At 44.9% G+C, this 144,179-nt stretch overlaps 1 protein-coding gene across 2 annotated transcripts; it reads right to left on the bottom strand.

Annotated features, from left to right (window-relative positions):
- Positions 1-57,503: 57,503 nt before the first annotated feature.
- Positions 57,504-106,362, bottom strand: LOC134936141 (gastrula zinc finger protein XlCGF17.1-like). 2 transcript variants are annotated; one of them, XM_063931058.1, is made up of 2 exons: positions 106,204-106,362; positions 57,504-60,283 (listed from the first exon to the last, which is right to left on the bottom strand). In XM_063931058.1, the coding sequence occupies exon 2, from the start codon at positions 60,103-60,105 to the stop codon at positions 59,053-59,055; it is 1,053 nt and encodes a 350-aa protein (XP_063787128.1). In that variant the 5' UTR covers positions 60,106-60,283; positions 106,204-106,362; the 3' UTR covers positions 57,504-59,052. The 2 variants fall into 2 exon arrangements, with proteins under 2 accessions (XP_063787128.1, XP_063787129.1); XM_063931059.1 differs by lacking the exon at positions 106,204-106,362 and adding an exon at positions 69,720-69,809.
- Between the last annotated feature and the right edge of the window lie 37,817 nt (positions 106,363-144,179).

Here is a 144,179-nt window from a genome sequence, read left to right as displayed (position 1 = left end):
CTAATCTCACTCTGCACGAAAGTTGATTTACGTTTCAGAGAGAGAGCAACTGAGCGTGGAAGATCATCTGCTCCAAAATCTTCTGCTCCTCCTCCTCGTCAACTGTCACCATCTAAAGATGAGCCCATGCAACTTGGCCGTTCCCGTTTAACTCCTGCTGAGCGCCGAAGACGTCTCTCCGAGTTTCTCTGTCTCTATTGTGCAGCTCCGTCTCACACCATTAATGCCTGTCCCAAACGTCCGGGAAACTCCAAATCCTAGCTCGCCAAGGAGAGGGCCGGCTAGGAGTAATGATCTCCTCTCCATCTCCTCAAGATTGTAATCTCCCAGTCTCGCTTCAAGTTGCTCAACGTTATCGGAACGTCATTGCCCTCCTTGATTCCGGAGCAGCTGGGAACTTTATTACCGAAGCCTATGTTAAACGGTGGTCCCTACCCACCGAGAGACTTTTTTCACCAAATTTCTTTAACTGCCGTGGATGGCAGCAAAATTTTTGATGCAGTTAATTCTTTAAGGACTCTACCAGTTCGTCTGAGAGTGGGAGTTCTTCATTCTGAACTTATTTCTTTTTTAGTGATTCCAAGAGCCACACATCCTGTGGTCCTGGGCCTTCCATGGATCCGTCTTCACAATCCTACAATTGATTGGACGACTACGCAAATCCTGGCATGGGGTTCCTCCTGTGCTGAGACATGTTTGTTTAAAGTATTGCCTGTCTGTTCTTCCTCCCCCAGGTCGTCTGATGTTCCACCTCCTCCATATCAAGATTTCACGGATGTGTTCAGTAAAGCTTCTGCTGATATCCTTCCTCCTCATAGAGAATGGGACTGTCCGATTGATCTCGTTCCAGGGAAGGTTCCACCTCGAGGCCGAACTTATCCGTTGTCTCTGCCTGAGACGCATTCTATGGAGGAATATATTAAAGAGAACCTAGCAAAGGGGTTCATTCGACCTTCTTCTTCTCCAGCCGGCGCAGGCTTCTTTTTTGTAAAAAAGAAAGATGGTGGTCTGCGGCCGTGCATCGACTACAGAGGTTTGAACGACATTACCATCAAGAACCGTTATCCTTTACCCCTGATTACTGAGCTCTTTGACAGAGTTAGCGGAGCTACCATCTTTACAAAGCTGGACTTGCGAGGTGCATACAATCTCATCCGGATCCGTGAGGGTGACGAGTGGAAGACCGCCTTTAACACCCGTGACGGACATTATGAGTACCTCGTCATGCCCTTCGGATTGAGCAATGCTCCAGCGGTCTTCCAGCATTTTGTCAATGAGATCTTCAGAGACATTCTATACCGTCATGTCGTGGTCTATCTAGACGATATCCTCATTTTTGCCAACGATTTAGAGGAACATCGTTTTTGGGTTAAAGAGGTTCTGTCCCGTCTCCGTGTCAATCATCTCTATTGCAAATTAGAAAAATGCGTCTTTGAAGTCAAGTCCATTCCGTTTCTAGGGTACATTGTGTCCGGTTCCGGACTAGAGATGGATCCTGAGAAACTACAAGCAATCCAAAATTGGCCGGTACCCTTAACCCTCAAAGGGGTCCAGAGGTTCTTAGGGTTCGCCAACTATTACCGAAAGTTTATACGAGACTTTTCCACCATTGTGGCGCCTATTACTGCTTTCACTAAGAAGAGTGCTAACCCGTCCAAGTGGTCTGAAGAAGCCATGCAAGCATTTCATCTTTTAAAACAAAGGTTCATCTCTGCGCCTGTTCTGAAACAGCCTGACATCGACTCTCCTTTCATCTTAGAGGTGGATGCCTCCTCCGTTGGAGTAGGAGCGGTGTTATCTCAGAGGGCTAAAGATGGCCATTTACACCCTTGCAGTTTCTTCTCCCGGAAGTTCTCCCCAGCTGAGCGCAACTATGCCATTGGCGACCAGGAGTTGCTAGCCATCAAGCTCGCTCTAGAAGAGTGGAGGTATCTGTTGGAGGGAGCTTTTCATTCAATCACCATACTTACAGACCACAAGAACCTTTTATACCTGAAGGGCGCACAATGTCTCAACCCTCGTCAGGCCAGATGGGCACTTTTCTTTTCCAGGTTCGACTTTAAACTCCAGTTCTGTCCGGGCTCTCAGAATCGCAAGGCCGATGCCCTTTCCCGCTCATGGGAGCAAGAAAATGAGTCAGAGTCTTCAGACAAGCATCCTATTATAAATCCGTTGGCATTCTCCACGGTAGGGATGGACTCTACGCCCCCATCAGGGAAAAGTTTTGTGAAGCCGATGCTAAGGAAGAAGCTCATGCATTGGGCCCATGCTTCCCGTTTTGCCGGACATACAGGTATCCAAAAAACCCTGGAGTTTATCTCTAGGTCCTATTGGTGGCCAACTCTGAAAAAGGACGTCTTGGAGTTTATTGCATCTTGCCCAAAGTGTGCCCAACATAAAGTATCCCGCCAGTCGCCTGCGGGGCAACTGGTTCCACTATCCGTTCCCCGTCGACCATGGACCCACTTGTCGATGGATTTCATTACAGACTTACCCATGTGCAACAAGTTCAATACCATCTGGGTGGTAGTTGACCGGTTCACCAAGATGGCACACTTCATTCCTCTCACCGGTCTTCCGTCAGCTTCCAAGTTGGCTCAAGTATTCATACAAGAGATCTTCCGACTCCACGGTCTTCCTGAAGAAATTATCTCAGATCGAGGAGTTCAATTCACAGCCAAATTCTGGCGAAGTTTATGTCAAGTCCTCCAAGTCAAGCTAAAGTTTTCCACGGCTTACCATCCTCAGACCAATGGTCAAACCGAGAGGGTGAATCAGGACTTGGAGGCCTTCCTCCGCATCTATGTGTCCTCCTCTCAAGATGACTGGGTTCAATTACTTCCCTGGGCCGAGTTCTGTCATAACAACCAGTATCATTCTTCATCTGCTTCAACACCATTCTTCACTAACTTTGGATTCCACCCTAAAGTTCCTGAGTTCCAACCGCTTCCAGCAACTTCTGTTCCCGCAGTGGATATCACCTTGCATCAGTTTGCCAATATCTGGAAGAGCGTACGATCAGCTCTGCTCAAGGCATCGTTCAGGTACAAGAAGTTTGCGGATAAGAAGCGTCGAGCAGTTCCTGCTCTCAAGGTGGGTGATCAGGTATGGTTATCCACGAAGAATTTGAGGTTAAGAGTTCCCAGTATGAAGTTTGCACCTCGCTATATCGGTCCTTTCAAGATTGAACAAGTCATCAATCCTGTTGCTTACAGACTCCAGTTGCCTCCCTTCTTAAAAATACCCAGGACATTCCATGTTTCCCTGTTGAAACCGCTGATCTTGAATCGGTTTCATTCCTCACTTCCTCCAACTCCGAAAGTCCAAACTCAACGAGGCGTTGAGTATGAAGTGGCCAAGATCCTGGACTCACGTCACCGTTACGGTCAACTACAGTATCTTATTGACTGGAAGGGTTACGGCCCTGAGGAACGTTCATGGACCAATGCTTCTGATGTCCATGCTCCTGCCTTGGTCCGGAGATTCCATTCCAAGTTTCCTCAAAAGCCAAAGAAGTGTCCTGGGGCCACTCCTAAAGGGGGGGGTGCTGTCACGATCCGGGTATCTGGACGCCATTTCTTACCCATCAGATGCCTCCTAAGGCTGGCTCAGCGCTCCAGGACCGGATCCCATCTGTTATCCTAATGTTCACATTCCTGCATCCTCTCCTGTCTCTCTGAGACGCTGTCACAGTAACGCCTTATTACATCTGGCATGGCGTCTCCCGCGGCCTCCGCCGCCGTCCCTGAGCTTCTGCATGCAGAGTGTCAGAGTGGCGATTACGTCAGCCGCGGCCTCCGCTGTGTCCGCGTGGTTGGATGTGCACTTGTCAGCCTGGCGTCTCCTGTCTCCAGTGGCCGGCGCCGCCATTACTGTTTTCATTACCACATGGATTACAAACCAAACTTCCCTCCAAGTGTCTGCATGGGCGCAGCCATCTTGGATTCTGTCAGCTGATCATTTCCTCCAATCTGTTGTCAGTATTGTTAATCTGCATAATTGCCTAGCCAATCCCTTCCTTGCTGCAGGTATAAATACACTGTGCCTGAGCAAGGAAGGCGTCAGTGCTTTGGTTGTCAAACCTAGTTCCTGTTTGTCTCTCTCCTGTGATTGTCTTCCAGGTTCCAGCTCCTGTCTCAAGACTTCCACCATAGAGACCCGCACCAGCATTCCACCTGCGGTGTAGCCTGACTCTCCAATCCATTGTGGATTCATCTGTTTCCAGCTACAACATTACCTGCTTCCAGCTCAGCTTCCAGCAGAGTACAGCTTCCCTTAAAGGGCCGGTGTCCTTTCTACACTTTACCACTCTCCACCGGTATTATTATTTCTCCGCTCTCAAGTTCTACATTTCAGTTCATATTTCATCGCTCCCAAGTTCATTTATTATTTAACTGGTTCCAGCCAGTATCCACTCCGTGCTAACAACAGTCTGGTTCCAGCCAGTATCCACAGCAGCTGTTTTATCTTCAGCAACCCAGCTTTTCCTGGAACACCAGCTGGCACAATCCTGGGTTATCTCCATTGCTACAGTCGGGCCTGGTAAGGACTTTCCATCTAGAAGATCATAAGAACTATCTCACACTACCAGTGCCCTGTGGCTCCTGCCATCCTGTAGTACCCAGGAACTGTATTTATTTTTTGCTGACTTTTACGTTTTCTTTTACTGCTGCTGTGTTGCGGAGTTGTCATAATAAACATCATTGACTTTTATCCAAGTTGTCGTGGTCACGCCTTCGGGCAGTTATTTTTCATGTTACTTACATGTCCAGGGGTCTGATACAACCTCCCAGGTTCCGGTACATCTCAGCCCCTACAACTGAGGCTGCCTCCCGTCAGCTCAGGCCCTCAGTTGTGACAAATAGGTGATTCCCTGATTAAAATATATTTAAAAGCTTTGGTGTCAAAGAAAGTGATTTTGCAGATATATTTAATTTTATCAAACCATGTAGATCTTCCAGGACTTAAAAGTAAATGGGAAACAGATTTAGGTCCAATGAGTGATAATTTATGGAAGACAGCTATGGTATCTTCCAGAGGGGCAACAAGCTCTGTTAGATATCAGCAAATTAATTTGATTATTTTACATAGGACATATCTTACCCCAGTGAGATTGAAAAAATATATGGGGTCAAAAAACGATAAATGTCCAAAATGTAGAAAGGAAGGTTGTACATTCTTGCATTTATTATGGGAATGTCCTCAGCTTGAGGCCTTTTGGAACAAGGTCATAGGATGTATAGCTAAAACAGGCATAGAAAGAACAACAATGACAGTAAGGCTAAGCTTATTAGGAATATGTGAAGAGGATCATTTGGATAGATATACAAAATATCTGTTAAATCTATGTTCCTTAGTGAAAGTAATTATTGCTAGGACATGGATAGCTAAAGAGGGCCCAGATATTTGAGCATGGAAAGTACTGGTAAACACAACAGTTGCTCATGAAAAATATGTATATTACTATAGAAATGCTGAAATAAAATTCAGAAAGATGTGGAATAGATGGCTCCAGTCAAGATATTACAATGAAGGGATAGAGTAGAAATAAGGTTATAGATGGGGACATAAATAGAAGTTCGAGGGGGGGTGGGAGGCAAATGTAAAGGGGGAGTACGTCGCGCTGAGGTGAATGAAGTGTATGCGAAACCACCAGTGCTGAGGGCAATAATCCACACTAGTTATAAATTGAAACAATTTAGGCACGATAAAAAATCCTAAAATCACCAAAAATCATAAACACGTAATTTTATTTTATTGACGCACATAAATATTTTGTTAAATAAATAAAAACTGCAGTACAAATATATACAAAGTAATAAAAAGAGAGTCTGAAAATATGTAATTAATAGAATCACAGTTTGATTAGATGAGGTGGCACAATGAAAAAAGTGTAATTTAGAATAGAGAATTATTATGTATATTTTCATTAGGTATCAACAAATGAGTGAGGATACTGAGGGGGTCACGGGACTCAGCACATGGGAAGACATTAATAAATGTGTGTGAATATAAATATGTTTGTATAAGTATATAGCGCTATATGTTTTAATGTAATGTAATGTATGTATGTATGTATGTGTGAGATGTTTTAAGTATATATTTTCTATGTTCGAAAAATAATAAAATATGACTATTAGAAAAATAAGAAGAAATATGTGCAGGGTGTATGGTGAGGGCCCCAATACCTACAGGCCCCTCTGCACTGCACACCCTATATGTACATACACATGCTACTGCCAGGGGCGGATTGGGAACTAAAAGTGGCCCTGGAAAATTATACAGAAGTGGCCCTACATGGGCAGCACCAGAGTTATAACATGCCGTGTAGCCATGGCAGCATCACTGGATGGCAGAGTTGTTGTACTGCAGAGATGGAATAACAGAATGAATGGGGACAATGCAGTGTAATGAGTGCGGCGGGCTGTCTGTCATGTGGGGGGTTGGGCCACAAGTCACCTCACAAAACAAAACAGACCTCTGGGATACGTCGGCCCACCGGGGAATGACCCTGGGAGTACTATACCCAATCTGCCCCTGGCCACTGCACTAATGCACACATGACATGAGAACTCTGACTTTTAATTCTTCTCAAACACACAAAATGCTAACAGAAAAACACGTTAGGATTTGCAGAGATTCTAAATCAGATGCATCAGGATAAGACAGACACAGATCATGTTAGTACACAATGCTGATATTGGTGCAACTGAGCAATGATCGGTAGATTATCAGTAGACTGCGCATGTGCTGTGATCACACTGAGCACGTGCCAACGTACCTTTGCGATGCCACCCACAGTGAGAATTTAAAATCAGAGTAATTGTCAGGAAGGAAACATTTGGGAGAGGTAAAGTGGAGTGGTGTCCTAAATGCTGGTGTTTCATGCCCGTTTTCAGGGCGTGTATCTGCCTTCAGTCCGCTGCACAAAAGTGGAAACAATTAACTAATAACAAGCAGTGTCGGACTGGGGCATGTAGGGCCCACCGGGGGAATGCAGTGGTAGGGGCCCATGTTTAGTGGTGTGGCCATTCTGCAGCCACCTCATTGGTTTGACTAACCATTAGAGCTGCAACATCTGGGCCCTTCATAAATATATACAGTAAATTTAGCTGCTGCATGCATGATAATGTACCAGATTAATAACTGATTAATAACAGCAATGCACTGTAGAAAATACACCATAGTCCAGTATAAGGTAACAGATGTATAATGTATAATTCAAGTGCACAGTCTGGAACCTGATCCTTCGAGCAGAAGGTTGGCCCCCAGGCAGTGGGGCCCACCAGTGGTTTCCCCTGTACCCCTGTGGGCCAGTCCAAGCCTGATAATCAGTGAGCCTTACATCAGTAGTAGGAAAATTGATGGAAACACTCTTTTTTTTCCATCAATTTTTTTTTTTTTTTTACTCCACTGTTTCAGGTTATAATATTCTTCTTCAGGGTATAATATATTTATACTGCCTCCGGCCACCTGGGGCAAACTTACGCCACTGGGAGGAGCCCTATGTATATTTGTTTTTTAACATCCATAGTTTTTATTGGAAAAATCAAGAAAATACGTTTATCAAAAAAGTGCAGAGAGAAAAAAAAAAGAAGAAAAAGGAGGGAAGAGAAGAAGGGAAAGATGAAGAAAAGGATGGGGAGAGGGTATAAGCAGTAAAACAAGTATACAATGTTCCATTAGGGCGTACAGAATCAACAGACAATCACGATTAGCTGTACATACAGTAACATCAGGATGTTAACATCAACTACAGACAAGTGGAAAATATAAACAATTTAAGAAGAGTCAGACGCCCTCACGTTAAGACTGAATGGCATAGGATCAAATTGGGAAGTTTTGGGAAAGTACTTAGCCCCCTCTCCTTCCGTAACAAAATCATGCCAAGGGGACCAAAGAACTAATGAAGACGATGCTGAGCACGAATAGGGTAGATATACTGTCTCCATAGTATAATGGAACTGGATTTTGTGTATAACCTTTAGTAAAGAAGGAGGGGTGGGTTGCTTCCATAATTTCGCTAATGCAGCTCATCAATTTTTCTTTTATTGTCATAAGAAAGTACAAAATACAAAGTACAATAAAGCATCAAAGCAGCCAATGATCATGAAGCAAAGGCAATGGTATAGCATACAATTTTTTGCAAGGCAAACATTTTACTGCCAAAAGTAGCAGCCTGCTATTAGGTAAGCAAAGGTAATATGACAAGTCAGGTCATTCAAAAAGACTTGATGTTCCTAAGGAGCAAGTGTTGATACAAAGTATTAAATATTGCAGAAATGCTGAATTTACAAACATTATATTGAAATACAACATAGCTATGGTGTCTGAAAATAGAGATGAGCGGGTTCGGTTTCTTTGAATCCGAACCCGCACGAACTTCACTTTTTTTTTCACGGGTCCGAGCGACTCGGATCTTCCCGCCTTGCTCGGTTAACCCGAGCGCGCCCGAACGTCATCATGACGCTGTCGGATTCTCGCGAGACTCGGATTCTATATAAGGAGCCGCGCGTCGCCGCCATTTTCACACGTGCATTGAGATTGATAGGGAGAGGACGTGGCTGGCGTCCTCTCCATTTAGATTAGATTTAGAAGAGAGAGAGAGAGAGAGATTGCTGTGATACTGTAGATTAGAAGAGAGTGCAGAGTGCAGACAGAGTTTAGTGACTGACGACCACAGTGACCAGTGACCACCAGAGACAGTGCAGTTGTTTGTTTTATTTAATATATCCGTTCTCTGCCTGAAAAAAACGATACACAGTCACACAGTGACTCAGTCTGTGTGCACTGCTCAGCCCAGTGTGCTGCACATCAATGTATTGTATATAAAGCTTATAATTGTGGGGGAGACTGGGGAGCACTGCAGGTTGTTATAGCAGGAGCCAGGAGTACATGATAAATAATATTATATTAAAATTAAACAGTGCACACTTTTGCTGCAGGAGTGCCACTGCCAGTGTGACTAGTGGTGACCAGTGCCTGACCACCAGTATATTAGTAGTATTGTATACTATCTCTTTATCAACCAGTCTATATTAGCAGCAGACACAGTACAGTGCGGTAGTTCACGGCTGTGGCTACCTCTGTGTCGGCACTCGGCAGGCAGTCCGTCCATCCATAATTGTATTATATACCACCTAACCGTGGGTTTTTTTTTCTTTCTTTATACCGTCGTCATAGTCATACTAGTTGTTACGAGTATACTACTATCTCTTTATCAACCAGTGTACAGTGCGGTAGTTCACGGCTGTGGCTACCTCTGTGTCGGAACTCGGCAGGCAGTCCGTCCATCCATAATTGTATTATAATATATACCACCTAACCGTGGTTTTTTTTTCGTTCTTTATACCGTCGTCATACTAGTTGTTACGAGTATACTACTATCTCTTTATCAACCAGTGTACAGTGCGGTAGTTCACGGCTGTGGCTACCTCTGTGTCGGAACTCGGCAGGCAGTCCGTCCATCCATAATTGTATTATAATATATACCACCTAACCGTGGTTTTTTTTTCGTTCTTTATACCGTCGTCATACTAGTTGTTACGAGTATACTACTATCTCTTTATCAACCAGTGTACAGTGCGGTAGTTCACGGCTGTGGCTACCTCTGTGTCGGCACTCGGCAGGCAGTCCGTCCAACCATAATTGTATTATATACCACCTAACCGTGGTTTTTTTTTCATTCTTTATACCGTCGTCATACTAGTTGTTACGAGTATACTACTATCTCTTTATCAACCAGTGTACAGTGCGGTAGTTCACGGCTGTGGCTACCTCTGTGTCGGCACTCGGCAGGCAGTCCGTCCAACCATAATTGTATTATATACCACCTAACCGTGGTTTTTTTTTCATTCTTTATACCGTCGTCATACTAGTTGTTACGAGTATACTACTATCTCTTTATCAACCAGTGTACAGTGCGGTAGTTCACGGCTGTGGCTACCTCTGTGTCGGCACTCGGCAGCCCGTCCATAATTGTATATACCAGTGACCTAACCGTGGTTTTTTTTTCTTTCTTTATACATACATACTAGTTACGAGTATACTATCTCTTTATCAACCAGTCTATATATTAGCAGCAGACACAGTACAGTGCGGTAGTTCACGGCTGTGGCTACCTCTGTGTCGGCACTCGGCAGCCCGTCCATAATTGTATATACCACCTAACCGTGGTTTTTTTTTCTTTCTTTATACATACATACTAGTTACGAGTATACTATCTCTTTATCAACCAGTCTATATATTAGCAGCAGACACAGTACAGTGCGGTAGTTCACGGCTGTGGCTACCTCTGTGTCGGCACTCGGCAGCCCGTCCATAATTGTATATACCAGTGACCTAACCGTGGTTTTTTTTTCTTTCTTTATACATACATACTAGTTACGAGTATACTATCTCTTTATCAACCAGTCAATATATTAGCAGCAGACACAGTACAGTGCGGTAGTTCACGGCTGTGGCTACCTCTGTGTCGGCACTCGGCAGCCCGTCCATAATTGTATATACCAGTGACCTAACCGTGGTTTTTTTTTCTTTCTTTATACATACATACTAGTTACGAGTATACTATCTCTTTATCAACCAGTCTATATATTAGCAGCAGACACAGTACAGTGCGGTAGTTCACGGCTGTGGCTACCTCTGTGTCGGCACTCGGCAGCCCGTCCATAATTGTATATACCAGTGACCTAACCGTGGTTTTTTTTTCTTTCTTTATACATACATACTAGTTACGAGTATACTATCTCTTTATCAACCAGTCTATATATTAGCAGCAGACACAGTACAGTGCGGTAGTTCACGGCTGTGGCTACCTCTGTGTCGGCACTCGGCAGCCCGTCCATAATTGTATATACCAGTGACCTAACCGTGGTTTTTTTTTCTTTCTTTATACATACATACTAGTTACGAGTATACTATCTCTTTATCAACCAGTCTATATATTAGCAGCAGACACAGTACAGTGCGGTAGTTCACGGCTGTGGCTACCTCTGTGTCGGCACTCGGCAGCCCGTCCATAATTGTATATACCAGTGACCTAACCGTGGTTTTTTTTTCTTTCTTTATACATACATACTAGTTACGAGTATACTATCTCTTTATCAACCAGTCTATATATTAGCAGCAGACACAGTACAGTGCGGTAGTTCACGGCTGTGGCTACCTCTGTGTCGGCACTCGGCAGCCCGTCCATAATTGTATACTAGTATCCAATCCATCCATCTGCATTGTTTACCTGAGGTGCCTTTTAGTTGTGCCTATTAAATTATGGAGAACAAAAATGTTGAGGTTCCAAAATTAGGGAAAGATCAAGATCCACTTCCACCTCGTGCTGAAGCTGCTGCCACTAGTCATGGCCGAGACGATGAAATGCCAGCAACGTCGTCTGCCAAGGCCGATGCCCAATGGCATAGTACAGAGCATGTCAAAACCAAAACACCAAATATCAGTAAAAAAAGGACTCCAAAACCTAAAATAAAATTGTCGGAGGAGAAGCGTAAACTTGCCAATATGCCATTTACCACACGGAGTGGCAAGGAACGGCTGAGGCCCTGGCCTATGTTCATGGCTAGTGGTTCAGCTTCACATGAGGATGGAAGCACTCAGCCTCTCGCTAGAAAACTGAAAAGACTCAAGCTGGCAAAAGCACCGCAAAGAACTGTGCGTTCTTTGAAATCCCAAATCCACAAGGAGAGTCCTATTGTGTCGGTTGCGATGCCTGACCTTCCCAACACTGGACGTGAAGAGCATGCGCCTTCCACCATTTGCACGCCCCCTGCAAGTGCTGGAAGGAGCACCCGCAGTCCAGTTCCTGATAGTCAGATTGAAGATGTCAGTGTTGAAGTACACCAGGATGAGGAGGATATGGGTGTTGCTGGCGCTGGGGAGGAAATTGACCAGGAGGATTCTGATGGTGAGGTGGTTTGTTTAAGTCAGGCACCCGGGGAGACACCTGTTGTCCGTGGGAGGAATATGGCCGTTGACATGCCAGGTGAAAATACCAAAAAAATCAGCTCTTCGGTGTGGAGGTATTTCACCAGAAATGCGGACAACAGGTGTCAAGCCGTGTGTTCCCTTTGTCAAGCTGTAATAAGTAGGGGTAAGGACGTTAACCACCTCGGAACATCCTCCCTTATACGTCACCTGCAGCGCATTCATAATAAGTCAGTGACAAGTTCAAAAACTTTGGGTGACAGCGGAAGCAGTCCACTGACCAGTAAATCCCTTCCTCTTGTAACCAAGCTCACGCAAACCACCCCACCAACTCCCTCAGTGTCAATTTCCTCCTTCCCCAGGAATGCCAATAGTCCTGCAGGCCATGTCACTGGCAAGTCTGACGAGTCCTCTCCTGCCTGGGATTCCTCCGATGCATCCTTGCGTGTAACGCCTACTGCTGCTGGCGCTGCTGTTGTTGCCGCTGGGAGTCGATGGTCATCCCAGAGGGGAAGTCGTAAGCCCACTTGTACTACTTCCAGTAAGCAATTGACTGTTCAACAGTCCTTTGCGAGGAAGATGAAATATCACAGCAGTCATCCTACTGCAAAGCGGATAACTGAGTCCTTGACAACTATGTTGGTGTTAGACGTGCGTCCGGTATCCGCCGTTAGTTCACAGGGAACTAGACAATTTATTGAGGCAGTGTGCCCCCGTTACCAAATACCATCTAGGTTCCACTTCTCTAGGCAGGCGATACCGAGAATGTACACGGACGTCAGAAAAAGACTCACCAGTCTCCTAAAAAATGCAGTTGTACCCAATGTCCACTTAACCACGGACATGTGGACAAGTGGAGCAGGGCAGGGTCAGGACTATATGACTGTGACAGCCCACTGGGTAGATGTATGGACTCCCGCCGCAAGAACAGCAGCGGCGGCACCAGTAGCAGCATCTCGCAAACGCCAACTCTTTCCTAGGCAGGCTACGCTTTGTATCACCGCTTTCCAGAATACGCACACAGCTGAAAACCTCTTACGGCAACTGAGGAAGATCATCGCGGAATGGCTTACCCCAATTGGACTCTCCTGTGGATTTGTGGCATCGGACAACGCCAGCAATATTGTGTGTGCATTAAATATGGGCAAATTCCAGCACGTCCCATGTTTTGCACATACCTTGAATTTGGTGGTGCAGAATTTTTTAAAAAACGACAGGGGCGTGCAAGAGATGCTGTCGGTGGCCAGAAAAATTGCGGGACACTTTCGGCGTACAGGCACCACGTACAGAAGACTGGAGCACCACCAAAAACTACTGAACCTGCCCTGCCATCATCTGAAGCAAGAAGTGGTAACGAGGTGGAATTCAACCCTCTATATGCTTCAGAGGTTGGAGGAGCAGCAAAAGGCCATTCAAGCCTATACAATTGAGCACGATATAGGAGATGGAATGCACCTGTCTCAAGTGCAGTGGAGAATGATTTCAACGTTGTGCAAGGTTCTGATGCCCTTTGAACTTGCCACACGTGAAGTCAGTTCAGACACTGCCAGCCTGAGTCAGGTCATTCCCCTCATCAGGCTTTTGCAGAAGAAGCTGGAGGCATTGAAGAAGGAGCTAAAAGGGAGCGATTCCGCTAGGCATGTGGGACTTGTGGATGCAGCCCTTAATTCGCTTAACAAGGATTCACGGGTGGTCAATCTGTTGAAATCAGAGCACTACATTTTGGCCACCGTGCTCGATCCTAGATTTAAAGCCTACCTTGGATCTCTCTTTCCGGCAGACACAGGTCTGCTGGGGTTGAAAGACCTGCTGGTGACAAAATTGTCAAGTCAAGCGGAACGCGACCTGTCAACATCTCCTCCTTCACATTCTCCCGCAACTGGGGGTGCGAGGAAAAGGCTCAGAATTCCGAGCCCACCCGCTGGCGGTGATGCAGGGCAGTCTGGAGCGACTGCTGATGCTGACATCTGGTCCGGACTGAAGGACCTGACAACGATTACGGACATGTCGTCTACTGTCACTGCATATGATTCTCTCAACATTGATAGAATGGTGGAGGATTATATGAGTGACCGCATCCAAGTAGGCACGTCACACAGTCCGTACTTATACTGGCAGGAAAAAGAGGCAATTTGGAGGCCCTTGCACAAACTGGCTTTATTCTACCTAAGTTGCCCTCCCACAAGTGTGTACTCCGAAAGAGTGTTTAGTGCCGCCGCTCACCTTGTCAGCAATCGGCGTACGAGGTTACATCCAGAAAATGTGGAGAAGATGATGTTCATTAAAATGAATTATAATCAATTCCTCCGCGGAGACATTGACCAGCAGCAATTGCCTCCACAAAGTACACAGGGAGCTGAGATGGTGGATTCCAGTGGGGACGAATTGATAATCTGTGAGGAGGGGGATGTACACGGTGATATATCGGAGGGTGAAGATGAGGTGGACATCTTGCCTCTGTAGAGCCAGTTTGTGCAAGGAGAGATTAATTGCTTCTTTTTTGGGGGGGGTCCAAACCAACCCGTCATATCAGTCACAGTCGTGTGGCAGACCCTGTCACTGAAATGATGGGTTGGTTAAAGTGTGCATGTCCTGTTTTGTTTATACAACATAAGGGTGGGTGGGAGGGCCCAAGGATAATTCCATCTTGCACCTCTTTTTTCTTTTCTTTTTCTTTGCATCATGTGCTGATTGGGGAGGGTTTTTTGGAAGGGACATCCTGCGTGACACTGCAGTGCCACTCCTAAATGGGCCCGGTGTTTGTGTCGGCCACTAGGGTCGCTAATCTTACTCACACAGTCAGCTACCTCATTGCGCCTCTTTTTTTCTTTGCGTCATGTGCTGTTTGGGGAGGGTTTTTTGGAAGGGACATCCTGCGTGACACTGCAGTGCCACTCCTAGATGGGCCCGGTGTTTGTGTCGGCCACTAGGGTCGCTAATCTTACTCACACAGCTACCTCATTGCGCCTCTTTTTTTCTTTGCGTCATGTGCTGTTTGGGGAGGGTTTTTTGGAAGGGACATCCTGCGTGACACTGCAGTGCCACTCCTAGATGGGCCCGGTGTTTGTGTCGGCCACTAGGGTCGCTAATCTTACTCACACAGCTACCTCATTGCGCCTCTTTTTTTCTTTGCGTCATGTGCTGTTTGGGGAGGGTTTTTTGGAAGGGACATCCTGCGTGACACTGCAGTGCCACTCCTAGATGGGCCCGGTGTTTGTGTCGGCCACTAGGGTCGCTAATCTTACTCACACAGTCAGCTACCTCATTGCGCCTCTTTTTTTCTTTGCGTCATGTGCTGTTTGGGGAGGGTTTTTTGGAAGGGCCATCCTGCGTGACACTGCAGTGCCACTCCTAGATGGGCCCGGTGTTTGTGTCGGCCACTAGGGTCGCTAATCTTACTCACACAGTCAGCTACCTCATTGCGCCTCTTTTTTTCTTTGCGTCATGTGCTGTTTGGGGAGGGTTTTTTGGAAGGGCCATCCTGCGTGACACTGCAGTGCCACTCCTAGATGGGCCCGGTGTTTGTGTCGGCCACTAGGGTCGCTAATCTTACTCACACAGCTACCTCATTGCGCCTCTTTTTTTCTTTGCGTCATGTGCTGTTTGGGGAGGGTTTTTTGGAAGGGACATCCTGCGTGACACTGCAGTGCCACTCCTAGATGGGCCCGGTGTTTGTGTCGGCCACTAGGGTCGCTTATCTTACTCACACAGCGACCTCGGTGCAAATTTTAGGACTAAAAATAATATTGTGAGGTGTGAGGTATTCAGAATAGACTGAAAATGAGTGTAAATTATGGTTTTTGAGGTTAATAATACTTTGGGATCAAAATGACCCCCAAATTCTATGATTTAAGCTGTTTTTTAGTGTTTTTGGAAAAAAACACCCGAATCCAAAACACACCCGAATCCGACAAAAATAATTCGGTGAGGTTTTGCCAAAACGCGTTCGAACCCAAAACACGGCCGCGGAACCGAACCCAAAACCAAAACACAAAACCCGAAAAATTTCAGGCGCTCATCTCTATCTGAAAACAGGTCACAATAAAGACTATGGGCCAGATGCATCATCGCTTGGAAAGTGATAAAATGGAGAGTGAAAAAGTACCAGCCAATCAGCTCCTAGCTGCCATTTTTCAAACACAGCCTGTGACATGGCAGTTAGGACCTGATTGGCTGGCCCTTTTTTCCTTTCTCCATTTTATCACTCTCCGGGGGTCATTCCGAGTTGTTCGCTCGGTAAAAATCTTCGCATCGCAGCGATTTTCTGCTTAATGCGCATGCGCAATGTCCGCACTGCGACTGCGCCAAGTAAATTTGCTATGCACTTAGGAATTTTACTCACGGCATTTTCATCGTTCTGGCGATCGTAATGTGATTGACAGGAAATGGGTGTTACTGGGCGGAAACAGGCCGTTTTATGGGCGTGTGGAAAAAAACGCTACCGTTTCCGGAAAAAACGCAGGAGTGGCCGGAGAAACGGGGGGGTGTCTGGGCGAACGCTGGGTGTGTTTGTGACGTCAAACCAGGAACGACAAGCAGTGAAATGATCGCAGATGCCGAGTAAGTCTGGAGTTACTCAGAAACTGCTACGAGGTGTGTAATAGCAATATTGCGAATACATCGTTCGCAATTTTAAGATGCTAAGATTCACTCCCAGTAGGCGGCGGCTTAGCTTGAGCAAATCTGCTAAAATCCGCTTGCGAGCGAACAACTCGGAATGACCCCCTCCAAGCAATGATGCATCTAGCCCTATATGTTTAAGATAAAAAAATTATATTATATAGTAATTGGCATAAGATGAGTTTACAAAGTATACCCAAACATAAAATAGGGCTGGGGTAGAGGAGAATGAGTCTGCAGGACTTGCAGAAGAAAATACCAGCAAAAGCGTGGTGTTAGGCAACGGTGATGGCATGGCCGCCATCTTAGAATGCTGCTGCTGTGTCTCTGCATGGACCTCCGGCAATAGTGGCATTTTGGCATGGGAGAGAAATATCTCTCCATGCAGCAGGTAGGTGTTCCCGGAACCTTGCTACAGACTCCCAGCCAGGTGGACTGCTCGGCGGTGAGTTAGGGGTGCCACCCGCAGCACAGCCAACAGAGCTCCTCTAAGCCATGGCTGCTTGCATGCCTGATGGGAGGACTCTTAAAAGAAAGAGTTGTGGAATATCTAAAATCAAGCAATTTACAGGATCTCAAACAGCATGGATCCACTGGGGGAAGATCATGTCAAACAAATCTTATTGACTTTTTTTGACTGGGTGACAAAAGTAATAGATAAGGGGAGGGGGGAGTAGATGTAGCTTATCTCGACATTAGCAACGTTTATGACACTGTCCCAAATTGCAGACTGTTAAATAAAATTGAAAACATGGGATTGGATACTAAGATGGTGGAGTGGATAAGATCTTGGTTGCAGGATAGAAAAAAGAGAGTTATAGTAAATGGAGTGCATTCACAGGAGGGAAATGTTACTAGTGGAGTACCTCAGGGATCTGTATTTGGACAAGTGCTTTTTAATATCTTTATTGGTGACATTGCAAATGGTATTGAAGTGAAAGTATGCCTTTTTACAAATGATGCAAAGGTATGCCACAAAGAGGGAACACCAGGAGGGGTAAAACAAATGATTGACTATCTATGTCGTCTAGAGGAATGGTCAAGAGCATCGCAACTACAGTTTGATGCCAAAAAATGCAAAATCATGCATTTACCCTCAAAAATCCTAAATGTCAGCTCCTAACTGCCATGTTACAGGCTGTGTTTGAAAAATGAAAGTCAGGAGCTGGTTGGTTGGGACTTTATCTCCGTCCACTTTATCTCCATCCAAGGCTTAGTAAGTAGACCCCAAAATATCTAGCAGCACCTAGTAATTCAAATTTAAAACATCATACAGAAAGTAAAAAAAATCTGTTGTATAAAGTTATTTATATTGACAGAGACAACAAATGTCTCCTCACACCAACACTTTGCTTGGAAACTAGATGCTTGGCTGACATCACATTCACCTTCCAAGGGCAATCTAATACAATATACATTTTACATTTATAGTTTCCTTGTTCCTTATTTGTTTTCTTATTCAATTGCATCTATGGTGATATGTCCTTAATCAGTTTCTAACAAGGGTGCAGTGCTCGACTGAATTCATAGAATGTTCTTCTTAAACAGCACATGCCTCATGCTGGAGTTCAGTGGACTCTCATGAATATTAGTTTAGTCCACATAAAGGCTGCCTCTAGGTCAGGGGCATAGAGAGCCACGCCAGGCCCCGGTAATGCAATGGGGCATGGCATAAATAGGGGGCGTGTCTACACCCCTGAAATAAATAATTAATTAAATGATTAATTGCAAGGCCGTGAAGTGGGGACTTCATTTAATCAAGGGGGAGCTGGGGGGGGGGGCAGGTAGGGCACGGGGGAAGGCACCCACTTCCAAGCTTTCTTGATCAGAAGCCAATCACTCCTCCTCGGCCAGCGGCACCATCTTACCAGTGAGATGGTGCATGTGCACTAGAGAGCAAAGAGTCTTTGCTTTCAATGTGCGGCAGCCATCTTCCCGAAGTTATCACTGGGAAGATGCCACCACCCAGCACCATCTAAAAACAATTATATTTGTGGAGGGGTGGAGGCAGACCTGGGCCCCTGCTGGGCACCTGTCAGGCCCCTACAGGGTAATTAGTACCCCCCTCTCTGCACCACTCCCTCTAGTGTGCATAGCAGGGAACACTTTTAGGGTTTGAGTCCGAGTCACACTCAGTGCTGTTATTCGTTCATATGCTCATTGTTTTCTTTACTGTGCATGCATCTAAGTCACACAATAGCCAAGTTGCTATTGAGATGAACAGTATGATAAATGTATTGGGAATGTGTTGGGCCTTCCTATGTGGTTCGGGGAATGTGTCAATTCAGACACACGAAGATGATAATTCTTATGGACGCGCTATGGGAGTGCCGCAGGTATGTTACTGAAGTGGTTGCAAACTTAGTGCCTGAGTTGCATACCCAATGGCTTTAGTACTACACTGATAGAGGGTGGACTGCACGTGTGCAGAGCTTGTTGTGTGCATGTGCAAAAAGGGTCCTGCATTGTCATTCACAGTGCCCCATTTGGCAGATGGAGCGTGGGCAGTGACAGGGACTGTTCTACAATACGGGTTTGCCACCTCCAGTTTGTAGGCATGCCAAAGCTAGGTTCTGCTTCTTCCAATGCAGATTTTCTAGTCCCAGCAAAGGGGTTCCAGTGGTCCTTCTGAGTAAGCATAGGCTTGCTCAGATGGTCAATGGCTATGATAGGGGCTGGCAGAAGGTGTCTTTTTCCCTCAGATGCCTCTTGCAGTATTAGCATATTTAAGCAACATTTAGCCCAAAGAAGCAGTAGTGAAGCTAACTGCATCCAACCCTTAATCACCACCACAGAGGCTTAACAGCTCACACTGGAGGCCATAAACTGAAAGAGAATCTGCTGCACCTAGTATGGGGCTGTTGCAAGTTTTGGTAGTGTGAGTAGTAAAAAAAACCTACAAATCCCATACCACCCCTCATCCTTCTCTGGCCAGCCGAGCTGTATGACAGGGGCAATCGGTAGCAGATGAGGGAGCACTTGTTGGCAGGCAGGCAATGTGGGCACAGTTCCCTGGCTGTAAGTGTCCCCCTCTGATGGGCCTGCCATGGCGCCCAGGGCATAGGCCCTGCTCACCCAGCCCTAGATACGTCACTGGTGACCAATGACCATTTTGGTGATCCGATGCTGCCTCATCGGGCGCAGCCCTCAGATCTGTGATGCTGGCAAGGACTAAGATGCCCACTTTGATCATAGTCAGATACTTAATTACCACTTGGTGCATCTTTACATGCCACCATCGCTCACACCATCAAAAATTGCAACACCCCCTACTAATCAGATAATGGCAACCACTGTGAGCTGTTAAGTGTCTATGGTGGTAATAAGGAGCTAGATGCAGTTAGCATCGATGCTGCATCTTTGGATGACAATTTGCAAAAAATATGCTAAGAGGCATCTGAGGGAAAAGACACCTCCTGCCAGCATCGCATATCTGACTTCTGCACCCTAAGATGCAGCATTGGATCATCACCATGACCATTGGACCCTATCACAGCCTTTGGCCATCTGAGTAAGCCCAACACATTCCCAATACATTTATGATACTGTGCGTCTCAATAACAACTTGGCTTTGTGGCTATTGTATGACTTAGATGCATGCACAGTTGAAAAACAACGAGCATTTGCACGAATATCAGCGCTGAGTGTGACTCGGACTCAAGCCCTAAAGTGTTCCTTGCTATGCACCCTAGAGTCAGCCTTTATGTGCACTAAACTAATATTCATGAGAGTCCACTGAACTCCAGCATGAGGCATGTGTTATTTAGGAAGAACATTCTATGAATACAGTCGAGCACTGCACCCTTGCTAGAAACTGATTAAGGACATATCACCATAGATGCAATTGAATAAGAAAACAAATAAGGAACAAGGAAACTATAAATTTAAAATGTATATTGTATTAAATTGGCAAACTACTTAAACCCGTTGAAGGTGAATGTGATGTCAGCCAAGCATCTAGTTTCCAAGCAAAGTGTTGGTGTGAGGAGACATTTGTTGTCTTTGTCAATATAAATAACTTTATACAACAGATTTTTTAACTTTCTGTATGATATTTTACATTTGAATTACTAGTTGCTGCTAGATATTGGTTTAGAAGCTTTTTTTTACATCTATATACATCTTTTGTTTCATCTTTTTATATTTGCAATTCATTATGTGCACTAATAATATAAATTTGTGTCTGTTCTTTGAGTGATTAAATAAATTCTCAGCAGACTAAGCATTCCACCAATTGTTCTGGCATAAAGGATTGAATACCCAAATATTGAAGTACTATTTAAATGAACTTTTATATATGTTTATCTTATATCTTGGTCATTCTCTAATATTTACTTACTCTCCTACACAAAAGGAAAGTATATTAATATTCACCACCCATAATTAGAGCCCTTAATAAACCATGTTTCACTAACTAGGGATGCACACCCCATGTAATGTCTGTCTCCTCCCCGCAGCAAGATGATCATCAACAGTCTGCAGATGTGACCCGTACTTCACCACTGATGCCTGTAAGAGATGGTGCACCTTGAAAACTGCAGAACATTACACCATTTTAGAGAAACCAGGTTTTGTTTATGGCCACTCAAATGCAACAGAACACACAATCGATTAGGCTATTTATGGAGGATAAATGATACATTATCAAATAATAATTTAAACTACCAAAGGTTGGCAACAGCCATAGATGCCCAAACAACTGCCATAATTAAAATATACAAATCTCAAAAAGCACAATTTTTTGAATTCTAGAAGTCCAATTAAGTGCCACATGCACAATGCATGAGAGTCATACAATTGTGTTGCAGTAATTTAGCCACAATTGGCAAAGTCTATTCTTACAAACATTTCCATTGTATTTTTTCTTTTTAAACAAATGCCAGACCAAATAGCAATCAAACACCCATACTATACGAGGTTACATAACATTATAATAAGCTTTACAGTAACAAACTATAATAGAAAGTTATACTTATATGAAAAAAACTTTCATAAGTGTTTGTCTAAACTTCCTTCTATTGTCTGTGCTCAGATAATCACTTGATGGCCTGCCCAGTGTCTATTGCATAATCTTGTGGTGGAGATTGAGGTAATAAAAAGGATTATGATCACACGTGGCGCTACTATAGAGAACCGAGTATAAAGAAACCAAGGCTTACTTTCTTCCAAAAATCTCCCAATAAATAATGGTAATATTCTATTTTTCAAAGAATATGACAATCTGAAAAATTAAAACAAACGGACATAGTGCAACAAGTGGAAATGAATAATCGTTTGGAGATTTATTGGTTCCACTCACATAAGTAAGTTTTAATGGTGCATATCATCCTCAGATGGCATATGATCCAGATCCAAATATAGCTGGAAACTTAGAAGGATAAATATATAGTGCAGCACAGCTTCATATACAGGTTGAGTATCCCATATCCAAATATTCCGAAATACGGAATATTCCGAAATACGGACTTTTTTGAGTGAGAGTGAGATAGTGAAACCTTTGTTTTTGATGGCTCAATGTACACAAACTTTGTTTAATACACAAAGTTATTAAAAATATTATATTAAATGACCTTCAGGCTGTGTGTATAAGGTGTATATGAAACCTAAATGAATTGTGTGAATGTAGACACACTTTGTTTAATGCATAAAGTTATAAAAAATATTGGCTAAAATTGCCTTCAGGCTGCGTGTATAAGGTGTGTATGTAACATAAATGTATTCTGTGCTTAGATTTAGGTCCCATCACCATGATATCTCATTATGGTATGCAATTATTCCAAAATACGGAAAAATCCGATATCCAAAATACCTCTGGTCCCAAGCATTTTGGATAAGGGATACTCAACCTGTATTACAAAAATGTAATAGACAAATGAACACTCACATAAACAACATGATTAAAAGCATATATCACCCCATGGATGTATATCACGCTGACAGTCCAATTGATCGCAGACCTTCTCACATTCCTGAACGTCAACTTTTAGAAGCCCAACAAAAGGTTAGCACTCTCGAACGAAGGGATTTAATTTGTAAAACTAGATCTCAGAATAAAAATGAGACATATCAGTGGTCCTTTGTGTCAAACTTTAATTGTCAACATAAAGAGATTGAGCAGGTTTTCAAAAAACATTGGAAAGTCCTTAAAAAGGACCCGATTATAGGTTCCAGTTTGCCTATGAAACCAGCATTCATCTATAGAAAGTCTGATTCTTTAAAAGACAAATTGGTACATAGCTCTATAGAGACCAATAAAAGGAGCAGTATCCGTACTCAGGGTTTTCCCCGCTGCGCAATGTGTAACATGTGTTATTATGCTAATAAATATGCTAATAAATATGACTAATAATAGAGCTACAGGCTGAAATAATGACTCATGTGCTGAGATGATAGGTTTTCAGGGAGACATCACGGCATCTTTATGCAGCATGTATAGGACAGGGACTCTCGGGTGTTCAGGGCATAAGGCTTTCACCACCTTGCCCGGAATTAGTTTTTTGTACTGTGCTTTATTAAGTACACCCAGTAGGTCTTTGCGAAATTGTTCTGTGGGATCCCTTGCAAGCTTGGTATACTCCCCAGGTTTGACCAATTGCCGCTCTATTTCCCTACGGTATTCATCGATGTCTTGAATGATGATGTCGCCACCCTTGCCCACTGGTCTGATAACAATGTCCTGATAAGACCCCAAGTTCTTAATCAGGGCCTGATTAACCAATAGGCTGATCAGGCTGCAACCTGGAACACTGGGTCCTGGGGGGCGCACCATCGGCACAATAGATTAATTAGGTTTCTTTTCTTTTTTCTGCTGTGCGATCCTGCGGCTGTGCGGTTGCGCCTAACGCCGGCACCGTAATTGTCTGTGCCACTCACCCACTCACTGCTGCAGACAGTCTGCAGTGCAGCGATGACTGATTCAGTGATCATCGCTGCTGAGCATTGGCTGAGCTGCAGCATCTTCCGCATCTGGCCCCTCCTCACTCTATCCTGCTTATGCTTAATTCTGACATGCACAGTAGGCATTCCACTCCAGGACGCTGAGAGGGCAATCAGGGATCCATTTTCAGCAGCAGAGCGCAGTGTCTCACAGGGACTAATCAACCAATAGGCTGACTACCTGTCGGATCTGGTGTGATTTCCCCGAGACTATCTGAAGGCGGTTGTGTCACAGTCCTGACTCCAGTCCTTTAGGTAGCACTTTATTATTATGGGGACCCAGGGTGGGGGCTGTCTGGTCTGGTGCATATTATTGGGGGAGGGGAAGGGGAGCTAGACAATATTATTACTGGGAAAGTGGGGGCATCATATTATGGGGGACAGACAGAGGCATTTCTAGAGAGGAGGGGACCCGTGTGCAGACTCTGTGCATGGGCCCCTTCCTCTCCTATAGCCATCACCGCCACTGTTAGCACTCTCAGCTCTGAGAATCTGGCACAGTGGCAGAGTCTACAGCGCATGCGCAGGACTCTGAAAAAATGGCCACCGCACCATTTTATCGGAGTCCTGCGCATGCTCTGTAGACTCTGGCACTGTGCCAGAATAGAGACTCTGGGGAGTTTGACTTGAGCGGTACACCTTTCAAAGACACAATATGTCAAAATGAGAATGGTGCTCCTTTCTGTTCGTTATGTTCCTCAAAAAGAAAAAGATTTAATGGATCACAGTGTAGTATTTTCTAGATAGACAATTCCACCTTTTGTGACAGAAAAGATTTTTAGTATCGTGATTTGGAAAAAACCTTTCCACAAACTGATTTTATAGAAAAAAGGCACCTTCCAACCTAATTTAAGAGTTTTAAAATCAACAATTTAAAATTCACTCCAATTATTCTTCATCTTCAGTTGGAAAACACCTTTTGGTAATATAATTACCTCCAATAGTTCCCCAAAGAGGGGCTCGTGCATGTAGTTGCCCAAAGTGATAATGAGGTAGTAACAGCTCCTTCACACCCGTGTGAATCAATTTATGGTATTGTAATTACCTCTATATACCCCTCAAATAATGAGGTCTATGCGTGATATTATTCCACCCGGCAAAAACAGGACATGAGAATTCCTGAAAAGCAGATTCTTTTATTACGCTCCTCCAGATTGACTTGCAAAAAAAGAGGATACTCACATAGCATAATACTGTTTTAATGGGAGTACCCACATACAAACAGACAATTAAAATTACATTAAAAGGGGGATCTTAGTGAGTCAAACCGCCTACCAGATGGCAAACACACAGTGCAAAAAAGCGAAACTGAAAGTCCTCTTAGAGTCCCGGTAACTCCTTGTGGTAATACAGTCTTGCTCACCAGATGGTAGGTCCATCTGAATCTCAAAGAGAATCCCCGCCGTCAGCAATGCATTTCGGTCTCCCTTCTTCAGGCTTCCGGTGTCTGTCTCATTCCAAAAGTGTCCATTTATAGGGCTCAGTGATTGAAAAGATTACAGCTAATCCGATGCAGGTGACCGTGGAACGCACGTCGCGCCCCACGGATTTCCGGAAAGATCTTCCGCTTGCGTCATATCCCTAATGATCTATGGAACGCACCGTGCGCTCCACGCGCTCACCAGCGCCGGCTTCCACTATGTATCCTCCTTTGATCATACACATATTCAAAATACAGTGGATTATCTAAACACGCAAGAAAAACAAGATGTGTCAATTACATATACGTATAACAACTTTTTACAAATAAGGAGCATTATCACTTCCGCCTTTTTCTATCTGTGGAACGCATTATGCGTTTCACATATCTATAGTTGTCTCACTTCCTCCTACAATAATAGCTAGTGCTGCCTTGGAGGAGATGTATCAAAGAAACATATAGAACAATAATTTTATTAATCTTCCAGAAAACATTTTATTTCGAAGTCCGCATTCAATCCTTTTGGGAACAGAGTTCCCAGATTGAATACCCACTTCATTTCTGTTTTTGATAAAACATTTTCTAAATCCCTGGACCTCCAATTTGGAGTAATCTGTTCTATTGCCCAAAAGGATATTTTTTGAGTCACACGTCAGAAATTGTTTTATTTTGTATTTCTTTTCGTTGTGCTCAAATTCAGTTAATTTTCTAATATTTTTATGTGAAATGAAGAAGAGGTTCAAAAGAAAGGGGTATCAGGAAATCCCCATTAATACGGCTATTGAAAAGATTAAAGACACAGACAGGGAGGACCTTCTGAAAGAGAAAGGGCAGAGATCTTACGTGGACGATAGATATAGATGGGCCTTCATAACTCGTTATGGACATTTTCATGGTAGGATAGAAAAGGCATTTAGAAAAAATTGGCACCTTTTAAAAGAAGATAAAATTATAGGGGAGCATCTCCCTGACCGCCCATCCTTTATCTATAGAAAGGCACCTTCAATGAGGGATAAAGTAGTTAAGAGCGCCATATATGAAGATAAAAGGGGCAGTTCCAGAAATATGGGATTCCATAGATGTGGAAACTGTCTGCCCTGCAGAGTGACCTATAAAAATAAAAATAAAAATAGTAGAAAATTAACTGAATTTGAGCACAACGAAAAGAAATACAAAATAAAACAATTTCTGACGTGTGACTCAAAAAATGTCATCTATGTTATTAAATGTATCTGTGGCCTCTTATACGTAGGTAAGACCTCAAGACCTTTGAAAAAACATATATCAGAGCATATTTATAACATAAGAAAGGGTCTCTTAACCCATTCCCTATCATGTCACTTTAAAGAGAAACATAGATGTGATGAACAAAGTATTTTATCCTTTTGGACAATAGAACAGATTACTCCAAATTGGAGGTCCAGGGATTTAGAAAATGTTTTATCAAAAACAGAAATGAAGTGAGTATTCAATCTGGGAACTCTGTTCCCAAAAGGATTGAATGCGGACTTCGAAATAAAATGTTTTCTGGAAGATTAATAAAATTATTGTTCTATATGTTTCTTTGATACATCTCCTCCAAGGCAGCACTAGCTTTTATTGTAGGAGGAAGTGAGACAACTATAGTTATGTGAAACGCATAATGCGTTCCACAGATAGAAAAAGGTGGAAGTGATAATGCTCCTTACTTGTAAAAAGTTTTTATACGTATATGTAATTGACACATCTTGTTTTTCTTGCGTGTTTAGATAATCCACTGTATTTTGAATATGTGTATGATCAAAGGAGGATACATAGTGGAAGCCGGCGCTGGTGAGCGCGTGGAGCGCACGGTGCATTCCACGGACCAGTAGGGATATGACGCAAGCGGAAGATCTTTCCGGAAATCCGTGGGGCGCGACGTGTGTTCCACGGTCACCTGCATCGGATTAGCTGTAATCTTTTCAATCACTGAGCCCTATAAATGGACACTTTTGGAATGAGACAGACACCGGAAGCCTGAAGAAGGGAGACCGAAACGCGTTGCTGACGGCGGGGATTCTCTTTGAGATTCAGACGGACCTACCATCCGGTGAGCAAGACTGTAATACCACAAGGAGTTACCGGGACACTAAGAGGACTTTCAGTTTCACTTTTTTGCACTGTGTGGTTGCCATCTGGTAGGCGGTTTGACTCACTAAGATCCCCCTTTTAATGTCATTTTAATTGTCTGTTTGTATGTGGGTACTCCCATTAAAACAGTATTATGCTATGTGAGTATCCTCTTTTTTTGCAAGTCAATCTGGAGGAGCGTAATAAAAGAATCTGCTTTTAAGGAATTCTCATGTCCTGTTTTTGCCGGGTGGAATAATATCACGCATAGACCTCATTATTTGAGGGGTATATAGAGGTAATTACAATACCATAAATTGATTCACACGGGTGTGAAGGAGCTGTTACTACCTCATTATCACTTTGGGCAACTACATGCACGAGCCCCTCTTTGGGGAACTATTGGAGGTAATTATATTACCAAAAGGTGTTTTCCAACTGAAGATGAAGAATAATTGGAGTGAATTTTAAATTGTTGATTTTAAAACTCTTAAATTAGGTTGGAAGGTGCCTTTTTTCTATAAAATCAGTTTGTGGAAAGGTTTTTTCCAAATCACGATACTAAAAATCTTTTCTGTCACAAAAGGTGGAATTGTCTATCTAGAATATACTACACTATGATCCATTAAATATTTTTCTTTTTGAGGAACATAACGAATAGAAAGGAGCACCATTCTCATTTTGACATATTGTGTCTTTGGAAGTCTGTATTTGAAAGAACGGTGGTATCTTTTTTTGTCATTTGAAGGCTGTCACCATAATTCTGTTGTAAAGAGCGCTAGGAATTGTCACCCTATTTTTCTTTTAAACTGGTGTGGTACACCTGTCAAACCGTAACACAGGTGTCCAAAGGTGAGCTCAGGGAGGACAGAAACCTCCCATAGAGCAGAAGGGCTCAGAGTGCTAGCAGCGGCGGTGATGGTTACAGGAGAGGATGGGGCCCACACACAGTCACCAGGGCTCACACACAGTCACCGATGGATGCCGTAAAGGTAAGTATAGAAGAAATGGGTGCAGTGTGTGTGGACCCCACTCTGGACCCAGGGGCCATGTGCACCGCACACACTGCACCCATTATAGATATGCCACTGAGGGGAGAGGAGGATCTGGGATCATATACTGGGGACAGTCTGGAACAATATTATCATAGGGAAATGCATCTGGGAACATACGGAGATCTGACTGGAGCATAGCATTGTAGGGGGTCTGGGAGCATAGTATTACTGGGGGGGGGCTGGTGTGTGTGGTGCATATTATTATGATGGTAGGGTCCGGAGCATAATTTACCTGAAGGGGATGGTGTTGATCATATTATTATGGGGAGTGGCTTTGGAATATATTTTTTCTGAGTTGGTTCTGGATCACATTATTACAGGGGTTATGTTTGGAGTGCTATATTTAATGATGGGGATTGCCTGGAGGATATTATGATGGCGAAAGTGTCTAGAGAAGCCTTTTAATGTGTATATGTGTGCCTTTACATGTGGTAGGGAATATACACTTCTCAAAAAAATAAAGGGAACACTAAAATAACACATCCTAGATGTGAATGAATGAAATATTCTTATTAAATACTTTGTACTTTACATAGTTGAATGTGCTGACAACAAAATCACACAAAAATTATCAATGGAGATCAAATTTATTAACCCATGGAGGTCTGGATTTGGAGTCACACTCAAAATTAAAGTGGAAAAACACACTACAGGCTGATCCCACTTTGATGTAATGTCCTTAAAACGAGTCAAAATGAGGCCCAATAGTGTGTGTGGCCTCCACGTGCCTGTATGACCTCCCTACAATGCCTGGGCATGCTCCTGATGAGGTGGCGGATGGTCTCCTGAGGGATCTCCTCCCAGACCTGGACTAAAGCATCCGCCAACTCCTGGACAGTCTGTGGTGCAACGTGGCGTTGGTGGATGGAGCGAGACATGATGTCCCAGATGTGCTCAATTGGATTCAGGTCTGGGGAACGGGCGGGCCAGTCCATAGCTTCAATGCCTTCGTCTTGCAGGAACTGCTGACACACTCCAGCCACATGAGGTCTAGCATTGTCTTGCATTAGGAGGAACCCAAGGCCAACCGCACCAGCATATGGTCTCACAAGGGGTCTGAGGATCTCATCTCGGTACCTAATGGCAGTCAGGCTACCTCTGGCGAGCATATGGAGGGCTGTGCGGCCCCCCAAAGAAATGCCACCCCACACCATTACTGACCCACTGCTAACCGGTCATGCTGGAGGATGTTGCAGGTAGCAGAATGTTCTCTTTGGCGTCTCCAGACTCTGTCACGTCTGTCACATGTGCTCAGTGAGAACCTGCTTTCATCTGTGAAGAGCACAGGGCGCCAGTGGCGAATTTGCCAATCTTGGTGTTCTCTGGCAAATGCCAAACGTTCTGCACGGTGTTGGGCTGTAAGCACAACCCCCACCTGTGGACGTCGGGCCCACATACCACCCTCATGGAGTCTGTTTCTGATCGTTTGAGTAGACACATGCACATTTGTGGCTTGCTGGAGGTAATTTTGCAGGGCTCTGGCAGTGCTCCTCCTGTTCCTCCTTGCACAAAGGCGGAGGTAGCGGTTTTGCTGCTGGGTTGTTGCCCTCCTACGGCCTCCTCCACTTCTCCTGATGTACTGGCCTGTCTCCTGGTAGCGCCTCCATGCTCTGGACACTACGCTGACAGACACAGCAAACATTCTTGCCACAGCTCACATTGATGTGCCATCCTGGATGAGCTGCACTACCTGAGCCACTTGTGTGGGTTGTAGACTCCGTCTCATGCTACCACTAGAGTGAAAGTACCACCAGCTTTCAAAAGTGACCAAAACATCAGCCAGAAAGCATAGGAGCTGAGAAGTGGTCTGTGGTCACCACCTGCAGAACAACTCCTTTATTGGGTGTGTCTTGCTAATTGCCTATAATTTCCACCTGTTGTCTATTCCATTTGCACAACAGCATGTGAAATTGATTGTCAATCAGTGTTGCTTCCTAAGTGGACAGTTTGATTTCACAGAAGTGTGATTGACTTGGAGTTACATTGTGTTGTTTAAGTGTTCCCTTTATTTTTTTGAGCAGTGTATATTGGAAGCTCCACTGGGGCAGGGACTGATGTGAAGGGGCAAATATTCTCTATACAAGTGCTGCAAGAAAAAAGAGCTTGATGTTAACTGTTGATGTAAACGGTGAGTTTGCCGACTATATTTAATGTATAATTTCGTATTATTGCCATTAGTCTATGTTTCTATAGAATTTAAAAAAAATACAATTTGTATCAGCAAACAATAATTGAATCTGTGATAAATTTGAACACATAATTATAGAATTTTAGCTGAATATGAGCAAACAAATTGGTGGTGGTGGGTGGGGAAAGGGGGTAGGGGGCACTCCTGTATTAGCCTAGGGCAGCTGGAACCCTTAATCAGGCCCTGTTCTTAATAGCCGTGTGTTCATCCTTGGACAGATTGGTACGTATTTTATATGGTGCTTCAGTGTATTTACTTACCGATTCGTCGAGAACTGTACCAAAAGTTTTCAAAGACGTGCTATTTGATGGTGGATCAAAATTAGAGCTAGAAGAATTTTTCAGAAAATGATCAAAAATAGAATTGATGCTTTATGCTGAAAAAATTCTGTTGAATTTATGCAGATCTTTTTTCCAGTTAAATTTGTCAAAATAATTGGTTGGAACAAACGACAGCCCTTTCTGGAGAACCTGAACCTCTTTGGGCTCCAAGGTTCTCTTGGACGGGTTAAACACTAGGTTGTCTTCTTGATGTTTTTCTTTCCACCCCCCTCTGGTTTTGCTTCCCACAGTGGGTGGCCTATCCATGGTATTGTCAGTCCCAGTTACTGGGCTTGTGCCCTTGCGGACTCACTCGAGTCATTCATCAGGAATTCACTGTCACTGTGATTGTATTTAGATGATCACCTCTGTTTACCAGTGTGCTTGATGTGTCATGGTCTACATCTCTGTCTGTGTGTTGTTTCTGTTGCCTGATTGATTCACCGCCACCGTCAACCAACTACAGACTTTATTTTCCTCGTAGTCAGCGTCAACAGTCATTTTTTGTTCTGTTTATACTTGATCAGATCTTTTTGATATCGAGCACATTGGTATTAGTATCACAGTTGGTATTAGTATCTTCCGACAGTGTTTTTTTTTTAAATCACTGACTTGGGGGGGACATTTACTAAGCAGTGATAAGAGCAGAGAAGTGAGCCAATGGAGAAGTTGCCCCATCAACCAATCAGCAGCTCTGTATAATTTTATAGTATGCAAATTATAGATGTTACTTTAGTGCTGATTGGTTGCCATGGGCACTTCTCCACTGGCTCACTTCTCCGCTCTTATCACTGCTTAGTAAATGTCCCCCTTAGTCTTAGTCATCTGGAGTTCTCTTTCTGATTCCTTCACAACTAAAATCATAAGGTCTAATCCACACTTGTTTAAAATAGTGATCCATTTTCTTATAAAGTCCGGGTTATGATGACCAATTGTGGATATATCTTTGACCCTAAATCTCCTAGGGATTTTCCGCTCACTGTTGTAATCAGAAAGGGTTGTACCATGTAGCAGAAAGTCACTATCCAGGGTACGGTCTGAGGTAGTTAGTGTATTTTTAAACAATATCTCCTCTATTTCTGCTTCAGAGTAACAGAAGGTGTCCCCGATTGGTATATTAACCACACGGCAATCAGCTGGACCAGAAACTTGTGTGGAAACTGAGGGTCTCTCCGTTTCTATATACTGCCAGTTCAGAGCAGGATTTTAGATTTTGCCATCAATAACTGTCCACTATTGCAGACAAGAGGGTGCCATACAACAAGTACTGCTCACATGGACAACACAGCTGTACATAGATAAATTCCAAATATGTCGGCACTCCAGTTAATCAAGTAGTAGCTCCGGTGCCCAGTCCAAAAGAAAAGCATATTCAGCCAAATGAGGAATGGCCAAATTTGCGTATATTGAGGCAACGTTTTGGGGTGTAGTCCCTTTTCTCAAGCCAAACAGCAACAAAAAAGGACACAATAACATACATCTACTTACCCACCCAAATAAACAAGCCATCGCCGCCATCAATGCTGGATCCATCAACCGAAATTCTCCAATTATGCACTTCCGCCATCTATGTTACACCATGCGTTCCAAGGCTCTACCGGACACACTGTGCAGCGGGACAGCAATTCACAATATGTAGTAGAAGGACATGTTGAGCTATGATATGTGATTTATTTCTCCTGTGACCATGACTTGTAAATTAATTGTTTACTACTATGTTTTCTCTGACGTCCTAGTGGATGCTGGGACTTCCGTAAGGACCATGGGGAATAGCGGCTCCGCAGGAGACTGGGCACAAAAGTAAAAGCTTTAGACTAGCTGGTGTGCACTGGCTCCTCCCCCTATGACCCTCCTCCAAGCCTCAGTTAGATTTTTGTGCCCGAACGAGAAGGGTGCATGCTAGGTGGCTCTCCTGAGCTGCTTAGAAGTAAAAGTTTAAATAGGTTTTTTATTTTCAGTGAGTCCAGCTGGCAACAGGCTCACTGCATCGTGGGACTAAGGGGAGAAGAAGCGAACTCACCTGCGTGCAGAGTGGATTGGGCTTCTTGGCTACTGGACATTAGCTCCAGAGGGACGATCACAGGTTCAGCCTGGATGGGTCCCGGAGCCGCGCCGCCGGCCCCCTTACAGAGCCAGAAGAGCGAAGAGGTCCGGAGAAATCGGCGGCAGAAGACGTTCCTGTCTTCAAATAAGGTAGCGCACAGCACTGCAGCTGTGCGCCATTGCTCTCAGCACACTTCACACTCCGGTCACTGAGGGTGCAGGGCGCTGGGGGGGAGCGCCCTGAGACGCAATAAAACACTGTAAAAACCTTATATGGCTAAAGAAATGCATCACATATAGCTCCTGGGCTATATGGATGCATTTAACCCCTGCCAGTTTTCCTGAAAAAAGCGGGAGAAAAGGCCGCCGTGAAGGGGGCGGAGCCTTTCTCCTCAGCACACAAGCGCCATTTTCTTTCACAGCTCCGCTGGAAGGACGGCTCCCTGACTCTCCCCTGCAGTCCTGCACTACAGAAACAGGGTAAAACAGAGAGGGGGGGCACTATTGGCAGCTAATATATAAATACAGCAGCTATAACAGGGAGTAACACTTATATAAGGTTATCCCTGTATATATATATATAGCGCTCTGGTGTGTGCTGGCAAACTCTCCCTCTGTCTCCCCAAAGGGCTAGTGGGGTCCTGTCCTCTATCAGAGCATTCCCTGTGTGTGTGCTGGGTGTCGGTACGATTGTGTCGACATGTATGAGGAGGAAAATGATGTGGAAGCAGAGCAATTGCCTGTGTTAGTGATGTCACCCCCTAGGGAGTCGACACCTGACTGGATGGTCGTATTTAAAGAATTACGTGACAATGTCAGCACTTTGCAAAAAACTGTTGACGACATGAGACAGCCGGCAAATCAGTTAGTGCCTGTTCAGGCGTCTCAGACACCGTCAGGGGCGCTAAAACGCCTGTTACCTCAGATGGTCGACACAGACCCAGACACGGATACTGAATCCAGTGTCGACGGTGAGGAGACAAACGTAATGTCCAGTAGGGCCACACGTTACATGATCACGGCAATGAAGGAGGCATTGAACATTTCTGACACTACAAGTACCACAAAAAAGGGTATTATGTGGGGTGTGAAAAAACTACCAGTAGTTTTTCCTGAATCAGAGGAATTAAATGAGGTGTGTGATAAAGCGTGGGTTTCCCCCGATAAAAAACTGCTGATTTCTAACAAATTATTGGCACTATACCCTTTCCCGCCAGAGGTTAGGGCACGTTGGGAAACACCCCCTAGGGTAGATAAGGCGCTCACACGCTTATCAAAACAAGTGACGTTACCGTCTCCTGATACGGCCGCCCTCAAGGAACCAGCTGATAGAAGGCTGGAAAATATCCTAAAAGGTATATACACACATACTGGTGTTATACTGCGACCAGCAATCGCCTCAGCCTGGATGTGCAGTGCTGGAGTGGCTTGGTCGGATTCCCTGACTGAAAATATTGATACCCTGGATAGGGACAGTATTTTATTAACTATAGAGCATTTAAAGGATGCATTACTATATATGCGAGATGCACAGAGGGATATTTGCACCCTGGCATCAAGAGTGAGTGCGATGTCCATTTCTGCCAGAAGGGCGTTATGGACGCGACAGTGGTCAGGTGATGCAGATTCCAAACGACATATGGAAGTATTGCCGTATAAAGGGGAGGAGTTATTTGGGGTCGGTCTATCAGACCTGGTGGCAACGGCAACGGCTGGAAAGTCCACCTTTTTACCCCAGGTCACCTCTCAGCAGAAAAAGACACCGTCTTTTCAAACTCAGTCCTTTCGCTCCTATAAGAACAAGCGGGCAAAAGGCCACTCATTTCTGCCCCGGGGCAGAGGAAGGGGAAAAAGACTGCACCAGGCAGCCTCTTCCCAGGAGCAGAAGCCCTCCCCCGCTTCTGCCAAGTCTTCAGCATGACGCTGGGGCTTTACAAGCGGACTCAGGCACGGTGGGGGCCCGTCTCAAAAATTTCAACGCGCAGTGGGCTCACTCGCAAGTGGACCCCTGGATCCTGCAGGTAGTATCACAGGGGTACAAATTGGAATTCGAGACGTGTCCCCCTCGCTGATTCCTGAAGTCTGCTCTTCCAACGTCTTCCTCCGACAGGGAGGCAGTATTGGAAGCTATTCACAAGCTGTATTCCCAGCAGGTGATAATCAAGGTACCCCTCCTACAACAGGGAAAGGGGTATTATTCCACGCTGTTTGTGGTACCGAAGCCGGACGGCTCGGTGAGACCAATTTTAAATCTAAAATCCTTGAACACTTACATAAAAAGGTTCAAATTCAAGATGGAATCACTCAGAGCAGTGATAGCGAACCTGGAAGAAGGGGACTATATGGTATCTCTGGACATCAAAGATGCTTATCTCCATGTCCCAATCTTCCCTTCTCACCAGGGGTACCTCAGGTTTGTGGTTCAAAACTGTCATTATCAGTTTCAGACGCTGCCGTTTGGATTGTCCACGGCACCCCGGGTCTTTACCAAGGTAATGGCCGAAATGATGATTCTTCTTCGAAGAAAAGGCGTCTTAATTATCCCTTACTTGGACGATCTCCTGATAAGGGCAAGATCCAGGAAACAGTTAGAGTTCGGAGTAGCACTGTCTCAGGTAGTGCTACGTCAGCACGGGTGGATTCTAAATATCCCAAAATCACAGCTGATTCCAACAACACGTCTACTGTTCCTGGGGATGATTCTGGACACAGTCCAGAAAAAGGTGTTTCTCCCGGAGGAGAAGGCCAGGGAGTTATCCGAGCTAGTCAGGAACCTCCTAAAACCAGGCCAAGTGTCAGTGCATCAATGCACGAGAGTCCTGGGAAAAATGGTGGCTTCTTACGAAGCAATTCCATTCGGAAGATTCCATGCAATTCTGGAACTAAGGGCCATTTACAATGCCCTAAGTCAAGCAAAGCCTCTGCTTCAGGGTCAGTCGGTATTGATCCAATCGGACAACATCACGGCAGTTGCCCACGTCAACAGACAGGGCGGCACAAGAAGCAGGAGGGCAATGGCAGAAGCTGCAAGGATTCTCCGCTGGGCGGAAAATCATGTGGTGGCACTGTCAGCAGTGTTCATTCCGGGAGTGGACAACTGGGAAGCAGACTTCCTCAGCAGACACGACCTCCACCCGGGGGAGTGGGGACTTCACCCAGAAGTCTTCCAGGTGATTGTAAACCGTTGGGAAAAACCAAAGGTGGACATGATGGCGTCCCGTCTCAACAAAAAACTGGACAGATATTGCGCCAGGTCAAGGGACCCTCAGGCAATAGCGGTGGACGCTCTGGTAACACCGTGGGTGTACCAGTCGGTGTATGTGTTCCCTCCTCTGCCTCTCATACCCAAAGTACTGAGAATCATAAGAAGGAGAGGAGTAAGAACTATACTCGTGGCTCCGGATTGGAAGAACTTGGTACCCGGAACTGCAAGAGATGCTCACGGAGGACCCGTGGCCTCTACCTCTAAGAAAGGACCTGCTCCAGCAGGGACCTTGTCTGTTCCAAGACTTACCGCGGCTGCGTTTGACGGCATGGCGGTTGAACGCCGGATCCTGATGGAAAAAGGCATTCCAGATGAAGTCATCCCTACCCTGATCAAAGCCAGGAAGGATGTAACCGCGAAACATTATCACCGCATTTGGCGGAAATATGTTGCGTGGTGTGAGGCCAAGAAGGCCCCCACAGAGGAATTTCAACTGGGTCGTTTCCTGCATTTCCTGCAATTTTTCATTCAGACAGGGCAGAATTGAGGACTCGTCCTCAATTTCTCCCTAAGGTGGTTTCAGCGTTTTCACATGAACCAACCTATTGTGGTGCCTGCGGCTACTAGGGACTTGGAGGACTCCAAGTTGTTGGACGTAGTCAGGGCCCTGAAAATATATGTTTCCAGGACGGCTGGAGTCAGAAAATCTGACTCGCTGTTTATCCTGTATGCACCCAACAAGCTGGGTGCTCCTGCTTCTAAGCAGACGATTGCTCGTTGGATTTGTAGTACAATTCAGCTTGCACATTCTGTGGCAGGACTGCCACAGCCAAAATCTGTTAAAGCCCATTCCACAAGGAAAGTGGGCTCATCTTGGGCGGCTGCCCGAGGGGTCTCGGCTTTACAACTTTGCCGAGCAGCTACTTGGTCAGAGGCAAACACGTTTGCAAAATTTTACAAATTCGATACCCTGGCTGAGGAGGACCTGGAGTTCTCTCATTCGGTGCTGCAGAGTCATCCACACTCTCCCGCCCGTTTGGGAGCTTTGGTATAATCCCCATGGTCCTTACGGAAGTCCCAGCATCCACTAGGACGTCAGAGAGAATAAGAATTTACTTACCGATAATTCTATTTCTCGTAGTCCGTAGTGGATGCTGGGCGCCCATCCCAAGTGCGGATTGTCTGCAATACTTGTATATAGTTATTGTTACAAAAAAATCGGGTTGTTTATTGTTGTGAGCCATCTTTTCAGAGGCTCCTACGTTTATCATACTGTTAACTGGGTTCAGATCACAGGTTGTACGGTGTGATTGGTGTGGCTGGTATGAGTCTTACCCGGGATTCAAAATCCTTCCTTATTATGTACGCTCGTCCGGGCACAGTATCCTAACTGAGGCTTGGAGGAGGGTCATAGGGGGAGGAGCCAGTGCACACCAGCTAGTCTAAAGCTTTTACTTTTGTGCCCAGTCTCCTGCGGAGCCGCTATTCCCCATGGTCCTTACGGAAGTCCCAGCATCCACTACGGACTACGAGAAATAGAATTATCGGTAAGTAAATTCTTATTATTTGTATTTTAAAGGTAAAATGGAGCATGTATTTGTATTTTAGATACACCATATACATGAATTATGTGATAATACTATTGGCCCTATAAGGACCGGTTTTTTACTGTGTATGTAATTATATATGTAGTTGCGATAGCCACATTGCACTGTGTTTCCCTATCATTGGTTGGAAGTGGTTGATAAGGAAGTTCTAGCGCGCACTAGACCATGCCCTCTGATGAAGTCCGCTGAGGAAGGGGCCTAGTGACGTGTACTCTGACTGAACCGGGCACTCTCCGACTGCTACACGGACCAAGCTGCCCTCCACCTGGTTGGCTGTTTACTCGGCGGGATCAAGGTGTACACCACTTCGGCATTAGTGCTGAACACCGACCATACCACGTGAGTCACGACCCATGAGTGGGTGTCAGCGGGACAAGATTGCCTGTGTATTGTTTGATTCAAATCATGTGGTAGCCACCCCACAGTGTCCATTAGACTGGTACAAGTTTCTCCTACTGGAATCATGTGTTTTTTAAACCTGTTTGTGAATAAAACTTTTACGCAATATGGAGCGCCCTGCTTCCTTTTGTTTTTGAACATGTATAACTATATGTATATATATATATATATATATATATATATATATATATTGTTGATAGTTGTTTGGAGAGCACTAAAGTGTGTATTAATTTCTCTTTGCAGTTCTTTCTATTGTATCCTACAAATTGGAATTGACCATGGATAGTGGGATGATTCTGAAAAAGACCCTCTCACCAGATTCACCCAGGCAGCAATATCACTCGTTAGTCCGTTTTTTCCGTAAACTTATTAAAATCTTTTTGTAAAAAAAGGTATATAACTCTTACATTGATCTTAACATTCGTGGGATATGATCTTATTAGGACTTGCTGTCCACGCCAGCCGGGGAGGAGCTCAAATGACAGCCTGTCCGCCCACTATGTCTAATCACCCAACGCGTTTCGTCTAACATAGACTTCCTCAGGGGTGTCTTTAGCAAAAAAAAAAATAAAAATCAATATCAGAAATGACAAACTCAAATTAACAATCAAAGTTCAATTGGCAATCTAAGTCAAGATAATTAACTGATTCCATGAAAAACTGTCTACTTCACATATATACCTATATATTAAATCTCTGAGTGACCTGATAAGGGTGCTGGTGGATAACAAATCATTTTACAATGTGGAAAATTCAATACATAGCTATCTGGAAAAGATCGATTTATATAGGTGATGTTTAAAAAGGTGATGTTTCTTTAAAAAAAAATTAACTTTTGAATATCTGGTATTTGGCTTTTAAATCTCTAATATGTACTTCATCATCTTTACCGATGTCCTTAATAATAATTTGTCATAATCCATATATACTTATATTCACATATGAGGTTTACAGGCTTGATTCTAACATTGATCAATCGTATCATCCATATCATAAAATAGGAAACTTACTTCTTATATGTAAGAGCAATGTCCTAACTGTAGAAATGTAATAATTGGGAAGGTATCCCTAAATACACACAACTCTGTGGACACAGGAGTAATGATTAGTCCCATAGTTCTATTTATAATAACCAATGTATTTAAAAATTAACCCAATTCGATACTTACAAAAATCCTAATATTAGTATCTTATACTTGGTAAAATAAGCGGTACAGAATAATCCAAAATTCTTATAACCAGATTCAGATTCTTTATAAACAGCTTTTGTTTTTCTAAAAATAATATGTATATTAATTAGTGATTAATTTTTAATATAATTAATAAAAAAAAATAGTGAACAATTTTATTATAATTTTAGATTAATTTATTTTATAGTATCCAATCTAAGTGGGAAAAAAATCCAACCCTAATGGTATGGTATATAACTTCTAAAGTGCATAAGTGGCTACTTACTGATAGCTGCAATCTGAAGCTGCTGTCCTCAATGCTGTCCTCACTCTGAATAAACCCTGATGGCTCCATCTGGGCTTTTATTCCCCCCTATCACTTACAACTAATTAACCAGTTCATAGGAAGTGATGTATCTATAAACAATCTTTTTTCAAGTATTTAGACACCTTTCATAAATAAATGTATACATATCTTATGTTGATTAACATCCTCTCACATATAAAGCTCCTTTTTCTTATTAATATATAGATCCCAAGTAAATAAACCAGTTAATTACTTTAATTGGTGGTATAATTTAATATAGGCGCGTCCTGTATTAAATTATAGTAGAAAAAAAACATAAACCATGTGTAAAATAGCAACAGCTGACATGGATTTTCTCAGTGCCCAATATGTACCTCCCTTCTGGGGGACCTGGGCCACTGATGACTGCCTCTCTGTGCCCATTAAAAGCCTTGATCAATCAGACTAGAGTAACCCCCTTACGTGTCCTGTGTCCTGCGGGCTGTACGCCGGCGTGATGTTGATCCCGGCTTCAGGTGCAGCAGGTGTTTATTCTGCTCGTGTTGCGGCCGATGTTGTGGCCGTGCAGAGGGCTTCCTCCTTGTAGTGTATATGGTCTCCAACGCTTTTCATGCACTTCAATGCACTTTTTCGAGGAGTAGAGTGAATAAAAAGTTCTTTTTATTTGGTTTTATTTATATTAAAAAATACCAGAACTTCCGGGTGGAAATGACCTCATTTTTTGGTGGGAACCATATGCTTGGTTTCACACTGATATTTTATAAGACAACGGATGACAGCTAGGGGCTCAATAAATTATATTAAACACTGGATAGTCCAAGCGCCCAGAGCCAAATGACAGCTGCAGCGTTGGAGACCATATACACTACAAGGAGGAAGCCCTCTGCACGGCCACAACATCGGCCGCAACACGAGCAGAATAAACACCTGCTGCACCTGAAGCCGGGATCAACATCACGCCGGCATACAGCCCGCAGGACACAGCGGGACACGCAAGCCTCCGCCAGCCCAGGACACAGCGGGACACACAAGCGCTGTCAGCCCCGCCAACAACCAACAGCCGCAGAGGAAAACCATCAGAGCCGCAGTGCTTCCAGCAGCTCCACCCGGCGGCTCTCAGCGATCTCAGCGCTCAGTGTTCTCAGCGGCCCTGGAGCAAAGCATAAGGAAAGGTAGGAAACCACGGCAATTCAGGACAAATAAAGTGTTGCTGGCCACCTCCTTCACCACATTCACTCAAAAGAGTGTAAACATTTTAATACTAATAATTTTTCTTTTTTACAGGTACCGCTTTTTGTATTGTATATTCTAATCACCATATACCTATGCCCACATTTAATGCCACACACTACTGCTATATATCCTCTGTGTGTGATCCAAAGTAAAAAAAATATTTCTATTGGTGCGTCACTCAGTGACTACTAGCACTGCCGTACACTACTGCTATATATCCTCTGTGTGTGATCCAAAGCAAAAAAAAATGTTTCTTTTGGTGCGTCACTCAGTGACTACTAGTACTGCAGCTACCGTACAATACTGCTATACATCCTCTGTGTGTGATCCAAAGCAAAAAATATATTTTCTATTTGTGCGTCACTCAGTGACGACTAGTACTGCTGTACACTACTGCAATATATCCTAAGTGTGTGATCCAAAGCAAAAACTATATTTCTATTGGTGCATCACTCAGTGATTGCTAGTACTGTGGCTGCCGTACACTTCTGCTATATTTCTTCAGTGTGTGATCCAAAGCAAAAATTATATTTCTATTGGTGCGTCACTCAGTGACTACTAGTACTAACGAAAACTACTGCTATATATCCTCTGTGTGTGATCCAAAGCAAAAAATAATAAAATATATTTCTATTGGTGTGTCACTCAGTGACTACTAGTATGGCCGTACACTACTGCTATATATCTGTGTGTGATCCAGAGCAAAAAATATTTCTATTTGTAGGTCACTCAGTGAATACTAGTACTGCAGCTGCTTTACACTACTGCTATATGTCCATTGTGTGCAATCCAAAGCAAACAAATATATATTTCTATTAGTACATTACTCAGTGACTACTAGTACTGCAGTACACTACTGCTATATATCCTCCTTGTGTGATCCAAAGTAAAAAATATATTCCTATTGTTGCATCACTCAGTGAATACTAGTACTGCTCCTGCCTTACACTACTGCTATATATCCTGTGTGTGTGATCCAAAGCAAAAAATATATTTCTATTGGTGCATCACTCAGTGACTACCAGTACAGCCGTACATTACTGCTATATATCTATGTGTGATCCAGAGCAAAAAATCTATATCTATTAGTGCATCACTCAGTGACTACTAGTACTGCGGCTGCTCTACACTACTGCTTTATATCCATTATGTGCAATCCAAAGCAAAAAATATATATTTCTATTTATGCATCACTCAGTGATTACTAGTACTGCCGTACACTACTGCTATATATCCTCTCTGTGTGAGCCAGAGCAAAAATATATTTTTATTGGTGCGTCACTCAGTGACTACTAGTACTGCCATACTCTACTGCTATATATCCTCTGTGTGTGATCCAAAGCAAAAATTATATTTCTGTTGGTGCATCACTCAGTGACTACTAGTACTGCCATACAATACTGTTATATATCCCCTGTGTGTGATCCAAAGCAAAAATTATATTTCTATTGGTGCATTTCTCAGTGAATACTAGTACTGCAGCTGCCGTACACTACTGCTATATATCCTTTGTGTGCGATCCAAATAAAAAATATATATTTCTATTTGTGCATCACTCAGTGACTACTAGTACTGCCGTACACTACTGCTATATATCTTCTGTGCGTGATCCAAAGCAAAAATATATTTTTAGTGGTGCATCCCTCAGTGACTACTTGTACTGCCGTACACTACTGCTATATATCTGTGTGTGATCTAAATCAAAAATTATTTTTCTATTGGTGTGTCACTCAGTGCCATACACTACTGTTATATATCTTGTGTGTGTGATCCAAAGCAAAAAATATATTTCTATTGGTGCATCACTCAGTGACTACTAGTTCTGCGACTGCCATACACTACTGCTGTATATCCTCTGAGTGTTATCCAAAGCAAACAAATTATTTTTATTTGTGCATCACTTAGTGACTACTAGTACTGCCATACACTACTGCTATATATCCTCTGTGTGTGATCCAAAGCAAAAAATATATTTCTATTGGTGCATCACTCAGTGACTATTAGTACTTCTGTATACTACTGCTATATATCCTCTGTGTGAGATCTAAAGCTAAAATTATCTTTCTATTGGTGCATCACTCAGTGACTACTAGTACTGCCATACACTTCCGCTATATATCCTCTGTGTGTGATCCAAAGCAAAAAATAATAAATATATTTCTATTGGTGCGTCACTCTGTGACTACTAGTACTACGGCTGCTGCACACTATTGCTATATATCATATGTGTGTGATCCAAAGCAAATAATAATAAAATATATTTCTATTGGTGCGTCACTCAGTGACTACTAGTACTGCCGTACACTACTGCTATATATACTTTCTCAGTGCATGAGAATTGGTGGTAAAACATAAAACATGTGAAAGATCAGGAACCACTTACCACTACTAGTGCTGAAACTGCTGCCACTAGTCATGACAACAATGCAATTCCGTCAATGTCATCAACTAAGGCCAATGACCAATGGCATACAGGGCATGTAAAGGAAAAGAAGCAATATTTTAAGGTGATTAAAAAAAATTACATTTGACTGAAGAGAAACGTAAAATTGGCAATATGCCATTCACTACACGAAGTGGCAAGGAAAGGCTAAGGCCTTGGCCTTTGTTTGTGACTGGTGGTTCTGCAGCTCATAATGATAGTGTAAGCACTCCTCCCTGTAGAAGAGCTAATAAAAAGGAAACTTGTAAAGGCACAGGAATCAAGTGTGCCTTAAAAAATATCTCAAATTCTCAAGGAGAGTCCAAGTGGGTCAACGGTTGCTATGTCTACCCTTCCTCCATTTGCACGCCCTTTGCAACTGCTGAGAGGAGCAGCACCAGTCTACGTACTGACACTGAGATTGAGTATGTCACTGTAGAAATACACCAAGATGAGGAGGATATTGGTACAGCTGGTGCTGAGGAGGAAGTTGATGATGAGGGTTCTGATGGTGATGTGGTTTGTTTGAATAAGGCACCAGAGGAGACAGTTGTTGGCCATGGGATGAAAAAGCCCATTGTCATGCCTTGGCAAAATACCAAAAATCCACATCTTCGGCGTGGAATTATTTCTCCACAAATCCGGACAACAAGTGTCAAGCCATATGTAGCCTTTGCAAATCCATAATAAGTAGGGGTAAGGACGTTAATCACCTAAGAACATCCTCCCTTATATGTCACTTGCAGCTCATTCATCAAAAGTCATTGTCAAGTTCAGAAACTTTGGTTAGGAGTGTAACCAGTCCGGTGACACCTAGCTCCCTTTTTTACTGTTGTATCCAAACGCATGCAATCCACACCACCAACACCCTCATCGTCAATTTCCTCCTCAATCAGGATCGGAGGTAGTCCTGTAGGCCATGTCATAGGCATGACTGACTCCTCTCTTACCCGGGATTCGTCTGGAGGATCTTTGAGTGCTACACCTACTGATGCTGCTGTTGCTGTTGTTGCTGCTGGGAGTTTATCTTCATCCCAGAAGGGGATCAGGGAGGCCACTTGTACTACTGTAGTAAAGCAATTGACTGTTCAACAGTCCTTTGCGAGGAAGATGAAGTATGACAGCAGTCACCCAGTTCCAAAGCGGATTGCTGAGGCAATAACAACTATGCTGGTGTTAGATGTACATCCAGTATCGGCCATTAGTGCAGTAGGTTTAGAAAGATGATGGACGTACTGTGTCCCCGGTGTCATTAGTGCCCTCAGAAATGCTGTTGGACCCACTGTCCACTTAACCATGGACATGTGGACAAGTGAAACAGGGCAAACTAAGGACCACATGACTGTGACAGCCCACTGGGTAGATGTACTGTATTGTCTTATGCAGCAACAACAGCAGCAGCAACAGCAGCATCTCACAAATGCCAACTCATTCCTAAGCAAACTACGCTGTGTATCACCAGTTTCATTAAGAGGCACACTGCTGTGAACCTCTTAGAGAAACTGAGGTACATCATTGCACAATGGCTTACCCCACTTGGACTCTTCTCAGAATTTGTGATATCTGACAACGCCACCAATATTGTAAGAGCATTACATCTGGGCGAATTCCAACACATCCCATGTTTTGCTCACACATTTGGTGGTGCAGATTTTAAAAAAATGAAAGGAGTCTGTTTGAAATGCTGTCAGTGGCCTGAAACATTTGTGCCTATTCTCGACATTCAGCGGCTGCGCGTCGAAGACTGGAGCACCAGTAAACACTCTTGAACCTGCCCTGCCATCACTTGAAGCAAGAGGTATTAATGAGGTGGAATTCTACTATCTATACACTTCAGAGGATGGAGTAGCAGCAAAAGGCCATTCAAGCCTACACATCCACCTATGACATAGGGAAAGGAGCGGGACTGCACCTGACTCAAGCACAGTGGAGAATGATTTCCGTGTTGTGCAAAGTTCTCAAACCCTTCGAACTTGCCACAGGTGATGTTAGTTCAAACACTGCCAGTTTGAGTCAGGTCATTCCCCTCATCAGGCTTTTGCAAAAGCAGCTGTAGAAAGTGAAGGACGAGCTGAAAAGGAGCAATTCCACTAAGTATGTTGGACTTGTGGATGAAGCCCTTCATTCGCTTTGCCAGGATTCAAGGGTGGTCAATCTGTTGAATTCAGAGCACTACATTTTGACCACCGTACTTGATCCTAGGTTTAAAGTCTACGTTGTATCTGAGACACAAATCTGCAGAAGTGCAAAGGTCTGCTGGTGAGAAAATTGTCAGCTCAAGTGGAATGTGACACAGCAACATCTCCTCCTTCATTTTCTCCGGCAACTGCGGCTGCGAGGAAAAAAATAAATTTTCCAAAGAGACCCGCAGATCAGTCAGGAACAATTTTTGACATCTGGTCCAAACTGAAGGAGCTGCCTACAATTACTGAGATGTCTACTGTTACTGCATATGATGCTGTCACAATTGAAAGAATGGTTGACGACTATTTCAGTGATAGCATCCAAATAGGCATGTCAGACAGTCCGTTTCAATACTGGCAGGAAAACAAAGGCAATTTGAAGGCCCTTGTACAAACTGGCTTTGTTTTACTTAAGTTGACCTCACTCCAGTGTGCACTCAGAAAGAGCTTATAGCACAGCCGGGAACCTTGTCAGCGATCAGCGTAGGAGGATACTTCCCCAAACTGTGGAAAAGATGAGGTTCATCAAAATGAATTACAATTCCATGAGGAAGACCTTTACAAGCAATTACCTCCACAAAGTACGGAGGGACCTGTGATGGTGGATTCCAGTGGGGATGAATTAATAGTCTGTGAAGACGACGATGTACACACTGATGGGGGTGAGGAATCGGATTATGATGACATCTTGCTTCTGTAGAGCAAGTTTGTGCAGGGAGAGATCAATTGCTTCTTTTTTTGTGGGGGCCCAAACAAACCAATCATTTCAGCCACAGGTGTGGCAGTCCCTGTCGCTGAAATGATTGGTTTGTTAAAGTGTGCATGTCCTGCTTATACAACATAAGGGTGGGTAGGAGGGCCCAAGGACAATTTCATCTTGCACCTCTTTTTTCTTTGCATTATGTGCTCTTTGGGGCCTAGTTTTTAAAAGTGCCATCATGTTTGCCACTGCAGTGCCACTCCTAGATGGGCCAGGTGTTTGTGCCACACACTACTGTTGCTTAGCTTAGTCATCCAGCTACCTCAGTGCAACTTTTTGGCATAAAAAGAAAATAATGAGCTGTGAGGTGTTCAGAATAGACTGGAAATTAGTGGAAATTAATGTTATTGAGGTTAATAATACTGTAGGAACAAAAACACCCTTAAATTCTGTTATTTTAGATGTTTTGATGATTTTTTCCGAAAAAATACAGATTCAAAACCAAAACCTGCAATGGCAGTTTTAGCAAAACCAATCCAGATTCAAAACACGAAGGAGATCCAGATCCAAAACCAAAACACAAAACCCCAAAAATGGACCGGTGCACACCCCTAACTGTAACCACATACAAGGACAAACATCACATGTAACATAAAGTACAAATGCTAAAAAATCTAGAGTCGTATTACTCCAATAAATGTATGCTTCAAGTAAGCAGTCTAAGAGTCACTGACAACTCAGAGAGTTTAAACAAAATAATAACAAGTAGTTTTGAATGGTACCAAGTATCAAAGATCAAATTGGAAATTCCCATATGTTGATACCATAAATCACAGTACAAATACTGTGTGTAAAGCCAGTGTATTGAAAATTGGTATAATTCTTATCGGAAACACCAAAAAATCCACCTCACAGCATTAAGACAAAAATGAACAGTAGTTTGCGGTATTAATCCTTAGTAATACTTATATCTGTAGATCATGCACATTGTGTAAACAGGTTGTGTTGAATGAAGGTAAACTCCTTGCGTAGTTAGAAAGGTATTGATAGGTGACCCTGTCTATGGTACCAATCAGGGCAGCTGCTGCTCACTGTGTGCTATGCATTGGGGGGGGGGGGGGGGTTTGTGAAATATATTTATTTAATTTTTTGTTAAACATGGGGTAAAAGACAGAAATAATCACAAAGAGATTGCACATTGAGCATATAATAATAGAGGCACCAAAGTAAAATATGTATAGTAGTGGTTAGTGCAGAGCAATGGAATCCGTGGTCAACAATGGTAATATCGAAAGACCTGAAAGTTCAAGCCTCCATCCACTTCCAGACACGAGACCAAATAAATGTACAGTTGAGAACTGTGAGCAATAGTAAAGTACCAATATTGACTCAAAATTCAATAACAATAAACAATGTAATGCAATCAGAAAATTGTACAAAGAAATGCAATGGGGGGGAATGGGAAGACAAGGTGAGGAAAGAGAGGGCTTGGAGGGAGGGGGGGGACAGCAACCTCAAAATAAAAAGATATGTGACATTCGATATACTCCAGAGTCTTTTGTCAATGATGAATACAGGCCAGTATGTGCATATACACCCAAGTTGTCAGGTAACGAAGTATAGACATGGGCACATTAAGGTGCACTCAGCAGTTTACGATGGAGATACCAATCAGTATTTTCGAACAATTAAAAAATCCGAGATTGTTGGAGAGGATTTAGTGATTCTATATATGGTCCCCATCTGCGATAAAACCGCCGTATCCCACGTTCAATGTAAGGTAAGGTAGCCTGCTGTACCAAAATACAATAGTTTAAGCATAAAATTTGTGACTTCAGCCAGGGACGGTGAGGTATGATGAATCCAATGATTAAGTATTTTATTTTTCGCTATAGTCACCATAACCATGAGGATCAGAGTAAGGGAAGGGTCAAGCCCCATCTTCATCCAAACAGTGAAATTAGCATGTAACAATGCCAAGGGGTCCAATGGTATATTTATCGCAAATGAAGACTTAAGGAAATACAACAACTTATACCAGAATTTCTTGATTTTTCAACACTCCCAAAAATTATGGATAAATGATGCACAAGAAGCACCACACTTTAAACATTTGCCAGTTTCATCAGTTACATAATATTTCCTCTGTGCCTGGGAAATATAGGCTCTATGAAGTACTTTGGCATGAACTTCTTGCCATATGGAAACATAGAAACATAGAATTTGACGGCAGATAAGTACCACTTGGCCCATCTAGTCTGCCCATTTTTTTTATTATTTTTTTTACATAATTTTTACCTCTAACCTTGTTTGAACCTTATTTCTTTGTAAGGATAGCCTTATGTCTATCCCATGCATGTTTACATTTGTCTACTGTCTTAGCCTCTACCACCTCTGATGGGAGGGTATTCCACTTGTCCACTACCCTTTCTGTGAGGTAATTTTCCCTCAAATTTCCCCAGAACCCCCCCACCCCCACCCCACCCGATGATGATGAACCAAGAATCTGCATGGTTTTATCATAATACTGAAAATCATATCACCATTTTAATAGTAGGAACATCTCTCAGCCATGTAAAAATTGTAAGTTGTAACAAAACAGTACTAGATTGGGTGAGAAGCTCTAAATAGAGAAACTGAGTTCAATATACCTGTATTCTGAAAACATTAAGCAAATGCACTATGGGATCTATATCAGTATCATTGGGCATAGCAGCAGGCAATGTAGTGATGAAATGTCTCATCTTAAGATAAACATAAAAATGGAGGGAAGTCAAACCATATCGGTCTTGTAGATCTGCAAAGGAGCTCACATGCCCTCCCGAATCAAGCACGTCCGCTATTGATTTAATACCCTTCAGTTTTAGTCTAAGAAAAATCAGGTTATCCAGACCCAGGGGAAAGAGAGGGTTACCCCCAGATGGGGATAAATCTAGAGGTTCTAGGATTTCTCCCCAGTTTCCCATTTATAGATTGCCAAGAGAGGTAGGTATCATAAAATAAAGGATTGTGCAATATCGATGGAGGAATCTTGGATTTTGGCATATGAAACAAAGCTCCTGGGGAATAAGGGGTCAACAGAGCACAATCTAGATCATAGTAAGTAAAACCATCTTGTTCTAAGAACCAGTCGGTTATATATCGAAAAAAGAATGCGAGGGAATAACTCTGAAGATCCGGTAAGCCAAAACTCCCATTCATACAGGGGGTATATGATTTTTGCCAAGCAATTCTAGGTTTCTTTTGGCGCCAAATAAACTTCTGAAATATAGTAGATAGGTTACAAAAATCAGTATTTGTGAGTTTAATGGGGAGCAGTTGCATCGAATAAGAGATTTTAGGGAAAATAATTGACTTAAGAACTGCAATTCGTCCCAATAATGACAAAGGAAGTAGCATCCAGCTATCCAGTAGCTTAGAAATGGCAGCTATAAGTGGGGTGAAGTTAATACCATATAATTGGGAAAGATGGGATGGAATGTGTATCCCAAGGTATTTAAGTTTATGGTGGACTATTCTAATAGATTGCAACAAGAATCTGAGGTTAGGAGGGTAACATCTCCCGCTGAGGGTAATAATTCTGACTTCTCAATGTTGACCTTATATCAGGAAAATTTGCTAAAACGAAAGAGAATCTGAAATACTACAGGCAATGACTGGAGCGGGTCAGACTGGAATAGTAACATGTCGCCAGCAAATAGCGCTAAACGAAGGTCGACCCCACCAACCGCGATACCCCTGAACAGAGGGAACTGTTGCAGCGTGATCGCAAACGGCTCCAGGGCAATTGCACATAGCAGGGGGGACAGAGGGCATCCCTGGCTCGTACCACACTGCACCACAAAAGGAGAAGACAAATAACCATTACAGGAGATCTGGGAACTCGGGGCAGTGTAGAGTGTTCGAATATAGGAAATACATTTAGATGGTATACCAAAACATGCCATTGAGTCAAAGAGGTGAGGACATGTCAAATGCCTTTTAAGCATCTAAGGACAATATAGCCCTGGAGACTGGGGTGTCACGGGCATGTGTGTCATGGATGGCTGATAGAACTTTGCGGATATTCACTACAGAGTTTGCACCTAGGATGAATCCTATCTGGTCAGGGTGTATCACAGCCGGCAGGACCCGCCCCAATCTATCAGCCAAAATCTTAGTGAGTAACTTATGGTCAACATTTAGAAGAGAGATCGGTCTGTAGGAGGCGGGTTGCTAAGGTCCCTACCCGGCTTAGGAAGTAGTTAAGCAGAGTTAAAATGTAATGGCATAAGATCATGCTCCAGTACATAATTAAAAAGTGTAACCATAAAAGGGGTTATTCTGGGGGAGAGCAATTTATGGTAGTCAGCAGTAAGACCATCAGGGCCCGGGGCCTTGCCCAGTTTTAGTTTTGAAAAGGACATCCGAACTTCTTGTTCTGAGATTGCTGCAGTTAAAAATTTGCCATATTGCTAAGGCATTTGGGGGATAGGTAATCCGTCCCAAAACTGGGGGTCAGTAGCGTAGCATAGTTTAAGAGGATGAATCACTGCAGGGGAATTCTGGCCTCTTAACAAATTGGTGAGTAGCTCACCGGACTTGTTACCAAATTTAAAAAATCTATAATCTTTTTGAAAGGAATAAGAGGATTCCATTTTAGTAAACAGGGCATCATAATGAGATTTCACAGTGAGATAAGCTGTTTTAAGTTGAGAGGTAGGCACTCGTTGGAAAGTTTGAAAAGCATCAGTCAGTACTCGTTGGGCTTCCAAATAGTCAGCTGCTTGTAGTTTTCTCAGAACAGTGACATATGAAATGATGTTACCTCTAGCTTTGGACGCCTGCCAGAATAGTAAGAGGTTTTCAGTGGCCGAAGATAAGTTATTTAAGTGGTAGTCTTCCCAAAACCCTTTAACATTGCCTCTAAATTTCAACGAGGTGGAAAGATTGGACGGGTAGCACCAAATCTTATAGGGTCCCTTATCCATGGTCGTGTGAAGAGTGAACCAGTGCAATGCGTGATCCGACAAAATATTCGGCTCAAGTTCAGCTTCCGATACCCTGGGGAATATTGTGGCAGATAAAAACATGTAATCAATTCTGGAAAGCGTCCCATGTGCTACAGAAAGACAGGAGAATTCTCTATGTATGGGATGGTGATTGTGCCAGACGTCTAAAAGTTGTAGACGTCTGAGAAGAATAGGAGTACCAAATTTCGGTAGCTGACCGCCACTCTGTTTAGGTGTTTATCCAGGTACGGGGAGGTAATCAAATTGAAATCACCACACACAATTTGTGGCACATATTAATATGGCTGTAAAACTGCTAATAACTTCTGAAAAAAAGGTTTTGAGTACTGATTAGAGGTGTATACATTACAACAACAAAAAATGTTGCCGCGCAAGGGTAACCTGACATAAAACATATCTGCCTTCAGGATCTATCACTGTGTGAATTAATTCTATAGGGAGATGTCCTTTTACCAGAATAATAACCTCTCTTTTCTAAGAGTTATATGATGCAGATGTCAGAACTTTCCAACGCATAATGTTTAACTTTAAAACCTCTTGTTGTATTAAGTGTGATTCCTGTAAAAAGGCAATGTCAAGTTTCATCTTAGTTAAGTATAGCAGAATTTCCTTACGTTTGCAGGGGGAGTTTATACCCCCCACATTGCACAAACCTATATGTAAGCCATGTCAATTGTAGAGGATACGGAGCACAAAAAGGAAGCACAGGCATAAATATACAGAGTGGTAATTTAATAACCCAGGTTGCTTGAGGGGAATGTGGACAGAAAGTGAAGGAGGGGGAGGGTAAAAACATGAGGGAGGACAGACAGAAGTACATAACAACAACAAGAAAGAAAGAAAAAGGAACCAGAGGAAAAGATTCCTCTCAATTTCAATTTAAAGTGACTTCCGAAGAACAAGACGGGCAGGAGTAATCTCCAGTAAACTTACAGAGATGCTCCAAACACGCCATACCCAACCATGAAAATAAAAATAGAAAACAGCATAAGTAAATATAAATGAGGAAAATATAGGCCTGCAAGGACCAGAATTAGCAACAGTCCCAAACGAGGATAAACATGTAAATAGCATGAACATATCAATGAAACAATATGAAGAATTAGTAAGCAGGTAGCAGAGTGAAGGAGAGGAGATCACTTGATAACTGCAATACTATAAGTCTCAGAAGTAGGCGGTGATGAGGAAATACTGAGAAAGGCAATAGAAAAACAGGAATCTGAATCATCAGAAGAAACAGCAATCAGTCATCATCTGGGGCACGTAGTTCAGCTAGATAAGATTCAGCATCGGCCACCGTGGTGAAGTCCATATAGGAGGAGCCATTATACAGGCGTAGTCTGGCTGGGTATAGTAATGCAAACTTCCTCCCATGTTGTATCAATTGCGAGCAGAGCGGAGAGAACTCCTTTCTCGCTTTCGTAAGCTCAGCAGAGAAGTCTTGGAAAATATGTAATTTATTGCCTTCCCAGGCCAGGGAGCGCGGTGTACGGGAGGCTCGCCAGAATGTTTCTTCATGTAAAAAATTTAGACATTTTAACAAAACCACATGTGGACGTGCGTCAGCATGCGTGCGGACTGGGCCAACTCTATGAGCACGTTCTATGACCAGGTCCATACAGGAATCTTGGATGTTCAGTAAAGAAGGCAGCGTATTACGAATTATGGGGCAGATGTATTATCCTGAAAAGGCATAAGGAAGTGATAAACCAATGATATGTGTAAGGTGATAAAGGCAGCAGCTAATCAGATCCTAACTGTTAATTTACATATTGGAACAGATTGGCTGGTGCCTTTTATCACCTTGCACATATCACTGGTTTATCACTTCCTTATGCCTTCTCCAGGTTAATACATCTGGCCCAAAATCAGACAAGGCAGCTCCTTTCATTGTCTCTGGGAGACCCACAAGACGAATTACATGGTAGTAAGGTTAAGGTGCATGACCCATGCTGTTTCTATTGTGGCTTTCATTATGATCTAAAACCAAGAAAGCATACTTAGTGGATTATTACAACACTGTTGTGACAACATTTGTGGCAAGGGCTGAGATTGTCTCTGAGGGCGCAGCAGTGTCACTCACACATATAATTGTGAGGGGATACGTACACAATCTGTTTCATTGTGTTTGATGAACAGAGCAACAAAATGGAGCACATGTAAACTCCAACATTATTTTTTTTTATATATATATGTTGCTTCCTTGAGTGGTGGTGAATTGAGCGACCAAAAATCCCCCCCCACAGATTTATTGGTACATGTAGGGTTAATGTATGGAGTAACCGGATTCTAATATTGATTCATATTTTAGCACTAATATTGGCTGTTTAGCCAGGCTTACCAAGAGATGTTGCACCAAAGCCTAGTACTTTAATAAGTTTTCATTAATAAAATTTGTTTTAATTTTATAAGTATTTAATTAAAATATTCATAAAGTGTGCCCCAGAAAAATATTTAGTCTTCTTTCCCTTTTTACATTTCTAGTAAAAAGAACCTTATTCCAGCAGCTGGTCCCTGCTCCAGCTCCACACGCCTGGTATGCAATTTTATATTTTCATTGGTGGATTGCTCTTGCTCCAGAACTCTGATCCCAAAGTACCCAATAGCTTCTGAAAGGTGGGACTCTCTAGTATTTATATCCCATTGAAAGCTAAGAAGTCTATTTCCAGCAACTGGAGATATCTGCAGTAAAGCAAGCTGCCCTCCCACCAGAAAAAGATGACTATTAAGCCCACTCCACTATCCACCACTCCCCTGCATATTAAACACCCCCTACCACCCTGAAAGTCATGTACCGGAGCCTCTTCATACAGCCAAATGCCCCCTTCTACAGTTTAGTGTTCTCCCTCCTGCCCCATCTCCCACCATCTGTGAGTAAAGGAATAATTAGCAGAAATGACTGCTCCAGGTCCTACACTCCCTACCGCCCGCAGGACATCAAAGCTGCCACTGATAGCACCCCCCACCCCTACCACTGAAGGATGGGTAGGGGACCCAGTGCATTGCTGTGCCCAGGGGCCTACACTGCTGTTAAGACTGCCCTGGCCTCAGTGCATGCTGCTTCCCTGCATATGCCTGTGGTATTGGAGCAGGGTGGATACACTGTCCTATTATGGTGTGTGTGAAAAACAGAGTAAACCAGACTGGGGACACGGGGAGGGGATCTGTCCAAAGAATTACTTTGAAGAGAAAGCAAGTGGACATTCAAACTGGACACAGCCAGCCCGAATGGACTTAATGAAATGATCAACTATAATATCTTCTTGCGATACCTTACTATACTATCTCAACTCCTAGATTGCGATCACCTCAGTCCGTTTAGTTCCTGGTTTGATGTCACAAACACTCCTTGCATTCGGCCAGCCACTCCCCCGTTTCTCCTGGCACGCCTGCGTTTTTTAGCACACTCCCTGAAAACGGGCAGTTTCCGCCAGAAACACCCACTTCCTGTCAATCACACTACGATCACTCGAGCAATGGAAAAACGTCACTCGAGCTTGTGTAAATCTACTAAGTTTTGTGATAAATAACTTAGCGTATGCGCGCTGCGTACCATGCGCATGTGCATCTTCCACCTAATCGCTGCGTTGCGGAAAAACGGCAACGAGCGAACAACTCGGAATGACCACCAATGTCAATCTGACTTTTTTTAAAGTCGGTTTGACATTGTCGGAAACGGGGATAAAACCTGTTGGGTTTGGCCGCGCTTCTGACAGAACATGTGGATTCCGACAAGTCGGGAATTCCCGACTTGTCGGAAAAAAACAAGGGGCATTGAATAGGTCAGTGCCCCTTCCGACCTAAACCTGTCGGAAACTGCCGTCTTTCTGACAAGATGGCAGTTTCCGACAATAATTGAATACCCCCCATGTTTATCATAACCTACACCCAGTGTTACATAATCTAGACATCAACACCAACACCACTCACTCACTAACTAACTTATCTACTAATATAGGTGGTCATTCCGAGTTGTTCGCTCTGTAATTTTCTTCGCATTGCAGCGATTTTCCGCTAATTGCGCATGCGCAATGTTCGCACTGCGACTGCGCCAAGTAAATTTGCTATGAAGATTGGTATTTTACTCACGGCATTACGAGGTTTTTTCTTCGTTCTGGAGATCGGAGTGTGATTGACAAGAAGTGGGTGTTTCTGGGCGGAAACTTGCCGTTTTATGGGAGTGTGTGAAAAAACGCTACAGTTTCTGGGAAAAACGCAGGAGTGGCTGGAGAAATGGGGGAGTGTCTGGGCGAACGCTGGGTGTGTTTGTGACATCAAACCAGGAACGAAACTGACTGAACTGATCGCAGTATAGGAGTAAGTCTCGAGCTACTCAGAAACTGCTAAGAACTATCTATTCGCAAATCTACTAATCTTTCGTTCGCAAATCTACTATGCTAAGATTCACTCCCAGTAGGCGGCGGCTTAGCGTGTGCAAAGCTGCTAAAAGCAGCTTGCGAGCGAACAACTCGGAATGACCACCATAACCAGGTAACCAGGATTTTCACTTAAACCTATAATCACCACTCCTAGAACCTATAGCACTTACCCAAATCTCCTAAATATCACAATAGGAGACATACGTTATTTCCACTCCTATAGACATACCTTCTGCCTCTCTCCCCTATAACTTTTGCATACCCTGTCCTCACATTACATTTAAATAATTTTAAGCTAGGGTATAGTGTGAGAAAACTTAACACTTTGGAATCTCCCACTTCCTTTGGCACATCAAATTATTTAGAATATGCACATACAGGCAGAAAACCTCAGTACATTCCAAATAGATATGTTCGAGAGTCACAGACACAACTGCCATAGTTATACATGGTTTTCTAAAAACAACACTACCATCACGGGCACCTTTAAACACTTCCCCTGTTTCTTGGGGACACATTACGTCTAAAGGAGGAAATCACGAGTGGGAGAAGCCCCTCTGAGCCGGGATTCCGACTGGCGCCATTGGGCCTAATTCAGACCTGATCGTAGCAGCAAATTTGTTATCAGTTGGGCAAAACCATGTGCACTGCAAGGGGGGGGGGGGGGGCAGATTTAACATGTGCAGAGAGAGTTAGATTTGGGTGGGTTATATTGTTTCTGTGCAGGGTAAATACTGGCTGCTTTATATTTACACTGCACTTTAGATTCTGTTTTAACACACCCCACCCAAATCTAACTCTCTCTGCACATGATATATCTGCCCCCCCTGCAGTGCACATGGTTTTGCCCAACTGCTAACAAATTTGCTGCTGCGATCAACTCTGAATTACCCCCACTGTGAGCAGTCGGGATTCCGGCGTCAAAATCCTGACCACCGGGATCACGACTGCCATCAATGTAACTGCATCCCTTGCCAAATATCTACCCATCATCATCTCCGCATTCATGTCATTGGGGCTCATTCCAAGTTGATTGCTAGCTAAAAATGTTCGCTGCGGGGCGATTAATGAAAAAACTGGCACTTCTGCGCATGCGTATGGGGCGCAGTGCGCACACGCAATGTACTTTCACAACGGGTGAAGTATTTTTACTCAAGGTCTAGCGAAGCTTTTCAGTCGCACTGCTGCACGCAGAGTGATTGACATGAAGTGGGCGTTTCTGGGTGTCAACTGACCGTTTTCAGGGAGTGTTCTAAAAAACGCAGGCATGCCAGGAAAAATGCAGGCGTGGCTGGCCGAATGCAGGGCGTGTTTGTGACGTCAAATCCGGAACTAAAAGGGCTAAAGTGTTCCCAAGCGCTGAGTAGGTCTGACGCTACTCTAAAACTGCACAATTATTTTTTGTAGCCGCTCTGCGATGCAATCGTTCGCACTTCTGCTAAGCTAAGATACACTCCCAGAGGGTGGCGGCTTAGCATTTGCACGGCTGCTAAAAACTGCTAGCGAGCGAACAACTCGGAATGACCCCCATTATCCTGTTTGTCTGCAATTCCCGTGTTATCCCGGACATTTCTGCTATTTGCATTCCTGTTCTGCTATATTCCCCACTGCAACCTGGGTCATGTTTATTATTTGCATTCCTGCTCATCTGCATTCACCTGTGCAATCTGGGACATTGCCATTACTTGCATTCCTATTTTACTGTGGACTCATTAAACCTATAATATCAGTTTGCTCGTTCTGGTTTTCACAGTATACTTTGTGAGTGAATAAAACTCAGTTAATCATATAATTGTTGTAATGTTACTCCATCTAAGCACACACACAAAGGGAGGGGGTTCTTCACTGTACCATGGGGGTAATTCAGACTTGATCGTAGCAGCAAATTTGTTAGCAGTTGTGCAAAACCATGTGCACTGCAGGTGTGGCAGATGTAACATGTGCAGAGAGAGTTAGATTTGGGTGGGTTATTTTGTTTCTGTGCAGGGTAAATACTGCCTGCTTTATTTTTACACTGCAATCTAGATTTCAGTTTGAACACACCCCATCCAAATCTAACTCTCTCTCTCTCTCTCTGCACATGTTATATCTGCCCCCCCCCCCTGCAGTGCACATGATTTTGTCCAACTGCTAACAAAGATTCTATTATAAAGTGGGCATAGAGGGTCAAAAAAATGATTATTTTTCAATCACACTATTAATTAAACAGAATGTTTTAAAGAAGTCAAAACTTTATTTATTAATAAGTTTGCTGTATATTTACATTAACGCACTGTACTTTGCCTATAACATACAGTAGTATAGGCATGGTTTATGTAAATATAGAATACTTTCTATCATATCAAGTATATGGTTGAAAAACTTAAGCGGCCATTTTCTGGGATACAATGTTTTAAATATGGAGACTGACACAGGACATTTCAAAAAGGATAAACATTTATTTATCTAAGTTACAACAATAAAAACATGCAGATAAGTAACAAGTTATCTATTATCTCAGATTTTTTAAGCTCTGTCCCAGATGATGGTCATCGATTAAGCAGTTTAAATAATGAAGTTCGGTTGCCTTCAGGGTCCCTGCTTAATAACTCCATCTGAATTATTAAGCTGAAGTGGATTTATATAAGACTAGATCTGCTGCAGACAGAACCAGCTTCAATTGGAACTGATCTGCTATGTGTAAGTCTCTAGGCTTTATAGCCCTCCTGTAGGAATATGCTCTTAAAAGATATTACTTTTAGTGTCTGTGAAGCTGGGTGCAGTAGTCGTTCACATAAGATACTTTATCTTATGGTGTGTATACACGGTGAGATATTTTCATACGATTTTGACTATGTAGTCAAAATCGTAAGAAAAGTTAGTGCAGATCGCAAGGTGAAAGTCACCTTGTGATCCCGATTCGATGCTGATGCGCGGTCCCATGTGGTCGGCATCGCAAAAATAGATAGACTGTGCAGGCAAGTCAATTTTGACGATCTCTATGGAAGAGATAGTCAAAATTGACACTTAGCCAAAATCGCACATAGTCAGTATAGCAAGCACATAATGAGTGTGCTTGCGATACTGACTGTGTTCTGACCTAGCCTCTGTCACATAGTGAGAATCGGGCATAGCCTGAATCTCACCGTGTGTATGGGACATAAGACTTGACAAGCTTCCCCTTTCACCCACTTTGAACACAATACCCCAAACAGCTTACTAGACTGTTTCCATCTGAGATATTTATAATAGGAACATATACATTATTTATTATAATCATCCAGCCTAAAAAGCTGTCTACACTCCCCACTCACTATGTCTTGTGCACTAGGTCAAAGGTAAATAACAACTTGTTACTTAAAGAGGAGCTATATTTCTAGCTGGTGCCTATTTGTTTGCAAAAGCACTAATCCTAATTAAAAAAAAGTATATATATAAGCATATCAGCATAATCTATGAAGTCATACATGTACAAAATAGAGTCATACATGAACAAAATGGTGAAAAATGTAATTAAAAATATCACCCCATATAGACATACATGCAGACATTCTGCAAAATAACATTTATCAACAAAGGATACATCATTGGAGATTTGCAAAAGCATGACCAGAGCTATCTGAAGATTTGTTGGCTTATTGGTCATCAGTGCAAACACACTGCAAAATGCAGCTAATGCCTTTACAAGACAAATTGCTTCTTATGAACATCATAGAAGGTGCAATCATAAGGTAAGACTGATTTATCAGATGTAAAAGATTGTTGTATGTGCACACACTTTATACAGTTATATATCATAGCCTCAATAACTGCGATGGTCTGATAGATAATTTGCACCCAGCCGAATTTATGAGACACATGCTACATTCAGCCCATCCGAGTGACTCTTCATGTGATCAGTAAGTGTTTTCTTTTTAGAAAAACACTTGCTGCATTCAGAACATGTAAATGGTTTCTCTCCCGTGTGACTCCTCTGATGACTAACAAGATGTGACTTCTGGGAAAAACATTTTCTGCATTCAGGACATATAAATGGTTTCTCTCCTGTGTGACTCCTCTGATGTATAAGAAGAAATGATTTCAGGGAAAAACATTTGCTGCACTCAGAACATATAAATGGTTTCTCTCCTGTGTGACTCCTCTGATGTATAATAAGAGATGACTTCAGGGAAAAACATTTGCTGCACTCAGAACAGGTAAATGGCTTCTCTCCTGTGTGACTCCTTTGATGCATAAGGAGAGATGACTTCAGGGAAAAACATTTGCTGCACTCAGAACATATAAAAAGTTTCTCTCCTGTGTGATTCTTCTGATGTGTAACAAGAAGTGACTTCTCAGAAAAACATTTGCTACATTCAGAACATATAAATTGTTTCTCTCCAGTGTGACACATCTGATGTCTAACAAGATGTGACTTCAGAGAAAAACATTTGCTACACTCAGAGCATTTAAATGGTTTCTCTCCTGTGTGACTCCTCTGATGTACAACAAGATGTGACTTCTGGGAAAAACATTGGCTGCATTCAGAACATATAAATGGTTTCTCTCCTGTGTGAATCCTTTGATGTACACCAAGATGTGAATTCTTTGAAAAACACTTGCTGCATTCAGAACATTTATATGGTTTCTCTCCTGTGTGACTCCTCTGATGTGTAACAAGCTGTGATTTCATAGTAAAACATTTCCTGCATTCAGAACATGTAAATGGTTTCTCTCCTGTGTGACTCTTCTGATGAATAACAAGCTGTGATTTCAAGGTAAAATGTTTCCTGCATTCAGAACATGTAAATGGTTTCTCCCCTGTGTGACTCCTCTGATGTGTGAGAAGCTGTGATTTATATGTAAAGCTTTTGTCACACTCAGAGCACAGATGCGGTTTCTCTTCTGTGAAACTCATCATGTGTTAAATGAGAGACAAATTAGCTGTAGAAGGTTTCTATTATCCAGAAACTTAAAATAGTTTCTGTGAATCCTCCAGAGGTCTAAGTTGAAATTTGTCTTTAGTAGGTTTGATCAGAAAACAATATCCCTTTCCACAATGTCTTTTAGTATTCTTAGTCGGGATCTCCTTAATTGTCCTGCAAAAAAAAGAAAAAAAATATGTAGAAGTATTATCATTATTATCTGTTATTTATATGGTGCCACAAGGACTCTGCAGCACCTTACAAAGTACATAAACAAAAGAAGTATGAACAAAACAAGAAAAAAGTGACTTACAGTATAGAACATTGCAGGACATGTACAAGGTTTATAAACATTTCCATAGCATTAAAAAAGGATAACCAAACTACAAATAATATGATATGTCTATTTACTGGTGGATGAGAAATGCATCACAATTTATTAATTACATTTTGTAATACACATTGCTTTGCTAGGCAGCTGCTTCCTTCAGTACCTGCTACCTTGCTAGAAATATACATAATACATAATGGAAGCTGATTAAGAATATAATACAATGGTAAATGTAGCTTCAACAGTGAATCCTAAAAGTTTGAAGGACTGTTTTGTTTTTGATTGTCTTTTATGAATATATTTGGGAAAAAATGCCAGCTGTTGGGGATTCACTGGCGTATGATAGATTGCAGTTGGGAAGTTTAAGAGTAAATACAAATGTTAACACTTACAGATTATCTTAGATATTGTAGTCCTAATCATGAGTTTGAAATACGTCCAGTAAGGGTGTATATTTTAAATCTTTGATTGGCATATATTTTAAACAAATCTGGTATATATGACTGTATGATTTGTATGATATTAACTTGCAATTTTGCTTACTCTGTACGGACGTGCATAATAAATATTAAGGAGACTTCATTGTGTACCATTATTCTTCCATTATATTTATATGAAGGTCCCACCAAGATCAACCCACAATTGGCACATGAAGAAGGAAGGTGGACTTAGAGAAAGGGTACTTGGATCAACTGTGGCCACAAAGTATGAGCTAGTTTTCTTCCTCTGTTCCAGCAAAGCCAACTTTGACATGAAGAGGGAAGCTTTAAGGGACATTGAATGGGAAAATTTGTTTCAAGAAAAAAATACTGCGGAGAAATGGGATGTATTAAAATCACTGCTAGTTATAAATACTCGCAAATTTATTCCCACGAGCAGCAAAAAAAGGAATAAAAATCTCAAACCAGTGTGGCTTAACAAAAAGATAAAGGAACTAATGGGCAAAAAAAAGCGAGCATTCAAAAAATACAAATCTGACAGGAATGCAGCGTCATTTCAGCACTATAAGGATTGTAACAAAATATGCAAAAAAAATAAGAAACTGAAAAACTAGTAGCAAAGAAATGGAAAGCAAATCTCAATTTAAAAAAAAACCATCAACAGCAAGAGATTAAAGAAGGAGAGTGTAGACCCTTTAAAAGACAAGTTGGGAGTCTTAATCAAAAATGATAATGACATGGCGGACAAACTAAATGAGTTTTTGTTCAACGGTATTTACAAGAGAAGACCAAATGCAGGGACTAACACACAATCTCAACAAAGATAATGTCCCACTGCTAAGTGCTTATTTAAGTGAGGAGGTGTCTGTGACCGATTAAAAAATGTAAAGATTAATAAAACACCTGGTCCCGATGGAATTCACCCAAGGGTTCTTATGGAGCTTCACTCTGAACTAGCAAGACCGCTATTTTTGATCTTCAAAGATACAATTATATCAGGTATGGTTCCGAAAGACTGGGGTATAGTGGAAGTAGTGCCAATATTCAAAAAGGGAAGTAAAGCTGAACCGGGTAATTATAGACCAGTTAGTCTTACATCTATAGTGGGGAAAGTATTGGAAGGTATTCTAAGGGATAGTATTCAGAAGTTCCTTTAAGCCAATAAGGTCATTAAAAGGAATCAACATGGATTTGTGAAGGACAGATCATGTCAAACCAACTTACTTGGCTTTTATGAAACAGTAAGTGCGAACCTTGATCAGGGTAAGTAGGTGGATGAAATATTTGTAGACTTTGCCAAAGCTTTCGATACAGTACTGCACATGCGACTTATCTATAAGCTACAAGAAATAGGGCTAGGGAGCACAATATGCACTTGGGTCAGAAATTGGTTAGATAATAGGGAGCAGCGCGTTGTGGTTAATGGATCATTTTCAAATTGGACTGAAGTGCTAAGTGGTGTGCCACAAGAGTCTTTACTTGGACCACTATTGTTCAACATTTTCATTAACGACCTAACAGTAGGTCTAGAGAGCATGGTGTAAATTTTTGCAGATGATACCAAATTGTGTAAGGTTATAAATATGGAGGGGGATGCTGAGTCTCTTCAGAATGACTTAGTTAAACTAGAAGCATGGACAGCAAGATGGATAATGAGCTTCAATACAGACAAGTGTAAGGTAATGCACTGTGGTTGCAAGAACAAAAATAACACCTAAATACTAAATGGGGTAATATTAGGGGATTCTGTACTGGAAAAAGACTTAGGTGTTCACATAGATAGCAAACTAAGTACCAGTACCCAAAGTAGGAGTGCAGCAAAGAAGGCTAATAAGATATTAGCATGCATAAAACAGGGATTTGATGCAAGGGATGAGAGTGTTATACTCCCATTATATAAATCACTAGTCTTATAAATCACTAAATCTTGAATACTGTGTACAATTTTGGGCACCAAACTACAAAAAGGATATCCTGGAGCTAGAAAAGGTTCAGCGGCGGGCGACCAAACTTATTAAGGGCATGGAGACGCTGGAATACGAGGAAAGGCTTGCAAGGCTCGGCATGTTTACACTGGAAAAGAGGAGAATAAGAGGGGACATGATCAACATCTACAAATATATAAGGGGATAATACATAGAGCTTGCGCGGGACCTGTTTTTGGTAAGATCAGCACAGAGGAAACATGGACACTTGCTTAGGTTAGTGGAGAGGAGATTCCGCATAAAGCGGCGAAAAGGTTTTTTCATAGTAAGGACAATACGTGTTTGGAATTCCCTGCCTGAGAGAGAGTAGTAATGGTGGACTCAGTCAACACCTTTAAGAATGGGTTAGATAAATTCCTAATGGATAAGGATATCCAGGGTTATGGTGCGTAGTCACGCACTATAGTAATTTAAAAAAAAGAGGAATAAAACACAACGGCTGACATCAGCATCAGACAAAATTAGTCCAAAAATAATACTGCATAGGAAACCACAAATAGGTTGAACTCGATGGACAAACTGTCTTTTTTCAACCTTAGATACTATGCTACTATGTACTCTCTCAGGTCATCTGCTTTTGTGTGTTATTGTTGGCGTGTTCTTGTTGAAGGCTTCTTAAAGATTGTAAGTATGGAACCAATTTTTCTTATGTTTTTTTATTATTATTTTAAAATTAAAAAAAAAGTTTAAATTTTAAAGTTTAGAGTTACACTTTTTTTAATATTTTGTCTGCCATACCTTGCTAAATTGAGAGTTTTTTCTGTGAGAGCTTGTGTGAGTGATTGGCCGGGCCTTGACGGTCTGGAAAGGGGACGGTGTAAAGGAGATGCTACGGTTGAACTCCTGTATACTAAATAGTATTAGGGATATTTCCTACTGTGACAAAGCACTCCATACAACATAAGGACGAGCTTAGTAGAGTGTGGAACATGTGTGTTTAAAGGGCCATTTAATCTGATGAGGTTATAAGGATTACCACAAGGGGGAGTAATTTTCCTTCAATAGGTGAGAGATCCTGTTGTCATTGTATTGAAAACTGAAGGCTGGATGATAAAAATATACATCAGCCTTTATAATGGGCCAAGGAAAATCTTTAGCGGGTAAGGAGTCTCTAATATTAGAGTGTGATGTGTCAGAAGTATGGAAGTCTGACTGTGAAACATTCTCTGGATTTGGTATTCAGAATACCATGATATACCATTAATAGAGATTTTTGATATAGATAAATGGAAAGGGATGGGAGATAAATTATGCATTATGGCTAGAAGGTCCATCCTATGTAGCACAGACGAAGGTCCCAATTCAGACCTGATCACTGCTGTGCATTTACGCACAGCGGGCGATTGTTGATTGACTGTGCATGCACCCCACAACAACAGGCATCTGCAAACAGCAACAGGCTGGTGCGAAAATTTCAATTGCACAGCCATTCGCATGCTGACTGACAGGAAGAGGCCGTTTGTGGGTGGCAACTGACCGTTTTCTGGGAGTGTCAGGGAAAACGCAGGCGTTCTCAAGCGTTTCAAGGAGGGTGTGTGACCCAATCGGCCTATTCTCATCGCACTGTAGGAGTAAGTCCTGGGATGCGCACAGACTACACTCAGTGGAATAAACATTCAATGGTGAGTGAGGTGCGAACGGATTTGCAGCTGTCCGTTGACTGAGGGACATTTGTAGCATGGCGTACACATGCGATCGCACACTTGCACAGGAAAATTTACACTGCCCTTGGGTGGCGACTATCTGATCCTAGGACAGCAAATTTAGCAGCCCAGCCATCAGGTCTGAATTAGGCCCAATGCCTGTTAAAACAATAGACTCAAAGAGCCAGGACTCATTGGAAGCTATTCTTCCAGCAATAATGGCATAAGCTAATAAAAGCATATATACGGACGACAGAGTATCAAAATCAGACATAAAACAGATGAAAATTGGATTTTAGAATTACATCAGAAATCTCCTGATGCTTTGTTGTATGGCAGGCATGTCAAACTCGTGCCAGCATACCTTCCACTGATCAGCTGGAAAAGCATGCTGGTACTTGTAGTTTCACAACAGCTGGATGACCATGAGTTTGACATGCCTGTTGTATGGCAAGGAGAGAGATGATAAGGCACATATACTTATAATACTTTTACCCACATTTATGACACAACATATACTGATGACAAAGAGAATTTAGTACAACATCATTTAGAGAGAAATGAAGACAATTAATTCATTCCACATAAAGAGAAGACTAGTACAAAAATGGGACCAAATTATGGCAACATACAACCAGACAACATTACTACTGGTACTACACAACTAAGGAAGCACAGCAAGAAACATTTTTACAAGCTCCTAAAGTGGTTGCTACTGATGAAGGCAAATTATGGTTAATACACGTCCCTTGAACCAGACCAGATTTGAACTGAGTGGGCAGATTATAGGTAAAGGCCAGAGGAAGTTAAAACTAAGCAGACAAACAATGGTGGTTGCTCGGTCATTTCTGGAAATAATTATGTATCAGGTGCTGGAAAGGGGGAGAGGTCACAGACAAACAGACAGAGGGGGGGGGTGCAAATCCCACCCCTACATTTCCCTTCAGCACACAAAAAATTACCTGTAACCATACCTGAACCTATCTGGTAATGGAAATTCAGAGAATTAATTTACACGTTTGCAAACACATGTTTAAGCTGCTGAGCCACTTTCAAGGCTTCTCCGATGTCAGCAGTCTGTAGTGTTAGGACTGCTGACATTGGAGAAGCCTTGAAAGTGGCTCAGCAGCTTAAACATGTGTTTGCAAACATGTTAAGAATGCCAAATTGATTTCTCACAAATATTTAAAATGCCCGCTCTAATATATATTGTAAATGCCTGCACCTCTTACTACCTTATACGATAAAAGTGCGCTGTACATCGCAAAACACTGTATCCCATAAGAGAAAACAATACACCCACACATTATCAGAGCTCCAAAGCTCATTGATGTATATATTTGTTGTTAAAAGGATATGGATTCAATATATATTACAAAGTACAGTATACCTATAGTTACATGAATACAACTCACACAGTAACCAGTTAGAACATAGTTAAAACACAGTTACATATAGTTACAGTTAAATGCCAGCGATACAATTACCATATCTTTCTCAACCACCAAGAGACACAGAAAGAGCAGACTCAGATGAAGAATGTAAATGGGTGATGAATGCATGTATAACTCAATTTCCATGCCAGCACAACTGGGGGAAAATAATGATGATTAAACAGGGATCCACAGAATCAGTAAGCAAATATTTGGTCAGGTTCAAAACAGAGACACAAAACTATGGAGGGACTGAAAAAATGTTTGAACAAATTTCTCTTATTCCAATGCTATCTAGTGCTTATGTCTTAAAGTTAATATAAAAACTCGGTTGACTATTAATGATTCACTATGGCGTACAAAGGGGGTAATTCCAAGTTGATCGCAGCAGGAATTTTTTTAGCAGTTGGGCAAAACCATGTGCACTGCAGGGGAGGCAGATATAACATGTGCAGAGAGAGTTAGATTTGGGTGTGGTGTGTTCAATCTGCAATCTAATTTGCAGTGTAAAAATAAAGCAGCCAGTATTTACCCTGCACAGAAATAAAATAACCCACCCAAATCTAACTCTCTCTGCACATGTTATATCTGCCTCCCCTGCAGTGCACATGGTTTTGCCCAACTGCTAAAAAGTTTCCTGCTTAGATCAACTTGGAATTACCCCCAATGTCCCTGAGGATCTATGAACCTTGGCTGTATATCATGAGGATATTTTGGTAACCAAGAAATTACAAACAGAAACGAAACTCGTGAACCTACAGGTTAAAAATGCTGAAGCCACGTGTGATATGACCAACAGAAAATTAAAAATGGTTTTACCCATCACCCAAATTTTAATAAATCACTAAATATTTAAATTATCAAGGGAAGGCACATTTTGTTAGAGAATGTTAATTCCGCCTAGACAGTTCCCTTGTAAAAATGACACTGCAGAAATTGCAGATGATCTTCAATGACAGGATGAAGCAGTCCTCATAAACGCTATGCCATTAATATTTTGTGATTCTAAGGAAACAACTATTGATTTGAAAACTGGACATTCTAAAACTTACATTTTCAATTGACATGGGGTAACCACTCAGTAACCAGTGAGCACTCATTCCTATTAGCTGCAGATGCCCCAATTAATTTGTTAGGTAGAAATTTAGGGGTAAATTTACTAAGCATTTTTTCAAACACAGAAATTTACTAAAGAACAAACATGGAAGTTTTTGTTCAAATAGAAGTACAAAACACGGGTGGACAGGGACATATGCTATTAACCAAACTTGGATGTCATTTCCATACATAACCATGAAACACAGGAATATACCTAGAATCGTTTCTGCAAACACACCTGTAAATTGTGCAAACTCGGATCAAAATACACTTTTCAATTAGACATCCCTCTCAACAGCATGTTTGGAAAAGCCTGCATAGATCTGTGAGAATGTATAGGGTCCCACCCACAAGCATAACAAGCCAGGGGTCTTTCAGCCGGTCCTGGTTCAAAAAATACAGCAGAAAAACTGTGTGCTGTCCACCTGTATTTTAAGAATCAACACCAGGCTCTTGGACCAGTTCTGGTTTCAAAAATACAGGGAGAAAAAGATGTAGGGGTCCTTCATATTTTTGAAACCAGCACTAGGCTCTACTAGCCAGGGAGGTAATGCCACATGCCACAGCCGAGGGATGCATTTATACAGGAGTATAATGTAATGCCACAGCCAGGGAACATGCTTAAACTAGTCCACTGGCCGTAACATTAACCTTCCTGACTAGTCAGCCCTGGCTGAGGTTTCCTGGGGGAGTAGAGACCCCCAGTATAGGGCCCCACCTCCAGGTACCAAAGGCCAGGGCTGAAGCCCGGTACTATCCCCTACACTCCTGAGTGTTGAGTGCCAAGTTGATAGTCCCTGAGTTTAGTTTTGAAAAAAAATTGGCGCTGTCCAATGATTGATTCATATTTTGATTGTAATTAACTTAACTATATAAATCAAAGCTCATATTATAAAGATTTGGAAGAGAATGGGTAGCGTAGTGAAGATATACATTTCTTTTGGGATCACACTTCCAGAAAAGGACCATAGTGGTAGAGGCGTAACTAAGGGGGGGTCGAGCAGGGCACGTGCCATAGGTGCCTTAGCAGGTCCAGCAGAGGGGGGTGCCGCTGGCAGCCAGGGCATCATGCCCACTCATCCCCACTATTGCTCTGCCTGCCCCCGTGCCGTCCCCCATCCCACTGCTATGTGAGGTGAGAGCGCCTCTCCTGTCCCTCAATGTGATGTGTCTGGTCTCCATTTGGTTTGTTAGCCAATCAGAGCTCGCAGACCGGCTCCTGATTGGCTGCCCGTCCGTGAGCTCGGATTTGCTAACGAACCGGCGCCAAGGTACCCGCCGCCGAAGACTGGAGTCGGACTTCATGGAGCAGCATTGAGGGGCCGGAGAGGCACTGTGCTGCGCTCTCCCAGCTCCTGACAGCTCCACAGACAGACGGCGCTGGGCAGCCCCCGCCCACAACAGCCGCACAGATAGACCATGCTGGGCAGCCCCACAGACACACGCGATGGCCAGCTCCCTCCTGACAGCAACTTGACAAGAGGAGCCTACATCTCCCCGACTGCAGCAGCTACTGCAGCCGAACTCTGAAGCCGCTGCCTGCATGACCAAGGGAGAGGTGAGCGCTCAGAGCCCAGGGGCAGTGGGGGCGCTTGGACATAGCAAATGTTGCTATAGGGCCCACATCAACATTGTTACGCCCCTTGGGGGGCCAATGTGTATCTTTCACTGTGTGGGGCAATGTGTATCTCACTGCGTGGGGCACTGTGTATCTCACTGCGTGGGGCACTGTGTATCTCACTGCATGGGGCACTGTGTATCTCACTGCGTGGGGCACTGTGTATCTCACTGTGTGGGGCAATGTGTATCTCACTGTGTGGGGCAATGTGTATCTCACTGTGTGGGGCACTGTGTATCTCACTGTGTGGGGCAATGTGTATCTCACTGTGTGGGGCACTGTGTATCTCACTGTATGGGGCAATGTGTGTAGGTGATAGTCATGTTGGTATACCCCATTTTCAGTAGCCATGCCACTTCTGGTATGTGGCCATGCCCCATCCATTTTTCAACGCACGCCTTTAATGTACGCACACATAGTTGATTTTTTTTTTTTTTTTTGGGGGGGGGGGGGGGCGCCACTCTTCATCTTGACCTGGGCTCTGAAAACTCTAGTTACGCCTCTGCATAGTTGATAAATTTGGATATCCACTCACTTTCCATCTTCAACAATTACTTAATAACGTATTCTCCTTGGTAGGAAACACCTGTGTTTCTTTTCAAAGACAGGTGATCGAAGGATTATTATGTGGAGTAGCGGCTGGGATCTATCAGAGTTATGGTATGCAGACTTTGAATGTGAAGTTGTACCAAAGAAGTAATGAAAGTTCAATAGCACAATACTTAAACACAGGTGAATGCAGCTAAGAAATGAGTACCCTGATCCGAACTAGAGCTTGGATGTGGTACAAAAGTAAATACAGAATCTTCTGCTATTAGTAATGATAAGCCACAGGAATGATGAAATTCACAGTGACTTTATTTAACTGCAGTGTCAATGTCCAAGTAATACATCTTGGTTGAAATTTGCAACAAGAAAAGCAGACATATGGCCTAATTCAGGTTGGATCGCAAATTTTAAAAAACAGATATAGGCGCATGCGCAGCACCTGTACTGCGCATGTGCCCTGCATTTTTTGTGCCCCCCTGCAATTGTCAGGAACCGCTCGCACACACCACTTACCGGCACGCTGGTGTATTCTGTGCTGCAGATCAGCCACTGGTGCTTTCTGTGGTTACTAGCATGATTTCCACTGACTCTGGCAGAGTCACATGATCCAGAGTCACATGATCCAGGTTATCCAGGTAATTACTTCCTGGTTCTGTGCATGCTGCTGCTGCTGCCAGCAGCAACCAATCAGCATCCTTCTGGGGGGATATAAGCAGGCTTTCCAGAGTCCTCATTGCCTTGAACAACTTGTTAGTTCTCCTAGAAGTTCTCCAGCATCGCTCTCAAGGCTCCAGAGATCTGTTTACCTGTGTCCTGCTGTACCTGCTTTTCCTGGTTACTTACCTGCCGCCAGAGACTTCCACTATCTCCATCTCAGTGTGTTACCAGTCTGCGGTGCTCAGTCCAGGATTCCCATCACAGGCTGCAGATATCCTCAGCTACCCAAGTAGTCCTGAGTTCACATCACCATCGGACTCACTATCGATGGTTAAACACTTCAGTATAATCCGGTAATACACATCCCTGTATACCCAAGTGTCTCACAGCCTCCACAGAGGAACCTGAGCAGAGGGCCGCGACCTGCTCATCAGGCGCAGCGAAGACCATATCCCCTGGCGGGGGTCACTGGCGAAAACCCCTGGCGAGTTAGACTCCCGGTGTAATCTTCTAGAGTGCTCCAGCATATGACTTGTCCATATCTCAGGCCACCTAACTTCTGCCTCCCTGCACCCTCCACTGGCTCACCCAGGTCGTTACCGGGAACACAATCAGACCAGCCCGTGACAGCAATCAGGCAGAAGCGGGCGGGGGTTGGCGGGCAACGTTCCGTTTCCAGGGAGGAGATGGAGTGTTGCGGGGGCGGAGGCAGACAATCGGGGACTGTGCCATGCAATCGGGGGCATGATCATAGTGGCTGCGTGACGTCACACGCAGCCGCTGCGTACAAGAACATGGCGGTGGGACTCCTGCTAGCGCAGCTAAGCCATCCTTAGTTTCTGTTAACAAGCAGAAATTGTGATGCGTTCGCAATTTCTGCTTGTGAAACTGGGGGTGGCGCTGGTCAGCATGTGATGGGCGGCCCCCAGCATGTGATCCTAAGGATTGCAAATTCTGCTAATCAGCAGAATTTGCAATCCTTACTGAATTAGGCCCATAACATGAAAGACTAATGAGAGCTTGCAGTGGTAAATAGCTTGAGAATCCACAGAGAAGAAATAAAGGGGGTCATTCAGATCTGATTGCTGGGCAGTGATTTTCTGCAGTGCTGCGATCAGATAGTCGCCACCTACAGGTGGAGTGTATTTTCGCCGTGCAAGTGTGCGTTCGTGTGCAGCAGAGCTGCACAAACTGATTTTGTGTAGTCTCTGCTCAATCCAGGACTTATTCTTCCTATTCGATAGAATCCTGATGATCGGGGCCAGAGCAGCTGACGTCAGACACCCTCCCTGAAAACGCCTGAGTCCCTCTGCATTTTTCCGGACACTCCCTTGCCACCTACAAACGGCCCCTTCCTGTCAATCTCTTTGCGAACGGCCATGCGAATGGATTCTTCACACAATCCCGTCGCAGGGCACCAATGCCCATTTTAACCGTGTGACACGCCAGCGCAGTGCAATGCATACGCATGAGCAGTTCGGAGCTGATCACACACTATGCAAAAGCACACAGCAGTGATCAGATCTGAATGACCCCCAAAACCCACAGTAATAAGTGAATACACGGAGTACTCAGCATAATAGTATAACTTGAGATATCACAAGGCATAGATAAAGTCCACCAATACTGAGCTAAGGTAATCCTTAGGAACACAGGGCCTAATTCAGCATGGAACGCAGGTATGATTGCGTTCACATGCTGAAGCCCAGTAAAGTGTGCGCACGCACAGCAGCCGCACTGCACGTGCGCACACAGTCAGATGCAAAAGCATCTCATTTGTGCAAACACCTCTGCCTGATTGAGGGGCAGAGGAGTTTGTGGGGCGGGAGGGAGCGTCACATGCGGTATTAAAGGGGGCATCAACACAGCGTTGGGGGAGGACATGGTCCGGACAACACATGTCTGGTCTGTTGTGCGTTGGGAAATGGCAGCTGTGTGATGTCACACGCAGCCGCTGTGACCCAAAACATGGCGGGTAGCTGCCTGCTTTTGTAGGCTGTTTGTGTGGGGGGGGGTTGGATCCGGCCTGTGGGCAGACATGCCCTGCGCTTGGCATTCCCCCATATGTCATGGTAATGGATCGTAGCTGTGCATTTTTTTCGCACATCTACAATCAATGCTGAATTAGGCCCACAGTCAGGCAAAGACAGGAGCTGCAGAAGGACAGGAACTGGCAGACCAGGCTTCCAACATAAACCAGGGCTATGACTTAATAAACAGGCACTGCACTCAAGATTCAGGCAAGACAGGGTTCTCAGGATTCTGGCAAAACAGGGCTCTCAGGATTCTGGCAAAACAGGGTTCTCAGGATTCCAGCAAGACAGGGTTATTATTATTATTATTATTATTATTATTACCTTTTATTTATAAGGCGCCACAAGTATTTCGCAGCACCGTACAAAGGACAGTACAGGGAGACAAAACTTAGCATTACAGTAAATAAATAACAAAAATACAGGTAACAAAGAGCACAATTCTCAAGACATAATACAGCTAAGATGTAAGTAGTGAGGGAGTGATCATCGTACTACTAGGGGCTGGTGGCCATAGATGGAGAGGAGCCTTTACCAGCAGGAGAAATAGCGGGTAAAGATGGTCGCTGAGTAGGGGAGAGCTGCGAGTGAAACAAGAGGAAAGCGGGCCCTGCTCTGAAGAGCTAACAATCTAGTGGGAAGGGTCGACAGACAGATGACATGAGGTGCAAGCAAGCGGGAGGTAGACTGATGGCAGTAAGTAAGCAAAGCTGAGATGTTCAAGGCATGAGGGAAGGGGATGGATGAGCGGCCTGAGGACTAGGTTATGCATGGGGAGGGTATGTTTTGATAAATAGGTGGGTTTTTAGTGCCCGTTTGAAGCTTTGCAAGGTCAGGGAGAGTCTAATGGAGCGGGGGAGTGCGTTCCACTGAAGGGGTGCAGCACGGGCATAGTCTTGAACTCGAGCATGGGAAGCAGTGACCAGGACAGTGGAGAGGCGACGGTTATTGGTCACCCATAGGGGGCAGGAGGGAGTATGAAGGGAGAGGAGGTTGGAGATGTACGGAGCAGTGGAATCAGAGATGGCCTTGTATGTGAGGGTGAGGAGTTTGAAGAGGATTCTGTAACGGAATGGGAGCCAGTGTAGATTTTGTCAAAGGGGAGTGGCAGTTGTGGAGCGGTGGGAGAGGAAGATAGGCCTAACTGTGGAGTTCAGGACAGATTGGAGAAAAGCAAGATGGAAGCAAGTGAGGCCAGTGAGGAGAACATTGCAGTAGTCGAGTCGCGAGATGACCAGTGAGTGGATGATAAGTTTAGTTGCACTCTGGGAGAGAAATGGCCTCATGCGCGCAATGTTGCGTAGCTGGAACCGACAGGATTGTGCCAGAGCTTGGATGTGGGGTGCAAAGGAGAGGGAGGCGTCAAGAGTGACGCCAAGGCAGTGGATTTGGTTAGCGGGGGAGATGGTGGTGTTGTCTACAGTGATAGAGTTATTGGTAGGGGGTGTTGCTCTGGATGGGGGAAAGATGATGAGTTCAGATTTGTCCATGTTGAGCTTCAGAGAGCGCTCAGACATTCAGGAGGAGATTGCGGAGAGACAGCTGGAAACCTGAGAGAGGACAGAGGGGGGCAGGTCAGGAGAGGAGAGGTAGAGTTGTGTGTCATAAGCATAAAGGTGGTATTGAAGGCCAAAGGAGTTAATGAGCGCACCCAGGGAAAAGGTGTATAGGGAAAACAGAAGGGGTCCAAGGACAGAACCCTGAGGGACACCAACAGGAAGGATGGAAGGGTGTGAGGTGGTGCCGGAGGCAGACACAGAGAAGGAGCGGTTAGTGAGGTAAGAGGAAAACCAGTCAAGGACAGTGCTAGAGAGGCCAACATTTTGGAGTGTGCGGAGTAGGAGAGGATGATCCACAGTGTCAAAGGCAGCAGAGAGGTCCAGAAGGATGAACAGAGAGAAGTGGCCCCTGGATTTGGCTGAAAGCAGGTCATTGGTGACTTTCACCAGGGCAGTCTCAGCGGAGTGGAGTGGGCGAAAGCCAGATTGTAGTGGGTCAAGGATGGAGTTGTCAGAGATGTAACTTGTGAGATGGCTGTAGACCAGTCATTCAAGTAGTTTGGAGGCGAAAGGGAGAAGAGAGATGGGGTGGTAGTTAGTGAGTGTTGAAGGGTCGAGGTTGGTTTTTTGGAGAATAGGTGAGACCAGAGCATGTTTGAATGGTGAGGGGCAGATGCCGGTAGAGAGCGATAGGTTAAAGAGGTAAGCAAGGGGGTCGCAGGCAGTGGGGGAGAGGGCGCGAAGAAGATGGAAGGGAAGGGGATCCAGGGGGCAGGTGGAGGGGGGATAAGATGGGGGAGTGGACTTCCTTGTCTGAAGTGGGACGGAAGGAGGACAGGGTTGGATAGATGGAGGGGAGGGATGATGGGGCAGGGGGGCAGCAGAGGGGAGATGGGAGGAGATGTCGTGTCAGATATCTTAAATTTTGGAGATGAAGGAGGCAAAATCAGTGGCAGTGAGGGAGGATGGGTGGGGAGGAGGAGGGGGGGCAAAGGAGAGTGTTGAAAGTTTCAAAGAGACGGAGTGGGCAGGATGACTGAGAAGAGACTACTACTTGGAAAAGGGATTGCTTGGCAAGGCAAAGAGCAGAGGTGTAGGACAGAATAAACTTGAAATGGAGAAAGTCCGGTAGAGAGTGAGATTTCCTCCAGGAGCATTCAGCCGAGCATGAGCAATTTTGTAAGAAATATGTTAGTTTGGTGTGCCAGGGTTGGGGTTTGGAGCGTCAGGGGGGACAGAGGAGAGGGGAGTAACAGAGTCGAAAGCAGCAGTTAGGGAAGAGTTATAGAAGGAGGCTGCCTGGTTGGGACAGGTCATAGTGAAAAGAGGAGAGAGGAAAGTCTCAAGGGAGGACATAAAAGCGGGTCGAGAGACCCGAGATTGCATCTGGTGATGGTGGGTCTGGAGAGGAGAAAGGAGGATGAGAGGGTGAAAGAAAGCAGATGGTAGTCAGAGAGAGGGAATGTTATGCACACCAGTGCCTGCAGGAAAGTACTAGTGTCAGAACTGTTATGCACTCCAGTGTCTGCAGGAATGTACTGGTGTTTGAACTGTTATGCAAAACAAATGGACTCACAGACAAACTGGGGAATATGACATAACGTACACAGAAGGTGATAGGGTAACAAAATACACACACAGTGAACAGAGAAGCCCAGAGGCTAAGGAACTGGGTATCTCCCTTGTATTAGAACTGCTCAGATGTAAAAAGCAAGATGTTGTGTTTTAATACGTAGAGAACCCGAAATGCTGTTGCTAAGGGCAACAGCAAAACCCTAAAGGGTTACCAACGGGTGTGGCAGTAAACTCCTTGGTCAGAGATGGAATGATAGACACAAGGAGAGCCTCCACAATCCTGATTCTCACTTGCAGTGCACAGGTTTAAGCTTACTGCCACTAAACTGACCCCTGACACCTAGCACAGTGAGACAGGATTAGACAGGCAAGTGTTAGAATACAGCCGCAAACTTGCTAAGTTCACAGAGTAATAACAGAACCCCAGCAAGCTAAACGACTGACTCCAGTCTTACTGCTAGGTCTGGATTGGCAGAGTGTAATACCAAATCCCCAGGCCTATTTGCAGTAAGCAACAAACAAATACAAAGCTACACAGTACTGGCTAACTTTCATGAACTGACTAACCAACAGAGATTCAGCAGCATCTGCTTACCCTGAAAAGAGGCCTTATAAAGCAGGTGCTGTCCACGCCCCACTCAGACCTCACAGACTGTGAGCACAAAAACCAGCACCGGATCCCCTGCCGTGCACAGAGCCTATAACCACTGCACAGCAAAAGACCCGAACCGGAGTATCAGCTGCGCTCAGGTTACTCCACTAGCACTTGTCTCCCGGTTGCCATGACGACGTGGCAGCACAGGGCAGGAGACCCTAACAGTACCCCCCCTCTGACGAGGGGTCAAAGAACCCCTACCACCGGGTTTATCGGGGAACTGCGAGAAGAAAGAGCGTATCAGTCTGGGGGCATGAAGATCACAACTGCGCACCCACGACCGCTCCTCCGGGCCATACCCCTTCCAGTGCACCAAAAATGACAGCCGACCCCGAACCACCTTGGAGTCAAGAATCCTTTCAACAACAAACTCCCTCTGGCCACGTATCAGAAGAGGGGAAGGTCTTCCACTGGAAGAAGGATTCCTAATCGCCCGTTTTAAAAGGGAACAATGAAATGTTTTATTGATACCCAAAGAACGGGGCAGATCTAACTGAAATGCCACCGGATTGATAACCCTGGTGATCTTATAAGGGCCGATGAACCGGGGCCCTAACTTATGAGATGGCTGTCTCAACTTCAAATTCTTGGTAGACAACCAGACGAAGTCTCCTAATTTGAAGCTGCAGGGTCTTTTCCGCTTATCAAAAACCCTTTTGGTCACTAATGACACAGACACAAGGGCTTTCTTCACTTTCCGCCAAATACCTCTAAGGACCGAAACCACAGAGGAACCACCAGGCGTGGAGTCCAGGGGGTCAAAAGAATTGGCCTTAGGATGATGCCCATACACACAAAGGAAGGGAGAGATCCCTGTAGCAGAGTGAGCCGCGTTGTTATAGGCAAACTCCGCCATGGACAGATGAGCAACCCAGTCAGTCTGACACTTGGAGACATAACACCTGAGGAACTGCTCCAAGGACTGGTTCACCCTTTCAGTCTGCCCATTAGACTGCGGATGGTAGCCTGACGACAAGCTGACAGAAATCTGGAGATCGGAACAAAATGCCCTCCAGAATTTGGCCACAAACTGGGATCCGCGGTCAGAGACCACATCAAGTGGCAACCCGTGGAGACGCACAACATGCAGCATAAATAATTCAGACAGGCGTCTGGCTGATGGCAGCCCAACCAGTGGAACGAAGTGCGCCATCTTCGAAAACCTGTCAACGACAACCCAGATGGCTGTCATCCCCGAGGATTTGGGCAAGTCCACCACAAAATCCATTGAAATGTGGATCCATGGCTTAGATGGGATAGAGAGTGGATGTAATGGGCCAACAGGAACCCCTCTAGGAGTCTTATTTCGGGCACAGATGTCACATGCCCGAACCCACTGATCCACATCCTTAGCCACCGAGGGCCACCACACCGCCCTAGATAGCAACTCCCGAGTTCTGGCAATACCCGGGTGACCTGCCGACTTCTTGGCATGGAATTCCAGGAACACTCGCTGTCTTAACCTAGGAGGCACAAACAAAAGACCTACCGGAAGGTCTGGAGGAGCCTGCTCCTGTGCTCTAAGGACTAATGATAAGAGGTCCTGGGTAATGCCCACTTTAATACATGATGGGGAAACAATGGGCAACGGCTCCTCGGTGGTCTCCTGGATTGGAGCAAAACTCCGCGAGAGCGCATCAGCCTTGATGTTTTTTGACCCAGGGCGATATGTTATCAAAAAATTAAAGCGAGCAAAAAACAAAGCCCATCGTGCCTGCCTGGCATTGAGACGCTTCGCTGACTCTAAATATGCCAGATTCTTATGGTCAGTGAGAATTGAGACCACAAACTTAGCCCCCTCAAGCCAGTGTCTCCACTCCTCGAGTGCATCCTTAATAGCCAACAATTCCCGGTTACCCACGTCATAATTCATCTCGGCAGGCGAAAATTTACGGGAAAAGTAAGCACAGGGATGAAGGTGATTATCAGACACTCCCATCTGAGAAAGCACTGCCCCAATACCCATCTCAGAGGCATCCACCTCCACCACAAAAGGACGCTCTGGATCTGGGTGTCGCAGCACCTTGGCCGAAACAAATGCCCTTTTGAGACGGGCAAAAGCCGCTTTAGCCTCACAAGACCAGTGAGCAACATCCGCCCCTTTCTTAGTGAGTGCCACCAAGGGCGCCACTATAGACGAAAATCCAGCGATAAATCGTCTATAAAAATTCGCAAAGCCCAGGAAACGCTGAAGCGCCTTCAAACTAGTGGGCTGCACCCAATCCAGGACTGCCTGTACCTTGGAACCCTCCATTTGGAAACCTTCTGGGGAGATAATATATCCTAGAAATGCGATTTGCTGAACTTCAAATTCGCACTTCTCCAGCTTCGCCCCAAGCCGGTGGTCTCTGAGTTTCTGGAGGACTAAGCGTACATGCTTCCGATGTTCCTCCAGGGAATGGGAGAAGATTAGGATGTCATCTAAGTATACAACTAAGAATCTATCCAAATATTCCCTGAGCACATCATTCATGAAATCCTGGAAGACTGCCGGGGCATTACAGAGCCCAAAAGGCATCACCAAATATTCATAATGCCCTGAGTGGGTATTAAAGGCAGTCTTCCATTCATCCCCCTCTCTTATTCGGATTAGATTGTACGCACCGCGTAGGTCAATCTTAGAAAAAATGGTGGCAGTACGAAGCTGGTCAAACAAGACCGAAATGAGAGGCAGTGGGTATGAGTTTTTAATCGTGATACGGTTCAATTCCCTGAAGTCGATGCAGGGTCGCAACGAACCGTCCTTTTTACCCACGAAGAAGAACCCCGACCCAACTGGAGACTGTGAAGGTCTGATAAATCCCTTAGCCAAGTTCTCCTGAATGTACTCTGCCATAGCCTGAGTCTCAGGACGTGACAGGGAGTACAACCTGCTCTTGGGAAGCTTAGCATTTGGCAACAAATCATTGGCACAGTCATAGGGGCGATGGGGAGGTAGTACCTCTGCAACTTTTTTGGAGAACACGTCCGCAAAATCTGCATAACACCCTGGCAATCCTGGCAAACTTAGCTGCGAGAGCCTGACTGGAAGGCTCAAGCAACTCCTGAAACAATCAGTACCCCAACTAAGAATCTCCCCAGAGACCCAGTCAAATTGAGGATTGTGGGCCCTTAACCAGGGTAACCCCAACACCAATGGGGCAAAAGTACAGACAGTCACATAAAAGGACAATTTTTCAGAGTGTGTGGCTCCAATAAACAAAGAAATCTGGCTAGTGCAAGAGGTAATTTTACCTTGGGATAATGGTTCCCCGTTTAACCCACAAATCTCAATTTCCGATGCCAAGGGTACTAAGGGAACAGAGTGTTTTAGGGCGAATTGGCGGTCCATAAAAACCCCGTCGGCCCCACTGTCCACAAAGGCCTCAGTCTTGACAGTTTGACCGAGGATCTTCAAGGTCACCGGAATGATAAAAGTCTTCTTGGGAAATTCTGACTTCTGGCCTGACAGGATATTTCCCATCACCCTCAGGCCCTGAAGTTTTCCGGCTTTTCTGGGCATGATACTACCACATGACCTTTATTCCCACAGTACAAACACAACCCCTGCTGTCTCCTCCGCGTCTTCTCACGCGAGGAGAGGCGGGTAGCCCCAATCTGCATAGGCTCCTCAGAAAATTCCTCAGAGTCTGAGGTTCCCTTGGGAAGGAAGGAAATCTCAGTCTCCCTTTCAAGCCTACGCTCTCTCAGCCGTCTATCCACCCGGATGGATAACTGCATGAGCTGATCCAAGCTATCAGGCAAGGGATATTGTACCAGTTGGTCCTTTATCTGGTTAGAAAGACCTCTTCGGTACTGGTGTCTCAGGGCTGGGTCATTCCACTGGGTATCATGGGCCAACCTCCGAAACTCCGTACAGTAAACCTCAACTGGCCTTCGCCCTTGCTTAAGGATCGAAATCTGAGCCTCGGCTGAGGCCGTCTTGTCAGGGTCATCATACAACATGCCCAGTGCCGTAAAAAAAGCATCAACACTTTTAAGCGACGGACAGTCAGGCTGCAACCCATATGCCCAGACCTGTGGGTCTCCTTGTAGCAAGGAAATCACTATGCCCACCCGCTGAATCTCCGACCCAGAAGACTGAGGCCTAAGCCGGAAGTATAGCTTGCAGCTCTCCTTGAAACAAAAGAACTGCGAGCGATCTCCAGAAAAACGATCCGGGAGATTTACTTTCGGCTCCTTAACCCCTGCAGGTGCTGCTGCTGCGGGAGCTCCGCCAGCAGCCTGGGAGGTGTGCATTTTAATGGACAAATCATTAAATTGCCGAGTCAGGACCTGCACCTGATCGACCACCTGTCGCAACGTATTTTGAGGGGTATGCTCCATATTCCCACAAAATTTCAACAGGAGTATTAGGCTGCTGAATATGTTATGCACACCAGTGCCTGCAGGAAAGTACTAGTGTCAGAACTGTTATGCACTCCAGTGTCTGCAGGAATGTACTGGTGTTTGAACTGTTATGCAAAACAAATGGACTCACAGACAAACTGGGGAATATGACATAACGTACACAGAAGGTGATAGGGTAACAAAATACACACACAGTGAACAGAGAAGCCCAGAGGCTAAGGAACTGGGTATCTCCCTTGTATTAGAACTGCTCAGATGTAAAAAGCAAGATGTTGTGTTTTAATACGTAGAGAACCCTAAATGCTGTTGCTAAGGGCAACAGCAAAACCCTAAAGGGTTACCAACGGGTGTGGCAGTAAACTCCTTGGTCAGAGATGGAATGATAGACACAAGGAGAGCCTCCACAATCCTGATTCTCACTTGCAGTGCACAGGTTTAAGCTTACTGCCACTAAACTGACCCCTGACACCTAGCACAGTGAGACAGGATTAGACAGGCAAGTGTTAGAATACAGCCGCAAACTTGCTAAGTTCACAGAGTAATAACAGAACCCCAGCAAGCTAAACGACTGACTCCAGTCTTACTGCTAGGTCTGGATTGGCAGAGTGTAATACCAAATCCCCAGGCCTATTTGCAGTAAGCAACAAACAAATACAAAGCTACACAGTACTGGCTAACTTTCATGAACTGACTAACCAACAGAGATTCAGCAGCATCTGCTTACCCTGAAAAGAGGCCTTATAAAGCAGGTGCTGTCCACGCCCCACTCAGACCTCACAGACTGTGAGCACAAAAACCAGCACCGGATCCCCTGCCGTGCACAGAGCCTATAACCACTGCCCAGCAAAAGACCCGAACCGGAGTATCAGCTGCGCTCAGGTTACTCCACTAGCACTTGTCTCCCGGTTGCCATGACGACGTGGCAGCACAGGGCAGGAGACCCTAACAGGGAAGGAAGAGTTTGAGAAATCAGAGAGATCACATCAGTGGGTGAAGACAAGGTCGAGGGAGTGGCCAAGATTGTGAGTAGGGGTGGAGGTCCATTGAGAAAGTCCAAAGGAGGTGGAAAGGGTGAGAAGATTAGTGGAAGCAGCATTAGTGATGTCAATAGGGATGTTAAAGTCATTGAGGATGACAGAGGGGAGGTTGGAGGAGAGAAAGTGGGGAAGCCAGGCAGCAAAGTTGTCAAGGAAAAGTAAACAGTGGCCAGGGGGGTGGTATATCACTGCCACAAGGAGGTGAATGGAGTAGAAGAGGTGGATAGTGTGGACTTCAAAGGTGGAGAAGTTGAGGGAGGGTTCAGGTGGGATGACACGAAAGGTGCAGTTTGGGGAAAGAAGGATGCCCACACCTCCACCCTGGCGGTCATCAGGTCTGACCATATGGGTAAAGGAGAGGCCTCCGTAGGAGAGGGCAGCAGGGGAGGTGGTGTCAGAGGAGGAGAGCCAGGTTTCAGTGATGACGAGAAGGTTAAAGGAGTGGGAGATGAAGAGGTCGTGGATAGTTGGCAGCTTGTTGCAGATTGATCTAGCATTCCAGAGTGGACAGGGGAGATCAGATTGGCTGGGTTCTGAGTGCATGTGGGTGATCTGGAAATTAGGGGGTGAGACCTGGCAGTGAGGATTGGTATAGGACAGGATCAAGAAGCCATAATTCCAGTACAGCAGTGTTGTTCTCAGGAATAGAATGGAGTGGGTGTAATATTGAATGAACAATGAAAAGGTGGGGTGTAGTGAAAGCAAAGACAGTGCAAACAGGATTTTAAGAAATAATGGAAGGAACGGAAAGGCTGAGATGGTTACACAGTGGATGTAGATTGTATAAATTAGGAGTGTGAGCAATGTGTGAGAGCAGTAGGGCTGTTACTTAATCAGACAGAAAGTTCAGTGTCCAGGCTGTGCAGGCTGCAGGCGTTGGTGGTAGTGGATTAGGTGTCAATTGTTAATTGAGTTCTCAGGATTCTGGCAGGACAGGGTTCTCAGGATTCCAACAGGTCAGGAATCTCAGGATTCCAGCAGGATAGGGTTCTCAGGATTGCGGCAGGACAGGGTTCTCAGGATTCCGGCAACTAGCCGTGCAGTGAAGGCCTGACTGCCTTATAACACACACAAAGGCCAATCAGTAACTTCCACAGAGATAGGCCCCTAAACAATAATATATTGCAGCTGGGGAGCTGCACAAAGGAGAACAGTACTGTATAGAGCAAACGTGTCAAACTCGCGGCCCAGGGGCTGCATGCGGCCCACAACACATACTTTTGCTGCCCAAGTTGACTTTTGCTACTACTGGCCCGTCTGCCGTGCTCTCAGCATTCACCATTCTGCACATGAGTGAGAAGAGAGTGATAGAGATGGGGAAATGTCCACGGGGGAGCTGCTGCGCATGCCAGGCTGCCTTTGCAATGCTCGGTATCCGGTCTCTTGGTCGACCACACTTAGGTCGCCAGTCATTAGGTCAACCACTATTGGTCAACATGCATTAGGTCGACATGGTTTATAGGTCGACCTGGTCACCACGTCGACATGTACTAGGTTGACATGACAAAAGGTCGACATGAGTTTTTCACAATATTTTTTTTTCCATTTTTTAAACTTTTTCATATTTTACGATCCACGTGGACTACGATTGGGAACGGTAACCTGCCCGAAGCATGGTGAGCGAAGCCATCACTCTACGAAGAAAATTACATACACAAAAAATCATGTCGACCTTTTGCCATGTCAACCTAATGCTTGTGTCGACCTATTTTGGGTGTTGACTTAGTCAATGTCAACCAATAGTGGTCGACTTAGACACTGTCAACCTAAGTGTGGTCAACCCTATGAACCACACCCCAAAGCTCTGCCCCCTGCCACATCCCACCTGCTCAATACCATTAGCACTGAAGCCGTCACGCCCTGTATGTGTGTGGGCCCGACTGTCCTGTGTACCCAGCTGTCCTAATTGCAGGAGGATTCTTCTGGAATCTGGATAGAAAAACATCTCTCAACAAAGAAGGTAAATTGGAGGGGATGCAACAGGAGGCACAGAAAGCTTGTGGCTGGAGGAGACACAAGGAGCAAGGGGGATACCAGGGGGTATTTGGCTGGACTGGAGAGATAGAGCGGGGCTGGAAGTGACACATTTTACTAGCTCACACTGATATGTATTATACAGGAGAGGGGACCGCACAGTGAAATGAGGGGGAATAACACAGCTCCCAGCTCACACTGTTACAGTTGTTTTCTTCCCAATACTTGACCTCTCTTTGATTATACTTTATTGTTGGTCTTTCTAATAAACCTTTAAAAATTGCATACAAGAATTTTTTTTTCTTGCGGCCCACACAAAACTTAGACCTTGATTATTCGTCCCGGTTGGGATTTTGAGTTTGACATCCCTGGTACAGAGTGTTCCAGCTAATAAGGACAAGTTGGGATGCAAACAGAACTACTGCTCTCTGAGAGCAGCACCTCTGGCAGCATAGCTGTACTGCAGGCTAAACACATGGTAGCACAGAGGTACCACATGCCAGACAAAGAACAGCAGCACCTCTGGCAGCACAGAGGTACTGCAAGCCAGACATGATAAATGGCAGAGATGTAACATTCCTCTAATGCCCAGTTGTATTTCTTTCAGACCAAAAGTTTTAAGATCTTTCCAAGAGTCTTTGTGGAATTAATGGAGTTTTGTCACAGAAGTTACCTTTTTATTTTTTAGATCTGGAGAAGCATGTTTTTTGTTACCAATTTGCTCCAAATGTGTTGCTTTTAAGGGTGAGTGGTCATATACACATTTATTTTTACACATATACATTACACATAGTAAATCCCTGCCGTGGTACTGCAATTGATTAAATATTATTTGTTAAAGTGATCTTCCACTGTGTCCCTTTTGACCATGTGTGTGCAGACTTTCCAATATCCACAAAGGAACAAGTCCCTTGAAATGGCATTTCTCTTGGTAGTTTGGACAAAATGACTTTGTACTAAGATATACTTTACATTTGTGGCTATGCACCAGCTTATGAGTATGGTTCCAGATCATGCTTAAGTTCTGGATCCAACAATAGAACATGTCATTATATAAATACTATAGATACAGTATACTCCCATTATATAAATCACTAGTGAGGTCACATCTTGAATAATGTGTACAATTATTGGCACCATACTACAAAAAGGATATCCTTGAACTAGAAAAGGTTCAGAGATGAGTTACCAAATTGATCTTGGGGATGGAGATGCTAGAATACGAGGAAAGGCTTGCTAGGCATGTTTACGCTGGAAAAAAGGAGATTAAGAGGGGACATGACTAACATTTACAAATATATAAGGGGTCAATACACAGAGCTAGTGGGGGATTTGTTTTTGGTAAGATCAACACAAAGGACACGTGGACACCCGCTTAGGTTAGTGGAGAGGAGATTTTGCACACAGAGAAGGAAAGGTTTCTTCACAATAAGAACAATACGTATTTGGAATTCCCTGCCTGAGACGGTAGTAATGGCGGACTCGGTCATCGCTTTTAGGAATGGGCTAGATAAATTCCTAATGCACAAGGATATACAGGGTTATGGTGGGTAAATCATGAACTATAGTAATTAAATAAATAAATAAGGAACAGCCATAATGGCAAAAATTCACCACAGTTAAAATGAGTCTTAAAAATATTACAGTATAGGTGTCACAACTGAGGGCTGGTGACCGTGACTGGGAGCCTCAGTTGTAGGGGCTGACGGGTACTTGAATTTTGGAGGGCGTGACCACGACAACAAGAATATCTTTAAGTGCTTTTATTAAACGAAAAGTCAGATAATGTGCAACCAAACAAAACAGTGACAAGTGAGTCTCTGAAATATTACTGGTTGTGACCAGTAATCTGAGGTATAAGTGGTATGCACTATTGTACTTAGAAGCACAGGTGAAGCATAAGTGATGCTGGGGATCGTTGGTAAACTTTGAGTGAAGCTGGGGTTCGCAGATAGAAATGCACTATTGTACTTAGAAGCACAGGTGAAGCATGAAGTGATGCTGGGGATCGCTGGAGAGCTGTAGAAGAAGCTGGAGAATGGCTGCTGGAAAGCCGGAGTTCAAACACAGGTGAATCAGGTTAGACTGTAGAGGGTTAATCACTGGAGTGCCGGGTTACACTGCAGAGTGAAATCACCAGGGAGTCAGGCTGTACTGCAGAGAAAGTCCATGGGAGAACTGCACACTGGAATCACTGAAGACAATTGAAGCACTGACATCTTTCCACCCCAGGAACAAGATATTTATACCAGCTGGGAAACAGGGATTGGCTGGCTGATTAAACAGAGACCTAGAGTGCAGCTGCTGGATAATTAGGCTGAGATCAGAGTGCAGCTGATAGGCTGAAAGGTAACATGTGACTAGGAAAACATGGCTGCGCCCATGTTAGCTTTTGGAGGGAAAGATTGTTTGTAACTTGAATGTGAGCTTTAACCATGAAGCTGCCAGAATCATAGTAAAGAGATTTGAGACAATGAGATGCAGCGTGCTGCACACAGACAGTGCAGATAGAATCCAGGCTTGGAACACTGGGACAGTCTCAGGAGGCATTTGGAAGGTAAATACTGATAAGGAATTACCTAGATCGTGACAATAGGTGATCACTAACAGGTTGAACTCGATGGACAAATTGTCTTTTTTTAACCTCAGAAACTATGTTATTATGTTAATGTTTTGTAGGACGAATTTGAGAATGTTCCATTCTGTACAATACTGTAATTTTCGATACAGCATATCTTGTCGGTTTTCTTGTCAGAGTTCCTTTTAACCTTGGCAGCTGCAATGATTTTTTCATGTATTTATTCGTATATCATCTACAATACCACCTACAGACTAGCTCTTCACTTCTGAATTTGAATGTGGATTCATTTGAACAATTTCTTCTTAACCTGAGAAATCTGCCTTTTGTAATGGTATAAATTGTAATTAGAAGGTGAAAATCGTCATGATGTAATAAACTGTTAGTCATTTGCGGTCTTCTGCACTGAAAACTTTTTTGGAGTACACACTGGAGGGTGGGCAACTTAAGTAAAGCAAAGCCAGTTTGTGCAAATTGCCTCTTTTTTCCTGCCAGTATTAAAAATGAACTATCTGGCATGCAACTTTGGATGCTATCACTGAAATAAGCATCAACCATTCTTTGAATGGTGACCGTATCATATGCAGTGTCAGTTGACATGTCAGTAATTGTAGGCAGCTCCTTCAGTCTGGACCAGGTGTCAAAAGTTGTTCCTTACTGATCTGCATCACCACCAGTGGGTCTCTGAGGAAAATTTTGTTTTTTCTTTGCAGCTGCAGGTGTCAGGGAAACTGAAGGAGGAGATGTTGCCTCTTGAGCTGACAATTTGCTCACCAACAGCTATTTGCATCTCCTCAGATTTGTGTCCATCGGAAAGAAAAATACAAATTAGGACTTAAACCTAGGATCAAGTATGGTCACCAAAAAATAGGGATCTGATTTCAAGAGATTGACAACCCTTGAATCCTGGCAAAGCCAATGAAGTGCTTGATCCAGGGACGTGCGGTGAGCTAAGTGGCTCAGGAGGCACTGGCTAACCCCAGAGCCAGATTTACATGCAATATATGAGCCAAAGCGTACATCTGGGCATTATACACAGGTGCAGCATTATAAACTCCTGGAAATATGGTGAGTTTTGATTATAGATGTGTGGAAAGGATACCCAGGTGAGGCACTGCCTCACCTGCCATAGACTTTTTATTCCAGAGATTGGGCTATAAAAATTATTAGAATAATGCACCATTGACAGAATTATTCAACCAGTCATTAGCTACAGGAGTAATTCCAGAGGACTGGAAAAGAGCAAACGTAGTCCCACTGCACAAAAGTGGAAGCAAGGAAGAGACAAACAACTACAGACCAGTGAGTCTTACATCAGTAGTAGGGAAATTGATGGAAACTCTCTTAAAAGAAAGAGTTGTAGATTATCTCAAATCCGGCAATTTACAGGATCCCAAACAGCATGGATTCACTGGGGGGAGATCACGTCAAACAAATCTTATTGACTTTTTTGATTGTGTGACTAAAGTGATGGATAACGGTGGAGCCATGGATATAGCTTATCTAGACTTTAGTAAGGCTTTTGACACTGTTCCACATCGCAGACTGCTAAATAAACTTGAAAGTTTGGGATTGGATATTAGGATTATTGAATGGATAAGATCTTGGTTGAAGGATAGAAAACAGAGAGTTGTGGTAAATGGAGTGCATTCACAGGAGGGAAATGTTACCAGTGGAGTACCCCAGGGATCTGTACTTGGACCAGTGCTTTTTAATATCTTTATTGGTGACATTGCAAATGGCATTAAAGGGAAAGCATGCCTTTTTGCAGATGACACAAAGGTATGCAACAGGGTAGACACACCAGGTGGGGTAAAACAAATGATTGAGGATCTAGGTAGACTAGAGGAATGGTCAAGAGTTTGGCAATTACAGTGTAATGCCAAAAAATGCAAAATCATGCACTTGGGTCTCAAAAATCCTAAAGCTAAATATAGTATTAATGGCACTATACTGGAAACTACTGAGGAGGAAAGGGATCTAGGAGTCACTATTTCAGATGACTTAAAGGCAGGTAAGCAATGTAACAAGGCAATGAGGAAGGCTAGTCAGATGCTTGGCTGCATTGGGAGAGGAATCAGCAGCAGAAAGAAAGAAGTAATAATGCCACTGTATAGGTCATTGGTACGGCCTCATCTAGAATACTGTATTCAGTTCTGGAGGCCATATCTTCAAAAGGATATTAATACATTAGAAACTGTACAAAGGAGGGCAACTAAAATGGTGCATGGCCTACATCACAAAACATACCCAGAAAGACTAAGAAATCTCAATGGCCCTCATTCCGAGTTGTTCGCTCGGTAAAAATCTTCACATCGCAGCGATTTTCCGCTTAATGCGCATGCGCAATGTCCGCACTGCGACTGCGCCAAGTAAATTTGCTATGCACTTAGTAATTTTACTCACGGCTTTTTCACCGTTCTGGCGATCGTAATGTGATTGACAGGAAATGGGTGTTACTGGGCGGAAACAGGCCGTTTTATTGGCGTGTGGGAAAAAACGCTACCGTTTCCGGAAAAAACGCAGGAGTGGCCGGAGAAACGGAGGAGTGTCTGGGCGAACGCTGGGAGTGTTTGTGACATCAAACCAGGAACGACAAGCACTGAACTGATCGCAGATGCCGAGTAAGTCTGAAGCTACTTAGAAACTGCTACGAGGTGTGTAATCGCAATATTGCGATTACTTCGTTCGCAATTTTAAGATGCTAAGATTCACTCCCAGTAGGCGGCGGCTTAGCGTGAGCAACTCTGCTAAAATCGCCTTGCGAGCGAACAACTCGGAATGACCTCCAATATGTATAGTTTGGAGCAGAGAAGGGAAAGGGGGGACATGATAGAAACTTTCAAATATATCAAGGGTTTTAACAAAGTCCAGGAGGGAAACATTCTCCAAATGAAGAGAAGCAATAGGACACGAGGACATGCACTGAGGCTGGAGGGGGGGAGGTTCAGGGGAAATTTGCGGGAAAATTATTTCACAGAAAGGGTAGTGGACAAGTGGAATAGCCTCCCATCAGAGGTAGTAGAGGCTAAGACAGTAGAGCAATTTAAACATGCATGGGATAGACATAAGGATATCCTTACAAAGAAATAAGGATCAAATAAGGTTAGAGATAAAAATAATGTAAACAAAAAAAAAAAAGGGGCAGACTAGATGGGCCAAGTGGTTCTTATCTGCCGACAAATTCTATGTTTCTAATGCAAAGAAGATATTTCAAACAAATTATCAGTATTTTTCATATATTTTATTCAGTCAAAATTCTGGTTTAAACGTAAGTATGACAGAAAAGGCTATGCCTCACCTGCCTCACCCTACCGCACATCACTGGCTTGATCTGCAAGTCCGACATGCTTAGCGTACTCGCTTCCTTTCAGATCCTTCTTCAATTTGTCAAGCTTCTTTTCTAAGAGTCTAATAAGAGGAATGACCTGACTCAAGCTGGCAGTGTCTGAACTAACGTATTGGGGATGTCTTTTCATAGTGTATAAAAGACAAATATGCATAAGATGAATACTTACTTTTGAGGCATTAAGGCAGTCACATTCAAATCACAATATAACTGGTTTTAGACAAAATTGGTTGCATTCTGTTCTTAGAAGTAATGAGGATTATAGTTTGAAAGATCTATACATACGCTTAAATGATGCATTGATGATTTTGAATGATGATGAGAGGAAGGGTGGCTGTTGTGTTACAGCGTTGGTGGGATGTTTCTGTCTGTTTTCATCCTGTTTAAATTCTTGGTAAGTCTGTATCGTAATATTTTCTTAACCCTTTTAAACCAACCCTTCTAAGACAACAGTGTTCAGCCTAGCATCTTTCCTTAAGAATGGTAAGTATCCATGTGTGTCTGATAATTGCAATCAATCCTAACCATACTTGCCAACCCTCCCGGAATGGCCGGGAGGCTCCCGAAAAACGGGTGACCCTCCCGGTCCCCCGGAAGAGCAGGCAAGTCTCCCGATATCCGCGGGTCACCCCCTGCCCGCCGCCCACTTAACGAGTAAAGTGGGTGGTCCGGGCAGGCGATGACGCGATTCTTGTTGAATCGCATCATCATAACCACGCCCCCTGCTGTATAATGCCGGTAATCGCGGCATTACACAGCGGGGGCGTGGCTTAAATGACGCGGCCCAGAAGCCATGCCCCGTTCCGCCTCTGGCCCGCCTCCGTTCCGCCTCTGGCCCACCCCCCTGTCACGTCACCTCACTGCCCGCCCCCCCTGCTGAGCCGATGGGCTGCTCTCTCCCGGAGAGAGCAGCCCAGAAGTCGGCAACTATGATCCTAACACCCCAACCGCAGTTACAGAGCATGCAATAAAACTCAACTAAAACAAACACAGAGATAGGAGTTTACAACTCATGCTGGTGATTTTTCTGTGTGTGGGGGGCACCTGGGTGTATATCGCTGCTGCCTTGTTAAGTTGGCTCAGGGTTTATGACCAAAGATCTTTCCTACTTTTCAACCAGCAACCTTCGAAATGAGTGAGGAGCTTATCTGTTCAAATTGTCACAATCCTGTCTAAATTCCTATCGTTTGGTGACTTACCTCTGCTATCTGTCCTGGATCCTGCGTGTTTTATGCTTGCTGGGATACCATGAGTTCCCTGTGTGCGGAGTTCACTGTCTGGAAGGTAAGAGCTATACTTGTGTTGATTAGCCTTCTGTGTGAATGCTGAATTCAGCGTCTTTTCATGCTGTGCCTGAACAGCAATGATTGAGGATTGTCCATGCTGTCATTATACTACATGCCTCTCTGACTCCAGTGGTCACCAGATATAGCTCCCTGTGCTCTCAGAGCCTGCGGCTATTACTGACTGTCCATGTAAACACCACACCGGAGTTCCCTCCAAAACCAGCAATGGACGTCGCCATGACAGTTCCTGGTCATCTGATCATCCTAGGCCAAATCCAGAGTCTCCTTCCCATCATGTGATTCTCCTGTCCTGTCAGCAGCCAGCAAGGGGTATAAATCCCAAGTTTCAGCACTGGCAAACTGTTGTCTTTCAGCCTGTTGTGAACTCCTGAATCTCCTGATGGTAATAGAGTGCAGTTTCCATCTTCAGCTCTACCTGACTCCCTGGGTGTTCTTAAAGGGCCGCTACTGCATAAACACAGCAGCATATCCAGGTTCACTGGCAAGTCATTCCCAGTGTTCCTGAGGGACTGTTCTGCATACCATTGTGGCATTAGTACCTTGGTGGAAAGCCAATCGCATTCTGAAAACCTGCCTTGCTGTAAAGCCAATCCCAGCATTCTGAAAACCTGCCTTGCTGGAAAGCCAATCCCAGCATTCTGAAAATCTGCCTTGCTGGAAAGCCAATCCCAGCATTATGAATACCTGCTTCACTGGTCAAGCCAATCTCAGCGTTCTGAAAACCTTCTTTGCTGGTTCAGCCAATCCCAGCATTCTGAAAACCTGCTTCGCTGGTTCAGCTAATCCCAGCATTCTGACAACCTGCTTCGCTGGTTCAGATAATCCCAGTGTTCTGAAAACCTGCTTCGCTGGTCAAGGCAATCCCAGCGTTCTGAAGACATGCTTCACTGGTTCAGCTAATCCCAGCGTTCTGATTAACCGGCTCCTGAACATCCATCAACCGGTGACATCCCATATAGCTGGTCACCTACCACATTCCTCTCCAGACTTGTTAGCCAACCTGCCATGTCTGCATGAGTAGGAGATATCTCAAGCCTGCCCAATTCTGCCCTCAGCTCTCAAGTCCAGACCCAGTATCTAGTCCAAGTCCGGATTCACAAATAACCACAGCCATGACACAGATGCTCCCGCGCTATGAATTATTGAAAGTGTTGGTAAACACAATCTAATTAATCTTAAACAGGTGTAACAAGGAGATTGAAACACTAGGCAAGAATATGAAAGCCTGGGGACTCCAATCAGAGCTCAGTCCATGCTACTCTGACCCCTCTGCAGTATCTCATGGAATTTATTTCCCAGTAATGCATTGCTCCAGGGTCAGTAGCTGCCAGGCCCCGTTACCCACCTGCCACCAGCAGCTGCTGCTGCATCAGTCAAAACATGGTGAGCAGCTGCACTGTAGTGTCCTGCTGTAACAAACATTGCCATAGGCCCTGGCCCCTGCCCTCCCGCGACAGAGGGCATGGCTGTGAATCAGATGGGTCCACAGGGGATACCCCATGAATTCTCTGCAGCCCAATCCAAGTCTCCATTCCCTCTCTATTGTTCACTCTCATCCTAGGCTGAATAACCCAGTTGGTTATGAAATTGATGGATGATCCCCATGATTAAAAAAATAGTTTTTTGTACTATATCTAACTCAGGGCTTTAGAAACCACTGGGCAGGGCCATGACTATGGATGTGCAACCTGTGCCATTGCAAGGATACACAGCCCTGGGGACAACACCGTCACTGCCCCATGGAAATAGCATGTTGCTTGCAGGGTTCCTGTTGTGATACCATGCAGCCAGTAAAATTACTGCAGATCCATCCAGAACACCCGATAGCTGCCTGGACAGGTGCTGTGGAGCCTGTACAGCTGCCTGGGGTGTTCTTCATGGAGCTTTACTTATCAAAGCTGGTAGCCCCGCCCTCTAGGCATGGCATCATGTTGTCACTAGTTTACGGGCCATACCCAGAACAGGGCACATTGCCATCCTGTTACAGCGATGCCACTGGGGATCGATGGAAAGTTAAATGAACTTTAAATACTACCTTTCATGCAGGGTGTTCTTGTGAGTATTAAATTACTTCAAATCCTCCACTTAGTAAATTTACCGCCGGCCTGTCTCAGATTCTGAGGTAACCGGTCTTCAGTTTTACAGAATGATGTTGCCTTCTTTTCTACTATTTATTACTCTTGCCTTCTTTTCTACTATTTATTACTCTTGCCTTCTTTTCTACTATTTATTACTCTTCTGATGAAGGAGATGTAGAGGAGACAGACACAAGCACTTTATTGTAAGGTGAGAGTAGGTCAGTGACAGAAACTGTCCCTGCATCTTTTATCTGCAGTGCCGAGAGAAAATCTGCTTCAGTCAAACAGCTGCGCGCTCAGCTGCTATTGGTTGAGCACATGATTGCCGTGTATGAGACCTTCTCAGTGCGCATGTGCTGCTTCATGGCTAGTGTCAGCAGGGAAATGAAAAACGAATCACTTTCCCAACATTCAGCGCAGAATCCAGAAGCTTGCTGTCTACGCCCACCAGCTGTTGCTAGATGATAAGCCTTGACATAAAGTTACACACTGTAATACTGCTCTCAACCAACAGATGTCTCTGGTGAGCAGGTTTACACAAATAGAAATCTTACATGTCACAGAAACAGAAATATTACTACTTATACAATACTGCTCTCATCCAGCAGATGTCCCCAGTGAGCAGGCTTTCTCCAGCTCACACAAGTAGAAATATTACTACTTATACAATACTGCTCTCATCCAGCAGATGTCACTAGTGAGCAGGCTTTCTCCATCTTACACAAATAGAAATACAGGTATTATGTCTTATACAATACTGCTCTCACCCAGCAGATTTCCCAGGCTTTCTCATTCTTACACAAAATAGAAATATTCAGTTTTATACAATAATGGGGGTCATTCCGAGTTGATCGCTAGCTGCTTTCGGTCGCAGCGCGGCGATTAGCTGAAAAAGCGGCATTTCTGCGCATGCGTATGGTGTGCAGTGCGCACGTGCGACGTACTTTCACACAAAACTATGCAGTTTCACACAAGGTCTAGCGACGCTTTTCAGTCGCACTGCTGATCGGTGAGTGATTGACAGGAAATGGGCGTTTCTGGGTGGCAATTGACCATTTTCCGGGAGTGTGCTGAAAAACGCAGGTGTGTCAGGTAAAAACGCAGGTGTGCCTGGGGAAACGGGGGAGTGGCTGGCCGAATGCAGGGCGTGTTTGTGATGTCAAAACAGGAACTACACAGACTGAAGTGATCGCTAGCTAGGAGTAAGTCTGGAGCTACTCTGAAACTGCACAATCTTTTTTTGTAGCAGTTCTGCGAACCTTTCGTTCGCACTTCTGCTAAGCTAAGATACACTCCCAGAGGGCGGCGGCATAGCGTTTGCACTGCTGCTAAAAGCAGCTAGTGAGCGATCAACTCGGAATGAGGGCCACTGCTCTCACCCAGCAGATGTCTCCAGTGAGCAGGCTTTCTCCTTCTAATGGGGCATACACTGGTTGAGATTTGTGCTTAACTTTTATGCTAAGTGATTTAGACTAGGCAATTTCCCTTGAACTTCCCGGTGTTTAGATCGTCCATACACATATAGCGATGTGTGCTAAACCAAAATAAAAAGGTTATTTTAAATAGTGGTTCGAGTGACGTAGAGCTAGACCGATCACTTAGAAAAGAGGAAAGAAATCGCCCTGTATGTATGCAAACAGAAATATTACTTCTTATACAATACTGCTCTCATCCAGCAGATGTCTCTAGTGAGCAGGCTTTCTCTATCTTACCCAAATAGAATTACTTCTTATACAATACTGCTCTCATCCAGCAGATGTCCCTAGTGAGTAGGATTTCTTCATTTTACCCAAATAGAATTACTTCTTATACAATACTGCTCTCATCCAGCAGATGTCCCTAGGGAGCAGGCTTTCTCCATCTTACACAAATACAAATTTTACTTCTTATACAATACTGCTCTCATCCAGCAGATGTCCCTAGGGAGCAGGCTTTCTCCATCTTACACAAATACAAATTTTACTTCTTATACAATACTGCTCTCATCCAGCAGATGTCCCTAGGGAGCAGGCTTTCTCCATCTTACACAAATACAAATTTTACTTCTTATACAATACTGCTCTCATCCAGCAGATGTCCCTAGGGAGCAGGCTTTCTCCATCTTACACAAATACAAATTTTACTTCTTATACAATACTGCTCTCATCCAGCAGATGTCCCTAGGGAGCAGGCTTTCTCCATCTTACACAAATACAAATATTACTTCTTATACAATACTGCTCTCATCCAACAGATGTCTCTAGTGAGTATGATTTCTCCTTCTTACACAAATAGAAATATTACTACTTATACAATACTGCTCTCACCCAGCAGATGTCCCCAGTGAGCAGGCTTTCTCATTCTTACACAAATAGAAATATTCAGTTTTATACAATACTGCTCTCACCCAGCAGATGTCGCTAGTGAGCAGGCTTTCTCCTTCTTATGGGTCATACACTGGTTGAGATTTGTGCTTAACGTTTGTGCTAAGTGATTTAGACTAGGCGATTTCCCTTGAACTTCCCGGTGTTTAGATCGTCCATACACACATAGCGATGTGTGCTAAACCAAAATAAAAAGGTTATTTTAAATAGTGGTTCGAGTGACGTAGAGCTAGACCGATCACTTAGAAAAGAGGGAAAAAATCGCCCTGTATGTATGCAAACAGAAATATTACTTCTTATACAATACTGAGCTCATTCAGCAGATGTCCCTAGGGAGCAGGCTTTCTCCATCTTACACAAATACAAATATTCCTTCTGATACAATACTGCTCTCATCCAGCAGATGTCTCTAGTGAGTATGATTTCTCCTTCTTACACAAATACAAATATTCCTTCTTATACAATACTGCTCTCATCCAGCAGATGTCTCTAGTGAGCATGATTTCTCCTTCTTACACTAATAGAAATTTTACTACTTAAACAATACTGCTCTCATCCAGCAGATGTCACTAGTGATCAGGCTTTCTCCATCTTACACAAATAGAAATATTACTTCTTATACAATACTGTTCTCATCCAGCAGATGTCTCCAGTGAGTATGATTTCTTTATAAAATTACACTGCCAGAATTATTACTGCTTAAACAATGTTGCTCTTATCTAGCAGATGTATCTAGTATAAGTTTTCCATGCTATACAATTGCGCAGTTCACAATATTGCTGCTTAATCATAGTCACATGTAATCATACTCATCTGAAACAGGCAGTCCGACATCGCAATCAATAGTGCATGCTGACAAGTGTGCTAATTGGTCTAATATTGCATTAACATACTGATATGCTCCCATCCACCTAGCGTCTATATGCCATATGGTCTCAGATGTAATAAATTCTTGAAAAGTGATGAATCTAACTTTGTAGCAACAGTTTGGGGAAGGCCCTTTTCTATTCCAACATGACTGTTTCCCAGTGCACAAAGCAAGGACTATAAACACACTGGGCCTAATTCAGACCTGATGGCAGCAGCAAAATTGTTCTTCAATGGGCAAAACCATGTGCACTGCAGGGGGGGCAGATATAACATGTGCAGAGAGTTAGATTTGGGTGGGGTGTGTTCAAACTGAAATCTAAATTGCAGTGTAAAAATAAAGCAGCCAGTATTTACCCTGCACAGAAACAAAATAACCCACCCAAATCTAACTCTCTCTGCACATGTTATAACTGCCTACCCTGCAGTGGAGAACAATTTTGTTACTGCAATCAGGTCTGAATTGTTTGTTGAGTTCGGTGTGGAAGAACGTGACTAGCCCGCACAAAGCCCTGACCTCAACCCCTTGGAATGCCTTTGGGATGACCTGGATATTAAGATACAGAGATTGTGAGCCAAACAAACTCATCCAACATCAGTGCATGACCTCATAAATGCTCCACAGAATGAATGGCCATAAATTCTCACAGAAACACTCCAAAATCTTATGGAAAGCCTTCCAAGAAGAGTGGAAGCTGTTATAGCTGCAAACGGGGGACCAACTCCATATTGATGTGTATATGTATTTGAATACAATGTCATTACTTTTCGTATTGATGTAATGATCGGATGTCCCAATACTTTTGTCCATATAGTGTATATCAGATTGATCACTGCAATCAAAGGTGTGCGCAGGGGGGTGTCTGGTGCGCACAGGCACCCCCTAATGTCCAGCAATCCGATCTCAGATGCCTGATGCAGCGATCGCCGAGCAGGCTGATTACTGTCCCCTCTGCGTTGCACCCTGTCAGGACTGCATTACTGACCGGATGCCTGGGTTAATCAAGGGTGCCACTGCCACCGGCTTTCAAACTCCCAGCTCCACCTCCATGTACAAAAACAGCGTGATGTGACGTGATGACATCATGCTGCTCGCACGCCCACCCGCCACATGCCCATCTCTCTCCTTCTATTCTATGCCAACGCCAGCCACTGATGAGTATCAGCATGCAGCCAGCGTTCCTCTAAGGAAGACAAATTCAATACTGGCAGGCGGTCGGCAGCAGCATTGACACGTCACTCGTTTTTCCAGCAGCAGCAGTAGTACTAGTCTGTGACTGTCAGTGTCAGTGAGTGACTGACTTGTAAGTAAGCTGCTGCAGCTTGCAGGGGAAAGAGAGGGGGAGCCAGACCAGGCTGAGGAGGAGCAGTGTAATTGCAGCGAGTGCCATCAGGGGTGTTTGTTTGGTGCACACCACAACATCTGACAATATATCTGCTTTATCAGGATTGGTACAAGGGTGGATATTTTATATTATGTTGACCTTCAATAGATGGTGCTAGACACGGCCAAGAGGCGGTGCTAGACACACCCCTCCAACAGTGCACCCCCTAATAAAATGTGCTGTGCACGCCTATGACTGCAATCTAGTTTATGCTGCCCAGGAATGTGCCGAGTCGAGCATGTCAGCAAATTCCCAGGTCTCAGCACCATGACCCTTGTCGGGAGCAAGGTCGCGGACCCGGGACATAGTCCTGGCATAGGCATCGCTATGGATGGATGCAGTGTATGCGATGCATATAGGCTCCTGGTTCCAGTGGGCCTTCATCGCGCACCCTGCACCCATATATTATGCTTACCCATCCTGAGTCCCATGGCAGCCATTCCCAAGTTATTTGCGCATGCATACTAGAGATGTCCCCAGGAACAAGGCGTGGGCGCCATGTTCCCGGAGACCTGCGCATGTATTGCAGACTCGGATGTTATACCAGAGCCTACTCGCTGCTGGAGAGGAGGGGGCCCGCAACGGAGGCTGCAAACGGGTCCACTACTCTCTAAAAACGCCCCTGGTACTGGGTCACTTACATTCAGACCTACCTAAATCCCGGGGTGATGCACCTTCACGAGCAAAATCTCAGGATTTAGGTGCTAGGGTGTAGGGTGTAAGTGGTTCTCTCGCTCTCCATTGCTTTATTTCTGTGATTATGATGCACATTGTGAGTGAGAAAGATGCTCAACAAGTCGCCCTGAACCTGGCGAGCAGAGAGGGGCTGTTTCCCTTGGCCACAGTGTATGAGGACATATGTGAGGAGAGGTTTGTCAAAGCTGATGATCACTTGTGACTGTTAGTTTCAAGTATAAACAGTTTTAGGAATAGATGTAAATCCTGGCCTGCGTATCATTTATTTCTGTTGATGTTTTAGAATTATCAGACAAAGCTGCCATTTATCACCGACTGTGGTGCATACTGATGTTTAGTAACCAAGGTTATTAGATAGTGCAGGGGGGAATGTTATCATGTATGTAATATATGTCATAGGCAAACGCAGGGGGGGGGGGGGGGTCCGGTTGCCTGGAAACCCCCCTCCTCTTTGCAAGTGGCTCAAATTCTGACAATAGCTATGGTATATAATGTGATTACTAAAGCTGCTGCCACATGATGCAGTGTAAGGGACAGAGCAGAGCTGCTGCATATGCCCAGTGGTAGCAGCTTCTTCTACCAAGTATGCTGTGTGTGTGGTTCTGAATCCTCAATCAGTGCACTGGACCAGAGAGTAGCTACCAGGAAGAAGAGACAGGAGTCTTACCATGAGGTGGGAGAATGTGTGCTTATAAAGTGCAGGACTGGTTCTATTATGTTTGTGTATTTATTATAGTATTTTTAACCTTTTTCTGACTACTTATTTATATTATTTCAATATGTTTGATACAGCCTATACTCATACCTCCCAACTTTCAAGAGGGACCCCTGCGCAGCGAAGCCATGCGCGAACCGAAAAGGGGGGGTTGCTTACTGTGAAAGGGGCATGGCCTCGAGTGAGTGGGCGTGGCTGAGTGCCACGGACCCATTTTCAACATTTTGGGGGCGTGCCCAGCACTCCCTTCCCAGCTGGGTAGCCCCCTGCTCCCCTCCCAGCATACGCGCACGGCATCTATTCAGTGATCCCCAGCTGCTTTGCAGAGCAGAGGGTGATCAAAGCCTCCTCCAACTGCCCCGCCCCCGCCCGTGGGACACTGCGACCCGCGGGAGGGACAGCGGGACAGTGTCCGAATAGCGGCACTGTCCCGCTGAAATCGGGACAGTTGGGAGGTACGCTATACTATAGACCATCTTTAGTGTTAAATATTAATACTATATTCCATGTTCCGCAGAGAGGGAGATTGTGGATTGCATTTGGAAACTCCCTTCTGGAAATCCTGCGTTTGCCACTGTATGTGCTGGCTGGCTCCCCCGGGTATCAGATGCACTGGAGCCATGAGGCACCCGGGAATCAGCATAAGGCTTCACACAGTCCTTCTAAGACTCAGACTCCCATTGGTTAATATCACAGGAGTCTGGGGCCAAGTTTAGGAGTGTGCGATACCTTACGCTGATTCCCGGGTGCCGCATGGCGCCAGATACACTCAACGTACCCTATCCATGGGGGAGCCAGCCAGCACATATAATACATACATGATAACATGTATGTTTATATGTGGTAAGCAGTTACCCCCTGAACAATTTGGTCAGGCCTGCAGCCACAAATGATATAAACAATAATCTATCAGGAGTAATCTCCCAACTAAGAGAGGCCGCCACTTTTAAACAGCACATTCAGTAAGAGAGACACAAGGAGCCGGATGTACTAAAGTGAAAATGCCGTAAAACCCAGTTTTCTGGGTTTTTACTAGTGATGTGCACCGGACATTTTTCGGGTTTTGTGTTTTGGTTTTGGATTCAGTTCCGCGGCCGTGTTTTGGATTCGGACGCGTTTTGGCAAAACCTCACCGAAAAATTTTTCTCGGATTCGGGTGTGTTTTGGATTCGGGTGTTTTTTTCAAAAAAAACTAAAAAACAGCTTAAATCATAGAATTTGGGGGTCATTTTGATCCCATAGTATTATTAACCTCAATTACCATAATTTCCACTCATTTCCAGTCTATTCTGAACACCTCACACCTCACAATATTATTTTTAGTCCTACAATTTGCACCGAGGTCGCTGGATGGCTAAGCTAAGCGACACAAGTGGCCGACACAAACACCTGGCCCATCTAGGAGTGGCACTGCAGTGTCAGGCAGGATGGCACTTCCAAAAAATTGTCCGCAAACAGCACATGATGCAAAGAAAAAAAGAGGAGCACCAAGGTCGCTGTGTGACTAAGCTAAGCGACACAAGTGGCCGACACAAACACCTGGCCCATCTAGGAGTGGCACTGCAGTGTCAGGCAGGATGGCACTTCAAAAAAATTGTCCCCAAACAGCACATGATGCAAAGAAAAAAAGAGGCGCACCAAGGTCGCTGGATGGCTAAGCTAAGCGACACAAGTGGCCGACACAAACACCTGGCCCATCTAGGAGTGGCACTGCAGTGTCAGGCAGGATGGCACTTCAAAAAAATTGTCCCCAAACAGCACATGATGCAAAGAAAAAAAAGAGGCGCACCAAGGTCGCTGGATGGCTGAGCTAAGCGACACAAGTGGCTGACACAAACACCTGGCCCATCTAGGAGTGGCACTGCAGTGTCAGGCAGGATGGCACTTACAAAAAATTGTCCCCAAACAGCACATGATGCAAAGAAAAATGAAAGAAAAAAGAGGTGCAAGATGGAATTGTCCTTGGGCCCTCCCACCCACCCTTATGTTGTATAAACAGGACATGCACACTTTAACAAACCCATCATTTCAGCGACAGGGTCTGCCACACGACTGTGACTGAAATGACTGGTTGGTTTGGGCCCCCACCAAAAAAAGAAGCAATCAATCTCTCCTTGCACAAACTGGCTCTACAGAGGCAAGATGTCCACCTCATCATCATCCTCCGATTCCTCACCCCTTTCACTGTGTACTCCTCACAGATTATTAATTCGTCCCCACTGGAATCCACCATCTCAGGTCCCCGTGTACTTTCTGGAGGCAATTGCTGCTGGTGAATGTCTCCACGGAGGAATTGATTATAATTCATTTTGATGAACATCATCTTCTCCACATTTTCTGGAAGTAACCTCGTACGCCGATTGCTGACAAGGTGAGCAGCTGCACTAAACACTCTTTCGGAGTACACACTGGAGGGAGGGCAACTTAGGTAGAATAAAGCCTGTTTGTGCAAGGGCCTCCAAATTGCCTCTTTTTCCTGCCAGTATACGTACGGACTGTCTGACGTGCCTACTTGGATGCGGTCACTCATATAATCCTCCACCATTCTTTCCATGGTGAAAGAATCATATGCAGTGACAGTAGACGACATGTCAGTAATCATTGGCAGGTCCTTCAGTCCGGACCAGATGTCAGCACTCGCTCCAGACTGCCCTGCATCACCGCCAGCGGATGGGCTCGGAATTCTTAGCCTTTTCCTCGCACGCCCAGTTGCGGGAGAATGTGAAGGAGGAGATGTTGACGGGTCACGTTCCGCTTGACTTGACAATTTTCTCACCAGCAGGTCTTTGAACCTCTGCAGACTTGTGTCTGCCGGAAAGAGAGATACAACGTAGTTTTTTAAATCTAGGATCGAGCACGGTGGCCAAAATGTAGTGCTCTGATTTCAACAGATTAACCACCCATGAATCCTGGTTAAGCAAATTAAGGGCTCCATCCACAATTCCCACATGCCTAGCGGAATCGCTCTGTTTTAGCTCCTCCTTCAATGTCTCCAGCTTCTTCTGCAAAAGCCTGATGAGGGGAATGACCTGACTCAGGCTGGCAGTGTCTGAACTGACTTCACGTGTGGCAAGTTCAAAGGGTTGCAGAACCTTGCACAACGTTGAAATCATTCTCCACTGCGCTTGAGTCAGGTGCATTCCCCCTCCTTTGCCTATATCGTGGGCAGATGTATAGGCTTGAATGGCCTTTTGCTGCTCCTCCATCCTCTGAAGCATATAGAGGGTTGAATTCCACCTCGTTACCACCTCTTGCTTCAGATGATGGCAGGGCAGGTTCAGGAATGTTTGGTGGTGCTCCAGTCTTCTGTACGCGGTGCCTGAATGCCGAAAGTGGCCCGCAATTCTTCGGGCCACCGACAGCATCTCTTGCACGCCCCTGTCGTTTTTTCAATAATTCTGCACCACCAAATTCAATGTATGTGCAAAACATGGGACGTGCTGGAATTTGCCCAGATGTAATGCACGCACAATATTGCTGGCGTTGTCCGATGTCACAAATCCCCAGGAGAGTCCAATTGGGGTAAGCCATTCTGCGATGATCTTCCTCAGTTCCCGTAAGAGGTTGTCAGCTGTGTGCCTCTTATGGAAAGCGGTGATACAAAGCGTAGCCTGCCTAGGAACGAGTTGGCGTTTGCGAGATGCTGCTACTGGTGCCGCCGCTGCTGTTCTTGCTGCGGGAGGCAATACATCTACCCAGTGGGCTGTTACAGTCATAGAGTCCTGAGTCTGCCCTGCTCCACTTGTCCACATGTCCGTGGTTAAGTGGACATTGGGTACAACTGCATTTTTTAGGACACTGGTGAGTCTTTTTCTGAGGTCTGTGTACATTTTCGGTATCGCCTGCCTAGAGAAATGGAACCTAGATGGTATTTGGTACCGGGGACACAGTACCTCAATCAAGTCTATAGTTGCCTCTGAATTAACGATGGATACCGGAACCACGTTTCTCACCGCCCAGGCTGCCATGGCCTGAGTTATCTGCTTTGCAGCAGGATGACTGCTGTGATATTTCATCTTCCTCGCAAAGGACTGTTGGACAGTCAATTGCTTACTGGAAGTAGTACAAGTGGTCTTCCGACTTCCCCTCTGGGATGACGATCGACTCCCAGCAGCAACAACAGCAGTGCCAGCAGCAGTAGGCGTTACACTCAAGGATGCATCGGAGGAATCCCAGGCAGGAGAGGACTCGTCAGACTTGACAGTGACATGGCCTGCAGGACTATTGGCTTTCCTGGGTAAGGAGGAAATTGACACTGAGGGAGTTGGTGGTGTGGTTTGCAGGAGCTTGGTTACAAGAGGAAGGGATTTAGTGGTCAGTGGACTGCTTCCGCTGTCACCCAAAGTTTTTGAACTTGTCACTGACTTATGATGAATGCGCTGCAGGTGACGTATAAGGGAGGATGTTCCGAGGTGGTTAACGTCCTTACCCCTACTTATTACAGCTTGACAAAGGCAACACACGGCTTGACACCTGTTGTCCGCATTTGTGTTGAAATAATTCCACACCGAAGAGCTGATTTTTTTTGTATTTTGACCAGGCATGTCAATGGCCATATTCGTCCCACGGACAACAGGTGTCTCCCCGGGTGCCTGACTTAAACAAACCACCTCACCATCAGAATCCTCCATGTCAATTTCCTCCCCAGCGCCAGCAACACCCATATCCTCATCCTGGTGTACTTCAACAGTGACATCTTCAATTTGACTATCAGGAACTGGACTGCGGGTGCTCCTTCCAGCACTTGCAGGGGGCGTGCAAATGGTGGAAGGCGCAAGCTCTTCCCGTCCAGTGTTGGGAAGGTCAGGCATCGCAGCCGACACAATTGGACTCTCCTTGGGGATTTGTGATTTAGAAGAATGCACAGTTCTTTGCTGTGCTTTTGCCAGCTTAAGTCTTTTCATTTTTCTAGCGAGAGGATGAGTGCTTCCATCCTCATGTGAAGCTGAACCACTAGCCATGAACATAGGCCAGGGCCTCAGCCGTTCCTTGCCACTCCGTGTCGTAAATGGCATATTGGCAAGTTTACGCTTCTCCTCAGACGATTTTAATTTTGATTTTTGGGTCATTTTACTGAACTTTTGTTTTTTGGATTTTACATGCTCTCTACTATGACATTGGGCATCGGCTTTGGCAGACGACGTTGATGGCATTTCATCGTCTCGGCCATGACTAGTGGCAGCAGCTTCAGCACGAGGTGGAAGTGGATCTTGATCTTTCCCTATTTTAACCTCCACATTTTTGTTCTCCATTTTTTAATGTGTGGAATTATATGCCAGTATCAATAGCAATGGCCTACTACTATATTTACTGCGCACAACTGAAATGCACCACAGGTATGGATGGATAGTATACTTGACGACACAGAGGTAGGTACAGCAGTGGCCTACCGTACTGCTATATATAGTATACTGGTGGTCACTGTGTCAGCAAACTGCAAAACTAAAATGCACCACAGGTATAGAATGTAGATGGATAGTATACTTAATGGATGACGACACAGAGGTAGGTACAGCAGTGGCCTACCGTACTGCTATATATAGTATACTGGTGGTCACTGTGTCAGCAAACTGCAAAACTAAAATGCACCACAGGTATAGAATGTAGATGGATAGTATACTTAATGAATGACGACACAGAGGTAGGTACAGCAGTAGCCTACCGTACTGCTATATATAGTATACTGGTGGTCACTGTGTCAGCAAACTGCAAAACTAAAATGCACCACAGGTATAGAATGTAGATGGATAGTATACTTAATGGATGACGACACAGAGGTAGGTACAGCAGTGGCCTACCGTACTGCTATATATAGTATACTGGTGGTCACTGTGTCAGCAAACTGCAAAACTAAAATGCACCACAGGTATAGAATGTAGATGGATAGTATACTTAATGGATGACGACACAGAGGTAGGTACAGCAGTGGCCTACCGTACTGCTATATATATAGTATACTGGTGGTCACTGTGTCAGCAAACTGCAAAACTAAAATGCACCACAGGTATAAAATGTAGATGGATAGTATACTTAATGAATGACGACACAGAGGTAGGCACAGCAGTGGCCTTCCGTATCGTACTGCTATCTATAGTATACTGGTGGTCACTGTGTCAGCAAAACTCTGCACTGTACTCCTCCTATATAATATTAATTATACTGGTGGTCCCCAGTCCCCACAATAAAGCAGCACACTGAGCACAGATATGGAGTGTTTTTCAGGCAGACAATGTATACTGGTGGTCACTGTCAGCAAAACTCTGCACTGTACTCCTGCTATATAATACAGCTGCTCCCCAGTCCCCACAATTAAGCAGTGAGAGCACAGATATATTATGCAGCACACTGAGCACAGATATGGAGCATTTTTTTCAGGCAGAGAACGGATAAAACTGGTGGTCACTTATCAGCAAAACTCTGCACTGTACTCCTCCTAACAGCTGCTCCCCAGTCCTCCCCACAATTAAGCAATAAAGCAATCAAGTTCAACAATAAACGGAGAGGATGCCAGCCACGTCCTCTCCCTATCATCTCCAATGCACGAGTGAAAATGGCGGCGACGCGCGGCTGCTTATATAGAATCCGAATCTCGCGAGAATCCGACAGTGGGATGATGACGTTCGGGCGCGCTTGGGTTAGCCGAGCAAGGCTGGAAGGTTCGAACCTGCCTCGGACCCGTGTAAAAAGGGTGAAGTTCGGGGGGGTTCGGTTTCCGAGAAACCGAACCCGCTCATCTCTAGTTTTTACTGCATTTTCGTATGTATTTCTCTCCATCCGCCGGGTCTCCACCACATAGGGTTGCTGGTGTTACCCTGTAGAAGCGTCACGGAATCCTCCCAGAGACCGCCGCTGGTTTGTGCATTTGCAGATGGACTCCCGGGTCAAATCAATTTCAAAATCAGGTCTTGGTTTCCCACAAGGCAACCTAAGCACCCAAGGGCCCTGTAGGTCCCAGAGTGCACTGGGCAGCCACTGCGTGACTTCATGACACAGTGATTGTAAGCTCCACTGGGGCAGAGGCTGATGGGAATGGGCAAATGTTCCTTGTAAAGTGCTGTGTAACATGTGTGTGCTATATAAATAATAATATATATTAAACACACACTAAGACATACTGTAGATGTGTGTCCAGTAGGGCTACTCAACATGCATCCCTCCAGCTGTTGTGGAACTACACATCCCAGCATGCCCAGCTACAGTTTTATCATGCTCTAATAGCAAAACTGTGGCAGGGATTGCTGGGATGTATAGTTCCACAGCAGCTGGATGCCGCATGTTGAATACCCATAGAGTACAGGGCGTCATTCCGACCCGATCGCTCGCTGCAGTTTGTCGCAGCGCAGCGATCGGGTTGGTACTGCGCATGCGCTGGCGCCATAGTGCGCCGGCGCATGGAGGCCGTCATTGCCTAGCGATCGCCTCTGAGGCAGAGGTGGTCGCTGGGCGGGAGGGGGCTGGATGACTGCGTTAAGCCGCCATTTAAGGGGAGCGGTCCGGCCAACACAGGCGTGGCCGGGCCGTTGGGGGGGGGCTGCGGCGGTTGAGTGACATCACACGCAGCCGCTGCGGGCCGGGGAGTGACGAGTAGCTCCCGGACAGCACGCTAAAGCTGCGCTGGTCGGGAGCTACTCTTGAAGTGCAAAGGCATCGCCGCTGAGCGATGCCTTTGCACTTATGCGAGGGGGGGCCAGCACTGACATGCGGGGCGGACTAGCCCGGTCCTGGGCGTCTCCCCGCATGTCAGTGTGAATGATCGTAGCTGTGCTAAATTTAGCACAGCTATGATCAACTCGGAATGACCCACAGTCTGCAGTCTTACAAACATCAATTGCACAATCAGATACACATACTGAGAATATGAATATACAGAGAACATTACCAGGAGGTTAGGAATAAAGCCCTCGGGATGGATTCCACAGAGATATCACAGGTACAGGTGCTGGAAATGCAGGTTTCAGAGAGCAGAAGACCCCAGAACAAGCCCTTTGTTATACTCAGTCTCCTCAGTTCCTCACACTGGAAGCAGCTGTATTGCCGCACACAGACACTGGTATAATGAACACACTTTATATCAGGAGAGTACAAAATAGGGAAACTGCCCATTCCTCCAGCACAGCTGATGTCCTCTGCATGTGACTGCTTACACCCACTTCCTCTTTTATAGCAGATGCAGCTTCCTAATCTACACTGCATGTTACACTCTCTGCACAGTGTAAAGTATATTTACAGACGTGTCCTCATTAGAGATGAGCGGGTTCGGTTCTCAGAGAACCGGACCCTACCGGACTTTGCCTTCCGAGTTCGGTCCCGAGCCCGGCTCGGGTTTTCCCGCCTGACTCGGAAACCCGAACGTGGCAAAACATCATCATCCCGCTGTCGGATTCTCGCGGGATTTGGATTCCATATAAGGAGCCGCGCGTTGCGGCCATTTTCACTCCAGTCTCGGAGAATGTATTGAGAGGATGTGTCCTCAGTGATCAGTGTCTGTGTGGGGGCGGGAAAGTGGGGTGGCGAGTCTTGTGCTGTGTTGTGCTGTCCAGTCCAATGTAGTCAGTGTATTGTGCTGCATCAGTCCAGCCAGTCACAGTGTTGGTGTCCTCTGCTGCCATATATCCAGTGTAGCTGCATAAAGTGGTGTTGTGTTGTGCTGCATCAGACCAGTTAGTCTTACATCTATAGTGGGGAAAGTATTGGAAGGTATTCTAAGAGATAGTATTCAGAAGTTCCTTGAAACCAATAAGGTCATTAAAAGGAATCAACATGGGTTTATGAAGGACAGATCCTGTCAAACCAACTTACTTGGCTTTTATGAAACAGTAAGCGCAAACCTAGATCAGGGTAAAGACGTGGATGTAATCTTTTTAGACTTTGCCAAAGCGTTCGATACTGTACCACACATGAGTCTTATCTACAAGCTACAAGAATCAGGGCTAGGAAGCACAATATGCACTTGGGTCAAAAACTGGTTAGATAAGAGGAAGCAGCGCGTTGTGGTTAATGGATCTTTTTCAACTTGGACTGAAGTGCTAAGTGGTGTGCCGCAAGGCTCAGTATTAGGACCGCTATTGTTCAATATTTTCATTAACGACCTAACAGAAGGTCTAGAGAGCATGGTGTAAATTTTTGCAGATGATACCAAATTGTGTAAGGCTATAAATACAGAGGAGGATGCCGAGTCTCTTCAGAACGACTTAGTTAAATTAGAAGCATGGGCAGCCAAATGGAGAATGCGCTTCAACACAGACAAGTGTAAGGTAATGCACTGTGGTAACAAGAACATAAATTACACCTACCTACTAAATGGGGTAAAATTAGGGGATTCTGTACTGGAAAAGGACTTAGGTGTCCTCATAGATAGCAAGCTAAGCAGTAGTACCCAAAGTAGGACTGCAGCAAAGAAGGCTAATAAGATATTAGCATGCATAAAACGGGGTATTGATGCTAGGGACGAGAGTATTATACTCCCGTTATATAAATCACTAGTGAGGCCACACCTTGAATACTGTGTACAATTCTGGGCACCGTACTACAAAAAGGATATCCTGGAGCTTGAAAAGGTACAGAGGAGGGCGACCAAACTAATTAAGGGCATGGAGACGATGGAATACAAGGAAAGGCTTGAAAGACTAGGCATGTTTACATTGGAAAAGCGGAGACTAAGAGGGGATATGATCAACATCTACAAATATATAAGGGGACAATACACAGAGCTTGCGCGGGACCTGTTTTTGGTTAGAGCAACACAGAGGACTCGTGGACACTCGCTCAGGTTAGAGGAGAGGAGATTCCGCACAATACGGCGTAAAGGCTTTTTCACGGTAAGGACAATACATGTTTGGAATTCCCTGCCCGAGGGAGTTGTAATGGCGGAATCTGTCAACACCTTTAAGAATGGGTTAGATAAATTCCTAATGGATAAGGATATCCAGGGGTATGGTGCATAGTCATGCATTATAGTTACTATAAATAGGGATAAAATGTAACGGCTGACAGCAGCATCAGTCAGAAACTTTAGTCAAATCATCATGCATGGGAGACCACAAATAGGTTGAACTCGATGGACAATTGTCTTTTTTCAACCTCAGATACTATGTTACTATGTTACCAGTGGTAGTGTCCTGTCTCATCAGTCATTCAAGTGACGAGGCAGTCACAGTGGTATACGCTGCTGCTATATGTCCACTGCTGCTGTATAATAATAATAATAACCACAAGTCCCTTACAGTGTTGTTGTGTTGTGCTGCATCAGACCAGTGGTAGTGTCCTGGCCATCAGTCATTCCTGTGCCGCATACTGTCTTATATAACTTATAACTTATAATAACAAAAATTTGGAGGATAAAATAGGGAAAGATCAAGAACCACTTCCTCCTCGTACTGAAGCTGCTGCCACTAGTCATGACATAGACGATGAAATGCCATCAAGGTCGTCTGCCAAGGCCGATGCACAATGTGATAGTAGAGGGCATGTAAAATCCAAAAAGCCAAAGTTCAGTAAAAAGACCCAAAAAAAGAAATTGAAATGGTCTGAGGAGAAATGTAAACTTGCCAATATGCCATTTACGATACGGAGTGGCAAGGAACGGCTGAGGCCCTGGCCTATGTTCATGACTAGTGGTTCAGCTTCACATGACGATGGAAGCCCTCATAACTGAGGCCTTGACACTTATGTTGGTGTTAGACGTGCGTCCGGTATCCGCCATTAGTGCAGTGGGATTTAGACAATTGATGGAGGTATTGTGTCCCCGATACCAAATCCCATCTACATTCCACTTCACTAGGCAGGCGATAGCGAGATTTTGCCATTTAATTCCAGTGATTTGGACGTATAATTACAGTGATTTTGCCAATTAATGTCAGTGATTTACAATTATTAATTACAGTGATCTTGCCAATTAATTCCAGTGATTTTGATGTATAATTCCAGTTGGAATTGTTTGTGTCGCTTGGCTTATGGGCCCTACACACTGGCCGATATTTTGAAAGATATGAACGATCTCGTTCATAAATGAACGAGAACTCGTTCATATCTTTCAGTGTGGAGACTTAAGCGATGAACGATGCGCGTCCCCGCGCTCGTTCATCGCTGGTCTCCTGTCGGCTGTGCATGCAGGCCAATATGGACGATCTCGTCCATATTAGCCTGCACTTCAATGCAGCCGGGTGACGGGGGGAGTGAAGAAGCTTCACTCCCCCCGTCACTGCCCCCCCCGCCGCCGGGTCGCTCGTCGGCCGTATCGGCCGTCGGGCACCTCGGCCAGTGAGTAGGGCCCATAAGTCATACAGCTACCTCATTGCACCTCTTCGACATCTTTGCATGAGGTGCTGTTTGGGGCCTAGTTTTTGAAAAGTGCCATCCTGTGTGACACTGCCGTATGAGTCCTGGGGTACTGCTGTATTAGTCCTGGGGTACTGCCGTATAAGTCCACCAATTGCAGATTTTTTTTAAAGTGACTGGAGCATGCTGGAGATGCTGTCAGTGGACCGAACAATTGTGGCCCAATCAGCCACTGGGTGATACTACTAGATGGGCCAGGTGGTTGTGTCACTTAGCTTAGGCTTACAGCAACCTCGGTGCACCTTTTTTTCTTCTTTGCATCATGTGCTGTTAGGGGCCTTTTTTTGATATCTGCCCTCCTGTCTGCCACTGCAGTGCCACGCCGGGATGGGCCAATTGTGTGTGTCGCTTGGCTTAGTCATACAGCTACCTCATTGCAATTCTTTTTCTTCTTTGCATGATGTGCTGTTTGGGGCCTTTTTTGTTATATCTGCCCTCCTGTCTGACACTGCAGTGCCACTCCTAGATGGGCCAGGTATTTGTGTTGTCCACTTGTGTCGCTTAGCCATCCAGCGACCTTGGTGCAACCTTTTGGCCTAAAAACAATATTGTGAGGTGGGAGGTGTTCAGAATAGACTGGAAATGAGTGTAAATGATTGTTATTGGGGTTAATAATACCGTAGGAGCAAAATTACCCCCAAATTCTGTGATTTTATCTGTTTTTATGTGGGGGTTTTTTTTTTAAATCATCCAGATCCAAAACCAAAACACGAAAGTGGAATTAGAACCAAAACCAAAACCAAAACACAAAAAGTGCCGGCCGCACATCTCTAGTCCTCATACATCTAGACACCATGCACCACAGAGCGGGAGATACCTGGCGCGTATGAGACACCAAGTCCCATGCAACTCTGCCATCGCTGGGTGATGCCCTGCAACTAGGACTCACCAAGAGGCTGTGCTGATTCATTTGATATGTGACACTTGTATATCTGTGTGTGATTAAGGGGGAGATGTACCATACCTCCCAACGTTTTAAGTGTGCGCAGCGCATTTGACCAAAAAGAGGGTGTGACCTAAATGAAAGGGGGCGTGACCTCACAGCAATCTTGTGATGGTGAGCTGCGCCCCCATTTCCTGTCACTTGAGGGGGCATGGCCAGCTGTTGGCATGCCCCCAGTCCCTCTGTGTCCAGTGAATAGATGCTTTAGTGAGTGACAGAAGCATTGGCGTTTCTATAATGGGTGCAGTGAGTGCGGTGCACCTGGGCCACTGAGTCCAGGGGGGCCCACACGGCACACACTGCACCCATTTCTTCTATACTTACCTTTCCGGAGTCCATCGCTGACCGTGTGTGGGCCAACCCCTCTCCCGTAGCCAACGCGCTGCTGCTAGCGCACTGACCACTAGAGACTCTGGAACAGTGCCAGAGTCTACAGCGCACGTGCAGTACTCTGAAAAAATGGCGCTGCGGTCATTTTTTGGAGTCCTGCGCATGCGCTGTAGACTCTGGCACTGTGCCAGAGTCTACAGCACTCAGAACGCTAGTAGCGGCGCGACGGCTATGGGAGAGGAGGGGCCTACACACGGAGTCTGCACATGGGTCCTCTCCTCTCTAGAAACGCCCCTGGACAGAAGCCTCCCAACTGCTCCCCTCAACGTGGGACACTGTGGCCCGTGGGTGGGACAGCGGGACAGTCCTTAAGAAAGGGGATGATCCGCGAAAATCAGGATAGTTAGGAGGTATGGATGTATATGAAGCACAATGGAACTTGGTGTGGTAAAAAGGCTGTGACCACTGCATCATGGCACCCATAGAGTGGGAATATAACTCGTGGCGAGCGCAGCAAGTCACAGAGCCCGCTTTGTGGCGCTCTCACCCCCCCCTGCCGGCACTCTGCTGCCAGGATCCTGCGGTTGGTATGCTGACTGCCGGAATCCCCAGCACCGGTCTCCCAGCCCCAACCTGCACACAGATATGTCCCAATTTAACCAAACACTAGGGGGTAATTCAGACATGATTGCTAGGCTGCATTTTAGCACAGCAGGTGTTCAGATCCAAACTGCGCATGTGTATGCACCGCAATGCGCAGGCGCGACGGACGGCTGCAAAGTGGATCGCCGGTCAGCGACAGGTTTGTGTGTAAGATCCATTCGCACGGAGATTAACTGGAAGAAGGCGTTTGTGGGTGGCAACTGACCTTTTTCAGGGAGTGTCTGGAAAAACGCAAGTGTGTCCATGCATTTGAAGGGAGGGTTCCTGACGTCAAATCCGGTCCGCGACAGGCTGATGTGATTGCAGCCGCTGAGTAAGTCCTGGTCTGTGCATAGACTGCAGAAAATCAGTTTGTGCAACTCTGCAACACATGCGTTCACACACTTGCAAAGCAAAAATACACTCCCCCCCGTAGGCGGCGACTATCTGATCGCAGGGCTGCAAAAATCACTGCCTAGCAATCAGATCTGGTGCATCCAAGTCACATTGCATTGAAACTAAGATGCATTTTCGGTAAGGAAGATGCCAGAGTGTCATAGGACCTCACTTGACTGTTTGGCGTGACTGCGGTAATGATGTGTAACCCACCCCTGTGATTATGTGGACTAACAATTAGCCAGAATGCCTCCACCCAATTACTTGTGAGTTGGGAAAACCCAAACATCTGAATATATGACTACAGAATATTGCTTCAAATTGTTGTGTGAATGAAATAGAACTTAATGTAACCACTTACACACATATGAGTACTGTCCCCTCAGAGAGTGTAAGTTTATTACCAGACTCAGAGGTTCTTCATCACAGCGAATCACAGGAAAATTATTACATCTAGAACTGGTATAGGTAACTATCAGATAACAAGTAACATTAATGTGGAGGAGCCTGTTTTCCCGATTCTGGTAATTCAATGGCCCCAGAAGTCAAATATTAAGGAACTTTACTTAGGCACCGCTGGGATTAATTATAGCTACACCCTGAGGTCGTCACATTGCCAGATTGTAATAAATTACTTAGCCCATCTCAAAGTCTACCATTATCAATAGTATCTTACCTTGTATGGAGATGAGTGTACATTATAATAACTACAAAGAAAAAATATGTTTAACATCATCTATATATCGAGTAGCTGATGGTCTGTAAATTAAATGAAATCCAAACTCAAGTTCATATGTAACTATAATGGATTGCTTAGATGTAAGGGAAGGACTTGAGCCATTTAGTTCCAATATAAGTTATGGTGCCTCATTTAGCAATGGTGTGCCTTACTACAGAGATGGCTGAATAGTTGTAGGTGTACTCCACTAAGAGTTCCAGCTATTTTCCTATATGCTCTAGCGCCAGTCTAGAACTCTGTAATTGTCTCTCCTTTCGGGGGTCATTCTGAGTTGATCGCTCACTAGCAGTTTTTAGCAGCCGTGCAAACGCTATGCCGCCGCCCACTGGGAGTGTATTTTAGATTAGCAGAAGTGCGAACGTTTTTATCGCAGAGCGCCTGCAAAAAAATTTTGTGTAGTTTCAGAGTAGCTCAAAACCTACTCAGCGCTTGCAATCACTTCAGACTATTCAGTTCCGAATTTGACGTCACACACCCGCCCAGCGTTCGCCCAGCCACGCCTGCGTTTTCCCTGGCACGCCTGCGCTTTTCCGAACACTCGCTGAAAATGGTCAGTTGCCACCCAGAAACGCCCACTTCATGTCAATCACTCTGCGGCAACCAGTGCGACTGAAATGCATCGCTAGACCCTGTGCAAAACTGCATCGTTCGTTGTGCCCGTATGTCGCGCGTGCGTATTGTGCCGCATACGAAGAACTGCCATTTTTTAGCCTGATCGCTGCGCTGCAAACAAATGCAGCTAGCGATCAACTCGGAATGACCACCTTCATGCGTAGCCATTACAACTGCAATCTTTAACTAGCTTTACTGAAAAAATTTGTTACCACATTTGGCCACAAGATGGGGGTGTTTTACAATATACTGAGTATGATGGCAAGAGAGAGTTTCAGATAACACTAGTTTGCAAGAATCTATAACCTGCAAACTGGATTTGTTGTAAGGAACAGGATTGCAACTTATACCCCTTTCAGACCGCCTAAGGCGGCTCACACATGGGGGGCTGACACGGGAGCTCCCAGTGTGCGACCAGCCTCAGGCGCCCCGCTGCCTACATCCCGGCATATTGCCGGGTTGGTGACGTCAGCAGTGACACAGAGAGTGAACGGGAAACGGGTCACATCGACCCGGCTCCCGTTCACACCACACAGTGAGCAGGATTGAAGATGTGTTCAACCCTGCTCACAACCAGGGTTGAAATACTAGGTCACTTTCATACCACACCTGAACACAGGTTATGCGTGCTCATTTGCCCAAAACCCGTGTTCAGAGGTGCTAGTCTGAAAGGGGTATTACCAAAAGCGAGTGGGTTACTCAGCAAGCCTCCAGAATACGCTGAGAAAGAGGAGAGTGAAAGAATCTTCACTTCCTCTGCCCTAAGAAATGGCAGTGCATGGGCATGCGTTCTCATTGGTCACGTGTATGCTGGGTCACATGTATGCCTGTGGTAATGTGGGCACGTGCTCTGTAGCCACTGATCAAATTTTTCACAAACTTGCTAGTGGCAAACCAACACTAGAAAGAAATAGTGGAAGGGAAGGTCATCTTAAACCTGATGAGTCTGGTACCCTTCATTTGTAGAAAGAGGGTGAAGCCAAGAAAACTTTGCAACCAAGAACAATTTTATTGGTTACTAACAATCATAATTATTGTTATAATGCTACTGTTGTTGTTGTTGTTGGTGGTAGTAGTAGTAGTACCTGGGGCGAGTCTGGGATGCGGTTCCTCCTGGATTGGTGGGGCTGGGCTGCTTTGGGGTAGCACACTGCGAGATCTTATTTAGCACCCCCTTAACACATTTATTAATCCTTCTGGTCTTTTAATTACACCTTCACTAGTATATACATTTTTGTAAATAGATTATAGCCAGCTTGTGGGGTTCTGCACCCCAGGCCTAGAGTTACGGACCACCGGCATCAGAGGATCCCTGTTGGGGCCTAGTGGCTTTATCATTCATTTGCAAATGTATGTAACTAAGACCTCTGGATTTCTAATATATATATATATATATATATATATATATATACTTGTATTACACCTGGCACTCCTCCAACTCAAATATCAGCTGCTTAGGTGCCCAGCATGTGTCCATAGATAAGTGAAGGTATGGGCGGCACTCAAAAGACTTCATTCAATGCTTTAATCAGTCACAGATCATCCAACAATTGTTTCGGGCTGCGGCCCATCATCAGGGATGTGCACACAAATACAAACTCAAAATATATATACTCACAAACCCTTCCCCCCGGTCAGCTTGCAGAATCACCCTCATCTATGTAGACACCTCCAGCTCCATCAACCACGCTGACTGCGGACATCTGCTCCCAGCGGCTTCCCATTTGTTCATTCAAACCCCTTGGGGCCCGTGTATCTAGCTTAAATATCCAACGGCTCTCTAACTAGAGGAGCTAGATACACTGGCCCCAAGGGGTCTGAATAAACAAATGGGATTACATTGTTTTATATAATGCAGTAGATCAACGGCATATATATATATATGACTAGCACCTTTGGTAACATTTTAAAGGCTGATATTCATACATGTTAAATGATATGTCTTGGGATATGGAGTGATTCTTTCCCATATGTGTGTTTTAATGTGTTTAAATGTACATATGTATTTTGTAGTGTTTATATAGCATGGGTTTTATTATCTGTAATGTTTATGTTTATGTTGGTATCTAGGTAACGGTCATGTGATGCGTGTGGCTTCTCTGTGGGCGCCGGTGGATGACGTCACCCGCTGTAACGTGAAGCCGCTGGGAGCAGATGTCCGCGGTCAGCGTGGTTGATGGAGCTGCAGGCGTCTACACAGGTGAGGCTGATTCTGCACGCTGACCGGGGGGGAAGGGTTTGTGAGTATATATTTTGTTTGTATTTGTGTGCACATCCCCGACGACGGGCCGCAGCCCGAAACAATTGTTGGATGATCTGTGACTGATTAAAGCACAGGTTCTCAAACTCGGTCCTCAGGACCCCACACAGTGCATGTTTTGCAGGTCCCCTCACAGAATCGAAAGTGGAATAATTAGCTCCACCTGTGGACCTTTTAAAATGTGTCAGTGAGTAATAAATACACCTGTGCACCTGCTGGGTTATCTGCAAAACATGCACTGCGTGGGGTCCTGAGGACAGAGTTTGATAACCTATGGATTAAAGCAGAGGTTCTCAAACTCGGTCCTCAAGGGCACACACAGTGCATGTTTTGCAGGTAACCCAGCAGGTGCACAGGTGTATTAATTACTCACTGACACATTTTAAAAGGTCCACAGGTGGAGCTAATTATTTCACTTGCGATTCTGTGAGGAGACCTGCAAAACATGCACTGTGTGTGCCCCCGAGGACCGAGTTTGAGAACCTCTGGATTAAAGCATTGAACAAAGTCTTTTGAGTGCCGCCCGTACCTTCACTTAGTCCTTCATGGCTTAGTACAGGTACAGCTTGGTGTGCTGGGGGTCACCAGGGGTTAATATCCAGTGTATTTGTAGCTTAGACTACCCCCTCCCTTTCACGCACCTGAATTGTATTTTCGAATTGGTATGAGCAACTTACATTCTCTTCAGGTCATAGATTCTTGCAAACTAGTGTTTTGTTCTTCAGTAGGCTTGCTGCCTAGCAGGTGGGAGGACTACCACATATCTGGTGGTTGCTCTGAGAAACTCGATCGTTTGTACATTGGTTGGTGTGCAATAGTGTTTAGCGAAGATACGAGCAGAGTACCATCTTGCTGCTAGCATGTTGGACTGAAATGGTATGCCTTTAGCTGTGGCTCTTGTTGCATCTGCCCCCAATAAGGAGTGACTTATGAATGGGTATGAATCTGTCCTTGCTTCTTTTATCCTCTAATAGTAGAGGATCTTGCTGACCGAAAGTATTCTACAAAGGAGGAAGTGTTGGGTGAGATTGTCTCGCATGGGAGCTGTCAGAGCTAAATAAGGTGATAAGCATGAAGCCACACAAAAGTTAGGTTCTGAAGGGTCATATATAACATCAAATGTAATTATGGGGCTATGAAATGAGGAAGTCTTATAGGCCCTACACACTGGCCGATTTGTTTGAAAGATATGAACGATCTCGTTCATAAATGAACGAGAACTCGTTCATATCTTTCAGTGTGGAGGCTCCAGCAATGAACGATGCGCGGCCCCGCGCTCGTTCATCGCTGGTCCCCCGTCGGCTGTACATGCAGGCCAATATGGACGATCTCGTCCATATTTGCCTGCAGTTCTATGGAGCCGTGTGACAGGGGGAGTGAAGAAACTTCACTTCCCCCATTACTGCCCCCCCCCCCCCCCCCCCGGTCGCCCGTCGGCCATGTCGGGCAGCTCGGCGGCGGATCGGCATGTCTGTAGGGCCCTTTAGTGTGATCTTTCAGGATGATGTACCCAGTGGGCATCTGTGATAACCACAGGTCTGAGATGTATATGAGGGTCCCAGTACCTGTTATAGCTAAAGCCAACAAGAATGCCAACTTACGGGCTAAAAGGCTTATGTTGGAGTCCCTCTACCAAGATGTTAGAAAGGAAAGGAATGGTTCAGTGTGGGAGTACGTTGGTAAGAAGGGTCTGGAGATATATACAGTAACATACTTAATGAGGTTGAAAAGAGGCAAAATGCCCATTGGGTTCAACCTGTATTCTGTATTGAGCAGTGCACATTATAATGTACCAGCCAAAATAATTGTTTCGTACCCATTGACAACTATATTTCGTATCACTCCCATATACATAACGTCAATAATAAGATTTTACTCACCGGTAAATCTATTTCTCGTAGTCCGTAGTGGATGCTGGGAACTCCGTAAGGACCATGGGGAATAGCGGCTCCGCAGGCAGGAGACTGGGCACAACTAAAAGAAAGCTTTTAGACTACCTGGTGTGCACTGGCTCCTCCCACTATGACCCTCCTCCAAGCCTCAGTTAGGATACTGTGCCCGGAAGAGCTGACACAATAAGGAAGGATTTTGAATCCCGGGTAAGACTCATACCAGCCACACCAATTACACCGTAAAACTTGTGATACTATACCCAGTTAACAGTATGAAATATAACTGAGCCTCTCAACAGATGGCTCAACAATAACCCTTAGTTAGGCAATAACTACATACAAGTATTGCAGACAATCCGCACTTGGGATGGGCGCCCAGCATCCACTACGGACTACGAGAAATAGATTTACCGTGAGTAAAATCTTATTTTCTCTGACGTCCTAGTGGATGCTGGGAACTCCGTAAGGACCATGGGGATTATACCAAAGCTCCCAAACGGGCGGGAGAGTGCGGATGACTCTGCAGCACCGAATGAGAGAACTCAAGGTCCTCCTCAGCCAGGGTATCAAATTTGTAGAATTTTGCAAACGTGTTTGCCCCTGACCAAGTTGCAGCTCGGCAAAGTTATAAAGCCGAGACCCCTCGGGCAGCCGCCCAAGATGAGCCCACTTTCCTCGTGGAATGGGCTTTTACTGATTTAGGATGCGGCAATCCAGCCGCAGAATGCTCCAGCTGAATTGTGCTACAAATTCAGCGAGCAATAGTCTGCTTAGAAGCAGAAGCACCTATTTTGTTGGGTGCCTACAGGATAAAAAGCGAGTCAGTTTTCCTGACTCCAGCCGTCCTGGAAATATACATTTTTAAGGCCCTGACTACGTCCAGTAACGTGGAATCTTCCAAGTCCCTAGTAGCCGCAGGCACTACAATAGGTTGGTTTAAGTGAAAAGCTGATACCACCTTAGGGAGAAACTGGGGACGAGTCCTCAATTCTGCCCTATCCATATGGAAAATCAGATAAGGGCTTTTACATGACAAAGCCGCCAATTCTGACACACGCCTGGCCGAAGCCAAGGCCAATAACATGACCACTTTCCACGTGAGATATTTCAAATCCACAGTTTTAAGTGGCTCAAACCAATGTGATTTTAGGAAACTCAACACCACGTTGAGATCCCAAGGTGCCACAGGAGGCACAAAGGGGGCTGAATATGTAGCACTCCCTTTACAAATGTCTGAACTCCAGGCAGTGAAGCCAGTTCTTTCTGGAAGAAAATCGACAGAGCCGAAATCTGGACCTTAATGGAACCCAAGTGTAGGCCTATAGTCACTCCTGACCGTAGGAAGTGCAGAAAACGACCCAGCTGAAATTCCTCTGTTGGGGCCTTCCTGGCCTCACACCACGCAACATATTTTCGCCAAATACGGTGATAATGGTTTGCGGTTACTTCTTTCCTGGCTTTTATCAGCGTAGGAATGACTTCCTCCGGAATGCCTTTTTCCTTTAGGATCCGGAATTCAACCGCCATGCCGTCAAACGCAGCCGCGGTAAGTCTTGGAACAGACAGGGCCCCTGCTGTAGCAGATCCTGTCTGAGCGGTAGAGGCCATGGGTCCTCTGATATAATTTCTTATAGTTCTGGGTACCAAGCTCTTCTTGGCCCATCCGGAACCACGAGTATCGTTCTTACTCCTCGTTTTCTTATTATTCTCAGTACCTTTGATATGAGAGGCAGAGGAGGGAATACATAAACCGACTGGTACACCCACGGTGTCACTAGAGCGTCCACAGCTATTGCCTGAGGGTCCCTTGACCTGGCGCAATATCTAGTTTTTTGTTTAGGCGGGACGCCATCATGTCCACCTGTGGCCTTTCCCAACGGTTTGCCAACAGTTGGCAGACTTCTGGATGAAGTCCCCACTCTCCCGGGTGTAGGTCGTGTCTGCTGAGGAAGTCTGCTTCCCACTTGTCCACTCCCGGAATGAACACTGCTGACAGTGCTAAGACGTGATTTTCCGCCCATCGGAGAATCCTTGTGGCTTCTGCCATCGCCATCCTGCTTCTTGTGCCGCCCTGTCGGTTTACATGGGCGACTGCCGTGATGTTGTCTGATTGGAACAGTACCGGCTGGTTTTGAAGCAGAGGCCTTGCCAGACTTAGGGTATTGTAATTGGCCCTCAGTTCCAGAATATTTATGTGTAGGGACGACTCCTGACTTGACCAAAGTCCTTGGAAATTTCTTCCCTGTGCGACTGCCCCCCAGCCTCGAAGGCTGGCATCCGTGGTTACCAGGACCCAGTCCTGTATGCCGAATCTGCGGCCCTCTTGAAGATGAGCACTCTGCAGCCACCACAGTAGAGATACCCTGGTCCTTGGAGACAGGGTTATCAGCCGATGCATCTGAAGATGCGATCCCGACCACTTGTCCAAGAGGTCCCACTGAAAGGTTCTTGCATGGAACCTGCCGAATGGAATTTTGCTTCGTAAGAAGCTACCATTTTTCCCAGGACTCGTGTGCAGTGATGCACCGATACCTGTTTTGGTTTCAGGAGGTCTCTGACTAGAGATGACAGCTCCTTGGCTTTCTCCTGCGGGAGAAACACTTTTTTTTTTTTTTTTTTGTGTTCTGTGTCCAGAACCATCCCCAGGAACAGTAGGCGTGTGGTAGGAACCAGCTGTGACTTTGGAATGTATAGAATCCATCCGTGCTGTTGTAGCACTTCCCGAGATAGTGCTACTCCGACCAACAACTGCTCCTTGGACCTTGCCTTTATAAGGAGATCGTCCAAGTACGGGATAATTAAAACTCCCTTTTTTCGAAGGAGTATCATCATTTCTGCCATTACCTTGGTAAAGACCCTCGGTGCCGTGGACAGTCCAAACGGCAGTGTTTGGAATTGGTAATGGCAATCCTGTACCACAAATCTGAGGTGAGGATGGTAAATGGGGACATGTAGGTAAGCATCCTTGATGTCCAGGGATACCATGTAATCCCCCTCCTCCAGGCTTGCAATAACCGCCCTGAGCGATTCCATCTTGAACTTGAATTTTTTTTATGTATGTGTTCAAGGATTTCAAATTTAAAATGGGTCTCACCGAACCGTCCGGTTTCGGTACCACAAACAGTGTGGAATAGTAACCCCGTCCTTGTTGAAGTAGGGGCACCTTGACTATCACCTGCTGGGAATACAGCTTGTGAATTGCCTCTAGCACAGCCTCCCTGCCCGAGGGAGTTGTCGGCAAGGCAGATTTGAGGAAACGGCGGGGGGGAGACGCCTCGAATTCCAGCTTGTACCCCTGAGATACTACTTGAAGGATCCAGGGATCCACCTGTGAGCGATCCCACTGATCGCTGAAATTTTTGAGGCGGCCCCCCACCGTACCCGGCTACGCCTGTGGAGCCCCCGCGTCATGCGGTGGACTCAGAGGAAGCGGGGGAAGAATTTTGATTCTGGGAACTGGCTGACTGGTGCAGCTTTTTCCCTCTTCCCTCGTCTCTGTGCAGAAAGGAAGCGCCTTTGACCCGCTTGCTTTTCTGAAGCCGAAAGGACTGTACCTGATAATACAGTGCTTTCTTAGGCTGTGAGGAAACCTGGAGGTAAAAAAAATTTCTTCCCAGCTGTTGCTGTGGATACGAGGTCCCAGAGACCATCCCCAAACAATTCCTCACCCTTATAAGGCTCTATGTGCCTTTTAAAGTCAGCATCACCTGTCCAGTGTCGGGTCTCTAATACCCTCCTGACAGAATGGACATTGCATTAATTCTGGATGCCAGCCGGCAAAATATCCCTCTGTGCATCCCTCATATATAAGACGACGTCTTATGTTCGCAAAATAGTATCCCTGTTTGACAGGGTTACAGACCACGCTGCAGCAGCACTATCTGCAGGTCTCAGTCTAGTACCTGAGTGTGTAAATACAGACTTCAGGATAGCCTCCTGCTTTTTATCAGCAGGTACCTTCAAAGTGGCCGTATCCTAAGACGGCAGTGCCACCTTTTTTGACAAACGTGTGAGCGCCTTATCCACCCTAGGGGATATCTCCCAGCGTAACTTATCCTCTGGCGGGAAAGGGTACGCCATCAGTAACTTTTTAGAAATTACCAGTTTCTAATCGGGGGAACCCACGCTTTTTCACACTTCATTCACTCATTTGATGGGGGAACAAAACACTGCCTGCTTTTTCTCCCCAAACATAAAACCCTTTTTTAGTGGTACTTTGGTTAATGTCAGAAATGTGTAACACATTTTTTATTGCCGGGATCATGTAACGGATGTTCCTAGTGGATTGTGTATATGTCTCAACCTCGTCGACACTGGAGTCAGACTCCGTGTCGACATCTGTGTCTGCCATCTGAGGGAGCGGGCGTTTTTGAGCCCCTGATGGCCTTTGAGACGCCTGGGCAGGCGCGGGCTGAGAAGCCGGCTGTCCCATAGCTGTTACGTCATCCAGCCTTTTATGTAAGGAGTTGACACTGTCGGTTTATACCTTCCACCTATCCATCCACTCTGGTGTCGGCCCCACAGGGGACGACATCACATTTATCGGCATCTGCTCTGCCATCACATAAGCCTCCTCATCAAACGTGTCGACACAGCCGTACCGACACACCGCACACACACAGGGAATGCTCTGACTGAGGACAGGACCCCACACAGCCCTTTGGGGAGACAGAGAGAGAGTATGCCAGCACACACCAGAGCGCTATATAATTTAGGGATTAACATTATATTGAGTGAATTTTTCCCAATAGCTGCTTGTATATACAATATTGCGCCTAAATTTAGTGCCCCCCCCCCCCTCTCTTTTTAACCCTTTGAGCCTGCAAACTACAGGGCAGAGCCTGGGGAGCTGTCTTCCAGCTATACTGTGAAGAGAAAATGGCGCCAGTGTGCTGAGAGAGATAGCTCCGCCCCTTTTTCGCTGACTTTTCTCCCGCTTTTTTATGGATTCTGGCAGGGGTATTTATCACATATATAGCCTCTGGGGCTATATATTGTGATATATTTGCCAGCCAAGGTGTTTTTATTGCTGCTCAGGGCGCCCCCCCAGCGCCCTGCACCCTCAGTGACCGGAGTGTGAAGTGTGCATGAGGAGCTATGGCGCACAGCTGCAGTGCTGTGCGCTACCTTGGTGAAGACTGATGTCTTCTGCCGCCGATTTTCCGGACCTCTTCTTGCTTCTGGCTCTGTAAGGGGGACGGCGGTGCGGCTCCGGGAACGAACACCAAGGCCAGTTCCATGCGGTCAATCCCTCTGGAGCTAATGGTGTCCAGTAGCCTAAGAAGCCCAAGCTAGCTGCAAGCAGGTAGGTTCGCTTCTTCTCCCCTTAGTCCCTCGCTGCAGTGAGTCTGTTGCCAGCAGGTCTCACTGTAAAATAAAAAACCTAAAATAAACTTTCTTTCTAGGAGCTCAGGAGAGCCCCTACTGTGCATCCAGCTCGGCCGGGCACAGAAATCCAACTGAGGCTTGGAGGAGGGTCATAGTGGGAGGAGCCAGTGCACACCAGGTAGTCTAAAAGCTTTCTTTTAGTTGTGCCCAGTCTCCTGCCTGCGGAGCCGCTATTCCCCATGGTCCTTACGGAGTTCCCAGCATCCACTAGGATGTCAGAGAAATATTAAATGCTATAGCCTTGGATACTTTTTTCAGCTAGATAACTGTCCAATCCGTTTTTAAATGCATTTACAGAGTCCACCATTATTATCTTCTCCGGCAGGGAGTTCCAAATCCTTATTGCCCTTACAGTGAAGAACGAAAAGAGGAGAGGAAAGAATGTCTCTTTGATGGCGCACATGAGATAATTTAAAATTTAACTTTTAATAGATCCATTAAGATTGTTCAAAACACAAATTTGGATAATACAGTACAACAAATATTACATTGACTACCTACACTGAGTGAGACATTTTTAAATAAAGTGAATTTTAAAACCAAAGTTGGCTACCTGTGTCATATTTTGTGTTGATTCAATTTTGTTGGTGTGATAAGGATCACTACGGATCTGAGTGCTTTGGAGTAATTATTCAATATTCTGAATGCAATATAATAGTAGGATTATAATCAATCTATGGATTCAGTATCCAAATAATTATCCAATTGTTTTCCAGAGAATTCTTATTTTACAGTAGATGCTGTATAGTAACTGCTAGAGGTATAACATTAATTGGTTCTCATGTAATATGATATTAGAGACCCTTCACATATGGGATTCAACTGATATATTAATAATTGGGGATTTGCTCGATATAGTGTCCCTTCTGCAATCGCTATATTTATCAAAAATGAATACGTTTATTATTGCTGAAGAGAGTCATCCACTATTTCGCAGCCATTGAATTGGTATTTATGACTAAATCATTTCCAGGTATTGTTTGTTCCCATAACCTTAAATGATTTAAATGCAGAACAATTCAGTAGTTGGCTGAAGGTTAAGTGATCACAGTGGTTATGTGTTGCTTTTATTACTGGCAGCTGTGCATAGTAAAAATATGTAACCTATTGTAAATTGATACAAATGAAACCTTCAGCAATTAGCTGTATCATCCGCAAATGCATACAATCTAGCTGCTTGAAATGAGAACATCAAGTGCATAGTAAAAATGTGTGACTGCAGTTATGGGCCCTACAGACTCGGCGATGTGCCGCCGAGCTGCCCGACGGCCGATACGGCAGACGGGCGACCCGGCGGTGGGGGGGCAGTGACGGGGGGAGAGAAGTCCCCGCCTTCACCCGGCTCCGTAGACTTGCAGGCAAATATGGATGATGTCGTCCATATTGGCCTGCATGCAGAGCCGACGGGGCATCAGCGATGAACGAGCGTGGGGCCGGGCATCGTTGATCGCTGTTGCCTCCACACTGCACGATATGAACGTCATCTCATTCATTAATGAACAAGATCGTTCATATCTTGCAGTGTTATCGCCCAGTGTGTAGGGCGCATTAAACCTATTATGGATTGATACAAATGGAACCGGTTCCGGTATGAATGGTCGACCATGTGATGGTCGACAGTCATTAGGTCGACCACTATTGGTTGACATTGACATGGTCGACATGGACACATGGCCGACACGTGAAAATGGTCAACACATGAAAGGTCGACACATGAAAAGGTCGACATGTTTTTTTACTTTTTTGGGTGTCGTTTTTTGCGTAAAGGGACAGGGAACCCCAATTAGTGCACCGCTTCGCTCGCCATGCTTCGGGCATGGTGCCTTCGCTCCGCTACCGCTTCGCTCGGCACAGATTACCGTTCCAATCGTAGTCCGCGTGGATCGTTAAGTATGGAAAAGTTCCCCAAAAGAAAAAAAAGTAAAAAAACCCCTCATGTCGACCTTTTCATGTGTCGACCATTTTCACGTGTTGACCATGTGTCCATGTCGACCATGTCAATGTCGACCAATAGTGGTCGACCTAATGACTGTCGACCATAACATGTTCGACCATCTGAACGGATACCAATGAAACCTTCAGCAGATAGCTGTGTCATCCGCAAATGCATACAGTGTAACTACTTGAAGTCCATCCCCAGCACCTATAAAGAGCACAATCGAGTATTGCCTGAATGTTTTGCCATTTAATAGCCACTGTAGTTATAGGCTTTTTTTCATTCTGAGATATTCTGCATATGCCCATTCATTACATTCACTGATATTTGAACTGCTGGTATTTTTACATATTACTTATTATAGCAGCCTTACAGCACTCATGTATTGTCTGTATTACTGGTAGCTGTGTATTGTAAAAGATATATATGATTAGATCTATCACAAATAAATGCAGTTATAACTAGAGATGTGCACTTGAAATTTTTCGGGTTTTGTGTTTTGGTTTTGGGTTCGGTTCCGCGGCCGTGTTTTGGGTTCGACCGCGTTTTGGCAAAACCTCACCGAATTTTTTTTGTCGGATTCGGGTGTGTTTTGGATTCGGGTGTTTTTTTTTAAAAACACTAAAAAACAGCTTAAATCATAGAATTTGGGGGTCATTTTGATCCCAAAGTATTATTAACCTCAAAAACCATAATTTACACTCATTTTCAGTCTATTCTGAATACCTCACACCTCACAATATTATTTTTAGTCCTAAAATTTGCACCTAGGTCGCTGGATGACTAAGCTAAGCGACCCTAGTGGCCGACACAAACACCGTGCCCATCTAGGAGTGGCACTGCAGTGTCACGCAGGATGGCCCTTCCAAAAAACCCTCCCCAAACAGCACATGACGCAAAGAAAAAAAGAGGCGCAATGAGGTAGCTGTGTGAGTAAGATAAGCGACCCTAGTGGCCGACACAAACACCGGGCCCATCTAGGAGTGGCACTGCAGTGTCACGCAGGATGGCCCTTCCAAAAAACACTCCCCAAACAGCACATGACGCAAAGAAAAAAAGAGGCGCAATGAGGTAGCTGTGTGAGTAAGATAAGCGACCCTAGTGGCCGACACAAACACCGGGCCCATCTAGGAGTGGCACTGCAGTGTCACGCAGGATGGCCCTTCCAAAAAACCCTCCCCAAACAGCACATGACGCAAAGAAAAAAAGAGGCGCAATGAGGTAGCTGTGTGAGTAAGATAAGCGACCCTAGTGGCCGACACAAACACCGGGCCCATCTAGGAGTGGCACTGCAGTGTCACGCAGGATGGCCCTTCCAAAAAACCCTCCCCAAACAGCACATGACGCAAAGAAAAAAAGAGGCGCAATGAGGTAGCTGTGTAAGATAAGCGACCCTAGTGGCGGACACAAACACCGGGCCCATCTAGGAGTGGCACTGCAGTGTCACGCAGGATGGCCCTTCCAAAAAACCCTCCCCAAACAGCACATGACGCAAAGAAAAAAAGAGGCGCAATGAGGTAGCTGTGTGAGTAAGATAAGCGACCCTAGTGGCCGACACAAACACCGTGCCCATCTAGGAGTGGCACTGCAGTGTCACGCAGGATGGCCCTTCCAAAAAACCCTCCCCAAACAGCACATGACGCAAAGAAAAAAAGAGGCGCAATGAGGTAGCTGTGTGAGTAAGATAAGCGACTCTAGTGGCCGACACAAACACCGGGCCCATCTAGGAGTGGCACTGCAGTGTCACGCAGGATGGCCCTTCCAAAAAACCCTCCCCAAACAGCACATGACGCAAAGAAAAAAAGAGGCGCAATGAGGTAGCTGTGTGAGTAAGATAAGCGACCCTAGTGGCCAACACAAACACCGGGCCCATCTAGGAGTGGCACTGCAGTGTCACGCAGGATGGCCCTTCCAAAAAACATTCCACAAACAGCACATGACGCAAAGAAAAATTAAAGAAAAATGGAGGTGCAAGATGGAATTGTCCTTGGGCCCTCCCACCCACCCTTATGTTGTATAAACAGGACATGCACACTTTAACCAACCCATCATTTCAGTGACAGGGTCTGCCACACGACTGTGACTGAAATGACGGGTTGGTTTGGACCCCCACCAAAAAAGAAGCAATTAATCTCTCCTTGCACAAACTGGCTCTACAGAGGCAAGATGTCCACCTCATCATCATCCTCCGATATATCACCGTGTACATCCCCCTCCTCACAGATTATCAATTCGTCCCCACTGGAATCCACCATCTCAGCTCCCTGTGTACTTTGTGGAGGCAATTGCTGCTGGTCAATGTCTCCACGGAGGAATTGATTATAATTCATTTTAATGAACATCATCTTCTCCACATTTTCTGGATGTAACCTCGTACGCCGATTGCTGACAAGGTGAGCGGCGGCACTAAACACTCTTTCGGAGTACACACTTGTGGGAGGGCAACTTAGGTAGAATAAAGCCAGTTTGTGCAAGGGCCTCCAAATTGCCTCTTTTTCCTGCCAGTATAAGTACGGACTGTGTGACGTGCCTACTTGGATGCGGTCACTCATATAATCCTCCACCATTCTTTCAATGGTGAGAGAATCATATGCAGTGACAGTAGACGACATGTCCGTAATCGTTGTCAGGTCCTTCAGTCCGGACCAGATGTCAGCATCAGCAGTCGCTCCAGACTGCCCTGCATCACCGCCAGCGGGTGGGCTCGGAATTCTGAGCCTTTTCCTCGCACCCCCAGTTGTGGGAGAATGTGAAGGAGGAGATGTTGACAGGTCGCGTTCCGCTTGACTTGACAATTTTGTCACCAGCAGGTCTTTGAACCCCAGCAGACTTGTGTCTGCCGGAAAGAGAGATCCAAGGTAGGCTTTAAATCTAGGATCGAGCACGGTGGCCAAAATGTAGTGCTCTGATTTCAACAGATTGACCACCCGTGAATCCTTGTTAAGCGAATTAAGGGCTCCATCCACAAGTCCCACATGCCTAGCGGAATCGCTCCGTGTTAGCTCCTCCTTCAATGTCTCCAGCTTCTTCTGCAAAAGCCTGATGAGGGGAATGACCTGACTCAGGCTGGCAGTGTCTGAACTGACTTCACGTGTGGCAAGTTCAAAGGGCATCAGAACCTTGCACAACGTTGAAATCATTCTCCACTGCGCTTGAGACAGGTGCATTCCACCTCCTATATCGTGCTCAATTGTATAGGCTTGAATGGCCTTTTGCTGCTCCTCCAACCTCTGAAGCATATAGAGGGTTGAATTCCACCTCGTTACCACTTCTTGCTTCAGATGATGGCAGGGCAGGTTCAGTAGTTTTTGGTGGTGCTCCAGTCTTCTGTACGTGGTGCCTGTACGCCGAAAGTGTCCCGCAATTCTTCTGGCCACCGACAGCATCTCTTGCACGCCCCTGTCGTTTTTTAAAAAATTCTGCACCACCAAATTCAAGGTATGTGCAAAACATGGGACGTGCTGGAATTTGCCCATATTTAATGCACACACAATATTGCTGGCGTTGTCCGATGCCACAAATCCACAGGAGAGTCCAATTGGGGTAAGCCATTCCGCGATGATCTTCCTCAGTTGCCGTAAGAGGTTTTCAGCTGTGTGCGTATTCTGGAAAGCGGTGATACAAAGCGTAGCCTGCCTAGGAAAGAGTTGGCGTTTGCGAGATGCTGCTACTGGTGCCGCCGCTGCTGTTCTTGCGGCGGGAGTCCATACATCTACCCAGTGGGCTGTCACAGTCATATAGTCCTGACCCTGCCCTGCTCCACTTGTCCACATGTCCGTGGTTAAGTGGACATTGGGTACAACTGCATTTTTTAGGACACTGGTGAGTCTTTTTTTGATGTCCGTGTACATTCTCGGTATCGCCTGCCTAGAGAAGTGGAACCTAGATGGTATTTGGTAACGGGGGCACACTGCCTCAATAAATGGTCTAGTTCCCTGTGAACTAACGGCGGATACCGGACGCACGTCTAACACCAACATAGTTGTCAAGGCCTCAGTTATCCGCTTTGCAGCAGGATGACTGCTGTGATATTTCATCTTCCTCGCAAAGGACTGTTGGACAGTCAATTGCTTACTGGAAGTAGTACAAGTGGGCTTACGACTTCCCCTCTGGGATGACGATCGACTCCCAGCAGCAACAACAGCAGCGCCAGCAGCAGTAGGCATTACACTCAAGGATGCATCGGAGGAATCCCAGGCAGGAGAGGACTCGTCAGAATTGCCAGTGACATGGCCTGCAGGACTATTGGCATTCCTGGGTAAGGAGGAAATTGACACTGAGGGAGTTGGTGGGGTGGTTTGCGTGAGCTTGGTTACAAGAGGAAGGGATTTACTGGTCAGTGGACTGCTTCCGGTGTCACTCAAAGTTTTTGAACTTGTCACTGACTTATTATGAATGCGCTGCAGGTGACGTATAAGGGAGGATGTTCCGAGGTGGTTAACGTCCTTACCCCTACTTATTACAGCTTGACAAAGGCAACACACGGCTTGACACCTGTTGTCCGCATTTGTGTTGAAATAATTCCACACCGAAGAGCTGATTTTTTTTGTATTTTGACCAGGCATGTCAATGGCCATATTCGTCCCACGGACAACAGGTGTCTCCCCGGGTGCCTGACTTAAACAAACCACCTCACCATCAGAATCCTCCTGGTCAATTTCCTCCCCAGCGCCAGCAACACCCATATCCTCCTCATCCTGGTGTACTTCAACACTGACATCTTCAATCTGACTATCAGGAACTGGACTGCGGGTGCTCCTTCCAGCACTTGCAGGGGGCGTGCAAATGGTGGAAGGCGCATGCTCTTCACGTCCAGTGTTGGGAAGGTCAGGCATCGCAACCGACACAATTGGACTCTCCTTGTGGATTTGGGATTTCGAAGATCGCACAGTTCTTTTGCGGTGCTTTTGCCAGCTTGAGTCTTTTCAGTTTTCTAGCGAGAGGCTGAGTGCTTCCATCCTCATGTGAAGCTGAACCACTAGCCATGAACATAGGCCAGGGCCTCAGCCGTTCCTTGCCACTCCGTGTGGTAAATGGCATATAGGCAAGTTTACGCTTCTCCTCCGACAATTTTATTTTAGGTTTTGGAGTCCTTTTTTTACTGATATTTGGTGTTTTGGATTTGACATGCTCTGTACTATGACATTGGGCATCGGCCTTGGCAGACGACGTTGCTGGCATTTCATCGTCTCGGCCATGACTAGTGGCAGCAGCTTCAGCACGAGGTGGAAGTAGATCTTGATCTTTCCCTAATTTTGGAACCTCAACATTTTTGTTCTCCATATTTTAATAGGCACAACTAAAAGGCACCTCAGGTAAACAATGGAGATGGATGGATACTAGTATACTTATGGATGGACTGCCGAGTGCCGACACAGAGGTAGCTACAGCCGTGGACTACCGTACTGTGTCTGCTGCTAATATAGACTGGATGATAATGAGATGAAATCAATATATATATATGTATGTATATATAATATCACTAGTACTGCAGCCGGACAGGTAGATAATATATTTATTAGGTAATGATGACTGATGACGGACCTGCTGGACACTGTCAGCTCAGCAGCACCGCAGACTGCTACAGTAAGCTACTATACTCTATAGTAGTATGTACAAAGAAGAAAAAAAAAAAAAAAAAACCACGGGTAGGTGGTATACAATTATGGATGGACTGCCGAGTGCCGACACAGAGGTAGCTACAGCCGTGGACTACCGTACTGTGTCTGCTGCTAATATAGACTGGATGATAATGAGATGAAATCAATATATATATATGTATGTATATATAATATCACTAGTACTGCAGCCGGACAGGTAGATAATATATTTATTAGGTAATGATGACTGATGACAGACCTGCTGGACACTGTCAGCTCAGCAGCACCGCAGACTGCTACAGTAAGCTACTATACTATACTATAGTAGTATGTACAAAGAAGAAAGAAAAAAAAAAACACGGGTAGGTGGTATACAATTATGGATGGACTGCCGAGTGCCGACACAGAGGTAGCTACAGCCGTGGACTACCGTACTGTGTCTGCTGCTAATATAGACTGGATGATAATGAGATGAAATCAATATATATATATGTATGTATATATAATATCACTAGTACTGCAGCCGGACAGGTAGATAATATATTTATTAGGTAATGATGACTGATGACGGACCTGCTGGACACTGTCAGCTCAGCAGCACCGCAGACTGCTACAGTAAGCTACTATACTATAGTAGTATGTACAAAGAAGAAAGAAAAAAAAAAAACCACGGGTAGGTGGTATACAATTATGGATGGACTGCCGAGTGCCGACACAGAGGTAGCTACAGCCGTGGACTAACGTACTGTGTCTGCTGCTAATATAGACTGGATGATTGATAATGAGATGAAATCAATATATATATGTATGTATATATAATATCACTAGTACTGCAGCCGGACAGGTAGATAATATATTTATTAGGTAATGATGACTGATGACGGACCTGCTGGACACTGTCAGCTCAGCAGCACCGCAGACTGCTACAGTAAGCTACTATACTCTATAGTAGTATGTACAAAGAAGAAAGAAAAAAAAAAAAAAACACGGGTAGGTGGTATACAATTATGGATGGACTGCCGAGTGCCGACACAGAGGTAGCTACAGCCGTGGACTAACGTACTGTGTCTGCTGCTAATATAGAGTCTAGACTGGATGATAAATTATTGATAATGAGATGAAATCAATATAATATCACTAGTACTGCAGCCGGACAGGTACTATATATATTTATTATGTAATGACTGATGACGGACCTGCTGGACACTGTCAGGTCAGCACAGCACCGCAGACTGCTACAGTAAGCTACTATAGTAGTATGCATAAAGAAGAATGAAAAAAAAAAAAAACACGGGTAGGTGGTATACAATATTATATATATATATATATATATATATTAAACTGGTGGTGATTGATTATTAAACTGGTGGTCACTTCAGGTCACGTTGCAACTTGCAACTAGTACTCCGAGGCCTAAGCAGACAATCACAAAAATAAGAATTTACTTACCGATAATTCTATTTCTCGTAGTCCGTAGTGGATGCTGGGGACTCCGTCAGGACCATGGGGAATAGCGGCTCGCAGGAGACAGGGCACAAAAATAAAGCTTTAGGATTAGGTGGTGTGTACTGGCTCCTCCCCCTATGACCCTCCTCCAAGCCTCAGTTAGGATACTGTGCCCGGACGAGCGTACACAATAAGGAAGGATATTGAATCCCGGGTAAGACTCATACCAGCCACACCAATCACACCGTATAACTTGTGATCTGAACCCAGTTAACAGTATGACAAACGTAGGAGCCTCTGAACAGACGGCTCACAACAATAACAACCCGAATTTGTTTGTAACAATAACTATGTACAAGTATTGCAGACAATCCGCACTTGGGATGGGCGCCCAGCATCCACTACGGACTACGAGAAATAGAATTATCGGTAAGTAAATTCTTATTTTCTCTAACGTCCTAAGTGGATGCTGGGGACTCCGTCAGGACCATGGGGATTATACCAAAGCTCCCAAACGGGCGGGAGAGTGCGGATGACTCTGCAGCACCGAATGAGAGAACTCAAGGTCCTCCTCAGCCAGGGTATCAAATTTGTAGAATTTTGCAAACGTGTTTGCCCCTGACCAAGTAGCAGCTCGGCAGAGTTGTAATGCCGAGACCCCCCGGGCAGCCGCCCAGGATGAGCCCACTTTCCTTGTGGAATGGGCCTTGACAGATTTAGGTTGTGGCAAGCCTGCCACAGAATGTGCAAGTTGAATTGTGCTACAAATCCAACGAGCAATCGTCTGCTTAGAAGCAGGAGCACCCATCTTGTTGGGTGCATACAATATAAACAGTGAGTCAGACTTTCTGACTCCCGCCGTTCTTGAAATATATATTTTCAATGCCCGGACCACGTCCAACAACTTGGAATCCTCCAAATCGTTAGTAGCCGCAGGCACCACAATAGGCTGGTTCAGGTGAAACGCTGACACCACCTTAGGCAGAAAATGAGGACGCGTCCGCAGTTCTGCCCTGTCCGTATGGAAAATCAGATATGGGCTCTTATATGATAAAGCCGCCAATTCTGATACTCTCCTGGCTGAAGCCAGGGCCAGTAGCATGGTTACTTTCCATGTAAGATACTTCAACTCCACCGATTTGAGCGGCTCAAACCAATGGGATTTGAGAAAATCCAAGACTACATTAAGATCCCACGGTGCCACTGGGGGCACAACCGGGGGCTGTATATGTAGTACTCCTTTTACAAAAGTCTGGACTTCAGGAACTGAAGCCAATTCTTTCTGGAAGAAAATCGACAGGGCCGAAATTTGAACCTTAATGGACCCCAATTTGAGGCCCATAGACAATCCTGTTTGCAGGAAATGTAGGAATCGACCCAGTTGAAATTCCTCCGTGGGGGCCTTCCTGGCCTCACACCACGCAACATATTTCCTCCAAATGCGGTGATAATGTTGTGCAGTCACCTCCTTCCTGGCTTTTACCAGTGTAGGAATGACCTCTTCCGGAATGCCTTTTTCCCTTAGAATTCGGCGTTCAACCGCCATGCCGTCAAACGCAGCCGCGGTAAGTCTTGGAATAAACACGGTCCCTGCTGAAGCAGGTCCCGTCTTAGAGGTAGAGGCCACGGATCCTCCGTGAGCATCTCTTGAAGTTCCGGGTACCAAGTTCTTCTTGGCCAATCCGGAGCCACTAGTATCGTTCTTACTCCCTTTTGCTGTATAATTCTCAGTACTTTTGGTATGAGAGGTAGAGGAGGGAACACATACACTGACTGGAACACCCACGGTGTTACCAGAGCGTCCACAGCTATTGCCGGAGGGTCTCTTGACCTGGCGCAATACCTGTCCAGTTTTTTGTTGAGGCGGGACGCCATCATATCCACCATTGGTTTTTCCCAACGGTTCACAATCATGTGGAAGACTTCTGGATGAAGTCCCCACTCTCCCGGGTGTAGATCGTGTCTGCTGAGGAAGTCTGCTTCCCAGTTGTCCACTCCCGGAATGAATACTGCTGACAGTGCTATCACATGATCTTCCGCCCAGCGAAGAATCCTTGCAGCTTCTGCCATTGCTGTCCTGCTTCTTGTGCCGCCCTGTCTGTTTACGTGGGCGACTGCCGTGATGTTGTCCGACTGGATCAACACCGGCTGACCCTGAAGCAGGGGTTTTGCCAGACTTAGAGCATTGTAAATCGCTCTTAGCTCCAGTATATTTATGTGAAGAGACATCTCCAGGCTTGACCATACTCCCTGGAAGTTTCTTCCCTGTGTGACCGCTCCCCAGCCTCTCAGACTGGCATCCGTGGTCACCAGGACCCAGTCCTGTATGCCGAATCTGCGGCCCTCTAACAGATGAGCACTCTGCAACCACCACAGAAGAGACACCCTTGTCCGTGGCGATAAGGTTATCCGCTGATGCATCTGCAGATGTGATCCGGACCATTTGTCCAGCAGATCCCACTGAAAAGTTTGTGCGTGGAATCTGCCGAATAGAATCGCTTCGTAAGAAGCCACCATCTTTCCCAGGACTCTTGTGCATTGATGCACAGACACTTTCCCTGGTTTTAGGAGGTTCCTGACAAGTTCGGATAACTCCCTGGCTTTCTCCTCCGGAAGAAACACCTTTTTCTGAACCGTGTCCAGAATCATTCCCAGGAACAGCAGACGTGTCGTCGGGGTCAACTGAGATTTTGGAAAATTCAGAATCCACCCGTGTTGTTGCAGCACTAGTCGGGTTAGTGCTACTCCGTCCTCCAGCTGTTCTCTGGACCTTGCCCTTATCAGGAGATCGTCCAAGTAAGGGATAATTAATACGCCTCTTCTTCGCAGAAGAATCATCATTTCGGCCATTACCTTGGTAAAGACCCGAGGTGCCATGGACAATCCAAACGGCAGCGTCTGAAACTGATAATGACAGTTTTGCACCACGAACCTGAGGTACCCTTGATGTGAAGGGCAAATTGGGACATGCAGGTAAGCATCCTTTATGTCCAGGGACACCATAAAGTCCCCTTCTTCCAGATTCGCTATCACTGCTCTGAGTGACTCCATCTTGAACTTGAATTTTTGTATGTACAGGTTCAAAGATTTCAGATTTAGAATAGGTCTTACCGAGCCGTCCGGCTTCGGTACCACAAATAGCGTGGAGTAATACCCCTTTCCCTGTTGTAGGAGGGGTACCTTGACTATCACCTGCTGAGAAAACAGCTTGTGAATGGCTTCCAATACCGTCGCCCTGTCTGAGGGAGACGTTGGCAAAGCAGACTTTAGGAACCTGCGAGGGGGAGACTTCTCGAATTCCAACCTGTAACCCTGAGATACTAGCTGCAGGATCCAGGGGTCCACCTGTGAGCAAGCCCACTGTGCGCTGAAATTCTTGAGTCGACCCCCCACCGCTCCTGAGTCCGCTTGTAAGGCCCCAGCGTCATGCTGAGGGCTTTGCAGAACCCTGAGAGGGCTTCTGTTCCTGGGCAGGGGCTGCTTGCTGCCCTCTCTTACCCCTTCCTCTGCCCCGAGGCAGATATGACTGTCCTTTTGTCCGCTTGTTCTTATAGGACCGAAAGGACTGCGGCTGAAAAGACGGTGTCTTTTTCTGTTGGGAGGGGGTCTGAGGTAAAAAGGTGGATTTTCCGGCAGTTGCCGTGGCCACCAGATCCGATAGACCGACGCCAAATAATTCCTCCCCTTTATACGGCAATACTTCCATATGTCGTTTGGAATCCGCATCACCTGACCACTGTCGCGTCCATAAACTCCTTCTGGCAGATATGGACATCGCATTTACTCTCGATGCCAGAGTGCAAATATCTCTCTGAGCATCTCGCATATAAAGGAAAGCATCCTTTAATTGCTCTATAGTCAATAAAATACTGTCCCTATCCAGGGTATCAATATTTTCAGTCAGGGAATCCAACCAGACGACCCCAGCACTGCACATCCAGGCTGAGGCGATGGCTGGTCGCAGTATAACACCAGTATGTGTGTATATACTTTTTAGGGTAGTTTCCAGTCTCCTATCAGCTGGATCCCTGAGGGCGGCCGTATCAGGAGACGGTAACGCCACTTGTTTTGATAAGCGTGTGAGCGCCTTATCCACCCTAGGGGGTGTTTCCCAGCGCGCCCTAACCTCTGGCGGGAAAGGGTATAATGCTAATAACTTTTTTGAAATTAGCACTTTTCTATCTGGGTTAACCCACGCTTCATCACATACATCATTTAATTCCTCTGATTCAGGAAAAACTACAGGTAGTTTTTTCACCCCCCACATAATACCCCTTTTTGTGGTACTTGCAGTATCAGAGATATGCAAAGCCTCCTTCATTGCCGTGATCATATAACGTGTGGCCCTACTTGAAAATACGTTTGTTTCATCACCGTCGACACTAGATTCAGTGTCTGTGTCTGGGTCTGTGTCGACCGACTGAGGTAAAGGGCGCTTTACAGCCCCTGACGGTGTCTGAGACGCCTGGGCAGGTACTAACTGGTTTGCCGGCCGTCTCATGTCGTCAACTGATTTTTGTAATGTGCTGACATTATCACGTAATTCCATAAACAAAGCCATCCATTCCGGTGTCGACTCCCTGGGGGGTGACATCACCATTATCGGCAATTGCTCTGCCTCCACACCAACATCGTCCTCATACATGTCGACACACACGTACCGACACACAGCAGACACACAGGGAATGCTCTTATCGAAGACAGGACCCCACTAGCCCTTTGGGGAGACAGAGGGAGAGTTTGCCAGCACACACCCAAGCGCTATAATATATATGGGAACAACCTTATATAAGTGTTGTTCCTTATAGCAGCTTAAATATATCAAAATATCGCCAAAAAATGCCCCCCCTCTCTGTTTTACCCTGTTTCTGTAGTGCAGTGCAGGGGAGAGTCCTGGGAGCCTTCCTCACAGCGGAGCTGAGCAGGAAAATGGCGCTGTGTGCTGAGGAGAATAAGCCCCGCCCCCTATTTCGGCGGGCTTTTCTCCCGGAGTTTTAGATATCTGGCATGGGTTAAATACATACATATAGCCTCAATGGATATATGTGATGTATTCTTTTGCCATAAAGGTATTAAATATTGCTGCCCAGGGCGCCCCCAGCAGCGCCCTGCACCCTCCGTGACCGCTTGGTGTGAAGTGTGTGACAACAATGGCGCACAGCTGCAGTGCTGTGCGCTACCTTCATGAAGACTGAAGAGCCTTCTGCCGCCTGTTTCCGGACCTTCAATATTCAGCATCTGTAAGGGGGGTCGGCGGCGCGGCTCCGGGACGAACCCCAGGGTGAGACCTGTGTTCCGACTCCCTCTGGAGCTAATGGTGTCCAGTAGCCTAAGAATCCAATCCATCCTGCACGCAAGTGAGTTGAAATTCTCTCCCCCAAGTCCCTCGATGCAGTGAGCCTGTTGCCAGCAGGACTCACTGAAAATAAAAAAAACTAAAAACTTTTTCTAAGCAGCTCTTTAGGAGAGCCACCTAGATTGCACCCTGCTCGGACGGGCACAAAAACCTAACTGAGGCTTGGAGGAGGGTCATAGGGGGAGGAGCCAGTACACACCACCTAATCCTAAAGCTTTATTTTTGTGCCCTGTCTCCTGCGGAGCCGCTATTCCCCATGGTCCTGACGGAGTCCCCAGCATCCACTTAGGACGTTAGAGAAATATATTATTATACTGGTGGTCAGTGTGGTCACAACAATGGCAGTGTGGCACTGACTCTGGCAGCAAAAGTGTGCACTGTGACTGTACGTTATATGTACTCCGGAGTCCTGCTCTCAGACTCTAACTGCTCCCCACTGTCAGTGTCTCCCCCACAAGTCAGATAATACACTTACAGTCACACTATCTATTATCTAATCTAGTATAAATATCACTTCAGCAAGTAGTATAGTAGTATACAGTATAGTAGTACTCCTCCTAATAATGCTCCCCAAAATACTGTGTCTCTCTCTTCTCTAAACGGAGAGGACGCCAGCCACGTCCTCTCCCTAGGACTCTCAATGCACGTGTGAAAATGGCTGCGACGCGCGGCTCCTTATATAGAATCCGAGTCTCGCGATAGAATCCGAGCCTCGCGAGAATCCGACAGCGTGATGATGACGTTCGGGCGCGCTCGGGTTAGCCGAGCAAGGCGGGAAGATCCGAGCCTGCTCGGACCCGTGTAAAACACCTGAAGTTCGGGCGGGTTCGGATTCAGAGGAACCGAACCCGCTCATCTCTAGTTATAACCTGCAGTAAATAGCTGCACTATTCACAGATCTGAGATGTACACAATATAATTATCAAGATGGTTAGGCTGCTTGTAAATTGCTGGCAGTCATGTAGAGCATAGCCATATAAATAACTCTGCAGCTTATAAATTGCTAGCAGAATTTGTATAAATATGTGATTATACTTGTCATAAATAGATGAAGATGTAGCCTGCAATAAATGGCTGCACTATCCACAAGTGTGCACAATATAACTATTGAAATAATGAGGCTGCTTATAAATTGCTAGCAGCTATGTAAAGTAAGCTTAATATATGCCATCAGCAGTATTAAACAGTTACATGAATATCAGTGTAGCACGTTACTGTAAGAAGTGGTCAGCTCTCTCATTTTCAGAGGGAACACTGCATTGTTCAGCTAGTGCAGAGCACACCCCATCTCCCCATCCCTTTTATGCCCTTACAGTGAAGAACCCTTTCCTATGTTTTGTACAGAATTTTCTCTCCTCTAGCCTCAGTGAGTGCCCACGTGTCCTATACAGAATTCTATTAATAAACAAATCCCCTGCTAACGCTTTGTATTGACCCTTTACATATTTGAAGATATTAATAATGTCTCCTCTTAGTCGCCTCTTTTCTAGTGTATACATATTTAACCTAATAAGCCTTTACTCATACTCCAGTGTCTCTAACCCTTTAATCAGTTTAGTAGCTCGCCTTTAAACCCTTTCGAGATCCCCAATATCTTTTTTATAATATGGTGCCCAAAACTGAACACAATATACTAGGTGCGGACATACCAATGATTTATACAGAGGCAGGATTACATCCTCGTTCCTTGTCTCAACACCCCGTTTTATGCACGAAAGAACTTTACTTGCCTTCTTTGCTGCATTATGACATTGTGTACGGTTATTAAGCCTATTATCTCTGAGCACCCCAAAATCTTTTTCCACTACTATTACCCCTATATTTTCCCCATTAACTTTGTATTTTTCAATATTGAACCTCATTCCCCATTTAGACGCCCAGGTTTCAAGTTTAAGTAAGTCATTCTGTAGAGACTCCACAACGATTTCTGAATTACCTTACACAGTTTAGGATCATCTGCAAAGATTGACACTATGCTTCCCAGGCCTATTCCTAGATCATTAATAAATATATTGAACAATAGCTGGCCAAGTACGGACCTTTGTGGTATTTCGCTGACTACTGGTGCCCAGCTGGAGAACATCCAATTGACCACTACTCGTTGTACCCTGTTACCCAGCCAATTACCTATCCATGTACAAATAGTATTTCCTAGTCCAACTTCCCTTAATTTGATGATCAGACTCCTGTGAGGCACTGTATTGAAGGCTTTTACAAAATCTAAAAAGACCACATCCACTGCTTTGCCCTGGTCGAGAAGCTAATTAAGTTAGTTAGACACGATCTTTCCCTCACAAACCCATGCTGACTACTGCTAATAAACTTCGTATTCCGCAGATAATCCTCTATGCGATCCCTAAAAATTCCTTCCAATATTTTACCCACTATAGAGGTTATACTAACTGGTCTATAGTTCCCAGGATGATTTTTAGATCCCTTTTTAAATAATGGCACTACCTCAGCTATACGCCAATCTCTGGGTACCATACCTGATCTAAATGAACTATAGAAAATTAAGTATAAGGCTCTTGCTAGCTGTGCCCTAAGCTCAATAATAACCCACAGATGAAAACCATCTGGCTCGGTGATTGATTAATCTTTATGTTGCTTAGTCTCTCCAGGACTACTTCCTCACTTAAACAACCATCTAGCCAAGAATCATTACCTTCACTGTCGTTATGCACTACTGTCACCGTCTGATCCTCCCTGGTGATTAATGATGAAAAATAATTGTTCAGTATATCCGCTTTTATTTTGTTATCGTTTATCAAGGCTCCCAGTTCATCTTTTAATGAGCCTACGTTCTCCTTTTTACTGTTTATGTATTTATAAAACTTTTTAGGAATGCCTTTACTCTCTATAGCGATTTGCTTTTCGTTTGCAATTTTAGCTGCTCTTATTACTTTTTTGCGTCTTTTATTGCATTCCTTGTAATATTGGAATGACTCCTCCCCTCCAATTGATTTAAATGCTTTGAAAGCACGCCTCTTTTAGCAATTTCTTTTTTGACCTCCTTATTAAGCCACATTGGTTTGTGTTTAGTACTCCTGCGTTTATTGCCCATGGGAATGAATTTGTGAATTTTGCTATCAAGCAACCCTTTTAAAGCATCCCTCATTTCCGAAGTGTCCTTACCATGAAACAATACTTCCCAGTCAATGTTGTTTAGTGCCTGTCTCAGCATATTGAAGTTAGCTTTTCTAACGTTTAATGTTTTAGTTGATCCCTAATAGCTAGGTTTCTTGAAACCGACGTCGAATGTGATCATATAGTGATCAGTTTCCCAAGGTCTCCCCAACTGTAATGTTTGATATAATGTCCACATTATTGGTAATAACTAGGTCCAGAATATTATTACCTCTGGTTGGGTCCTCGACTAATTGAGACAAGTATTGATCCTTTAATGTGTTTAGAAACCTGCTGCTCCTAGCTTTTACACATGAATCGTTACTCCAATTTATATCAGGATAATTGAAATCCCCTATCACTAGGATGTTCCCCATTCCCGCAGCTTTTTCAATTTGCTGTAAGAGTTGTTCCTCGTCATGTATGCTAATATCCGGTTGTTTGTAGCACATGCCAATGACTAGTGTTTTTGCTCCCACATCTGATCACAACCCATAGCGATTCCACATTATCTCCAGTCCCCTTGTAAATAACATCTATTATGTTTGACTTTAGAGATGGTTTTACATAGACACATACCCCTCCTCCCCTTTTGGTAGCCCTATCCCTCCTGAAAAGTGAATATCCCTCCAAATTTGCAACCCAGTCGTGGGAGTCATCCCACCATGTTTTCCGTAATATCTATAATATCATATTGATTTTTTTATACAAGCCATTCCAATACCCCCATTTTACCAGACAGGCTTCTTGCGTTCGCAAGCATACATTTTAGCCTAATATTTCCCTTGCCCGTTTGTTTTAATGGTATGTGATCATTATTTACAAGTGCCTTTCTAGAATTACTCTTACCGACTGTTATTCTCCTCCCTCCCTTACCACCCCCATCATACTTAATACAGCCTTTCGTACTACTATACCTATTTGACCTATTAGGTCTCTCTATTCCCCACCCCCTGATGAAGGTATTTTCCCTTATGCTTTGGACAGCATTTTCTATATACCGTACTGTTGAACCATAATCGTCATAAGTTAATAATTTAGGGATACCATGGGCAATACCTTTGTCGGTAATTCCTGTGTCAATACCCCTGCAATTACCCTTGCCGGCTGATCTTTCCCTCACCCCTTCGCCACCCCTATTTTGTTCACTACGCCCATCCTTACTGTTCTCACTGTTTGACCGGTAGCTTCTAGCTAAACCCTCCTAGTTTAAAAGCTCCTCCAACCTGCCCCCCAGGCCCATCCTCATTTAGGTGCAATCCATCGTGACAAAAAAGATGGCGCCTGACCAAGAAGTCCGCCCAGTGTTCCAAGAACACAAACCCCTCCTTCCTACACCAGTCTCTCAGCCACACATTTACCTCCCTGATCTTCCTCTGCCTCCCTGGGCTAGCGCGTGGCACTGGTAATATTTTGGAGAATATTATCCTAGATGTCCTTGCCTTAAGTTTCTTGCCTAATTCCCTATAGTCTTTCTTAAGGATATCCCACCTACCACTAACTTTGTCATTGGTGCCGACATGTACCAAGACCGCCGGATCTTTACCAGCCCCTCCTAACAAACTGTCTACCTGGTCCACGATGTGCCGTACCTGAGCACCCGGGAGACAACAGACCGTACGGCGATCACGATCCCGGTAGCAAATTTCCCTGTCTGTCTTCCTGATAATAGAATCCCCTACCACCACAATCTTACTAGGTACTTCACTATCTTTTTTTCCCCATCCGTACCGGAGGGACCGCTCCACCGGTTGCTAGAGGGAACAGTCTCCTCTGGCTCTGTCATTTCCTCACGGCCATCCCCAGAATCCTCGTCCAGTCGCGCAAATTGGTTGGGGTTTGGTAGAACGGAGATGTCCTGTCTCCCCCTTCCACCTCAATATACCTATTAAGAAACATAAATATAGCTTGTAATCTGTTAAATGTATGATCATGATAGCTAAAGCAGGACCATCTGATTTTATAGTAGCTGACGTTACGCATGATTGATATGAAGAAGCCAGGGAAACCAATGCCAAAAGGATTAATGACGATTTGTGAAAGTTACTTGGGACCACCAGAGGTAAAATTCTTTGATGATTGAGCAGTATTTAGCCCTCATTTAGGGCCTTAAGGAAGCATTAATTAGTGCTTTTGTGGAGTTGCTAGGACCAGCTTTGTTAGCAGCCTAGTTGCCATCCACATGCACTAATATGTCTAGAGTTCCCTGGAATCAATTCTTGTATTGCTCTAGGGTAATCGTTGGGCCTATGTTGATCAGAAGAGGCCAGACTCTGGCTGGCCATATGGGATACAGTATCATGATTTTGGGAACTTGGTCCTCACTGATTTTCTGTAGAACCTTCAGGAGGAGGAGAGGAGGGAAAGCTTAACTGTGGGATAGGTTCATCCAATGGAAGGACATTGTGTTCATCCTCCATACCCCCTTCATCCATATTCCGGATACAAAGCAAGGAGTCTGAGCATTCATGGAGGTGGCAAAGTTTTTCGCCAAGCTCCCAAATGTCTGAAATATTCAGACATGGCTTCTCAGTGTCACGGACTCTATGGAGATTATTTTGTGGGATAGGGAATCTGCTAGTTCATTTAGCTCTCCTGGAATTTCAATCACGGACAAAATTAGGTCTCTCTAAATTACGCAGTCCTAGATTTCTAATAATACTTTGCATAGGGATACTGACTTGATGCCCCCCATTTTGTTTATATATATGACACCACGGTCATATTGTCCAAGCATATCTGGACACAGACCCTTAAGTGGCTAGATACTAGGGCTTTTAGAGCCAATCTTGCCATGCATAATTATAGAATGCTTGTGAATAACCAGCATGCTTTGGTGGACCAGGTACCCCTTACTGCTTTTTATTGTGAGATAACTCCCCAGCCTGTTAGTGATGCATCTGTGGTAATCATCATGCGGGGAGCGGGGTCTAAAAGGGTGCAAGGAAGAGGCATAGGGAGACTTTTCCATTCGGACAGTTCTGCTCTAACTCTTCTGGAGAAAAATAAGGGTGTCTGTCCAGGAATATCAGGCATGGATCAGAGTTTATAGGGGACCTTGCAACTTTCTGCATAACAGGGCTACACGTAGGAACCCAGGGGGTAGTGCAATCATCTTCTCAATAATCCTTGCTAAGGTGCAGAGAGATAATCTGCGCTTTTGGGTTTTTTTTTTTATATATTCCTTTCTGTCAAGTAATTTTTTTCATGGTACTGCAAGAGAGAAAGAATGGGTGTCGAATCCAAGAAAGGTGGTGGTTTTGAAAAGAGTCAAAATTGAATTCTGGATATGCACTATGAATCCCAGGTTTGTTATCAGGGAAAGGGTTAAATCTCTGTCTCAAAGGGGAATTATGGTCTGAGTGCACAAGTAGTATGTTGTCTAGGTAAATTATGCATTGGAGGCTCTGCTGATGCAGATGGGATACCGCAGCTTTCATGACCCGTATAAAGGTGTAGGGAGAGGAACAGTCCGAACACCATAACTGTGTCTAAACGGTCTCCCCAAAAAAAGCTGAGGAGACATCTTTGACTCAGGTAAATCGATATAGAGTGGAAAGCCTTTTTTAGGTCTATTTTTAAACAGAAGCAATACCTTTTGAGTGGCTCACACTCATCTATAGCGGCTCCATCGCAGACGTGCACTCACGGCGCAACTAGGCGATCCGGCACCTAGCCACGCTACAGGAGTGCACTGAGACGCTCCCATTACAGCGAATGCGCTGCGATAGATGCATTCACCGGGGTCACTGAGTCGCAGACGGAGCCACGATTAGCGTGGCTCCTTCTGTAATACCTTCCATATTAAACATTTTAGGTTTCAGAAATCAATTCTGAGCTTTGACATTTAGG

This window comes from Pseudophryne corroboree, chromosome 6 (assembly GCF_028390025.1).
Source record: "Pseudophryne corroboree isolate aPseCor3 chromosome 6, aPseCor3.hap2, whole genome shotgun sequence".
NCBI classification, from domain to species: domain Eukaryota; kingdom Metazoa; phylum Chordata; class Amphibia; order Anura; family Myobatrachidae; genus Pseudophryne; species Pseudophryne corroboree.
This window is presented reverse-complemented; position numbering and strand designations above follow the sequence as displayed.

What these genes read in the sequence shown, in the direction of transcription:
- LOC134936141 (XM_063931058.1), bottom strand. Translation starts at nt 60,105, where the DNA reads ATGATGAGTTTCACAGAAGAGAAACCGCATCTGTGCTCTGAGTGTGAC.